Here is a 121,896-nt window from a genome sequence, read left to right on the forward strand (position 1 = left end):
TCAAGGTTAAGAACCACTGGCCTGCACAAACTCTTGGGGTTGTCAGCGAGCACCTATCAAGACCGGCACAGTGCAAGAGATGTTTGTGTGGGGCACTATTACGACACCGTGGCCGCATTTATCTCCACATTCGGGGGAGGCCCAGGACCGGTTGAGACACTTCCCACTGTTAACTGTGGTCAGGGGAATCGAAGCCCCGTGACCAGTTATATTGGACTGACCACTGGCTCGAGTGCTTCTAAAACAAACACACATACACGTGCTCCCTTTCTGGCTTTAAGAGGGTCTCTCTAACATGCCTTGTCTCAGAGCTTTGTCCAGGCTAGAGGGAGGATAGTTGTCTCTGCTGTTCAGTGTTTGTCCTTCCATCTTTGTGTTTTATTTGGCTTCTCTTCAGTGTCTATGCGCGTGCCTGTGTACGCGAGTGTGCTCGCTAATAGCACTTTGCCCCAACTTTCTGTTGAAAGCCATTCTGGGGATCTTTGTACGGGGAGCAGCGGCGGGGTGCTTTGCGCACTTGGCTACAAAAGCCGCAAACCTGAGTTTGACTCCCAGGCCATCATTAGCAAAGTAGTGTCTTAACCTTTCCTGGCCTCTCCTAAGTCTACTCAGCGTTAAATAAGTACCTGGCGCGGTGTGTTAAAAATCGCTATTGCGGAGGAAAAGGCGGCCAGGCGTGGTGTTGGCCACCCCACCCCCCCTTCGTGTGCCATGCCGGCCATCATCGGTGCTCGCGAACAACACTTGTCCCAACTTTCTGTCGAAAGCTATACGGGGGGAACTTTGTCTTTATCTGCACGTGGGCCCACAGTATCTCTTTAAGTTTATAAAACAAATACCTTAAACGGCATCGCACAAAGCCTCTGCCCCCCCCCAATCCCACCCCAGCCAAGGTAACAGCGCGGTACAAACATCGCCCTGCGTGCCGGCACCTGACTTTATTCCCACCGTGGTGGGTTGGGGGGGGAGGGGTGAGTTTACAGCCCAGGAACGTTGGGGGCATACCGCACCCTGCACTCAGAATGTGGCGGCACGTTTCCCTGCTGCAAAGGCAACACGATGAAGTCCGCGGACGATGCAGATCCAATAAACGAAGAAACGTTGGGCCAACGTTGGTCCAACGGTTCCAACCACGTGACAACGTGGGCATGTGTTGACTGGGGGAGCACATGTTTTTGTTGTCGTTTTTTTTGTTGTTTTTTTTAATTGAATTCGTGCTCTCGGTGTCAAATCGTCATGAGACAGAAACTAACTTCCATTTGAAACTCTCCCCTTTGAGCGCGTTGACGTCAAAACGCGTCCCGGAATGGCCCTGGATGGAAGCGAGCCGGTTAAAATTAAACTGAGTTATCGATTGTTCGAATCCAATCGTATGCCGCAATTTGCCCTTGACGATTCATCGAATCGTAAATTATCAAGGGCAAGCAGTGGACGCGTCTGGGCCGACGTTGGCCCAAGCGGTTCCACCGACATGTCAAACTTCGGCCCGACGTTGCGTGCTCTGGAGAGGAGCGTTGAGATTGGGACAAGTTACGGTGTCTGCGGGATGAAGGACGACGGGGTCTCTTGTTCACCGTGACCGCTGACCTTTGCATCGTTGTGCCAACAGGTGGCGGCGAGACGGCCGGGGAATGACCCCGCGGGCGCGGGCTCGCATCGACGTCGACGGCGCCACGATCACAACGCTTCGATTGCTAATTGCCACACGCGTTACTAGCGGGCGGGAGACATTTAAAAAACAAAAAAACTATTACTGTAACAGCGATAACGATGAAGAATATATCAGTAGCGCTTCTTCACGAAACACTGAAACACTCACAAACCTCGTCCTGTCGCGTCCTAAAAGATTGATCGGGGAGATGCCTGGATTTTGGGCCCCCCCTGTGTGTCGTGCGGTCAGGCGGTGTGACGGTGGTCAGAGAGTCGCATGGAGTGGAGAGCCCCTGGCCTCCTGTGGGGAACACCACGGGGAGACTTGCGATGAAGACGCGTCCACCCACGCCGCTTGCCTGCCCATCGCCCGCCCGTTAGCTCGCTCGTTAGCTCGCTCGTTAGCGCGCTCGTTAGCGAGCCACGGACGCGTTTGCACGAATTCACACGCTTCACGTTAGTGCACGGGGTACCCACAAATCTTCTCCCGAGGTGTCGTGACCCCCCCCCCCCCCCCCGAGTGGATGCCCACTGCGCTGACCTGGGGAGGTCGGCGGAGGGGGTGGTGGGGGGGGCGATCGTCTCCGTTGGCGATGCTGGATCGGCGGTGGCAATTCCATGTTCCTATGGCGGAAAAGATGTCTCTCCCCCCTCCCCCACTCCCGCCACCGTAGGAACAGCCACTGTTGACTTTGCTTTGAAACCTCAGTTGGGGTGATGCTCATTTTACTGACCCCGGAGGGATGATGATGATGGTACTAATGGTATTGTTGATGGTAGTGATGGGACCGAGTTGACTCTGGTCAGGATTTCACACACTCCTGGGATCTCTTGATTGGGAACTCTGTATCTCAGCTACCCGAGCTGTTATCTTTGGCGTTGAGTGCGATCGTTATAATGCGCACGATTTTTGGTGAACAGATTGAAAAAGAAAAATGCGAAAGAGCGATCGTTGGTGAGGGAAATCGTTGCCATAATTGTGGTTCGGAGTTTTTCTAAGCACTTTTGAAAAGGTCACTTGAAACTAAATAATAAGAATAACGATAATAATCACAAGCTGTGAGCCTGTTATACACACAAAGGATGTACGTGTAACATTGGCGGTGTCTTGTAAACAGTATTTATTGATAAGTTACATTTGTCGTTGCTTTATCGATCGTACGCAAGTTGGGTTTAAAATAATTTTGACTGCCGAGAGAAAAAAATGTAAAAGGTTGAAGAGTATAACAATAAGCTTCAAATCAAGATTGAGTATAATGGAGTATAATAATTTTGACGTTTTGGCCGACTGACCTCCCATCGCGAGACACAAAAACAAAGAAAAGTCGTTTTTGAAAAGAGGTCAACTCAACCTGTCGAATAAGATCAAAGCGAACTCAGTATTTTCACAAATGTAGCGTTGATACGATGGCAGCGGCAATCGCAATTTGACTAACGTGTAGAGTTTAATTAGAGCACCATGAAAATGCAGCGACGTAACACAATGAAGAAAAGCGCCCGCCATTTTGTGTCAACACCCGGGGCCTGGGATTTGTTTTGTTTGTTGCTTCAGATGAGGGAGACCTCCGCGAATTGACCGTCGACATTGAATTTGACCGATCGATTGCCGTGGTCTGTGGTGCTTGCCCGTGTTCAATGGCGTCCGTTCATTTGCTTCAACAACAACAACAACAAATCCTTATTCACCCGAGATTTTATCCATCTCTCTTCTCTCTCTATCTCCCGCCGCCGTTCCGTCAGTGGTGAAATCGACTGCTCACTTGACTGTATTTGAGGGCTATAAAAAAACGCGATAGGAAATGTCACCGTTGCATTTACGTCAGAGAACGCAAGTCGCTCTCTTTAGTTTTGCTCGTCCTCCGTTAAAATTGAATTACGTTACATAAAAATGCGGTACGTCGTGATCTTAACATCCTTTATTTAACTTTATCATCCTGTCTCTTTCCAGTGCTTTCAAGGTACAGCTTTATCAAAAGCATTATTCCAGTGTATTAATGAAAAAGAGTCCACGTGGCGCCCATTTCCTTCGCCGGCCCCGAGATAGAGGTGTAAATTCCACGTTCATATGCCGGGGGCGAGTTTCTCGCGAAGGACATTTACACCAACTCTTAGCTGCGACTACGTGGGGAGCAATTTCCTGAACGCCCTTTCTTGCTAGTCCAGTCCACGTGTATTAACAACACGAAACGTGTAACATGTTGATTATGCTGACCTATTGGATATTTTTCTATCGTAAACGGTGTTAACGATGAAGGAGCCGAGATGTGTTTTTTCGTATTGCCTGAGGGTTACGTTAGAGATGGTGAGGTGATGATGGTTATGAAGATGATGATGGTTATGAAGATGGTGATGATGATGGCCAAAACTGAGGGGAAGTTATTGCAAAAAAAAACTAAATGGTGGTCACTTTGACAACCCAAAGGCAATATTTTGTACGACTTCAAGACAGAGTCACTCGTTGTGTTACAATTTCGCACGTGCCATTCGAAGCGCTGTAAATGCCAACATGCTCTAGGTTTTATGTTGAAACTTGTGGAAAGTTTGTCGCCGTTTTTGTATTTCGTTTGCCGTAGGGGACCGCGACTACGACTGCTGCCATGGAAACGGGACGTGGGTTTTTTCCCGCCAAAATAATCGAGGTGGGGGGGAGGCGAGGGGAGCGCGCTGGGTTGTGCATGTAAACTAGAGCGGGTCACGTGACGCACCCTGAGCCAATCGGCTGGCGGGGAATCGGTCGACGTCAGAGGTGTAGCGCATAATAGTGGCACGTGCGCGCGCGTCGATGTTACGGTAGATGTAGTCGGCCCGGCAATGGAGGAGGAAGCGAGTTTCACAGACGACTTAAAATCGTATTATTATTCCGACACAACTCAGCGACGTACACTTTACTAAAGCAGGGGTCGGAAAGCCTGCGGCTGTTCAAGGGACAACTCCGCGCCGTTATTTATTAAGGACCTGCCGTCTCTTGTTCACCGAATTCAAACGAAAAAAACGCCTCTTGCTATTTTGGTTTTGCCCGACTCCCCCTGTGCGTCAGAGACGTGCGAGGAAGACAATTGACTACGTAATTCGACGCTAGGCGCTTTTTCTAAATATATCTTGCAACAACAAAAAATCATCAAGTACGCGTAACTATTGCCATGCCAGATTTTTGTTGTTGTTGCTGCTGCTGTTGCTGTTGTTGCATATCTTTACAAAGGAGCGTGGATCGGGGTGATGGTGTAGAACACAGTGTAATATTTTGTATTGCTACGGAGAAGATATATTATAGCTATAAGATGTAAAAAAAACAAAAGATATGCCATGGGTTTACTATCAAATTGCATATACATTATATATGATATATATAAACACACCCACACGCACTCAAACATACTTAATAAGGTGTATAATGTCGCAGTTGTCTGTGCAGTGTGTTCATGTGTAACTTGCCAAGCCTTCGCGCGCACAGTAGTCTTATTATTATAAGTTAAAGTTTTAAATGATGATGACGACGGTGGTGATGACGATGATGATGTTAGAGAATGTTGATCCCACATATCGCGTGTGCGCCTCTGGTTGTTCGTGCGGGATCAGGCGAAGATTTACTCGAGTGCTCAGTCATTCATTCATCCAGTCATTCACTCACTCGTTCGCTCGTTCAAGAAAGGAAATTAAGCAGGAGGACCCTACCAAAAAAACCGAGTGTATCTTCTTGTAGACGCGCATCTCGGCTGTGTCTTCATGTCCTGGGCTTTCAGCAAACGTGAAACCGTTGGGAACAACATTGGCCCAATGGTTCCAACATTGAGCCGACATTGGGCCAATCGACGCCAACGTTGATCCAATCACACACCAACATTGATCCAACCACACACCAACGTTGATCCAACCACACTCCAACGTTGATCCAACCACACTCCAACGTTGATCCAACCACACACCAACATTGATCCAACCACACACCAACATTGATCCAACCACACACCAACATTGATCCAACCACACACCAACATTGATCCAACCACACTCCAACGTTGATCCAACCACACTCCAACATTGATCCAACCACACTCCAACATTGATCCAACCACACTCCAACGTTGATCCAACCACACACCAACATTGATCCAACCACACACAACGTTGATCCAACCACACTCCAACATTGATCCAACCACACACCAACATTGATCCAACCACACTCCAACATTGATCCAACCACACACCAACGTTGATCCAACCACACACCAACGTTGATCCAACCACACACCAACGTTGATCCAACCACACACCAACATTGATCCAACCACACACCAACGTTGATCCAACCACACACCAACATTGATCCAACCACACTCCAACGTTGATCCAACCACACACCAACATTGATCCAACCACACTCCAACGTTGATCCAACCACACTCCAACGTTGATCCAACCACACACCAACGTTGATCCAACCACACACCAACATTGATCCAACCACACTCCAACGTTGATCCAACCACACACCAACATTGATCCAACCACACACCAACGTTGATCCAACCACACACCAACGTTGATCCAACCACACACCAACATTGATCCAACCACACACCAACGTTGATCCAACCACACACCAACGTTGATCCAACCACACACCAACGTTGATCCAACCACACACCAACGTTGATCCAACCACACTCCAACGTTGATCCAACCACACTCCAACGTTGATCCAACCACACTCCAACATTGATCCAACCACACACCAACGTTGATCCAACCACACTCCAACGTTGATCCAACCACACACCAACATTGATCCAACCACACACCAACATTGATCCAACCACACACCAACGTTGATCCAACCACACACCAACGTTGATCCAACCACACACCAACGTTGATCCAACCACACACCAACGTTGATCCAACCACACTCCAACGTTGATCCAACCACACACCAACATTGATCCAACCACACACCAACATTGATCCAACCACACACCAACATTGATCCAACCACACACCAACATTGATCCAACCACACACCAACGTTGATCCAATCACACACCAACATTGATCCAACCACACACCAACGTTGATCCAATCACACACCAACATTGATCCAACCACACACCAACGTTGATCCAATCACACACCAACATTGATCCAACCACACTCCAACGTTGATCCAACCACACTCCAACGTTGATCCAACCACACTCCAACGTTGATCCAACCGCACACCAACATTGATCCAACCACACTCCAACGTTGATCCAACCGCACACCAACATTGATCCAACCACACTCCAACGTTGATCCAACCACACTCCAACGTTGATCCAACCACACTCCAACGTTGATCCAACCGCACACCAACATTGATCCAACCGCACACCAACATTGATCCAACCACACTCCAACGTTGATCCAACCACACTCCAACGTTGATCCAACCACACTCCAACGTTGATCCAACCACACTCCAACGTTGATCCAACCACACTCCAACATTGATCCAACCACACACCAACGTTGATCCAACCACACTCCAACATTGATCCAACCACACACCAACGTTGATCCAACCACACACCAACGTTGGGTCAACGTGATCGGGCTTGGTCGTGACGCTCCTTGGAGCCTCTTGCCATCGTGACGAAAGCTTCAGCATCCGTGTGCGACAGCCCGAGACGCAGCCTGGTGCTTGCGTAGCTACCACTAGAGACGAGTCGTTTCATTTGGGGTTCGGATTTCTCCTGGCGAGCGAGCGAGCGGGCGGGGGGGGGGTGCATAGCGCTGTGATGAGAAGAGAATTTAGTTCGTTGTTGCCCTAACTCCTAGCCCCCTAGCACGACCCTTTAGCACTCGCACTAAACCAGCACCTATAGCTCCAACATCATCGCAGCCTGGCACCCTTTCTACAACTGTAGCTTCAACCTTAGCCTCAACCCTTAACTCGTCAAGGCCTGCATTGACACCTGACCCTGGATACACGAACCCTCCCGTCGCCCTCACACTCTCACCCTACGATCTCTCAACCACGCGGTGTTGAGAGCTTGCTGTCAGTCGTCGTTCGCTGTCTTATAATCGATTCGCGTTGCTTGGCTTTCTCTGTTTTTTCCTTTCTCCCTTCCCTACCGCGTAACGTCAACGGCGTCTTGTTCCGAGCGGACTGAGCGACGCTTACGGATATAGTTGGAGGGGTGGGGGGGGGGTTTGTTGTTGTTGTTGTTTTGTTTGGGCCTCGAACCTCGCTTCTCTGAACGGTTTCGCGTTGGAGGCACGGTGTGGGCACGTGGTGGGTTAGGGTGGGAAGACGGGAGGAGAGGGCACGACGGCTAATCCCCCGTGCGGTGGTGTCATCCTCGCTGACGGACGAGTGCGGTCACGATGCGACCCACGTGGTTAGCTTGAAACTATTTTGACTCTCATCTCGAGAATGAAATCCGCGTGGGGATGATTCGCACGTGTTTCGAGAAGTAATACAGCTGTGCAAAGACGACTATTTGGTCGAATCACTGTTTTTAATATTACAAATGCACCTGCTGCTAAAATTAGGGGGGTGGATGGGGGGGGAAATCACACGCGCACGCTGCAAGTTGAGTTGATATTCAACAATCACACCGCAATTAAAGCAAAAATGCGATTTAAATCCGATGTAGAGTTTCGTCCTTGCCCGAAAGCTCACGCATACACCGCAGCAATGGCAGTCCATTTCCTAGGCACGGCTCACGCACGGTGCCTCGTGAACACGAAGACCGATTTCGAGGACCCCGGCCACCTCCTCGGCTGTTTGGACGCGTGTCGGCCTTGGCTTCTCCGACGACCTCCGCTTGAATTTCGATGTAAAGCTTTCGTGACTGCAGGGATTCATCTTCTTGGTTCTTTCGGTAAAGTCACGTAGAAGGGAAATAATAAAATAATAAAAATTAAACAATAAAATATTTTTTAAATTTCGATTTAAAGCTTTCGTGACTGCAGGGATTCATCTTCTTGGTTCTTTCGGTAAAGTCACGTAGAAGGGAAATAATAAAATAATAAAAATAAAACAATTAAATACAATTCTCACGACGTTTCGGCCACAACGCAAGCAGCCGTCGGGTGAAGAACAGATCTGTCGGAAAGACAGCGTCTGAATGGGCACCTGTTCTTCACCTGAGGACGGCTGCTTGCGTTGTGGCCGAAACGTCGTGAGAATTATTTTATTATGTTTTATTTTTATTATTTTATTACTTCCCTTCTACGTGACTTTACCGAAAGAACCAAGAAGATGGACCTCCGCTTGTTTCACGAGATCCCAGACGGACAGCGACAGACTCTGAGGTTGTCCGTAGCAGTTTGCAGCTGTCGCACGGCTTTTTAAAATCCTTTATATTAAGTTCACTTGCTTGCTTGCTTAGGACCGTGCAAATCTTTCGGTCGTTTTTAACCCACTTCCCGTGATCCAATCGAGCTGACATTTTGCACGCAGACTCGTTGTGCGTGACAATTAATGTTCGTGAAAAAAAAATTCCAAAATGTTACACTTTTTAGGACAAAAATATTATATTTAATTACAAATTGCTTAATGCCGCCATGCAATCATCTGACCCATAGGTGGCAGCCATCTCAAGCCAGAGGACGAGAGGACTGTAGCCACCACGCATATAAAGGATTTATAGTGAAAGACTTTGTTTTTACGGGTTATACTTGTTCTGTGATGATCTCCACCATCGGAATATGTTTTCATTACCGAAGGAGGAATCCCATGAGCTATGAAGCGCTTGTTCGCGTATGTCCAGTATGGGGCGGGTCAGCAAGTTACAACAACAGCGACAAACAATGTGATGATGATGATGATGATAATTCGTACAGGGTTGAGATGTGTCCAGATCTGCAGTACAGGCTGTCAAATTGGATTTCTTAAAAAGGTCCCGTCGGTCAAAGCCATCCGAGATCACTCGGCGAGCACTCTTCTCAATTGGCATGTGGTGATGGTGGTGTTGGTGGTTTAGCGATTCAAGTATACTGTGCAGTACCGTCATGAAGCTCACGATACAAGCGTGGAATGCTCGTACGGGTAAACGCTCGATTATTTATACGTTTCGTGCACAACAGATCCTAACACTATATATTGTTGCCAGCATAAAAGTATGAAAAAATAGGAATAGGGTTGATCCTTTTCTGGCAATAAAACAGTTGCGTTAAAATGTTCAAACACCTAATTTTCTACATTTTGCAACGAGTCAAGTCTGCGTTGACCACACACGGGTACTTGTGGTGAACATGATCGCCTTTTGGTGTTTTTCCCCGGTCTAACACCGGTGAGACGATGACATAAATAAGGCTGTCTCTGGTGTAGGCCAATCCGTTTCAAACACAATGCATGTAATATTGTTTGCATGTTCACAAGTACGCGTGGTCAACGCAGACTTGATTCTGTGAAAAAGGTCAACTCTATTTGGCGTTTGAACATCTTAACGTAACTGTGTTCTTGCCAGCAAGGGGGTAAAACAGATCCTAACACTACTGACGATTCGATAGTTTGGTGAAACGCACGAGGGTCAATTCTGTCAATGACGAGGAACTCCCCCCCCCCCCCCATAACAGAATAACGTAAAATAAAAACTTAACACATTCGTCAATAACAACGTGTGCCTTTCAAAAGGGGGAGGGGATATCTATAAGGCGACTCTTGGGACAATGACCCTTCGTCGTTAGCGTTCGTCGTTGATGAGCTATGGAGGGCCATTGCCCGAAACGTCACCTGTTATATTTTCCTTTTTAAGGTTACAGGTGTTGCGTCTAGGTTGTTGTTGTTGTTGTGCGTCAACGCAGCAGCATCACCACTGATATGATTTTTAGTAACTTTAATTAGAGAACAAGAGTTGCAGGCTGGAGGAAGAAAACCACAAAAAAGTTCCATCAAACAACTCAACAGAAATGTGTACACAACAAAACAATTACATATATACACACCGTCACACGCACTTACATTTATTGCGACGGTGACTTCAGGCAAGGGGACCACAGTTGCAGTTCTGCAGGAACTGCTGTTGGGACGCAGCGGTGACGAGATGTTAACCATGTCGCGTGGTAAGCAAGCGGGTTCGTGGGTTCGATCCCGACCCTGACGCCTGCTGCTGCTGTATATTTCGATTCTAGATTTGAAGCTTTCGTGACTGCAAGGAATCATCTTCTTAGGTTTTTTTCGGTAAAGTCACGTAGGTAAAACATCAAAATGAATGAAAATAAAATTTATTTTATTTTCATTCATTTTGATGTAGGTAAAACATCAAAATGAATGAAAATAAAATAAAATCAAAATGAATGAAATGAAAATAAAATAAAATTTATTTTATTTTATTTTCATTCATTTTGATGTTTTACCTACGTGACTTTACCGAAAAAACCTAAGAAGATGTATATTTCGAGTTTGCGTGTCTCTCTCCCCGTGGTCGCGTGGATTTTTCTCTGGGTCCTCCGGGTTTCCCCCTCCACGTTTAGAATCAAATGTCCACAAGACGTGGCTGTCATTTGTGATAGCCACGTCGCTTCCGAGAAAGAGCTACGTGGCTCAGTGGGGCCCTTACCTGGTAAAATAAAATACATATCTAGTTTAAATAGTTTAGGAACTTACATGAGACACTAAGGCTGGCTGTGTGCTTAATCACACGTTCCTGAGGAAGACTCGGACACAGACGATGCGAACGAGACGAGAGCGAATCGTGACTATTAGGTGAAATCCCATTAATTAGCACGCTTCCTTGGCATGAACCGATGCTGTTAAATAATCGACTTGAAATCGATTATTTACACAAAAACACCGAATATTTTTTTTGTTAAATCGATATTTGTACATTTTTTTCGATAATCCATTTCATATTTTTTGCAAATATATAGTCGATAATAATGAGTGGAAAATAATCGATTTTATCCTTAGTTCTATATTAATCGCACCTCCGATTAGCATGGTTGGCCACGTCCGGAGCGAAAGAATTTCAACATACATACATACATGGAAAAAATCTAATTATTTTGTATCGATTATTCTCTGGTGTTTTTGCATTCCGTTTATATTTCTCCCTCTCCCGTTTCTGTCTCCTTTTTAGTTGTGCTACCCGCACACTTCGCCTAAATGTAAGCGTAGACCCTTAATTCCCCCCTTTTATCAAACGTGGATTGTCAATAATCGATAATACACACACGATTCAATGCACTCATCCTGAGCGGTGTGTCCACGCATCGTGATCGCACGCGGATCCACGTTCACGGAGACCTTTCACACCCTACGCTGACGATCCTCCAGCAGAATGCAAAGTTGGGAAATTAAAGACGCGAGCCAGAGTCGTACGATTGTGGCCATACGACTCCCACACTATGGGCCATATCGCGAAGCCAGAGATACACAGAGAGAGATATACATAGACCCACAGAGACTCACGAAGATACATAGAGACTCGTAGAGACACAAAGACTCATTGATATACATTCAAGACACGAGCCACAGTCGTGTGATTGTGGTCATTCAACCCAAACTATGGACCATATCGTAGATCTGGAGCAGTGGTTCTTAACCTGTGGTGCACGCACCCCCTTGGGGTTGAGAGATGCCCTTGCTGGGTGTGCGAGACATGGGCAGATTTTTTTTTAGAAGGAAAATAATCGAAAATACAAATTAAGCACGTTAAGTTACAACTTACTTTGTTTCATCAAACCCCCGATGCGTTTATGAACATTATAAAACATCATTGGAACCTTATTTGCCAGTAAAAAATATGATAATTGTTTTTTTACCCTTTTATCTGGCAACAAAACTTTTGGCGTCATCTGGTCCAACACCATGTGAGACTAGGCTCCAAGGAAAGCTGTCTCGGGTGTGGACCAATCAACTTCAAGGACAGTGCATACATTATCCGAGTTATGTTTTTTGTTTGCATTATGACTGCAGGTATTGTGGTCTATGCAAACATGACTCCTCGTAAAAAAGGTGTCAGTTTTGTTGCCAGATAAAAGGGTAAAAAACAATTATCATTATAAAACATTTTTACGAATGAGAACCAAAGGGTTGCATCGCTGCAGTAAATGTTAAGAACCACTGGTCTAGAGACACAGAGAACCTCTGAAATTCAGAGACCCACAGAGAGGCGTGCAGCTACCTCGCGACTTAACGGAGATACGTGGAAGACGACCCACTGCGATGATGGCCGTGCAACCGAAACGAGCGAACGAACGACGCAGTGAAGCCGTTGTCGCCTGCGATGTTCCTTCAGACGAGGAACAGCAACACGACAGGAAGTCTCTGCCCTGAAGCCCTCTCGTCGTCGTCGGCAGCAGACGTCGCCATTGGACATTTTATCTCGTCAACTGCTGCCATTTTTCGATTTAAAGCTTTCGTGACTGCAGGGATTCATCTTCTTGGTTCTTTCGGTAAAGTCACGTAGAAGGGAAGTAATAAAATAATAAAAATAAAACATAATAAAATAATTCTCACGACGTTTCGGCTACAACGCAAGCAGCCGTCTTCTCATTCTTCACCTGAAGACGGCTGCTTGCGTTGCAGCCGAAACGTCGTGAGAATTATTTTATTTTATTATGTTATATTTTTATAATTGTATTACTTCCCTTCTACGTGACTTTACCGAAAGAACCAAGAAGATGAACTGCTGCCATCTTACGCAATCAGCCGCATAGTGGATACGGGCGGTCCCCGGGTTACAGAAGATGCTACTTACGGAAGGCCCGACTTACGGGAGACCCGACTTTATGGAAATTCTCCCGTAATTCGTGGGGATTAAAACATTTTTTTTAATTCCAATACGCGGAAATGTTTGCGTTAGTTACGTAAGCGCAAATAGTGCGAGGTTGGGGGGTGGATTCCGCGGAGCGAGCGCTAAGGTGGGCAAGCCACCTTACATCTCCTTCGCTGAGCCTCACGAAGATTCAGGTAAAATAGAATATAAAATAGAATTGTTAGTAGCGCTACGTAGTTCCATTTTTTCTTTTGTCGCATTACGTAATTGTTTAGAGAAGAAGAAGAAGAAGAAGAAGAAAAAACAAGAATAGATTTCTACCATTTATGCCAATAAAACAGGGGTTGTTTTTAGATCTTCAAACACCAAATCATAGATTACACCTTTTTGCAAGGAATCAAGTCGCTGCCGTTAAACGCGTGCGGTGCGTGTGGTGAACATTGCAAACAACAACACGTGGCTCTGATAACATTCGATGCATTGTCTTTGAAACTGATTGGTCTACACTTGAGTTGGAGACGCTGCTGCTGAACCTGGAGCGTGCCACTAAGAGGTTTACCATTAGCCCCACCAAAAACACATTGTCCTGCGGAGGGAGCTGGTAGGGACGTTGGGTTGCTCGGTCAATTGCCAGGGTCAACGGCGGCGTGGTGTATTCCGCAAATATGGCCGGCTGTGAGGGCGGGCACAAGCCGGCGTGAGTAGGTTAAACGTTGAGTTTTATAAGGGCACCACGGGGTGACCAGCCCCTCCCCACCCAGCCCCTCCCCACCCTCCCCTCCCCATCCAGCCCCTCCCCACCCTCTCCACCCAGTCTCACCCCTCCCATTTTTGGGTGCACGACGGACGGACGGACACAATAATCCCCTGTGGGCTGGTGTAACCAGGAGGTTCCTAGCAGTACTAAGCACCTGCCTGGGTATTTTGTACCATCGGACACTCCACCCCCACAACTCCCAATCGGTGATGGGGCAGTTGTGGAGAGTTTCCCATACCTGGGCAGTGTGCTCATGACCGGCTCCGGTTTAACAGCAGAGGTCTCACTCCGAATCAGTCGAGCGGCAATATCTTTTCGTCGGTTGCGTAACGCTGTGTGGAAGCTACCTGGTCTGTCGCTCCGCACGAAGCTTCAGGTCTTCTCGGCCACGGTCATTCCCTCCCTTCTCTACGCTTGCGAAACGTGGACCCCCCTAGTGGAACATCTCCGCCGGTTAGAAACATTTAGGCTGGCCTGCCTACGATCCATCCTGGGTTTAACCAGGCTGGATTGTGTGAGGAGCTCACAAATCCTCGAAAGATCTGGACAAAATCCCATCGAGATACACAGAGAGAGACAGACAGAGAGAGAGACACACACAGACAGAGAGAGACACACAGAGAGACAGAGAGAGACACAGAGAGAGAGAGAGAGACACAGAGAAACAGAGAGAGACAGAGAGAGAGAGAGAGACACACATAGTGACACACAGACTCAGAGAGACAACAACCGCCATTCGCCACTAAGTGCTGGTGACGTCACCACGGCGCTTGTGCCAGTCTATGTGCACCTTAAGGCCACGTGAAGTGTCGAACGCCCGCTGACATGAGGTCACGGGACAGACCCCGGTGCTATGGGTTGACTGACAGCGGAGACACAAAGAGATACACAGGGACACAGAGGCACACAGAGACACCGAGAGAGGCCGTGAACTCGTGCGTTCGCGAAAACCGTGGCTTTTCCCGGCACTCACAATTTGTTGTCGTTTAACAAACAAACAAAAACTAAACAAACAAAAGAGTGGATTTTTTTAATTCACGTGTTGGCGAGTTTGGTGGTGGTGGTGATGATGACGACGATGACGATGATTATGATGACGACTGTGGACAATTGAGAGAGACGTTGATTTTGTAACGTTTTGGTAACGCTTTGATAACGTTTTCCTCGCCCAAAAAGCAAAAGAGACGCAGAGCCAGCACTTTGAAAACAGGGTGGCGAGGGGCTCCACAACAACAACAACAACAACCAAAACAATTACCCGCGGGTGAAAGACCGGGGGAAGCTTGTTCGAGCGCACGAGTCACGATTGTGGTGGTGGTGGTGGTCAGACTCTGTTGGTGGTGGTGGTCACACTGTTGGTGGTGGTGGTCAGACTCTGTTGGTGGTGGTGGTCAGACTGTGTTGGTGGTGGTGGTCAGACTCTGTTGGTGGTGGTGGTCAGACTCTGTTGGTGGTGGTGGTCACACTGTTGGTGGTGGTCAGACTCTGTTGGTGGTGGTGGTCAGACTCTGTTGGTGGTGGTGGTCAGACTCTGTTGGTGGTGGTGGTCAGACTCTGTTGGTGGTGGTGGTCAGACTCTGTTGGTGGTGGTGGTCAGACTCTGTTGGTGGTGGTGGTCAGACTCTGTTGGTGGTGGTGGTCAGACTCTGTTGGTGGTGGTGGTCAGACTCTGTTGGTGGTGGTGGTCAGACTCTGTTGGTGGTGGTGGTCAGACTCTGTTGGTGGTGGTGGTCAGACTCTGTTGGTGGTGGTGGTCAGACTCTGTTGGTGGTGGTGGTCAGACTCTGTTGGTGGTGGTGGTCAGACTCTGTTGGTGGTGGTGGTCAGACTCTGTTGGTGGTGGTGGTCACACTGTTGGTGGTGGTGGTCAGACTCTGTTGGTGGTGGTGGTCAGACTCTGTTGGTGGTGGTGGTCAGACTCTGTTGGTGGTGGTGGTCAGACTCTGTTGGTGGTGGTCAGACTCTGTTGGTGGTGGTGGTCAGACACTGTTGGTGGTGGTGGTCAGACTCTGTTGGTGGTGGTGGTCACACTGTTGGTGGTGGTGGTCAGACTCTGTTGGTGGTGGTGGTCAGACTCTGTTGGTGGTGGTGGTCAGACTCTGTTGGTGGTGGTGGTCAGACTCTGTTGGTGGTGGTGGTCAGACTCTGTTGGTGGTGGTGGTCAGACTCTGTTGGTGGTGGTGGTCAGACTCTGTTGGTGGTGGTGGTCAGACTCTGTTGGTGGTGGTGGTCAGACTCTGTTGGTGGTGGTGGTCAGACACTGTTGGTGGTGGTGGTCAGACTCTGTTGGTGGTGGTGGTCACACTGTTGGTGGTGGTGGTCAGACTCTGTTGGTGGTCAGACTCTGTTGGTGGTGGTGGTCAGACTCTGTTGGTGGTGGTGGTCACACTGTTGGTGGTGGTGGTCAGACTCTGTTGGTGGTGGTGGATACACTCTGTTGGTGGTGGTGGATACACTCTGTTGGTGGTGGTGGTCAGACTCTGTTGGTGGTGGTGGTCAGACTCTGTTGGTGGTGGTCACACTGTTGGTGGTGGTGGTCAGACTCTGTTGGTGGTGGTGGATACACTCTGTTGGTGGTGGTGGATACACTCTGTTGGTGGTGGTGGTCAGACTCTGTTGGTGGTGGTGGTCAGACTCTGTTGGTGGTGGTCACACTGTTGGTGGTGGTGGTCAGACTCTGTTGGTGGTGGTGGATACACTCTGTTGGTGGTGGTGGATACACTCTGTTGGTGGTGGTGGTCAGACTCTGTTGGTGGTGGTGGTCAGACTCTGTTGGTGGTGGTGGTCAGACTCTGTTGGTGGTGGTGGTCAGACTCTGTTGGTGGTGGTCAGACTCTGTTGGTGGTGGTGGTCAGACTCTGTTGGTGGTGGTGGTCAGACTCTGTTGGTGGTGGTGGTCAGACTCTGTTGGTGGTGGTGGTCAGACTCTGTTGGTGGTGGTGGTCAGACTCTGTTGGTGGTGGTGGTCAGACTCTGTTGGTGGTGGTGGTCAGACTCTGTTGGTGGTGGTGGTCAGACTCTGTTGGTGGTGGTGGTCATACTGTTGGTGGTGGTGGTCAGACTCTGTTGGTGGTGGTGGTCAGACTCTTGGTGGTGGTGGTCAGACTCTGTTGGTGGTGGTGGTCACACTGTTGGTGGTGGTGGTCAGACTCTGTTGGTGGTGGTGGTCAGACTCTGTTGGTGGTGGTCAGACTCTGTTGGTGGTGGTGGTCAGACTTTGTTGGTGGTGGTCAGACTCTGTTGGTGGTGGTGGTCACACTGTTGGTGGTGGTGGTCAGACTCTGTTGGTGGTGGTGGTCAGACTCTGTTGGTGGTGGTGGTCAGACTCTGTTGGTGGTGGTGGTCACACTGTTGGTGGTGGTGGTCAGACTCTGTTGGTGGTGGTGGTCAGACTCTGTTGGTGGTGGTGGTCAGTCTCTTGGTGGTGGTGGTCAGACTCTGTTGGTGGTGGTGGTCACACTGTTGGTGGTGGTGGTCAGACTCTGTTGGTGGTGGTGGTCAGACTCTGTTGGTGGTGGTCAGACTCTGTTGGTGGTGGTGGTCAGACTTTGTTGGTGGTGGTCAGACTCTGTTGGTGGTGGTGGTCACACTGTTGGTGGTGGTGGTCAGACTCTGTTGGTGGTGGTGGTCAGACTCTGTTGGTGGTGGTGGTGGTGGTGGTCAGACTCTGTTGGTGGTGGTCAGACTCTGTTTGTGGTGGTGGTCAGACTCTGTTGGTGGTGGTCAGACTCTGTTGGTGGTGGTGGTCACACTGTTGGTGGTGGTCAGACTCTGTTGGTGGTGGTGGTCAGACTCTGTTGGTGGTGGTGGTGGTGGTGGTCAGACTCTGTTGGTGGTGGTCAGACTCTGTTGGTGGTGGTGGTCAGACTCTGTTGGTGGTGGTCAGACTCTGTTGGTGGTGGTCAGACTCTGTTGGTGGTGGTGGTCACACTGTTGGTGGTGGTGGTCAGACTCTGTTGGTGGTGGTCAGACTCTGTTAGTGGTGGTGGTCAGACTCTGTTGGTGGTGGTCAGACTCTTGGTGGTGGTGGTCAGACTCTGTTGGTGGTGGTGGTCACACTGTTGGTGGTGGTGGTGGTCAGACTCTGTTGGTGGTGGTGGTCAGACTCTGTTGGTGGTGGTGGTCAGACTCTGTTGGTGGTGGTCAGACTCTGTTGGTGGTGGTGGTCAGACTCTGTTGGTGGTGGTCAGACTCTGTTGGTGGTGGTGGTCACACTGTTGGTGGTGGTGGATACACTCAATGGACACGTTTTGTTGAGCGTGACAAACCTCTCTATTTGGCTGTGTCGGGTGGTGGCGGGTTTAACGACACATTTGTATTTACGCGATCTAACCCTCCCCAAATACACCCCTCTATTAATATTGGTCGCGAAAGTCCAACTACTACTACGTCGTGGGACCTCCTTTGCCATTACCAAAATATAATTGTTGCCAGACAAAAGGGGAAAACCCCTATTAGTATATTGTGGTACCGGCAAAGGAGGTCCCATGATGGAGCTGGCTCTCATTACTCTGGTAGTTGCGTTGTCTTGAACTGTGCGCCTTTTGGCGTCATCTGGTCGAACATCATATGAGACTAGGCTCTAAAGAAAGCTGTCTCTGGTGTGGACCAATCAGTTTCAAGGACAGTGCATAAATTATCAGAGTATTGTTTTTTGTTTGCATTTGACTGCAAGTATTGTGGTTCATGTAAGCATGATTCCTTGCAAAAGGTGTCAGTTTTGTTGGCAGAAAAAAGGGGAAAACCCCTATTAGTACTACTCCGTGTTAAACTTTCTTTATCTCTGTTGCTCTGAACACCCCCCCATCACCCCCTACCCCGTGTGCTTATCCACCACCTGCTGCTGTTGGGGATTTTTTTTTGTAATAACGCAAATAAAAATTCGAGTTACCCGCCTACAGATCGATTCTTTTCGCGTTGCTCCGTGGATTGATACCGCCCTTGCCTTGGCTTGGCTCTCGATGGGGGCGCCACGGCGGCTAGGAGACGTTAACTACCTCGCTTGGTACGCAGGAGGTCGTGGGTACGATCCCGATCCCTGACGCCTGCTGCTGTGTATGTGGAATCATCATCACGAAAGCTTCAAATCTAGAATTAATGTGTATGTGGAGTTTGCGTGTCTCTCTCGCCGTGGCCGTGTGGATTTTCCTCCCTCCACATTTAGAATCGACGCGCGTTTCGAGTATTGGGCTGCTGGAAATTTCCACGTCACAAGCCACTTTTCGATGAGCTGCCATTTGTGGCCAAGTCGCTTCTGGAAAAGGAGCAATATCGCTCAGTGGGCCTTACCTGGTCAAAAAATATAGTCATACATAGGATGAGCTTTACTGCCCGGCTTCGCCCGACACTTGGATTATTGTCTTGGATTAATCCACGGTCTACGCGGAGGGTGGTGGGGGGGGGGCACACTGCGTGACGCTGCCGCATGCGGGTGACATCACAGATGTGACGTCACCGCTCACTTGCCGTGCAAAACATATCCATTATTGCCCCCCTCCCCCCGCCGCCCATTTTGTACAGTCTGGAAGCTGCCCACGTGCCAAATTTGAAGTTTGTTGCATGTTGGGAAGTATGCTAAACATTTTGAACAGACACACATATTCACAAATTTCCCTTTTCTATATATAGAAGAAAGATGAGATGAGATGTCTTGTGGTGGAATGAGATTAGGGTTCTATATGGGATAAGCTAGGGGTTTCTGTATGACAGATTAGGGTTCTGTATGGGATGAGCTGTGAGGTTCTCTGTATAGAGAGTGAACCACGCCTTTATTTATTTCAGCGACTTGTTGGAGGCAGAGTTGGTGGATCACCAAGAGATGGGAGCCACCACTGAAGCGGCAACGAAGTGGGGTCTAATTCTAGATTTGAAGCTTTTCGTGACTGCAAGTATTCATATTCTTAGGGGTTTTCGGTAAAGTCACGTAGGTAAAAGATTAAAATTAATAAAAGTAAAATAAAAATAAAAATCACGACGTTTCGGAGGCAACACAAGCTTCCGTCTTCAATGTTAATCTTTTACCTACGTGACTTTACCGAAAAAACCTAAGCATATGAAGTGGGGTCTGTAATAGCAGGGAGTAGAGCAATGTTTAACAACACGCATGTTAAGAATAGCCTTAAAAATATGCCTGTTCAGTTACAGCGTTGAATGCCTGCGAGACTTGGATATTGAAAAAAATCGGACAGAGATAATATATTGGCATTCGAAATGTATTGCTACAGAAGGACACCGCGCATCTAAGCTGCGCCCAAAGATTGACCCACGTGGAAGCGAGGAACAGGTTGCACGTTAAAGACCCGATGATGCAGGCCAGTGGTGAGAATCAAACTGGCACTATTTGGACACGCATGTGTAGGACAGACAACAACAAGTAAAGTGTGTTGTTCGAAAAATTCGGAAGCAACCGGTTAGAGAGGAAGAGCTAACAGAGGATGGCTTAAATTTCGATTTAGAGCTTTCGTGACTGCAGGGATTCATCTTCTTGGTTCTTTCGGTAAAGTCACGTAGAAGGGAAATAATAAAATAATAAATGTCGATTTAAAGCTTTCGTGACTGCAGGGATTCATCTTTTTGGTTCTTTCGGTAAAGTCACGTAGAATGGAAATAATAAAAATAAACAATAAAATAATTCTCACGACGTTTCGGCCACAACGCAAGCAGCCGTCCTCAGGTGAAGAATAGGTCTGAAGAATAGGTCTGTCGAGAAGACAGAGTCTGTCTTCTCGACAGACCTATGCTTCACCTGAGGACGGCTGCTTGCGTTGTGGCCGAAACGTCGTGAGAATTATTTAAAATGTTTTATTTTTATTATTTTATTATTTCCATTCTACGTGACTTTACCGAAAGAACCAAGAAGAGGATGGCTTCATTCGTGATTGGTGCCGGACAGATGTGGCCACTACTTGAGCTTACTGGCACAAGACAAAGGAAAAGTGGAAACAAATGACGACATTTGCAGCGGACGCCTCGGTGCCACAGTGATGATGTAAGCAATTAGGTTACTTTATACAGGTGATATCCACACTTGAAATCCCAACAGATGTCGGCTATTGATTATGTGCTGGAAACTACCGCAGGTTGGGGGAGGGGGTGTGTTGGACAGTGATGGTATTTTGGGATGATGGTTATTGGGTAAGTGATGGTAATCACGGCGGTAGGTAACAGTGGATGGTGGGTTGGTAGAGAGATGTGGTGCGTGATGATGGTGATTGGTGAGTGAGGATGAAGACGATGGATCGTGTTGGGTGATGATGGTGATTGGTGATTGATGGGAAGTACTGTAATGGGTGGTGATGGTGATTGATGGACGATGACAGTGCTCGTATTGGGCGATTGTGATGATATAATGTGATGGTGGAGAGAGATGGGTGATGGTATGGTACAGTGTGATGGTGGGTCGGGGATCTTTGAGATGGTGGGGCTGGAGTTGAAGGAGGGTGCAGTGGATGGGGGTGGTGGTGGGAGTAGTGATGGGGGTGGTGGTGTGAGTAGTGATGGGGGTGGTGGTGTGAGTAGTGATGGGGGTGGTGGTGTGAGTAGTGATGGGAGTGATGGTGGGGGTGGTGGTGGGAGTAGTGATGGGGGTGGTGTGAGTAGTGATGGGGGTGGTGGTGTGAGTAGTGATGGGGGTGGTGGTGTGGGTGGTGGTGGGGGTGGTGGGAGTGATGGTGGGGGTGGTGGTGTGAGTAGTGATGGGGGTGGTGGTGTGAGTAGTGATGGGGGTGGTGGTGTGGGTGGTGGTGGGAGTGATGGTGGGAGTGGTGGTTTGAGTAAAAATGGAGGTGGTGGTGTGGGTGGTGGTGGGAGTGATGGTGGGGGTGGTGGTGGGGGTGGTGGTGGGAGTAGTGATGGGGGGTGGTGGTGGGGGTGGTGGGAGTATTGGTGGGGGTGGTGGTGGGAGTAGTGATGGGGGTGGTGGGAGTGATGGTGGTGGTGGAGGTGATGGTGGGAGTGATGGTTGGGGTGGTGGTGGGAGTAGTGATGGGGGTGGTGGTGGGGGTGGTGGTGGGAGTAGTGATGGGGGTGGTGGTGGGGGTGGTGGTGGGGGTGGTGGAAGTAGTGATGGGGGTGGTGGTGGGAGTAGTGATGGGGGTGGTGGGAGTGATGGTGGGGGTGGTGGTGGGAGTGATGGTGGGAGTGCCGTTACTGAGCAGTTGAAGGCAGTCGCCCTCCAGCAACAACGGAGGACAGAGAAGCGACGCTCACAACAACGAGCAGAGCGCCGGGCGGATAAGATGCAGCAAGTTGGCACAGTAAGGGGTACAGCTGGTGGGCATCTCCCAGTCATCTCAGTCAGCCAACCCATGGCACCAGCGAGCCTTCGACACTTCACGTGGCCTCAAAGTGCACCTAGCCTGGCACAGGCGCCGTTGTGACGTCATCGTCACTAAGTGGCGAATGGCGGATTTCGGTATTGGTGATGGTGGTGGGAGTGATGGTGGTGGGAGTGATGGTGGTGGGAGTGATGGTGGTGGGAGTGATGGTGGTGGGAGTGATGGTGGTGGGAGTGATGGTGGTGGGAGTGATGGTGGTGGGAGTGATGGTGGTGGGAGTGATGGTGGGGGTTATGGTGGTGGAAGTGATCATGGGAGTGGTGATGGTGGGGGCAGTGTTGGGAGTGGTGGCGGGGGCGTTTTGAGTTTGTGGTTGGGTGGTGGTGGTGGGGAGTTGTGGGGGCGTAGGGGGTGTGGGTGGTGAGGGTGGGGGGAAAGGTGTTGTACAGGTAGGAGAACACCTGGCACAGAAACGTCCGCACACAGCTGAGGAGGGTTTTACAACAAAAAAAGAGGTGAGCCCATCATCTTTACCATCACCTGTCGTCTTCAGAATCATCAAGCCAAGTTTGTCTGAAGTGTTTTCTTCCTTTAAATCAGGTAAGTGTATTTGTTTTGTTTCAATCTTTGTTGAGTTTATGGATACATGCAGCATTGTAATTGTGGTGCTTTCGTGGTTAAAGTGTCCCTTGTTTACCCAACACAGCCGTGATGAGTTGATCAGAAAGCCACCGGAGCTGTGTGCTGCACTTTCAAATCATCTCGGATTTAAAACTAACTTCTCTCGAACCGCTTTTTGTGTTCAGTTTTGTTGTCCCTTTATCACGCTTGGCGACGTGCGGTGCGAAAGAAGTTCAACATGCGTTCGTGCAAGACTCGTTTTGTTTTAAGGAGAGCGCTTCTTCCATCGAGATGTTCGGTCCAAGTCCCTTTAACAAAAAACATAACGACGAGTGGGTTGTGTTTCGTCTGGGATGACACGCGAGAGCCCGGAGAAAACTCAAAAGCAAAGATAAATATCACCCGTATAGCCTTAACAGACTATAGGGGAAAGTGCTGTTAGCGAGCACCTATGACGGCTGGCAACTGTTGCACACGAGCGGATGAGTGGCCAGCACCTCGCCCGGCCGCCTTTGTCTCCGGGGTGGCGATGTTCACTACACACCGCACCAGGTACTCATTTGAGGCTGAGTCGACCTAGAGGAGGCCCACGAATCGGCTCAGATAAGCGTCACCGGTGTTCGAACCCAGGTCGCCAGGTTCGTAGCGCAGCGCGCTCACCGCTACCCGACCGCTCCCCACTCATAGCACGTACACATGTGCACACGTACACACGTACACACGTGCACACGTACACATGTGCACACGTACACATGTACACACGAACACCACTGCAGAGGGGGAGGGGGTCACGAATCCCACTTTCTGTACTGCATTGCGGACGTTTTCAACACAACATGTGCGGTTGGCAGGAGATTCACGGATTGTTGCAACCACCTGTAAGGCGCTCTGCGATATCTCGTTGCGCGTCGTGGTGGCGTTTCTACGCTTTTCGATTTTTTTCTTCCGACTATCAGGTCACGCAACTCAAAAAAAACTCCCCCCCCGCCCGCCCGCCTGCCACCCCTTCGACGATCGAACGTCTCAAAGTGGCCGGAAACCCTCCACGGAAAACGAGGCTCGGCGAGGCTTTTCCTGGGTGCAATGAAGTGTAACGTTCCATGTGGCTCAAGGCCGTAGCCATGGAGTCAACATTGGGGGGGACCAAATCTTTCAGGGGGTCTGGGGGTCCCCCCCCCAGAAAAAAAATCAAAATTTGAAAACGAATTTCCTGCGTACAATATTAAAAATTCACCAACACATGGGATGGACCTTTTATTTATGTTTTACAATAATGTCTAATAGTGTATTGTATTACATTGCTCTGTTTTTTCTTTTTTACCTTTTCTTGTTTCATTGTATGTAATGGCAGAGATTAGGGATTAATAAAGTGCAACCATAATCACAATCACATAAACATGAATCAATTTTATAGCAATATATTGGGGGGGACATTTTGAGCATATTTAAATATTGGGGCGGTGTGTCCCCCAATATATATTATCACCAGCATAAGTACCCGGCGTTGCCCGGGTGAAAAATATATTTATTAATAACCTTACATATATACACAGATGGGCTGCTACCCCTGCGCCCCCCAGCCACGATCTCCTGGGCCGCTGTGCAGTAATATGTACGGCCTATAGTGTGGTGGGGTGTCGAGGCCTAGTACCGTGCAGAGCCTCCGGCCTCGCCTAAATTGCCCACCCGGCTGAGGCTGGGTACAGGGGCCGTTACCCCCCCCCCCCCCGCGCTACAATAATAATGTCTAATCGCTATAATTGTATTATCTACCGACCCTATAATAGTAATTGCATACATTGTGGTGGGGGGGGGAGTGAAGAGGACGTGAAACTTTGATGAATTTACCTCAGAGTCGCGTGTTAATGCGTGCGCATATTTTTAACGGGAATTAAAAATGGCGTCCACCCCGCAGCGAATGCGTCGCTACCCGTTGCCAGGGGACGACCACCGTGTTCCGCGCCGGTCGTCCAATGAAACTGCGTATGGTCCAGGGACACACAGAAACACACACAGACAGACAGACAGATTTGCGATTTTATATATATAGATTACGGCCTTGCTGTGGGTGTTAGGACGTCGCCCTGGGTTTCTCGTTGGCGCTCCCTGAAAAAGGGGAATCCCACGTGCCGCGGCACCCCCCGAAGAGAAGCCAGCGAGACGCGGCGAGGCTTCCTTGGGGGGTACAAATAGGAAGCCATGTAGAGCGGTGGCCGGAGCACCCCGTCACGCTTGAGGGAGCCTCGTTTCATTTGGCGGAGGGGTGGCCACGGGTGTGGTAATGCTTGTGCTTCACGGCGAGAAGTTCCCAGGTTCGATTCCCGACTGGGGCCACCTTTCTGCGTGGAGTGTGAAACGTTCTCCCCCATTCTCAGCGTGAGGTTTTCCTCCGGGGTCTCCTGTTTGCCCCCTCCCCCCCCCCCCCGTAAACGATGAATTAAAGACTCCGTGAGGCCTTCCTACGTGTTAAACAAGCAGAAAACAACGTGCCCCCCCCCCCGCCCAGTGAGCTGCGAGCTACTACTGAAGACTCGAACCCAGGCTTTCGGAGGTGCGGGCTCACTATCTCTTCGAACGCGGCCAACCTCCATTTTTGAAACGTCATTCCGATATCTGCTCCGGTCTTTGATGTTGTTGCAGGTTCTCCTGACCAGCACCGCTGCTTAGCAGTGACACCCCCCCCCCTCGCCCCAATGCCTCAGCGATCGAGCACGCGGGGCCGTGGGCCTCCAAGCCGTGACCCCGTGCCCCCAGACCAATTCGAGGCCCTCTGCTCAAGTGACGGCAGTGAGGACCTGAGACCGGCGATGAAGAGGAGGAGGAGGCGGAGGAAGAGGAGACCGGCAATGGCGACGGTGGCGGCGGTGGCGGCGGCGACGGACACAGAGCCGGTGGTGAAACGGCCAAAGCGTCGTGGCAGAGACGGGGTCGGGGATGAGCCGCCGGCCGTGGGGTCACGGTCACGATCGGGGTCACGGTCAGGCTCAGGCTCGGGGGACTCCGCCTCGCGAGGAGACGCCGGAGACGAGAGGACGCTGAGGCGGCTGGAGAGCAACGAGAGGGAGCGCCAGAGGATGCACGGCCTCAACGACGCCTTCCAGGGCCTGCGCGAGGCCATCCCGCACGTCCGCCGCGGACGCAAGCTGTCCAAGTTGGAGACCCTGACCCTGGCGAAGAACTACATCGAGGCGCTCACCGGGGTGATCGGGCGTCTGGCCGACGGGGAGCGAAGGTTGGAGCAGCTCGTGGAGCAGCAGCAGCAGGACCAGCAGGAGGAGCAGGAGGAGCAGCGAGGTGCAGAGGGAGACCCCGTGACGAGCGTCCCCGTGAGGGGAGTCCCAGTAAACGGGTTTCCAGTGAATGGGGTCTCGGGGCGAGGAATCCCGGTGAGAGAGGTCCCAGTTTCTGGCCATTTTCGTCGCAAACAGCAGCGGCGCTCGTGCGTCGGGAAGTAGGGCCCAGGGGTGACGGTGGCTCTCTCCGCGTGGGCAAGGAGATAGGGGGGGGGGCCTTGTCTTGGTCATCTTCAGCATCTATATCGTCGTCGTCATCGTCTTACTCTTGGAGATGGTGAAATGTGCGCCGTGCAGCGAGGTTACAAACCCTGGTGGTGGAGAGGTTGGGGGGGGGAAGGAATTGAACAGTGAGTTGCACTCCTGTGGATAGACTGGTCCCCGTCATAGCAATGTGATAGTTCCACCGTTCGATTGGTCCAAGCTCATTTTAGCGCGGAAACACTGACTTGGGTGTATGCTGCGTATATCGATAATGATCAAAGTAGGGGTTCAAAAAAATAATAGGCTTTAACCTTTCCAGCAATCATATAGGTGTTAAGATGTTCAAAATGGTCCCATAGGTAAAGTAGGGGTTACCAGTGTGGTGTGTCTGTGTGACAACTGGGCTTACACCGCGTAGGGTACGCAGCCTGGAGGTTCCGAATAGAATGGGTGAGGAAGGCGTTGTGGATGTAATCAGGAAGAGGAGGCTGTTATAGGCGTAACGTGTAGAGTGGAAGAGGACACGGGAAGCAACTTGGAGGTTCTGCGTAGAGGAGGGCAGGTGACCGAGAAAGCCATTGGAGTGGCACCCAGGGGTCGGTGACCACGGGGAAGGCCTAGAAGAGCCATGTGATGGTGGCGATGTTGAGTTTGAGCGCTCCTTGAAGGACCTGTCAACCCTCTTACAAACGCGAAGACATGAAGCGAGAGCGACATTGCGGCGATGATTATGGCAGTGCGAGAGCGGTGCTTGCTGACCCGCCCTCACTGGACATCTGTGAAAGAGAACTTCATAGCCGGTTCCTCCAGGACGAGCACATCGCCTGCTTCTGTGCCGCCTGCGGAAGAAGAGGCCCACTCTGAGGCGTGCGGTGACGACGACGTCGAGATCGTGACCGGTGCTCAAGGGACGTGTCCTGTATACAACAACGAGGAAGACCTCAAGCCAGGCCGTCGTGGCGACGAGACTCAGGTCAACCGTTGGGGGAAGGTTGATCGTCGACAATACGACACCGGAAGGATCTGGCAGAAAGAAGGAAGCGATGGCGACGTTGGATGGTAATGCAGGGTCGCTTTGACCTGGACTTTGGGTTCTGTGACCCGCGTGTATATTAGGTGAACTGAAGTGAAATTTGTTTGAATTTTGTGTAAAATTTCACTTTGCTTGCATCTCAGACGAGAGACGCAAAATGGCGGGTTCTGAATCTAACGAGGAGTGATGTTGCCGATGACAGCGTTTAATTACGAATGTTTAGTAATGGTGAAGACCATGCGAATGAGAATGATCGTGGTGATTTGGGGTTTGGTTATTATGTGAAATACCATAATAAAGAACACACACTTGATGATGAAAGATATTGACTACTGGTCATGGTTGTTGATGAAGACCATGCTACTGATGATGATGTGTATTAGAGACCATGCTACATTGCCGATTCAGAAGTAAGGAGTCAAAATTAGTTCTTGGTTCAAATTACCAAATGAGTTGGTGTTTATTAATTAATTACAGCTCTGGTCCATTGGAGGAAAATCCACATTCCTATGGCAGATGGTCGAGTGTATCCATAAGACAAACCAACTGTCGACCCCCCTGATGGAAAGATGATTGGTTGAGTCAACACACACGCCCCAATCAGGATTTTAACTCAACTCAAACCTCCGATTGTGAGCTACTCACTCTACCGTCGAGTCGCGTGGCCGGTAAAATTAATGTTCTTCTGTATTGATGATCGATAACCGAAGATGAATTATATGTCAGCAATAATCATGGGTGTGATTGCAGTGCAGCAAGTATGTGTGATAGCGCTCGTTCCCCTCACGCCCCACAACACCGTCACTTTGAGCGGTTTCATCTTCTTGGTTCTTTCGGTAAAGTCACGTAGAAGGGAAATAATAAAATAAAACATAATAAAATAAATATTTAATTTTATTATATTATATTATTATGTTTTGTTTTATTATCTTTTATTTTTATTATTTCATTATTTCCCTTCTACGTGACTTTACCGAAAGAACCAAGAAGATGAATCCCTGCAGTCACGAAAGCTTTAAATCGAATTTTTTTGAGCGGTTCCTTTTAGTTTGTCACGAATCAAACATCTGCCACAGTTCACATCGTGACGCTAGAGGTTTTTTGTTGATGTAATCATTAACCCGGTTATGGAGCCACCCAGCTACTGGGTTTACCCTCCACATTTAGAAACATGCGTTTAATAAGTAATTAGGCTGCTGTGAATGTCGCCGTGATAAGCCACTTCGTCCAACTATCATTTGTGGCCAGGTCGCTTCTGGAAAACTGAACTATTTTATCTTCTTGATTCTTTCGGTAAAGTCACGTAGAAGGGAAAAAAAACCCTGAGGACGGCTGCTTGCGTTGTGGCCGAAACGTCGTGAGAATTATTTTATTATGTTTTATTTTTATTATTTTATTACTTCCCTTCTACGTGACTTTACCGAAAGAACCAAGAAGATGAATCCCTGCAGTCACGAAAGCTTTAAATCGAAATTGAACTATTTTAATTTGGCCAGGTAAGGGCCCACTCAGCTTTGTCATCACAAATGATAGCTCAAACAAGTGGCTTTATTGCAGCCAAAAACTCTAAATGCGGAGGGAAAACCCGGAAAAAAATCCACGCGACCACGGGGAGAGAGAGGAAGACACAACGCAAACTCCACACATGCACAGCAGCAGGCGTCAGGGTCGGGATCGAACCCACGACATCCTGCAAACCAGGCGAGGTTGTTAACATCTCCTAGCCACCGTGATGATGATAGAGAGACACGCAAACTCCACACATGCACAGCAGCAGGCGTCAGGGTCGGGATCGAACCCACGACATCCTGCAAACCAGGCGAGGTTGTTAACATCTCCTAGCCACCGTGATGATGATAGAGAGACACGCAAACTCCACACATACACAGCAGCAGGCGTCAGGGTCGGGATCGAACCCATCCACCCAGCGAGGTTGTTAACATCTCCTAGCCATCGTGGCGCCCACAGTCTTTTGGGGCCGTCCATAAATGACGTCACGCACCTAAGGGGGTGGGGGGGGTCAGACATTTGTGACGATTGTGGTGACGAGGGAGGGGGGGGGGGTTGAGAAATGTGACGTCACATGAAAATGCACAACTTTAACAATACAATAGACAAACGTTCTACGTAATTAAGTAGATGTTTTATTTTGGGGGGGAGGGGGGGGCAGAGCTTTGTGACGTCATATTTGAGGGGGGGGGTCTGACTTTTTGTGACGCCGTGTGACGAGGGGGGGGTCAAAAATCGTCCAAAATCGCGTGACGTCATTATGGACGGCCCCTTTCTCCCGTGTGATGGTGACTTTGTAGGGGTGAACGTTGCGATGTATAAGGGGCACGGGGTGACCAATAAGGTCTGCATTGGTCCGTAATAAGGTCGGGCACTGGTAAAGGGTTGACGGGTTTGCAATTATCGATCAGTGGATCGATAATTGCAAACTGCTGGATGCCGGCTCCGGTAAACGGACCTCACCCCCGCTCTTGTGCGGATAATTAATCAATAACGATCGATTCGATCTATCAATCCACGGTCGGATTAGCGTTATCAATCGATTATTTTGTCCAGCGGTGACGTCATTCGATTAACGTATTGAATAACGTAACGGGATGGGGGGAATCGATTCTCGCGGTATGCTCAGGGAACGGAATCGATCCACAACCTCCCTCGTACAGTCGGAGCGCGCGCGCCGCTGCGTTTAATTAGCGACGGACCACGTGACCCCAGCGTCATGTGACTGCGGTGACGTCATGCCCGGAATGGGGGAGGGGTGAGTGGAGATGGGGTGGGTGGGGGAGGGGGTGAAGGAGGGGTAGAGGGAGGAAGGGTGAGTGGGTGGGAGGGGTGAGGGAGGAGGGGTGAGTGGGGGGGTGAGTGGGGGTGAGAAGGGCGGATGGGTGAGTGGGGGGGGAGGGCAGAGGGTGAGTGGGGGGGAGGAGGGGGGTTGGGGTTAATGGAGGGGAGGGGTGAGTGGGGGGGAGAGTCGAGGGGGGGGGAGGAGGGGGTTGGGGTTAGCGGGGGGGAGGGTGAGTGGGGGGGAGGAGGGGGGTGGGTGAGTAGGGGGGAGGAGGGGTGAGTGGGGGGGAGGAGGGGGATGGGGGGAGTAGGGGGGAGGAGTGAGTGGGGGAGGAGGGGGTAAGGGGTGAGTGGGGGGGGTGAGTAGGGGGGAGGGGTGAGTAGGGGGGAGGGGTGAGTAGGGGGGAGGGTGAGTAGGGGGAGGGAAGGGGTGAGTAGGGGGGAGGGGTGAGTAGGGGGGGGGAGGGGTGAGTAGGGGGGGAAGGGGTGAGTAGGGGGGGGAGGGGTGAGTAGGGGGGGGAGGGGTGAGTAGGGGGGGAGGGGTGAGTAGGGGAGAGGGGTGAGTAGGGGGGGGGAGGGGTGAGTAGGGGGGGAGGGGTGAGTAGGGGGGGGGAGGGGTGAGTAGGGGGAGGGAAGGGGTGAGTAGGGGGGAGGGGTGAGTAGGGGGGGGGGAGGGGTGAGTAGGGGGGGAAGGGGTGAGTAGGGGGGGGTAAGGGGTGAGTAGGGGGGGAGGGGTGAGTAGGGGGAGGGAAGGGGTGAGTAGGGGGGAGGGGTGAGTAGGGGGGGAGGGGTGAGTAGGGGGGGGGGTGAGTAGGGGGAGGGAAGGGGTGAGTAGGGGGGAGGGGTGAGTAGGGGGAGGGAAGGGGTGAGTAGGGGGGAGGGGTAAGTAGGGGGGGGAGGGGTGAGTAGGGGGGGGGAGGGGTGAGTAGGGGGGGGGTAAGTAGGGGGGGGGAGGGGTGAGTAGGGGGTGGGGGCTCATTGTTGACATCAAAGCCGTGGGGCGGCTACCAGCTACGGGAGCTGCTGCTGCTGCTGTTGGTGGTGCTCCATCTCTCTCCACTGCTGGCTTGCCGCTCTTCCTCCTGGTCCCGGCTACAGCTTGTTGGGGGAAGGGCGAGGCGACACCGCTGTGATACAGCCGGCCCAGCTGAAACACACACGCTGCTGCTGCTGTTGTTGCTGTGGCCTACGACAACACTTGGGCTAGCTAAGAGGTACGTTGTGGCTGTCTGTGTGTGCCTGGCTTGGGGCTACGGCTGGGACACAGCAGCCCTGGACGGGTGCGGGCGGAGGGGACACCCACAGCTCGATGTTTGTCAAGGCGACAGCTGTAGATGTTGCTGTTGTAGCTGTTGTTGCTGTTGTAGCTGTGGCGACACGGATCTCCAGCAGGCCTGGAGAATTACTGCCGCTGCTGCTGTTGTTGTTGTTGTTGCTCTGGGCTACAGATGATAGTGTTGGTAACGGTAACTTATCATTGGGCTGGGTTACAGATGATAGTGTTGGTGATGATAACTTACCATCGGGCTGGGCTACAGATAGTCTTGGTAATGGTAACCTATCATCGGGCTGGGCTACAGATGATAATCTTGGTAATGGTAACATAATCGGGCTGGACTACAGATGATAATCTTGGTAATGGTAACCTATCATCGGGCTGGGCTACAGATGATCATCTTGGTAATGGTAACTTTATATCGGGCTGGGCTACAGATGATAATCTTGGTAATGGTAACTTAACATCGGGCTGGGCTACAGATGATAATCTTGGTAACGGTAACTTATCATCGGGCTGGGCTACAGATGATAGTGTTGGTGATGGTAACTTATCATCGGGCTGGGCTACAGATGATAATCTTGGTGATGGCAACTTATCATCGGGCTGGGCTACAGATGATAATCTTGGTAACGGTAACTTACCATCGGGCTGGGCTACAGATGATAATCTTGGTAACGGTAACTTATCATCGGGCTGGGCTACAGATGATAGTGTTGGTGATGGTAACTTATCATCGGGCTGGGCTACAGATGATAATCTTGGTAACGGTAACTTATCATCGGGCTGGGCTACAGATGATAATCTTGGTAACGGTAACTTACCATCGGGCTGGGCTACAGATGATAATCTTGGTAACGTTAACTTACCATCGGGCTGGGCTACAGATGATAATCTTGGTAACGGTAACTTATCATCGGGCTGGGCTACAGATGATAATCTTGGTAACGTTAACTTACCATCGGGCTGGGCTACAGATGATAATCTTGGTAACGGTAACTTATCATCGGGCTGGGCTACAGATGATAATCTTGGTAACGTTAACTTACCATCGGGCTGGGCTACAGATGATAATCTTGGTAACGGTAACTTATCATCGGGCTGGGCTGCAGATGATAATCTTGGTAATGGTAACTTCATCGGGCTGGGCTACAGATGATAGTGTTGTTAATGGTAACTTATCATCAGGCTGGGCTACAGATGATAGTGTTGTTAATGGTAACTTATCATCGGGCTGGGCTACAGATGATAATCTTGGTAATGGTAACTTCATCGGGCTGGGCTACAGATGATAATCTTGGTGATGGTAACTTCATCGGGCTGGGCTACAGATGATAATCTTGGTGATGGTAACTTATCATCGGGCTGGGCTACAGATGATAGTGTTGGTGATGGTAACTTATCATTGGGCTGGGCTACAGATGATAGTGTTGGTGATGGTAACTTATCATCGGGCTGGGCTACAGATGATAATCTTGGTGATGGTAACTTATCATCGGGCTGGGCTACAGATGATAATCTTGGTAATGGTAACTTGTTATCGTGCTGGGCTACAGATGATAATCTTGGTGATGGTAACTTGTTATCGGGCTGGGCTACAGATGATAATCTTGGTAATGGTAACTTGTTATCGGGCTGGGCTACAGATGATAATCTTGGTAATGGTAACTTATCATCGGGCTGGGCTACAGATGATAATCTTGGTAACGGTAACTTATCATCGGGCTGGGCTACAGATGATAATCTTGGTAATGGTAACTTATCATCGGGCTGGGCTACAGATGATAATCTTGGGAATGGTAACTTATCATCGGGCTGGGCTACAGATGATAATCTTGGTAACGGTAACTTATCATCGGGCTGGGCTACAGATGATAATCTTGGTAATGGTAACTTATCATCGGGCTGGGCTACAGATGATAATCTTGGTAACGGTAACTTATCATCGGGCTGGGCTACAGATGATAATCTTGGTAATGGTAACTTCATCGGGCTGGGCTACAGATGATAATTTTGGTAATGGTAACTTCATCGGGCTGGGCTACAGATGATAGTGTTGGTGATGGTAACTTATCATTGGGCTGGGCTACAGATGATAGTGTTGTTAATGGTAACTTCATCGGGCTGGGCTACAGATGATAGTGTTGGTGATGGTAACTTATCATTGGGCTGGGCTACAGATGATAGTGTTGTTAATGGTAACTTCATCGGGCTGGGCTACAGATGATAGTGTTGGTGATGGTAACTTATCATTGGGCTGGGCTACAGATGATAGTGTTGTTAATGGTAACTTAACATTGGGCTGGGCTACAGATGATAATCTTGGTAACGGTAACTTATCATCGGGCTGGGCTACAGATGATAATCTTGGTAACGGTAACTTATCATCGGGCTGGGCTACAGATGATAATCTTGGTAATGGTAACTTCATCGGGCTGGGCTACAGATGATAATCTTGGTAACGGTAACTTATCATCGGGCTGGGCTACAGATGATAATCTTGGTAATGGTAACTTATTATCGGGCTGGGCTACAGATGATAATCTTGGTAATGGTAACTTCATCGGGCTGGGCTACATATGATGGTGTTGGTGATGGTAACTTAACATCGGGCTGGGCTACAGATGATAATCTTGGTGATGGTAACTTACCATCGGGTTGGGCTACAGATGATAATCTTGGTGATGGTAACATCATCGGGCTGGGCTACAGATGATAATCTTGGTGATGGTAACATCATCGGGCTGGGCTAGTCCGATGATAGCAATTCTTTGAACCGGTCCTGGGCCTCCCCTAGGTCTACTCAGCCTCAAATGAGTACCACGGTGTATCGGTGTGTAGTAAACATCGCCACTGGGGGAGACAAAGGCGGCCGGGCGTGGTTTCTGCCCACCCACTCCCTCTGTGTGTGCCGCAGTGCCGCGGTGGCCTTCATAGGTGCACTTGCCCCAACCAGTCTGTGAAGGCTACACGGGGGATCTTTGTCTTTGTAGCCGGTATCACGGCTTCAGCTTCTGCTTAATTGCTCGAGATTGGAGCTGGGTACAAGCTGGTCGTGGCACACTTGACTTTTACTATTACACACTTTCATTTCACTCTGTCTGTTGTTGTTGTATCCTCAAATCTTGTAACTCAATTTTAACACGCTTCCCAATGTGGTATCGACTGCAAACTTGGTGTAGGTATGTCGTACTGATGACAATACTATAATCTATCATAAAAAAATTATATTTTTAAACAATCTTTTTTACGGATCTAATTGTCCACGCTCAACTCACGTTGCCTGTAAATCACCACGTGGTCCCTTACGTCACGGCAAGCCTCGGGGAGCCACGCCCAGGGGCGGGGGATGTGGAAGGAGGGGGAGGGGCGATGGGGGGGAGGGGGCAGGGGGAGGGGCAGCTCGGACAGTACATTTCATTAAAGCGTGTTTAACAAAATATATTTTTTAATATTTTATTATTACACGCTTTCATTTAACTCACTCTGTCTGTTGTTGTATCCTCAAATATTAGAACTCAATTTTAACCCACTTCCCAGTGTGGTTTCAACTGCAAACTTGGTATACTTATGTCATACTGATGACAATACTATATTCTATCATAAAAAATTGGTATTTTTAAACATTCTTTTTTGCATGTTATGTTTCGGCTTGAGTCTAATTGTCCACGGTCAACTGACGTTGGCCACTTCCTGGAGTCGTGGAGTTCTTCCATTACTAGTACATTTAATAAAAGCGTGTTTTTTAAAAAAGTTTTTGTAAATATTACTTGTCTTTTTTTAAAGGCGTTTTGCTCTCCCAAGGCTGAAGGAGGCAGGAGAACGCCGTCGCTGTGTAATCGCGTCCAATATAAATGTTGTGTCGCTAAACCCGCCACCACCCGACACAGCCAATCAGCGAGGTTTGTCACGTCAACAAAACGGGTGCCAATTCGTTACTCCAGAGCGTAACCCCCCCCCCCCCAACTCTCCAACACGCCGGTGTGCTGAACTAGTAACGAATTGGCACGTTCTGTTTACTTGAACACTGCGAATTGTCTGTGTCGGGTGGTGGCGGGTTTAAGGAAACAACATTGATGTTTACCCTCCACCTCTTATGGCTAATATTGGTCGCGAAAGCCCAGCTACTCACGACTACGCGTTACACTGACAGGCGTTGTTTGTAAAGTCGTCTTGAGTTTGGTTCAACTCATCCGAGCTGTGTGTTGCCGCCCCGGTGCACAGAAGCGTCGCCTCAAAACGAACAACAACAACATCATCATCATCATCGACGACGGTCGTCGCTGCTGGGGACAAGCGGATTGATTGAAGGTTGTGCAAGGAAGCGAGGAGAGAGACCGTCTTCTGAGGCACTTGATTCACAGCAGCAGCAGCCGCATCGCCATCGTGGCGTTAGCGAGGGGTGAGTTTCGAGGTTGAGCATCATCATCAGCAGCGCCTCTGTGTCCACCGCCACCGTCTGCGCGTGGGGAACCACGGAGGCGATTTACAACGTCGAGGAACTGTTTAACAAAGAACAAGGGCCGCCTCAACACCAACGTGCAAAGACTACACAACAACAAAAACCTCAACAGCTGAAAGTCAACAACAACAACTGCTAACTACATCATCAACACCGTCAACAATAAACCAGCAGCAGCAGCGGCAACAAGAAGAACAAAAGTCGACGACGACTTCTACACAAACTGCAAGAACTTCATTATCAACAAGAAGATCGACTACACCATCGTCACCACCACCACCATCAACACCACCACCATCGTCATCAAACTGCATAGACTTTAATCCGAGTGCCGTGGTATACATTGTAAACACACAGACAAGGACGAGTTGTCAACCTTACCACACCACCAGCGTCGTTTGGCGAGTCGCTCCTCGCGTCGTGAAGGAAGGCGGCAGGGAGGGAGCGAGCAATGGAGAGCTCGAAGCCGTTGCTGGATGAAAGACCCCCTCCCTACACGCCTGGTCCCGTGGGAGAAGGGGGGGGACCCCCACCACCACCACCGCCAGGGTACCACCCCGGTGGTGGTGGTGGTGGTGGCTATGGCACCATGCAGCCCGCACCACAACAGTACCAACCCCGAGGCCACCCCTACCAACATCAGCAGCAACATCAACCGCAGTTCCAGCATCAGTATCAACCGCAGCACCATTCAGGTGAGCGATGGAGAGGGGAAGACGAGTGGGGTGTGTGGCCACTGCTATACGTTGCCACGTGACGGTCAGCCAACTTCGTTGAGCTGACCGTTTGTGGCCAGGTCGCTTCTGATAAAGAGCCATGCGGCTCAGCGGAGGGCCGAACCTGGAAAAAAAATATATACAAAAATTAACCCGTAAAAAGAAAGTTTTTCACCATAAATCCTTTATATGCATGGCGGCTAGAGTCCTCTCGTCCTCTGGCTTGAGATGGCTGCCACCTATGGGTCAGATGAATGCCTGCCAGCGTTAAGAAATTGGCAAATAAATAAATAAAATTCCTAAAAAGTGTACCATTTTGGGAAAAAAATACATTGTCATTCACAACGAGTCTGTGTGCAAAATGTCAGCTCGATTGGATCACGGGAAGTGGGTTAAAAAACGACCGAAAGATTTGCACGGTCGTAAGCGCGCAAGCAAGCAAGTGAACTTAATATAAAGGATTTAAAAAAATAGCAGTGTTGGAGCGTGCTGTTGGCAAATCCACTACTGGATGATGGAGGGCCTTTGTCCCGCACTCCGTGCCATGTTGCCAGGGATAAAATATTGCAACGTTGCAGCCAACGTTGGAATCTGGTTTGGCACGTGGTTGCAATTGGGTTGGAACCGTTGTACCAACGTTTGTCCGTCGTTATTTGTTTATATACTGGGTTTGGGTGGGGTGGTTTAACCATATGGGCGCCGTGGTGGCTTGATGTTAACTACCTCGCCGGGTATACAGGAGGTCGTGGGGTTTGATCCCGACCCTGACACCTGCTGCTGTATATTTGGAGTTTGTAGGTCTGTCTCTTTCTCTCTCTCTTTCTGCCCCCGTGGTCGTGTGGATTTTTCTCAGAGCCTTCCAGCTTTCCCCTCCACATTTAGAATCAAACCGTCCGTTTGGAGTGTTTGGCTGCTGTAAATGTCCACGTGATGAGAAGCCGCCACCAAGTTGAGCTGTCATCGCGTGTGGCCAGGTCGCTTCTCCAAAAGAGCTGTATAGCTCAGTGGTCCTTACCTGGTAAAAAAAAACAACTAGTTCAGTTCTTCTTGGTTCTTTCGGTAAAGTCACGTAGAAAGGAAGTAATAAAATAATAAAAATAAAACATAATAAAATTATTTTTATTATTTTATTACTTCCCTTCTACGTGACTTTACCGAAAGAACCAAGAAGATGAATCCCTGCAGTCACGAAAGCTTTAAATCAAAATTTAACTAGTTTAGTTTTTAGTATATTTGACCACCCTGGTTGGTAGAGGCAGGGAGCCATGGACGTTGGAATACAGTACAGTACAGTAAATGTGGTTGTCTGTGCTGCCATCTGCTGACAATGGATTCCAGCCACGTGTTTGGCAGGGCGGTTAGTGGTCCAGATGTCTTGTAACCCACATTTAATTCTCTCAAACCTCATAATTGTTACGGTTTATTTAAACACAGAAATTAATATGCAAAGGGGGGGTTTATTTTTCAGAGGTCAATTAATTGCCGGTCACAAGACATCTGGACCACCGTGCCCTCTGGCATTGGAGTTGTGGTTATGAGATGCCTCGTTTCACCCCCGTCATGGAAACGTGGTATTGTCACCACTGGCTCAGGGCACAGTGTGAGAAGCGGAGTTGTGATTGTGTGTGCCACACAGCACACCTGTAACGCACGCATCTCCCTCCGTGAGAGATGGTGACCGCTGCTTTTCGTGGCTTATGATATAAGCACATGACGTGAGGTGGCGAGGTTTGTTTGAACAACATCGGGGTTGACGATTGACCCCGGGTCAGGGTTTTGATAACTAGGTTCAGGCCTAACCCAAACATAAACCCATCGAAATTCTAAACGGCGGGTTGGTGTCGTGACTGCATTAAGTCCTGACCATAAATCCATCCCACCCCGAGCTGAAACCGGGTAAGGGTTTAGACTGGGTTTAACTCTGGCCCGAACCCTAACAGGAGGTTAACCTGGTTTATAGCTTTCTCTACACCTGGGTCTGTGTGCTCAACTTATATGTGTTCGTGAGCAAGTCTACACATGTATACAATTTTTGCGTGCCTGTGTGTGTTCACACCTGTAGGCCTGTCTGTGTTCACACGTGTAGACCTGTGTGTACCTGTATGTGTTCACATTCGTACATCTGGACAGATCTACATGTATGTGTTCACATCTGTGTGTACCTGTGGGTGTGTTCATATGCGTATACTTGTGTGTGTGTGCTCACACCTGTACACCTGTGTGTTCCCACCTGTGCACCTGTGTGTGTGTGTTCCCACCTGTGCACCTGTGTGTGTGTGTTCACACCCGTACACCTATGTGTGTGTGCGTGCTTACACTCGTACACCTGTGTGTGTGCGTGTGTGCTCACACCTGTACACCTGTGTGTGTGTGTGTACTCACACCTGTACACCTGTGTGTGTGTGTGTTCCCACCTGTACACATGTGTGTGTGCTCACACCTGTACACCTGTGTGTGTGTGTACTCACACCTGTACACCTGTGTGTGTGTGTACTCACACCTGTACACCTGTGTGTGTGTGTACTCACACCTGTACACCTGTGTGTGTGTGTACTCACACCTGTACACCTGTGTGTGTACTCGCACCTGTACACCTGTGTGTGCTCACACCTGTACACCTGTGTGTGTGTGTGCTCACACCTGTGTGTGTGTTCCCACCTGTACACCTGTGTGTGCGTGCTTACACTCGTACACCTGTGTGTGTGTGTGTGCTCACACCCGTACACCTGTGTGTGTGTGTGTGCTCACACATGTACACCTGTGTGTGTGTGTGTGCTCACACATGTACACCTGTGTGTGTGTGTGTGCTCACACCCGTACACCTGTGTGTGTGCGTGTGTGCGCTCACACATGTACACCTGTGTGTGTGTGTGTGCGCTCACACATGTACACCTGTGTGTGCGTGTGTGTGCTCACACCCGTACACCTGTGTGTGTGCGTGTGTGCTCACACATGTACACCTGTGTGTGTGTGTGCTCACACATGTACACCTGTGTGTGTGTGTGTGCTCACACATGTACACCTGTGTGTGTGTGTGTGCTCACACATGTACACCTGTGTGTGTGTGTGTGCTCACACATGTACACCTGTGTGTGTGTGTGTGCTCACACATGTACACCTGTGTGTGTGTGTGTGCTCACACATGTACACCTGTGTGTGTGTGTGTGCTCACACGTACACCTGTGTGTGCGTGTGTGTGCTCACACCCGTACACCTGTGTGTGTGCTCACACCTGTGTGTGCTCACACCCGTACACCTGTGTGTGTGTGTGTGCTCACACGTACACCTGTGTGTGTGTGTGTGCTCACACATGTACACCTGTGTGTGTGTGCTCACACATGTACACCTGTGTGTGTGTGTGTGCTCACACGTACACCTGTGTGTGCGTGTGTGTGCTCACACCCGTACACGGTGTGTGTGTGTGTGCTCACACGTACACCTGTGTGTGCGTGTGTGTGCTCACACACGTACACCTGTGTGTGTGTGTGTGCTCACACGTGTACACCTGTGTGTGTGTGTGTGTGCTCACACGTACACCTGTGTGTGCGTGTGTGTGCTCACACCCGTACACGGTGTGTGTGTGTGTGCTCACACGTACACCTGTGTGTGCGTGTGTGTGCTCACACACGTACACCTGTGTGTGTGTGTGTGCTCACACGTGTACACCTGTGTGTGTGTGTGTGTGCTCACACGTACACCTGTGTGTGCGTGTGTGTGCTCACACCCGTACACCTGTGTGTGCGCTCACACCTGTGTGTGCTCACACCCGTACACCTGTGTGTGTGTGCTCACACCTGCACACCTGTGTGTGTGTGTGTGTTCACACCCGTACACCTGTGTGTGTGTGTGTGCTCACACATGTACACCTGTGTGTGTGTGTGTGTGTTCACACCCGTACACCTGTGTGTGTGTTCCCACCTGTACACCTGTGTGTGCGTGTCCTGCAGGGTACACTGTGATTGCCCCTGCGGGGTACGCGGGCGCCTACCCCACCATGGTGCAGCCGGACTCCTCGCTCATGCAGCCCCCCATCACCTCCGTGCTCGTTGTGGGGGGCTGCCCCGCGTGCAGGTACGGGGTGGGGGGGGGAGGTCTGCACCCCAGGGGGTCCCCTCACACCAGGGGCCCCTCACGTCACATACACCTCACCCCGTGTACCCCACAAACCTATTAGACCAGGTTCTCAGCAAACCAGGTTTCCTTTTCGACCAGGTCTCCCTATCAGACCAGATCCTCTGCCAGACCAGGTCTCTCTAACAGACCAGGTAACCACCTATTAGACCAGGTCATTTCTGACATCGGGCTTGGCGACATAATCCCCACAGACAGATAGACACGCACGAACAAGCGTATGATAATAATTATTATATAGATTTCTCACTGAACAGAGTGGACCACGTGAAAGCTGCCACCTTATCTGGCTCAACTTCAACCCACAGTCACTGTCGACTTGTTACTCAGCGTCAACATGATCCACAAGGAAGCAGGAGGAGGAGACCCAGGTCCCTTTTCCACTGCTTTATTTCAAATTAGTGCCATTTGTAGAAATGTTGTTTCGAAATTCACCACGATGGATAACAACTTGTGAATTGTTGGCCACGTTTTTGTTTTATGTTATTCGATAACTGAATATGCACACTTGTATTAAGCCTCTTTAAACTGGCCTTCACCCGCCGGTTCTGTCCGTTCACTCCTGTTGTGTTTATTTCCTGCCTTCCGTACATGGTGGCGCATTGGGATCTACGGACGAAATGCACCTTTCAAATGTAAATTATTATAACATCGCCTCCGATCAGCACGGTTGACAACGTACGGTGGTGCGACAGAGGTTCAACATGCAAGCGTGCATATTGAAGTTCTTTACGTTTTGTCAAATAACCGCACGTAGGTATACAGTGCAGTGAATGAGTGTGAAGCCCAAATGAGCCGACTGTGACTCGCGCTGCCCAATCACCGACGGCTATGATGGCGAGTAACGAGGACGCCCGCTGTAAATACGACACGTGAGCCCACAGCGTGCGGTGCCGGTGCTCAGACACGATGGGGGTGAGGGTGGTGGAGGGTTGGGGGGGGGTTTGCGCAATCGGCGCCCCTTTTAATTTTGGCCCCGAGTGGCGAGTGAACCTCCCAAACGAGCGCAGACACGCTCCGGGTGGCTGTCTGCACCCGCACGTAAGGTCGCACTCGTCACGCACAGTGTGATTGCCACATGAACCACAATACCTTTGCTGGTATTGTCAAGGAGCAAAAAAAGTATAACCCGTAAAAACAAAGTTTTTCACTATAAATCCTTTATATGCGTGGCGGCAAGAGTCCTCTCGTCCTCTGGCTTGAGATGGCTGCCACCTATGGGTCAGATGAATGCCTGCCAGCATTAAGCAATTGGCAATTAAATAAATAAAATTCCTACAAAGTGTAACATTTTGGAAAAAAAATTTCACGAAAATACATTGTCACGCACAACGAGTCTGTGTGCAAAATGTCAGCTCGATTGGATCACGGGAAGTGGGTTAAAAAACGACCGAAAGATTTGCACGGTCGTAAGCGAGCAAGCAAGTGAACTTAATATGAAGGATTTAAAAACCATCACGCCAACATCCTGGCAGCGGCCGCTTTTTTGCTGGCCATCGAACAAAGACGGTCACCGCGTCGCTCGCGTTCAGATGCGCTTTTGCGGCCATCTGGAACGCTCTTCCAATATTAGAAAGCCACTGGAGCTATGCACTTTTAAACATGGATTGAAAACTAATTTCTTTAGAACTGCCAGTATCAAAATATAATAAGAGTGGTTTTTGTTTGCATTTTGACCGCAGGTATTGTGGTTAATGTAAACATGATTCCTTGTAAAAAGGTTTTAGTTTTGTTGCCTGAAAAAAGGGGAAAAAAACCTATTATTATATTTTGGTCCTGGCAAAGGAGGCCTCGTGATGTAAATAAGAGAATAATCTCGAACTTAGATCGTGACGGCATGGGGAGACCGCCATCCAGGAGCGGATAGAACATTGCTGATGATCATGATGATGTATTAAACATATTCACAGCTATGAGAAGTACATTGAATTGCAGCTTTTAGTTCCAAATCCCAAACTTTAAATAAAAAAAACATAAAACATGTTTTCGGAAAAAGCCACCTAAAACCAAAGTTCGAGCCCAGGATCGTAATCTGACGAAGACAATGCTAAGACGCGGCCATTGTGAACCCCGTGAGGTTGTCTGGCCGCCCTGTGATGGTGCGATTTGGAGGGTCTATTTTAGTGAGCGCTTGAGTATTGTGTTGCACGCTCATATTAATAGGGGCGACTGTACCGATACTTGAGCCGCCAGCCACAGCGGATTAGAATGCTGCACGGCATGAGAGTTTAAACCCGAGTCTGGGCTTGGCTTTCACTCTTCCCCCCATGGGCGATACAATGAGCAGTGCCAATTGGTGGGAAGTCAACGGTGATCATTGTTGATTGGATAGACTTGCCCTTGCCGCAATAACGTGGCATTTCCACCACTGGCTCGCAACTGTGAGTTCTAAGCACCGCCACATGCTTGTTTCGAGTTGGAAACCACTTTTTTTTTACCTGGCGATGGCGTTATTGATGCAACGGATTCACAAATCCATCCGTGTGGAGTTTTGGGCGTCACCCTCTCGTGCGCGTGAGTTTTATCAGTGTTCTCCAGTTTCTGCCCACAAGGGAAAACGCACTCGCCGGTGAAATTTGGCCAAATATTCCAATACCAGGCCCTACGGAATAAATATCCCCAAGCCTTTGGGTTCTCCTGGATAAATGGCATGACAGTAGTTCCCTCGATTAACGTTTTTAATCCGTTCCACGAAAACTACTGTTCACCAAAAAAACTGTCAAACGAATATGGGATTGTCATGTTAAAACCATTAATCCATTCGAAGACGATCAGAAGTTGACCTTTTTGACCCTAAAACTAAGTTCGTAACATTTAAACACTCAATGTTAATAAACTAGCCTTTTTGCCCGTCCAAGGACGGGTGTATTGCGGTGAATCTGAAACTTGCACGCGAAAAGCAGACCACGACGTGATATTCATTGCATCAATGCGTGTGTGCAATTTGTGAGGGCGCGGTGACACAGACCTATTTCATTTTAAGGTTATAATCCCTTGTTCATCATGACGTCCTTTTTACTTTGAGGTCTCAACAGCGTTACGGAGATCGGGTGACGTGAGGGTTATACGTTGACGCTGAAGAGGGGAGAGGAGGCGCCTCCCCCCCCCCCCATGTGGAGTGACGTCACCCGCTAATAATTATTAATGAGGGGGGAGGGTGCTCCATGTGGAGTGACGTCACCTCATCATTATTAATGAGGGGGCTGTTCGATGTGGAGTGACGTAACTTGCTCATGATTATGAATGAGGGGTGGGGGAGTGTCCATTTGGAGGACGTCACCTGCTCATGAATATTAATGAGGGGGGATGGTCGATGTGGAGTGACGTCACGAGCGTTAAGGACATTCCTGGGTGATTATAGTAGGTAAAAACATGATAACAACACTTTAAATAACGCTTTGTTTTAAGGCTAAATGCTCTCCTACTCTTCTCCTTTTTGCGAATTCACTTTAGGGGACATTGCAATCACTACGAATTCACTTGTGAGTTGAAAATGTTAAAAATCAAATCACCGAGTCTGCAAGAGAGCTGTTTCTACTGCCAAAACAGAAGACGTATCATGTAATTAACGGGCATCCCTGATTGGCCGTGGGCATGGCTCAGCCCCACTTACGAGCACTCGGATTGGCCGAAATTGGCGCCCGCGTGCATCATCGAAGTACCGCTGAATTTAAATTTCAACGTTAATCGAAACCATGGGTGGGTCCTATGGAAGGCGAAATGTTAACCGAAAAACCATGAACCAATGTCACTGTTAACCGAGGGACGACTGTTGATTTTTTGTGCTCATACTAGTTGTATTGTTATCTTAACACGTAGGCTTTCGCGACCAATGTTATTCATAATCAACGTTTTTTGGGTTTAGTGTCAGATGGTGAAAGTCTAGTGAGAGAGATTAAACATGTTAAAGAAGCACTAAGACAGAATGGCTACAATAATTCTCAAATTAACAGAGCACTAAAAGCCAAATCACGATCGCAAAGCAACACTGCTGAAAGCGATCAGATTATTAAAACAATAAAAATACCATTTATCTCAGGAGTAACTGACAAATTAGCCCGTGTTTTGCAAAAGCAAAACATTACAGTAAGATTTGGTACAGTACACAAAATTCAACAACTAGTAACATGCACTAAAGACGAATTACCTAAATTATCAACAGAAGGTGTATATCGGATTAATTGTTTATGTGGCAGATGCTATATTGGACAGACAGGGCGTAACGTTAGTGTAAGACTAAAAGAACACCAGAGAAATATTAAACTATCACAAACACAACTGTCGGCAGTGGCAGAACATGCATGCCAACAGGGACACTCAATTGATTTTGACAACGTTGAAGTGTTGTGTAAAACTAGTTACTACTGGCAAAGACTAATTAGAGAATCGATTGAAATTGAGAGAAACAGAAATAACTTTAATCGCTCAGACAGCTACAGGCTTAGTGCGGCCTGGAAGTGTATTATTAAATAAGATACATTACAATTCCTTATAAGGGAAACAAACACTAACTGATTACTAATGTAGCATAATCACAATAAAACACATTCCAAATGATTACTAATCTACAACTCGCATGTAACAATAGCCTGATTACTAATCTAGTATATAATTACAATCACTCCCCCCTTGAATCTTTGCACCTGATGAGTTAATGAGTTAATGATGACGTCACTCTGCTGCTGCTCTATATAAGAACGGGAGACACAGCAGAGCCTCACCATTCTGGCGAATTGCCCGATGATGCTGGATGCAATTACCAGCGAAACGTCGTACTCAAATTGTAAATGTTGTGGCTTCAACACACCGGTGGGCTAAAGCAGTGAACTATTTGTCTTTTGTCAACGTGACACATTTTTACTGATTGGCCGTGTCGGGTGGTGGAGGGTTACGACACATTTATAAATAACGCGATCTAAACCCAAAAAACTTGATTATGTATTGTTATCATCACGCTTGTTACCCATGCAAGCCTCGCCGAGTCTCACGACTCTTCTTTCAGGAGCCTCCTGCCAAGTTGTCGCTGTGGAGGCAGGGGGGTGGCATCATTGCCAAGCGGAGTAATCCCAGGCCAAGTCGCCGAGAAATTCCAGTTGAGAGTTTGAATTCCAATTCTTAATTCCTCCGCTAAACTGCGGCGAGGGTTCCGCACTCTTTGGGCGTGCTTCGTGTGGATGTATTGCACACTTAATCGGCGTCTGGCGCTGGTGTTGTTAGTGGCGCTGGTGGTTGTGGGGAGCGGTAGTGCAGCGGTTAGCGCGCTGCACTACGAACCTGGCGACACGAGTTCAATTCCCGTTCATGGCCAACACCGTTGACTCAGCCTCAGATTAGTACCTGGTGCGGTGTGTAAACATCGCCACTGGGAGAGACTAAGGCGGCTGGGCGTGGTGCTGGCCACCCGCCTTGTGTGCCGTACCGGCCTTCATAGGTGCTCGCTAACAGCACTTGTCCCTACAGTCTGTTAAGGCTACACGGGGGATCTTTGTAGTGGTAGTGGTGCTGGTGATTGATGTGCGGTGGCAGTGGTGGTTTGGGTGTGGAGTTGTTGGGGTCCGTGCGCCTTAGTTTGCATTGGTTACATTTGTTGTAGTTCGCTTAATGTGGTTTTGTTGTGGTTGTAGTGGTTTGGGGTCGATGGCTACGACACTGATTGCCACGGTTATTCTGCTGCAGTTACATTGCGACAGTTTCCACAGTTCATGTATGCAAGTATGTTGAACTTCCTGTGCGCCGTACGTAGCCAACCACGCTAATCGGAAGTGCGGGGGAAGAACAAACTAAACACAAAAAGCAGTTCTAAATAAATTGGTTTTCAGTCTAGGTTATTTAAAAGTGCATAGCTCCAGTGGCTTCCTAATATCGGAAGAGAGTTGCAGACGCCCTCCGAAGCGCGTCTGAAAGGGCGCGACACGGTCACCGTCTTTGTTCAATGGCCAGCCAAAACCCCGCCGCTGCTCGGATGACCAGAGTTCGCGTGATGATGGTTTATGTTCCTTGACGAGATCGGCAAAGCTCTTGCGGCTCATTCGTGGCAAGCACTTTGGAGGCTACACGGCGGAGGGTGCGAATCGCCGTCTCTGCGTGCCGTGTATGTGCAGGGTGGGCGTGCTGGAGGATGAGTACACCTGCCTGGGCATCTGCTGCGCCATCCTCTTCTTCCCGATCGGCATCCTGCTCTGCCTGGCGCTGCGGGAGCGCCGCTGCCCAAACTGCGGTGCCGTCTTCGGCTGAGGACGCACCCGGACTCGCCCACGGAGAGAGAGGCCCGGGGTTCAGCCTGAGTGTAACCCTGACCGCCCCCCTGACCCCACTCCCAACTCTGAGCCCCTAACCGTGATTCCAACAATAAACCCATAACCATGATATGTACAGTTGCCCCCCCCACCTCGTCTTGATGCGAACATTGACACCCCAACCCTAAACCATTGACCCTAACCCTGGCTCCTAACACAAAACCCCTAACCCTATCTATGCCCCTAACCCTGACCCACTAACCCCAACTCCCAACACTAAATCGCTAACACTAGATCTGAGGCTAACTGTGACCCGAGCCTTTGAGTGTAACCCTCGCTCTTAACTGTCCGTCACTCGCACCGCACCACTCGCATCACACCACTCGCACCGCCCCACTTACAAACTCAACTCGCCACACCACCTACATGCACACACATCACCATGCTGCTTATCAAACCACCATACCACCCATCTGACGCCTTGTCACCCAACTTGCCACTAAACTCACAACACCACCCAACTCACACCACACCACCCAGCTCACCACACCACTCACCACCACCCAACACACCACCCAAATCTCAACACACCACCCAACTCACACCACACCACCCAGCTCGCCAAACTACGCACCACCACCCAACACACCACCCAAATCTCAACACGCCACCCACACTGCCCCAGGCGCCTGACTGCAGGGGTGTCACAGAGTGGACGGTGGGTCTGTGCGTGGGTGTGTTGTACGCGTGCAATTTGTACTACAGTATTTACCTTTGTAAAGTGTTTGAATGCCGGAATATAGGGGGTGGTGGATGTTGGTTATTCGTGGTGTGTGTGTGTGTTCCCTAAATGACATCGATGTCACCATATTTTCTGGATTATAAAGACGCTACAGAAAGTAAGAGAAGCACTCCAACCTGGTGCCCTGATGCTAAAAAATTGTTGAACACGTAGTAGTGGTAGTAGTAGTAGCCGTTCGCGACCAATATTGTCCACAATCGAGGTTTTTATTTTTTGGGTTTCTCCACAACTCTGGCTGCAGCCTGATGAGGCTGGTTGTTGTAATTACCGGCGAAATGTCGTGGTGTTTGTAACCCAACACAAGCGGTGTGCTGAACTGGTAACGAATTGGCACGTTTTGTTTACGGGACACTACCTTACTAATTGGCTGCGTGGGGTGACGGCGGGTTTGACAACACACATTTATATTTACGCGATCTAACCCAAAAGAAACCCCCTCTATTATGGATAATAAAGTTATAACAAATCTGGTCTCTCTCACGTGCAACAAAGACAAAAGTCCCCTTTATAGCCTTAACAGACTGTTGGGGCAAGTGCTGTTAGCGAGCACCTATGAAGGCGCGCACACACACACGTGTGCACACACGCACGACTTACCGGATTATACGATGCCCCCCTCCCCAACCTCTTCTTAAACATCAGCAGAATCGGTCATGACGGCAGTGTGTAGACGCACGCCTACTTTTATTTAATCCCGAGGCTCAAAGCTGGGGTTGATGATCATGCAATGATGGGAGCTTTGATTTAGTGTTTCTGTCATCGGGAGGCGCAGAGGGTGGTGGTGGTGGTGTGTGTGTGAGCAGGTCTCCTTCATAGCCTGTGAGGCATCGGGCCTGTGGGAGGCAGTACAGCAAGCGGGTGTCGAGGCACGAGGTCCGCGTGGCGGAGAGTGTGCGACTGGGTCTCTGCGTGGGTGGCTTCTCCCTGGCCACTGGAAAGGGTAATTGGGCAAATTTCCCAAGCAGATCTCCAGCCTGGCAGTACAGTACAGTCTTGTAGTAGCTTCTGGAGCTTTTCTGGCTCAAGATTTTGAATCGAAATGGTCTATATCAGTCGGGAGGGGCCCACTATCGCTGATAAGACACAATGAGTGTGAGGGCCGCCACGCATTTGAAACCATTGGGGTTTGACAGCAGCACGATGGGGGGGTTGTTTTTTACATTTGTGTATTATCGGGGGCAGCACTAAAGCCGACCAGTGGCCCACAGGCCTTTGCGATGGAGAACGCTGGCCTACATTATCCAGGAAAGCCTCGCTCGGTCTCATGAATCATTTTCAGCAGGGCCGTGCATTGGCGTCTTTGGCCAATCCCTGCTTGTTAAGTGTTGTGTGTACGTGCGAAGAAAAAAGCCACGCTTCATATCCTCCCAGCAATTGGTGCCATGGGAATTCTGGGGAATGGAATCGTGAGGTTTGAATCCGTGCGCGCAGAGCCTTGATTGTGTTGCCTTGTTGCGCGCGTGGTAGCAGCGGCGTTCGTTTTCTTCCCCACGAAGCCAAAACGCTCACTAATAATGGCATTGGCCGCACGGCCACAGTGTGGCACGACACTCCTGAACAAAACCATATTCTTGCCAACTCGGTGAGGCCCATTATCAACTGCATAAAAAATGTCCACTATCTTCTTAACTGAACTCACTATAACAATTATAATGTTTACCCACAATTCCTGAGCAATGTTTGCAACTGCAAATGTCGCAATCGTGTGTTTTGTCTGTTTCACGGCATTGTTAATGGCAAATGTTAGCGAGTTGAATGTCTGTGTTCTCGTGTTACCACTGCCAACAGATTCGTTGTTTTTTTATATGGTGGGATTATTTAATAGGGGGATGGTTTTGTGTTTGACATGCCACAGTATCACCATCAGTAGTATTCATGGCCGATGGGGGCCAAGTTCTCACCGCGCTGAACACGAGCTGCGAGTCGCCCCAATCCTCCTCCCCCCCTCACCTCCTCCCCCCTCACCTCCTCTCCCCCTCCCCCCTCACCTCTCCCCCTCCCCCCTCACCTCCCCCCCTCCCCCTCACCTCCTCCCCTCCCCCTCACCTCCTCCCCCCACAACCCCCCACAACCCCCCACCCCCTCTCTCCCCACAACCCCCCTCACCTCCTCCCCCCCTCCCCTTCACCTCCTCCCCCACCTCCCTCCCCCTCTCTCCCCACAACCCCCCTCACTTCCTCTCCCCCTCACCTCCTCACCTCCTCCCCCCCTCCCCCCTCACCTCCCCCCCTCCCCCCTCACCTCCCCCCCTCCCCCTCACCTCCTCCCCCCCCTCCCCTTCACCTCCTCCCCCACCTCCCTCCCCCTCTCTCCCCACAACCCCCCTCACTTCCTCTCCCCCTCACCTCCTCACCTCCTCCCCCCCTCCCCCTCACCTCCCCCCCTCCCCCTCACCTCCCCCCCTCCCCCTCACCTCCTCCCCCCCCTCCCCTTCACCTCCTCCCCCACCTCCCTCCCCCTCTCTCCCCACAACCCCCCTCACCTCCTCCCCCCCTCCCCCCTCACCTCCCCCCCTCCCCCTCACCTCCCCCCCTCCCCCTCACCTCCTCCCCCCCTCCCCCTCACCTCCTCCCCCCCCTCCCCTTCACCTCCTCCCCCACCTCCCTCCCCCTCTCTCCCCACAACCCCCCTCACTTCCTCCCCCCCTCCCCCTCACCTCTTCACCTCCCCCTCACCTCCTCCTCCCCCTCACCTCCTCCCCCCCTCCCCCTTACCTCCTCCCCCACCTCCCTCCACCTCTCTCCCCACAACCCCCCTCACTTCCTCCCCCCCTCCCCCTCACCTCCTCACCTCCTCCCCCCCTCCCCCTCACCTCCTCCCCCCCTCCCCCTCACCTCTCCCCCTCACCTCCTCCCCTTCACCTCCTCCCCCACCTCCCTCCACCTCTCTCCCCACAACCCCCCTCACCTCCCCCCCCCTCCCCCTCATCTCCCCCCCCCTCCCCCTCACCTCCCCCCCCCCTCCCCCTCACCTCCTCCCCCTCACCTCCTCCTCCCCCTCACCTCCTCCTCCCCCTCACCTCCTCCTCCCCACAACCCCCCTCACCCCCTCCCTCACCTCTCACCCCCCTCACAACCCCAACACGCCCGCCGCTGCTGCTGCTGCTGCTCCATAACGTTCACAACGCCGGTTCTCGACCCGCGAGTCGCCAGGCTGCGGCACGGATACCGTGCGGGAGAAATGTTGGAATCACACGGGGGGGGGGGGGGGGAGACGTTGCGGCGACAAAACACAGTGACTCGACACGCCAAGAAACCGCAGTGACACCACCACCATCACCTTCGACGTGAGCTGATCTTCTCCGTAACCTGGGGAGCACTGGAGACCTCTGGGTCTTGAGTGGTGGTGGGGGTGGTGGTGGTGCCTTAGCGAACCGGTGAAGAACCGTTGGTTTCCACCAGTGGTGGGTCTTCACTCATCTTCAGAGGGGGGTGGAGGCCACTTTCGCGGATAAGACATCAGTTGTGAGGGCCATCACGCATTTGAAAACATTGTCGGGTGTGACAGCCTGACGATGGGTTGCGTTTTCACATTTTGTGTGTTGAAACAGCGAACCTTACAAAAAAAAACATTTGACCAGGTAAGGCCCATCGAGCTATTTCAGCTCTTTTTTTTTTCCCGACGCGACCTGGACACGAATGACAGCTCAACGAAGTGGCTTATCATGACGTGGCTTGTCATCACGTGGACATTGATAGCAGCCAAATACTCTTAAAGGCGTGAGATTGATTGTAAATGGGGGTGGGGGGGGGGGGGAACCGGAGAAAAATCCACGCGACCACGGACGAGATGGAGAGACACGCAAACTCCACAACGATACAGCAGCCATCAAGGGTCGGGATCGAACCCGCGCCCTCCTGTATACCTGGCGAGGGAGTCAACATCGTCGTTTGTGGCCACACTAAAGGCCGCCAGGGGACGCCAGTGGCCTGCGGTTACGGGTGTGGAGGGAGAGGGCAGAGGTCGCAACCGGGTACCCGATACCCGTACCCTACCCGATACCCGGCTACCTGTACCCGGCCGTGCAAATCTTTCGGTCGTTTTTTAACCCACTTCCCGTGATCCAATCGAGCTGACATTTTCCACACATTATCGTTGTGCGTGACAATTAATGTTCGTGAAATTTTTTTTCCAAAATTTTACACTTTTTAGGACACAAATATATTTAATTACCAATTGCGTAATGGTGCAATGCAATCATCTGACCCATAGGTGGCAGCCATCTCAAGCCAGAGGACGAGAGGACTCTAGCCGCCACGCATATAAAGGATTTATAGTGAAAACCTTTGTTTTTACGGGTTATACTTATTGGCTGGTTGGGAACGGCCGTTATCCAGCGGCTGATAGTCGTGGCTGAGGAATTCCATTTGGATGGAAGTGTAAAAACACAACTCCGAAATAGCGCGAGGTCACGCAAACCTGGACGGCAGCGGAAGAATTCCGTTGTGGTTCAGCGTTTTTACACCGAAATTCAAATTAGCATCAGGTCATGCACACACACACACACCAGGCTGGTGGTCGAGGAATTCCATTGGGATTTAAATGCAAAAAACGCCGAACCCCAATTAGCGTCGGGTGATGTATTGCAACACCCGACGGCTGGTTGCACGTAGAGTCGTCACGTGAACACAATTCGGCAATCCCTGGCGAAAAACGCACTCTGGACAAAGTGACTACGGGGTGAGGATGGGATTGGTGGATCACAAAGGGATGGGAGTACTGATTTTAAACAATAGATATTTATAAAATCGCATTCATCAACAACATCGACTTAAAATAAAAAGTATGTAACCGGCGACGATTCCGGCACCGGCCCTTCATTGCTATGAAGGGCCGTTGCCCGAAACGTTGCCTATTATATACCATTCCGAATAAGGCAACCCAGTCTTGACGAATGTGCCAAGACTACCAAACGACGCAGTGCCGCCAAGGAATTTGTTCTAACGCTCAGGAGTGGCGATGGCGTGCAATGAAGTTGTTGTTTGTACAGAGCAAGTGGGTTCGTGTACTCGTACAGATGTTGACCCACCACACCGAGTACTGTACTCATTTGAAGGCCGAGTCGATCTAGGGGAGGCCCATGGTCAGCACAAACATGTGTAGACACGCAGGCACATACGTTTTATACATTCACATATTCGTGCACATTTTTTTACAAAGATCCCCCGTGTAGCCTCAACAGACTTGGGGCAAGTGCTGTTTACGAGCACTTCTATGAAGGCAGGGACGGCACACGAGGTGGGGGAGGGGGGGGGGTGACCAGTACTGTAGCACGCCCGGCCGCCTTTGTCTCCCTAGTGGCGATGTTTATACACCGCACCAGGTAAGCCATGAGGCCGAATCATTTACCAAACACACACAACTGAAGACAAAGAACCCCGTATGGTCTTAACAGACTGTCGGCCCAATTGCTGACCTAACACCCACAGTAAACACTGACCCCCCTAAACCTCGCGCACACACAACCACACGGTCTTCTAACCCGAGCCCCGACCCAAGTCCTCAACCCAGACTCTCCCCCCCCCCTCCAACCCTGCACAGTCGATAATAAACAACAACGAGTCTTCTTGGTTCTTTCGGTAAAGTCACGTAGAAGGAAAATAATAAAGTAATAAAACATAATAAAATAATTCTCACGACGTTTTGGCCACAACGCAAGCAGCCGTCTTCAGGTGGAGAACAGGTCTGTCGAGAAGGCAGAGTCTGAATGTTCTCCACCTGAAGACGGCTGCTTGCGTTGTGGCCGAAACGTCGTGAGAATTATTTTATTATGTTTTATTTTTATTATTTTCCTTCTACGTGACTTTACCGAAAGAACCAAGAAGATGAATCCCTGCAGTCACGAAAGCTTTAAATCGAAAAAAACAACAATGAGGTCACAGAGCGAGGCGGCCGGTCTCGTGAGAAGTCGGGTTTTATTGGAAGACTGGGTCGGCGTACGCCAACCCCATCATCAACAACAACAACACCACCAAAAAAAACCCCCAAAGAAAAAGATCCCCCGTGTAGCCTTAACAGACTTGGGGCAAGTGCTGTTTGCGAGCAGCACCTATGAAGGCCGGCACGGCACACGAGGGGGGTGGGTGGCCAGCACCACGCCCGGCCGCCTTTGTCTCCCCAGTGGCGACGTTTTACACATTGCACCGGGTACTCATTTGCGCCTGAGTCGACCTAGGGGAGGCCCAGGACCGGTGCAGACAATCGTGGCTGGGTGTTGGCCGTGAGTGGGAATCGAACCCGGGTCGCCGGGTTCGTAGCGCAGCGTAGCGCTAACCGCTACACCACCACCACCATCCGCCCCCCCAAATCGCAGTGTTCACACCATCACGGTGTCGGCGAGGTGACAGGCGGACGGCAAAAAAAAAAGAAACCCACGTGATCGATCGTGGAGGAGCCGAACCAACGTTGGTTTAGCGCACGTGGCCAACGCGGTGACGCGTCGTGACACCTCTCCCCCCTCGAGACGGACATTCCATTGTTGGGGAGGCAGGCGGTGGGGGATGTTTCATGGACACGGATACGACAACGACGGACTTCGACGTCCGTGAAATAACAAAAAATATGTACAACGAGCCTCTTTTGCTGCATTACAACACTCCCCACGGTAAAACGTGCAACGTTGGGCCAACGTTGACAGGAGGTTGAAAACATTGGCCCGACGCTCCAGGTTTTACTGGGTTGTGGCCTCCCGGTGAAACGTGCAACTCTGGCCCCAAAGTTTCACGTTTACTGCGTCGCGGCTTAAACGCAAAATATATATTTTTTGGCTAATCTTGTCCAAACCCCCATGCAGTTAGACCCAACAGGGAAGGAGTTGCCTTAGAAAAATACATTTCATAGATCATCATCATCGTCGTCAGCGCAGTCTTCATAATTGCTTTGTCTAGAGCCAGGGGTCGGCAACCAAAACACCAACAAGAGCAGCCTTTCTTTTCGTTCCAAATTCGGTAACAAAACTCAAAGTTTTCAAGAGCCGCCGATGCGTGCGAACACACACGCACACATCACGTGATGAAGCGGTCCCGGCATGCGGCTCCAGAGACGACCCCACTCCGACCCCCACCCCCCCCTGGCCGAGAAGAAGATGCTGCAACAGCGTTGCCTTCAACAGCTCAGAAACATCGCAGATGGGACTGGCCACGGAAATGTGGAATTCACTCCAAGTCCACCACCACCACCACCACGTGTGTGTGTGTGACAAGTGGCACAGCGACTCTGCGGGTTGCAAGGCCGCTCCGTTTACAAAGTAGGACGTCCCCGCCCCCCCCCCCCCAAGACGTTGCATTCCCGGTGTCAACACATTTATACAAGTCCGGTGTCTCCTCTCTCACAACACACAGCGCATCGACCGGATTGTAAGACGCACCTTCCCCCACCCTCGCCCCTAGCCTCGTCTTTAAGACGACAGGAGGTGTATTCACTCATTTTCAGAGGGGGGCGGCGGGAGGGGGGGGGAGGAGGCCACTTTCGCCGATAAGACATCATCAGACGTGACAAGAGCCGCCACACATTTGAAACCAATCGGAGATTTGACAGCACGACGAAGATGGGGATTGAGGACGGGGGGGGGGGGGGGGTGCATGTCAGGGGCCACACGAAAGGCCACAAATGGCCCGTGGGCCTTGCAACGGTGAGCGCCGCTTTAAGATGTCGGGGAAGGTAAAAGTGCGTCTTTAGCAATCCGGGGAATCCGTCGTGATGCGTGACCCCCTTGTGACGATGCACGGCGATGAAGAATCCCCGGGGGTGCGGGGGGGAATTGTGGTTTTAGATTATTGCTCTCAGAACGTTTCGACCGCCCTCGGGTACCGGTTAAAGCTGCCCAGTGAGACGGTCCGCGTGCGTTTTTACGAGAAGAGAAACGCGCATTTCGCGCGAGTTTGAACTCCCGTCGACGACTACTAAGGCACGGACGCCGCACTGGCGAGAATTTACGCATCAACAAAAATATATTTAAGTCATAATTTGTGCTCATACAACGTAAGAGTGTGTGTTGTTTATGTGGGGTGGTGGGGGGGGAGCCAGCAAGACAACAAAAATTATAAACCCTTAAAATCAGTCAAAAGCAGCAGCAGCAACGGTAGCAACAATAACAAAAAAATCATGGTCTAAAATGATCGCCAGGTTCAAGTCCCGGCCAACTTGGGTCACATCATAGCCACCACCACCACCAATCGTGACACCGCCGGCGGACAGGAATATGATGAGTACCATGCGGTGATGACGGTCAGTGACGTGCGAACGTTTCATAAATTACGTCAAGGCGGTCGGTACCTACCACAGGAAATGTGGAATTGTCACGAATTGTTGAGAAACCAACGGTGGTGGTGGTGGGTGGGTGGCAAGCGGTGGGTTTTTTTAAGCGAATGAGACTGTGACCCCGCCATACGAACGTGGAATCTCCCACCACGAGACCGGGATGGCGAAAAGTGAGAGGCCTCTCCTGCCTTGATTTCCCGTCTTTTGCCCAAACGGAAACCTTCGAGCTCCTAAAACTCCCCCGTCGCACACGCTCTGCGCCTCTGGCGTTCGATTTTTTTAAGAAGACAAACATCGTCATGGGCGTCGCATGGAGAGACAACACGGAGATGGGCTTTTGAGATCGGTCTCGCAATCAATAACACTAACGACACACACGCACGCACGGCCACATACAGACAAAGATTTCCCCCCCCCACATAGCCTTAACAGACTTTTGGGGCAAGTGCTCTTCGAGAGGAGCACCAAGTCGAGCCCAGAATTTGGTGACGATGGGGTGGTGGGTGGTTAGCACCACGCCCGCTTGACTTTTGACAACTGGACATAGTCACACAAAGATCCCCCGCCCCCCGTGTAGCCTTTAGCACAGACGGGGGCAAGTGCTGTTCGTGAGCCCCTATACAAGCCGGTAAGCACGCGAGGGGGGAGGGTGGGGCCGCCACCACGACCACGCTCGGCCGCCTTTGTCTCACGCCGCACTCTGCACTCGTTTAAGGTCGAGTCGACCTCGGGGATGCCCGGGACAGAGTCAGATAATCGTCACCGATGTTGGCCGCGAGTGGGAATGGAACTTGGGCCGCCAGGTTTGCAGAGCAGCGCGCTAACCACAACACCACCACACCCGACTCGTACACGTTACGTGCACCAAAAAAAGACATGTTGAACGCACGCACGCACGCACGCCAACACATAAATACGAATTCACCACGAAGCCTTTGAATGTAACTGTACACCACGAGATGCCCTCAGAGGGACTTGGGAGACACAGCCATTGCGACCCCCCCCCCCACACAGAGCGCCAGTGAATAATAATAATAATAATTGTACAGTAGTAGTAGCAGTAACCATCGCTGTCGTTATCATCGTCATCATCATCGTCATCATCATCATCATCATCGCCGCCGTCAGTTGCTGCGAAAGAGCCTGCTATGTTTAGTGCAAAAATAGATTCGTCACCTTTACTGTGCACGGCTGCCGTCGGTGCGCGCGTGCCCCTGGGTGTGCGCGCGTGCCCCTGGGTGTGCGCGCGTGCCCCTGGGTGTGCGCGCGTGCCCCTGGGTGTGCGCGCGTGTCCCTGGGTGTGCGCGCGTGCCCCTGGGTGTGCGCGCGTGCCCCTGGGTGTGCGTGCGTGCCCCTGGGTGTGCGCGCGTGCCCCTGGTGTGCGTATCTGCTTGCGCACGGGTACACACGCGCGTGCGCCATTGTGCAAATTCGCGCGCATGAACGCAAGCGTATACGTGTGTGTGTGTGTCTGTCTATGCAAGCTGGACGAAGTCGAATGACTGCATGCAACCTCGCGTGTGTCGAACCCAGTTCGGGGTGTCTTGGTTCCGCGGTTTCCGATTTGGTCGGGCGCACGCACGCGACTTCAATCCCTGGTTTTGTTTTTCGGATCATCCAATTCCGTCGACGCGTCGGTCCGTTCTGAAGCGTCGCTCAGCGTGCGCAACAGCCCTGCCACCCGAGCAGCATGCGCGACAGCCGTGCCAGATGCCTGCCCCCCCCCCCCCCCTCTTGCTTAACCCCCCCCCTCCCACGTCCAAATAAAAATTTTCGTGCAAATTGATCGGAGTCTGCGAACACAAACGAAACGCACTTGGGGTGTTTTGACACAACTCACCGATGACAAGTGTAGCGACGATTCATGAAGCGGATGGTCCATCTCGAACTCTAGCACCCGAACATCGGTCCGTTTCCTAAAGACAACTGGAGCTTTTACCCCGAACCATGGAGCTGCAACTCTCACCCTGACCACAAGCATAACACCAACCTGAACGTAAATCCCAAAAAAACGTAGCCAGATCCTATACCCTAACCATTACTCCAAACTACGGCACTCGGCTTAAAACTATTTCTAAAAAAGTTTTTTACCTACCAGGCAACGCCTACCGAGTTCTTATTCAGACGCGACCTGGTCACACATGATAGCACAACCAAGTGGCTTATCATCACGTGGAAATTGATAGCAGTAGCCAAATACTCTAAGCGCGCGGCGATTCTAAATGGAGGGAAAAGCCGGAGAGCCCAGAGAGAAAAATTCGCGCGACCACACGGAGAGACACATGCAAACTCGAAATATACAGCAGGCGTCAGGGTAGAACCCACGGCCTGTATACCAGGCAAGGTAGTTAACATCTCACTACCGCAGCTTAACTCCAGTACTATGCTTGACCTTTACCCCCTAACAATAACCAATAGAACCAAAGTAGAAATCCTAACCCTTCCCCCAAACCTCATCCTTAACCCCAACGTAAGCGCCATCCAATGGCGGAACCAGGATTTTCAGGTGGGGGGGGGGGGGCAACCCCTCCAGCAATGAAAAATGATAGAGGAGTTGTTAGTGAGTAGGGACTGGCAGAGGTGGGACAAAGTCATTGTTATGCAAGTCCAAGTCGAGTCGCAAGTCATCAAATTCATGACTCGAGTCTGACTCGAGTCCAAGTCACATGACTCGAGTCCACATCTCATAGGTGGGACAAAGTCATTGTTATGCAAGTCCAAGTCGAGTCGCAAGTCATCAAATTCATGACTCGAGTCTGACTCGAGTCCAAGTCACATGACTCGAGTCCACATCTCATAGGTGGGACAAAGTCATTGTTATGCAAGTCCAAGTCGAGTCGCAAGTCATCAAATTCATGACTCGAGTCTGACTCGAGTCCAAGTCACATGACTCGAGTCCACACCTCTGGGGACTGGTCCCTTGCTTTTTATTTGACGCGTGTTCGGCGATGGCGCAGCCATCGATCGAGGGTCGAGTTTGAACCGCGTTGTGTGATCGGCATCGCGCTCGCTGAAGGTGAATGTCTTCAGGGAAGGCGTGTGCTGTATACGCAAGTGCGCACAATTCTGAGAGTCACTTATAACTGTTTTGCCGTTACTTATTACCAATTATTGACTCAGACTATTGTCCTATCATCTCATAGAGTCCCTGACACGTAATAATCTGCTACACAGTGGCAATGGGGGTCGCAAAATGCCGATTCATTACTAATAAACCCCAATGATGCGATCGAAATTAGGGATTTCGATCCGATCATTGGGGGGGGCACGTGCCACCCCACCCCCCATTAGCTCCACCAGTAGCGCCAACCACAACCCTAACACCGAGTCTAACCGCACCACCGCTATCCCAAGCCATAGCCGACGCCACACGCTAATGCCACACCCCCCTCCTCCTTCTAGAAGACACGGGGGGGGGGCAGCCCTGAGCGAGTATCAGCAAGAGAGGACCTGTTGGCGCCAGCGTCGGTGCACGTGCGATGTGCCAACGTCGCGGTGGTTTGGTACCGGCGCCACAAGCCCGGCCGTCGTCGTCGTCGCCGTCGTCGCCGTCGTCGTCGTCGTCGTCATCTCAAACTGGAAGCCGAGTGATGGCCGCCCCATCGGTCACGTATAATTAATGCCGAGATATTTGGGGGATCCCTGCGCACGCATGACTGGGAGTCGAACCCGGGCCGACACAGTTATTGCACGCGCACGCACGGACGACATCGCGCGAACGTTGATGTTGACAGTGCCGCCACCCACCCCACAAAAATAGCAACGCAATCAAGTGTAGTGTAATTACAAAAAAAAAACGGAAAAACTCGCGCACATTCCATAAACGATGACTGGAAAAAGCTTAACAAAGTAAAAAAAAAATAATCAAAAACCCGACACGGAATTAAATGCGCGCACGCGTGCGCGTCCGACCTCCGCCGTTCGCAAAGTCCGGGTTCGACTCCCGCCAGCGTGGAGGTAGGAGTCGGCAGGAGACCAGGAACTGCTGCGGGTGCCCCTCATCCAGAGAGACGGTAAATTTAAACGTCGGGAAAAAATAAACGAAAAATCATGATAAGTTATTATTCATCTAACAAGCGCAGTGGCGTTACAGACAGACAACAATGGCGGTGGGGCCCAGCTTGGCCCAGCGGGCGAGGAAGAGAAAGCCAACCACGAGGGGTTTGAGAAAAAAAAAAATTGTGGGGGGGGGACATGCGAGGAACCATGGCGGAGCTCCGTGAGGTGGTCTTGGTCTTGGGGAAGAGGTCCGTGGGCCCCAGGATCATCCGCAGGCCTCACTTGACCATGGGTCCCGAGCGATCGTTGGTGACCGTGGGTTTCAGCTTGACGCTCGCAAATGGGTTTCCGCTGCAAAGCACGAGGAGGCGGCGTGTCACACCAACGTCACACCGCCATCACCGCCACGTGCGCGCGCGCCATTCCGTTCCATAAAATAACAACAAAAACAAGTGTGGCTGGCTATCGAACAAGATGGCCACCGCATCGAGCGCTTTCAGATGCGCTTCTGCGTCCGTCTGGAACGGTCTTCCTTCTGATATTAGGAAGCCACTGGAGCTGTGCACGTTTAAATCATCAACTCATTGCTTTAGAAATGCTTTTTGAGTTTATTTCCATCCTCTGCACTTCCGATTTGCACGGTTGCCTACGTATGGCGGTGCGAAAGAAGTTCAACGTAGATACATAGAATGACGCGGACGGCTGCATTGTCAGCCAAGCGAAACATTCCAATTTAGCGGAGTGACCCTGCCACGGAAATGCGTAATTTTCCCCACTCCTGGTTCAGAGCCACCGGTGGGCAATGGGCGTCACCCCATTCTACTCGCTTGAGCTCACATTGATACGCGGATAAAATTTACCAAAAATATTCCACGGCACGACCCTCCCGCATATGCCTCTCGAGACTCCCGATAAATAAAATCAACTTTAAAAAAAAAGATAAATATATACCGTATTATTTAGTTAACATTAACTTTAAAAAAGTGAGGAGCTGGATAATTAAAAAAAATCGGTCAAAATGGACAATGTATACTTTTAGGTATTTGGCCCAACGAGTAGCAAATATAACAACGCAGAATAAACACAAACAAAAAACACAAACATCGCCGGTTCTTAGACCCTTGCAGGATTGTTAACAGTTAGTAGAGCTTGACACATGCAGGCAACTGGAACATTCCATTCATTAGTTAGGGGGGGGGTGGGGGAGTTGTGTGTGTGCAGACTCCTGGACCATTCCATTCATTAGTTAGGAGGCGGGGGGGGGGTGAGAAGACAGGCAAGGGACTGTGATCTTGTGCATCGCGTCCAGCACCTCCCAACACCGCGCTGCACGCTATTTGCATCTGGAAGCGCGTTGTTCTGCAGCCGAGTAGCAACAACAAAAAAAGCGACAAGGCTACGGGCCAGAGCAGGCAGCAGATTAAATAGTTGATTAATTGGCCAATTAACTGCTTAGCCAATTAATTCAAGAGGGGCCACTCATTTGCTCAATCCCAAGGAATAATGTAAGCGGTCATATCAGATCAGGAGATGTAGGTGCATGATAATGTGACCAAGAGAATAGCCAATCAGAAAACAAAGCCTGGATTTCAAAACCTCACTTTATGAAAACAAGAACATTAAAAAATGCTAAATTCAGCTCCGACTCCACAAAAGCAGCAGCAACTGCAGGGAAACATCCTTCTGGAAGCAAAGCCGCATGAGTCCTTACGGACCCCGGCACACTGGGCTACGTTTGCAGCCAGAATCCTGTTTCCTCTGCTGCACCCTACAATTGAAAAATATGGGCTCCAAAGAATCACTTTGGGTGCTGGAAGCTGTTTTCTTTTGCTTTTTTGACGACACCAGAGATTTGAAATCCAGGCTGCATTTGCATTCACCTCGGCATACTCCTGATTGGCAGCTCGCAGTCACATGATCAAACGCCGCAACATTCCAGGACAGACCGGAGCTGCCCTCCGCCGCCCTTGCTGCCACGTGATCCACATCCTGACACTTTTCGCCAGAGCATCACTATCGTCAGCAGCAGCAGCACCAGGGAAAACACTCTTCGGGATGCAAATGCAGCACGGTGGTTCCGAGGCCTCAACTTGCAGTGCGCGGTGCAGTGTGGTTGTGCGAGTACTCCGTGTCCTGTGGTTTGGCCCAGTTAGTGCGAAGATAGTCGCCGTGGAAACCCGAAGACCCACACACCCACCACTACCACCACCACCGTCACCACGTGGATCACAGCATCGCCACGGGCATCACTTTTACCGATGTTTGGTTTTCGGGTCGTAATGTGTACCTCATCGCTGGGTGCGACTGGCTCCGGTCGTGCTAGCGGAGTCGGCTCACGTGGCAAAGAGGGGGTTACCTACACAAAGCCTCCCCCCATCATCCCCCCCCCATCCCCTCCCTCTACCAACCCCAGCGGGGAGCGATTTCAGATGACGACGACGACGACGATTGCGGTGATAATTTATGTACGCATGTTGAACTTCTTTGGCACCACAAGTAGCCAACCGTGCTCATCGAAGGTGACGACTAGAATCGCGATAATGACGCCGACAGCGATGATCACGATGGATGAGCTTGACGCCGATTGGCAACTGTGGCGATAATGACGGCAATGGAAACGGAGATGACGACGCGACGGTGAATCTCATGACGATGGTGACCACCCAATGGCTCTCTCACTCGAGACCACAGATGCCCCCCCCCCCTCCTCCCTCATGCCACGACCGCACGATGACCACAAGGATGACCGCGATGTCAATGATAATAATTATGATCATAACGATGGTGCAAAACAACTCCTGGCTTCTTCCCCGATGGATCTCCAGATAAACATGCCAACGTTGGCCCAACGTTGACATGGTCGTTGGAACCGCTGGCCCAAATATGGCCGAATGTCGTTCCAACATTTACCGGTCTCCTACACGGGACACCAAACGTTGCTCCGTCCCATCCACGACCCTTTGCCACGTGACCACCATCCCGCTAAGACCACTTTCATAAGGGGGCCAAAGGAAAATTTAGGTGAAAAAAAAACGAACATTTAATTTGACTCTTACTTATTTTTTGGCATGGCGCAGTCCCGTCACCAAATTCGCCAACACTCTGGCTAACAACCTCCCAGTGGGTGGGTTCCCCCGGGAGAGGGAGTGGTGGTGGTGGTGGTGGTTGGGGGGGGGTACAGGGCTTCAAACCCAGACCCCGGGCCCTCTGACCGGTGCCCGCACGGTTTCCGCGACGCGGTGGACCCTGCCGAAGCGTGGATGTTAATCGGGGTGGACCTGTCCGTCGCCCCCCCCCCCTAGCCTCCAACCGCGGCCACGTGGCCCGGTCCGGCCGGCATGTGCTCAGCGAGCCGGTGGAACCTACCCTCACACGCCTGCGGAACTCTTATCAAAACCTGGCTGTGGGTAAATCGACATCGGCAAGGGGGCTGGGGGAGGGATAAGGAGGGAGGGAGGGGACGGGAGACACGTGGTGATGCTACAAAATAGATAAGCGGACAAAGACGTCTTCATTCATTATCTCTGGTCTCTCGCACGCAGGCGAGATGTTAACTGCCTCGCCTGGTACACAAGAGTTCGTGGGTTTGATCCCGACCATGATGCCCGCTGTATATTTGGAATTTGCATGTCGTCTGTCCCCGTGTGGTCACGTGGATTTTTCTCCGGGTACCCCGGTTTTTCCCTCCACATTCAGAATCAACGTCACGCGTTTAAAGTATTTGGCTACAATACATTTCCACGTGATAAGCCACTTGGTTGTGCCATCATTTGTGGCCAGGCTGCTTCAGAAAAATCATCTATACAGCTCAGTGTGGCTTTATACCTGGTAAAATAAAAGGTTTAGTTCAACAGTTTATACAAAAGTATTTTTTACACAACTCAGCGGCACCCCACGGGGGCGCAAGTGTGTGTGTGTGTGCCTCGTTGTGTGCGTATGCACGCGCACGGGCTTGTACTCGTGCACACGCGTGTGCATGTGTGTACGCATACATTTCGAAACCACAAACCTCCGCAACGAGCGGCTAACTTGCCGCACGCGGCCCGCGCCACCGCCCTCCCGGTCAGCTGTGAACCGTCGCTCCGCGGTGAGGGGGAGATTAAGGAAATGGGCAGCCCCCCTTACACTACCGCCGATTGCGGTTACAGGGTCGGCGAATACCGCACGGCGGACGTGTGTTTGCGCCCGTGCGATCACCATACCTGCTGAGGAAGAGAGCCATGCCATTGCTGCTCCGGATTGTGTTGTTATTCTGCGATGGAAAAGAAAGCACACAAGACAGTAAGGTAAGGAACTTGTTGTAAGACGGGCAAGGAGCTTAATGATCTCCCACGGGTCGCCGACGAGGACGTGAAACGAAAAACATCGATGTGCGTCGTTCCACGTTGCTCGTTAAACCCAGACAACCGATGGTCGGGCACAAAGACAAAGATCCCCCGTGTAGCCTTTAACAGACTGTTGGGGCAAGTGCTGTTAGCGAGCACCTATGAAGGCCGGCACGGCACACGAGGGAGCGGGTGGCCAGCACCACGCCCGACCGCCTTTGTCTCCCCAGTGGCGATGTTTATACACCGCACCAGGCACTACTTTTTGAGGCCGAGTCGACTTAGGGGAGGCCGAGGACCGGTCGAGATAACCATGCCTGAGTCGGAATCGAACTTGGGTAGCCAGGTTCGTAGCGCAGCGCGCCAACCGCTACAATACGAGGGTAGTGGTGTCAGGCACACGCGAACACACACCGCAAAGCACCGCAACTCCAACAACCACAACAACCAAAACAACCACAACAACCAAAACAACCACAACAACCACAACAACCAAAACAACCAAAACAACCAAAACAACCACAACAACCACAACAACAACAGTGCGACACAGTGACAAGGTTGTTGGCCTATGGCATGATTGCCCCCCCCCCCCCGTCAGAGGAGTGTGAGGGGGGGAGAGTCCCAAATGGGGGGGGGGGGGGGTCCCAAATGGAGACGAGTGTCCGTCCCCGGATGCTCGTCGTTCAAGCCGGGAGACAATTTAGACTTTTGGACATTAACCCTATTATGAACTCGTGAGAAAACGACTACGTATTAAAAAAAATCGCTACGTCATTATGATTGTTATTATTAGACGAAAGCCGCAAAGCTACACACGGCAACACGAGCGGCCAACACTCCCGTACGGTACCGCCGGGCTGCCAGTAGGAGACAGTACAGCAAGCAGGTTTCTCCCGGCCTCGTCACGGGACCATTTTTGCCAGCATCAAAAGTATGGAAAAGTTAAGAATACGTTTTTAACCCTTCCTGGCGGCAATAACAACGGTTGCGTTAAGGTGATCAAACACCAAACGGATTCCGATGGCGAGGAATCTGTGCCGCTCGCCTTTGCGCCGTTTCGCTTTTTGGCGTCCTCTGGTCCGACACTGGCGACACTGGGCCACAACGAAGAAGGCTGCAGACTGAGGTGTAGGCCAACAGTGGCAAAGACAAAGCCATCTCTTACTGTCAGAGCACGTTGGTTTGCATGTCTACCACAAGTACCGTGGCGTGGTTTAACGCAGACTTGATTCCTTGCACAATGTATCTATTTGGTGCTTGAACATTGTAACACAACCGCTTTATTGCCAGAAAGGATAAAACCGATTGTTATTTTTTTATGCCTCAGCTTAGTTATGCGTCATGTTCCTTGTTAAGTTGAGGGTTCGTCGACTGTTGTCAGGGCCATAGGGGGTGCGCGGTACGGCTGGCGCTGGGGTCTTTGCTTGGTGAACGAGGTTAGGGGCTATGCGCACGGCCAGGCCCGGACTGGCCATAGGGCACGGACAGCTCGCAGGGCAAATGCCCGGTGGGCCGGTCCATTCCTAGGGATCGTGCGCCGGTCTGTGTGGGGAAATTGCACGTGCGGTCAGAGCTCTTTTTTGTTATTACCTCGAGTGTGCAAGCTTCATTGTCACCTTCCGTGTGACGGAGCGGGCCTGGCACGAACCGGTCTACGTGCCCCAACCCCACCAACCCCACCAACCCCACCAACCCCAAACCCAACCAACCCCCCAGTGTGGCTCAAGGCGACCCCGTAAACACGCGGGGCCGCCACCAACAACCAACGCAGACCAGATCCGCATCTCCGTGTTAAATGGAGCGGTGGTGGGGGGGGGGGGGTCGAAGGTCGTAGACATTGCACATGACGGCAAAGGATGCGCCGTGGGACAAGTGGCACGTGGCTATGGAGTCTCCACCACCCTACCCCCCACCCCCTTCCCCTCACCATTGCACGACGGGTCGCAGTCGGCACAGCGTCCGCGCGAGGCCGTTCCCCCGCCAAAGGTAGCTTTCCGCTGCTCTCCATTGCCGGCCACAGGCTTGGCGGTGGAAATTCCACATTACCGTGGAGGGGTGATCCGGACTATCCGCAGAACGGCCACCGTTCAACGGAGCTAATTATTTGTCCGAAAGAACCGCTATCCCTGACCTTAAGTTATGACCCCAACTTTAAAAGTTCGTCCGTAACATTGGCTCCGACTGTCACATGAGCATTAGCCTCAGTGTTAACCCAAGGCCTACGTTTCACAGTTATATAACCCGCAGTTTTAAAATCACCGGAACCCAAACTCTACCCATAAACCCCAACCCATAACCCTTAGCTCTCAGCCGAACCCCAACTCGAACCATAACCGCAGAACCTAACCGGAGCTCTGGCTCTGATCATCGCTCAAAGCCTTCACTCCCTCACTAGAACCCTGACCATAACCGCCCCTAACTCTGCCTCTAAAGTTCCCCAAGCCTACCCCGAGCTGCAATCATAGCCCTGGCTCTAAACAGTTGCAGTAACTAGCGTGGGGGCAGGAGGTTCCTTGCCCCCCCCCCCCCCTCCGCCCCCCACCCGCCCCGGTGGCCAAAGCTACGAGTTGGGGGGCCCCCCTTGGCAACCACCATGGGGTATGTTTCCAACAACATTGTGAAAGAACAACACACTTCGTAACGATGTGATCAGGCAAGAACAGCGGCAATATGTAATAGCCGAGGTGCGACCTTGCGAGACAAATCAAATATTGGGGTCCCAAGCTGACCGATTGCGACAGCCGATGATGTCGTTACGACGCCACTGGCCGTACCCAGTCTACACCACACTGCTTACGATAACGAGGCATTACAGTAAGCAGGGTACTCCGATTCGGTATCGGTGAAACACGATTCAGGACGGAACTGGACCGTGATCTCACCACCCCAGCCTCCGGCGCAGCACGGCACTCCGGAGGGCACGCCACACAACACGCAAAGATCCCCCGTACAGCCTAGGCTGTTTGAGGGCAAGTGCGGCGAGTGGACACCTATGAAACGCACGCACGCACAAAGACGCGCATGCACGCACGCACAAAGACATGCATGCACGAACAAAGACGCGCACGCACGCACGCACACACACACACGCATGCTGGTGTACATCCAGTCCAGGATCGTGCAACACATGGCAGGCATCGTCAATAACCACCGCGTCTTCGTGAGCAAATGGTTCACACGGGACACTGCAAGCGAGACATAGGACATGGGAAACTGCAGACGGGACACTGCACATGGGACACAAGACACTGCAAACGCACACAGGACACTGCAAGCGGGACACTGCAAGCGGGACACTGCAAGCGGGACACTGCACAAGGGACACTGCACATACACATGGGACACTGCACAAGGGACACTGCACACGGGACACTGCACGCGAGAAGTAAGAGTTCCAATCATGCATTGTTTTTGCCAAAGCACCCGCAGAAGACGACAGCAGTGGCGAGTGTGCAGCTGCAGCAGTAGCAGCAGCAAGAGGCACGGCGGGCACGTGGGGTGCCACATGCGGGCTGTGTGTGGCTGTGCGTATGGCTGTGTGTGGCTGTGTGTGTGGCTGTGCGTGTGGCTGTGCGTGTGGCTGTGCGTGACTGTATGTGGCTGTCTGCAGGCTGTGCATGTGGTTGCGCCCGGGCTGCGTGTGGCGGCGCACGGCTGCGGCCGAGCTGTGTGCGGCTGTGCGTGTGGCTGTGTGTGGCTGTGTGTGGCTGTGTGTGGCTGTGTGTGGCTGTGTGTGTGACTGTGTGCGGCTGTGCGCGTGGCTGTGCGTGTGGCTGTGCGTGTGGCTGTGCGTGTGGCTGTGTGTGTGGCTGTGTGCAGGCTGGACATGTGGCTGTGCATGGCGAGCGTTTACTGGGAGCCGCGAGCGAGCGCGGCGGTGACGCTAAGTGCTGGAATCCTCCCGCAGCCACCAGAACGCCGGGGCACAAACCAGCGCCGAGGTGAACGAGATGAACGACATCGGCTGCCCACACCGGAGGGGTTCACGCGTGCGTACGGGCACACGTGTACACGCGTACGGGCACACGCGTACACGCGTAAACGCGTACGGGCACACGCGTACGGGCACACGCGTACGGGCACACGCGTACGGGCGTACGGGCACACGCGTACACGCGTACGGGCACACGCGTACGGGCACACGTGTACACGCGTACACGCGTACGGGCACACGCGTACACGCGTACGGGCACACGCGTACGGGCACACGCGTACGGGCACACGTGTACACGCGTACACGCGTACGGGCACACGCGTACGGGCACACGCGTACGGGCACACGCGTACGGGCACACGCGTACGGGCACACGCGTACGGGCACACGGGCACACGCGTACGGGCACACCCGTACGGGCACACGTGTACACGCGTACGGGCACACGCGTACGGGCACACGCGTACGGGCACACCCGTACGGGCACACCCGTACGGGCACACCCGTACGGGCACACCCGTACGGGCACACCCGTACGGGCACACCCGTACGGGCACACCCGTACGGGCACACCCGTACGGGCACACCCGTACGGGCACACGTGTACACGCGTACGGGCACACGCGTACGGGCACACGCGTACGGGCACACGCGTACGGGCACACGCGTACGGGCACACGCGTACGGGCACACGCGTACGGGCACACGCGTACGGGCACACGCGTACGGGCACACGCGTACGGGCACACGCGTACGGGCACACGGGCACACGCGTACGGGCACACGCGTACGGGCACACGCGTACGGGCACACGCGTACACGCGTACGGGCACACGCGTACGGGCACACCCGTACGGGCACACGTGTACACGCGTACGGGCACACGCGTACGGGCACACGTGTACACGCGTACGGGCACACGCGTACACGCGTACGGGCACACCCGTACGGGCACACGTGTACACGCGTACGGGCACACGCGTACGGGCACACGGGCACACGCGTACGGGCACACGGGCACACGCGTACGGGCACACGGGCACACGCGTACGGGCACACGCGTACGGGCACACGCGTACGGGCACACGCGTACGGGCACACGCGTACGGGCACACGCGTACGGGCACACCCGTACGGGCACACCCGTACGGGCACACCCGTACGGGCACACCCGTACGGGCATACCCGTACGGGCACACCCGTACGGGCACACCCGTACGGGCACACCCGTACGGGCACACCCGTACGGGCACACGTGTACACGCGTACGGGCACACGCGTACGGGCACACGCGTACGGGCACACGCGAACACGCGTACGGGCACACGCGTACGGGCACACGCGTACGGGCACACGCGTACGGGCACACGTGTACGGGCACACGTGTACACGCGTACGGGCACACGCGTACGGGCACACGTGTACACGCGTACGGGCACACGCGTACGGGCACACGCGTACGGGCACACGCGTACGGGCACACGTGTACACGCGTACGGGCACACGTGTACACGTGTACACGCGTACACGCGTGTGCATGGGGATGTGTGCGTACGGACGTGTACGAGAATGGGTGTGCATGCAAGTGTGTGTGTGGAAAGTGAGGTTAGCGTGTATGTATGGCGCAGCGTGTGTGTGTGCATCGTGGGGTTAGTGTGTATGTATGGTGCAGCGTGTGTGTGCGTCGTGGGGTTAGTGTGTATGTATGGTGCAGCGTGTGTATCGTGGGGTTAGTGTGTATGTATGGTGCAGCGTGTGTGTGCGTCGTGGGGTTAGTGTGTATGTATGGTGCGGCGTGTGTGTGCGTCGTGGGGTTAGTGTGTATGTATGGTGCAGCGTGTGTGTGCGTCGTGGGGTTAGTGTGTATGTATGGTGCAGCGTGTGTGTGCGTCGTGGGGTTAGTGTGTATGTATGGTGCGGCGTGTGTGTGCGTCGTGGGGTTAGTGTGTATGTATGGTGCAGCGTGTGTGTGCGTCGTGGGGTTAGTGTGTATGTATGGTGCGGCGTGTGTGTGTATCGTGGGGTTAGTGTGTATGTATGGTGCAGCGTGTGTGTGCGTCGTGGGGTTAGTGTGTATGTATGGTGCAGCGTGTGTGTGCGTCGTGGGGTTAGTGTGTATGTATGGTGCGGCGTGTGTGTGCGTCGTGGGGTTAGTGTGTATGTATGGTGCAGCGTGTGTGTGCGTCGTGGGGTTAGTGTGTATGTATGGTGCAGCGTGTGTGTGCGTCGTGGGGTTAGTGTGTATGTATGGTGCAGCGTGTGTGTGCGTCGTGGGGTTAGTGTGTATGTATGGTGCAGCGTGTGTGTGCGTCGTGGGGTTAGTGTGTATGTATGGTGCAGCGTGTGTATCGTGGGGTTAGTGTGTATGTATGGTGCGGCGTGTGTGTGCGTCGTGGGGTTAGTGTGTATGTATGGTGCGGCGTGTGTGTGCGTCGTGGGGTTAGTGTGTATGTATGGTGCAGCGTGTGTGTGCGTCGTGGGGTTAGTGTGTATGAATGGCGCAGTGTGTGTGTGTGTATCGTGGGATTAGTGTGTATGTATGGTGCAGTGCGTGTGTGTGCATCATGGGGTTAGCGTGTATGTATGGCGCAGTGCGTGCGTGCGTCCACACGATTCCCAGCGAGGGCGTGGAGGGGAAGCGGGGACGGGGAGGCAGCACAAGCAGGAAGCAGTCACAACACGGAGACGTAAACAATCGACAAAACACAAACGGAACAAAGCACGGGCGGCTACCTTCAATTTTCGGCAGAAATAACCAGATCAAGGTCGCCCCGGGCTCCAGACACACCCAGCTCGCTTGCTCGCCCGCCCGCCCGCTCGCTTATCACTCACTCGCTTGCCCACCAACTCAACAATTCACTCGCTCATTCACCGAGTAACTCACTGGCCCGCCGATTTAGACCACCCCACTCTCCCATTCATGCCGCACCTACTCGCTTACTAAACCGCTACTCCACTACCTGCTCATTCACTCACCCGCTCGTGCGTTCATTTAAACACTAACTTAAACTTACCATCTACCCGATGGCTTGCACACCCACTCACCAAATCGTTTAACCACTCACTCGCTCGCTCACCCATGCGCTCAAGTTACTAAACCACTCAATTAATTAAATGACCCTTCTCATGCACTCGATCGCTCACTCAAAATGCATTCACCCACCCACTCAACCAATAAGATAGTGGCCGGGTGACTCAGGGGGCGCACAGTGGCCATAGGAACGACGACACCGGCACGGCTCAGATCCTGCGTTCAAACCAAGATTTCAGTCACCCTACGACTAACCTGGGTTCTCGACTGGAGAGTGTAGATGGGTCTCAACTTAGTGGCACAAAGACAAAGATGCCCCGTATAGCCTTAACAGGCTGTTGGGGAAAGTGCTGTTAACGAGCACCTATGAAGGCCGGCACGGCACACGAAGGGGTGGGTGGCCAGCACCACGCCCGGCCGCCTTTGTCTCCCCGGTGGTGATCTCAACACACCGCACCAGCATCTCAAGTCGACCTCGGAGAGGCCCAGTACTGGTTCAAGATAATCACCGGCGACCATGAGCGGGAATCGAACTCAGGTCGCCTTGATCCATAGCACAGCACGATAACCGATAAAGCCCTAACAGACTTTTGGGGCAAGTGCTGTTAGCGAGCACCTATGACGGCGGGCACGGCACACGAGGTGGTAGGTGGCCTTTGTCTCCCCAGTGGCGATGTTCACACACCGCATCAGGTACTCATTTGAGGCCGAGTTAACCAAGGGGAGGCCGGGGACCGGTGCGATAGTCATCACTGGGTGTTGGCTGTGAGCGGGCATCGAACTCGGGTCGCCGGTGCAGCGCGCAAACCTCGACAAGCGCCGTTAGCGAGGAACGCCATACACACACACACAAAGATAAAGACAAAGATCCCCCGTATAGCCTTAGCAGACTGTGGGGGCAAGTGCTGTTAGCGAGCACCTATGAAGGCCGGAACGGTACACGAGGGGGTGGGTGGCCAGCGCCACGCCCGACCGCCTTTGTCTCCCCAGTGGCGATGTTTACACACCGCACCGGGTACTCATTTCAGGCTGAGTCGACCTAGGGGAGGCCCAGGACCGGTTCAGATAATCGTCACTGGCGGTGTCGGCCGTGAGCGGGAATCGAACCCGGGTCGCCGGGTTCATAGCGCAGCGCGCTAACCGCTGCACTACCGCTCCCCACACACGCACACACGCACGTACGGACACACGCACACACGCACGCGAACGCAACTCCCACCTGCCCGTAGTCGGGAGTCGGGGGCTGGGAGATGTGCATGGGGGGCGGAGGGAGGGCGGCCCTCCCGTCCGGGTGCGAGTACACCGAGTCGTAGTCGGGGGGAGGCAGCACGATGCCCGCCCCACCCCCCTCCTTCTCCAGCAGATTCCCCATGCTCACGCTGCGCACCAGGCGAGAGCTGGGGGGCACGGGGGGTGTTGGGGGAGGCGGCGGGGGGGGGGGGGGGCATGCAAGGGGCACGGGCGGGGAGCATGCGGGGGGACGTGGGGGGGCGGGCGGCACGCGGGGTGGGAACGTGCGAGGGATGTTGGGGGGGCACAGGAGGCATGCGGGGGGATACGGGGGGGGGGGTCACGAGGGGGTTATTGTGGGGGGAGGGGAGGGCACGGCCAGCATGCAGGTGCAGGGGGGGGGGGCGCAAGGGAGCGATGTCAGCAGGGGGTGGGAGAGCAAGACGACCCCCTCCCCCCTCCTTCACCCAGGATCCACCCCCCGCTTCCCCTAAGCCCAAGGGGATCTCGCTCAGGGGGCCGATTCATAATGTTCACAACGGCCGTGTCGGACACACGCAGAGCCGGCCGGGCACTGCTGGGACCCGTGAGTCTCCACTGCTCGTGATGGCGATGAGCAGCAACAGCAGCAGCAGCACGAGAGCCGGTGGCTCGCTCGAGGAGAGGCTCGCGCCAACTTTTGGGCCGAGTTTGGCGAAATTCCAGCTCTCCGAGAATCTACACAATCGGCTTGACGGGCGCGCCGCGAACACGCTCAGCGCAGAGCGGCACAGGCGGCGCCGTCCACGACTCGGGGCGGACCGACCGGTCTCGCCGCAGTGCGGTCACCCGGTGAGTCACACCTTGCACCGCCGCGTGCCCTCATCGCACGAGGCGGTGTGCCCCGCTTAGCTGCGACGGTTCCGAACGGAGACCGGCTCGTGGAAGCCCGACGGAGGCCGCGCTCAACTTCCTTCTCCTCGGCTTCCCCCCCCCCCTCGACCACCCCAGCCATCCGTGCTGTCGACTTCCTGCCACCGTTCAAATCCAGGCTCAGGAGCCACCTCCTCTATTCTGCTTGTGACCTGACTGCCCCCTCTCTCATATACTCGACCAGAGACCCATGGTCTCGACCAGATACCTACGACTGTCTGCGTCTCTTCCCCACACTCGCATGAAGACCCACAGACGAGCATGGAGATCTACAAACGCCTGCCTGTGTCTCGCTCCCCCCTAGGGCAGCCGCGGCCATCTTGAGATGCGGTTGAATTCGGACGTGTAAATTTACGCTCGTTCAAATCGGTTACCGCTAAACCCGATGAAAAAAGAAACCGGTAAAAACCGGTCAAGCCACAGGCAGAAATGAAAATGTCTGACGGGACCAAATCCCCCCTTCGTGACCTCCCTCCAGCAATGGTGCCAGCGAGCGAGCGAGCGAGCGAGCAAGCGAGCAAGCAAGCGGTTGCGGGGCTGCGCCTGTGCCACGTTTCACTGAGAAACGAGGGCGCGTCGTCGCAAGCACACGGTGATGTTTGTACGCCCTCGCACGCACGTGTCTGTGTGTGCGCGCGCGCCAATGGCCCCCCCCCATTCGCCACCGAAATCCCAGCGGAATCGGTCACCGGATTCGGATCCGGACGCTCCGAGCTGGCGGCCGATTCTGACAACAGTCCAACGGTCGCCCGGCCGTCATCTATCGGCCGTCGTGCAGAGACCCACGCGGCGCCGCGTCCGGATATCGCTCCGCAGGCTCCAAGCCGCCCCCCCCCTCACCTCTGCTTGTCGTCGTCCGTGGAGCTCTCCATGGCGCGAGTGTACGAGTAGGGGAACCAGCCCTTCCTGCAGAGTCACGGGGGGAGGGGACACAGAGATGGGGGGGGGACACACACACGGGGAGAAACAGAGACACAGGGAAACAGAGAGACACGAGTGGACGGGGACACGGGGAGACGCAGAGAACAGAAACACGGGGAGACGCACGTTAGCAGCGGTGCTGGCCAACAACACACCAGGAGACGCTGCCCCACGCTGCATCTGTCACCGTCATGACTCACCAGCCCATCCCAAGCCACTCACCCAGATCTCCCCTGTCTACTGGGCCTCCCCCGAGGTCGACTCGGCCTTAAACGAGCAACTCGTGCGGTGCGTGGCACACCAACACTGGGGAGAACAACGGCGGCCAGGCCACAATGCTGCTGGCTTTCATCGGTGCGCGCTCGCTCACGGCACTTGCCCCAGCAGTCTGCAGAGGCTATACGGGTTAACTTTGTCTTTTGCACACGAGCCTGTGACGCGCATGTGTGTGTGTGTGCGTGTGGTGCTGTTTGTGAACGTTACTAGGGAGAGGGCGACCCTGAGATAAACCCACAACCACCGCGCCACTCGCACAGCCTCCAGCGCAAGGTGTGGCGCCTGTGTGTGTGTGTGTCTGTGTGTGTGTGTGTCTGTGTGTCTGTGTGTGTGTGTGTCTGTGTGTGTGTGTGTCTGTGTGTGTGTGTGTGTCTGTGTGTGTGTGTGTCTGTGTGTCTGTGTGTCTGTAGTGTAGTGGTTAGCGCGCTGCGCTATGAACCTGGCGACCCGGGTTCGATTCCCGCTCAAGGCCAACACCAGTGACGATTATCTGAACCGGTCCTGGACCTCCCCTAGGTCGACTCAGCCTTAAATGAGTACCTGGTGCGGTCTGTAAACATCGCCACTGGGGGGAGACAAAGGCGGTCGGGCGTGGTGCTGGCCACCCACCCCCTCGTGTACCGTTCCGGCCTTCATAGGTGCTCGCTAACAGCACTTGCCCCTACAGTCTGTTAAGGCTACACGGGGGATCTTTATCTTTGTGTCCGGGTACAGGTATGTGAACGTTTGTGTGTGCGTGCGTTTGTGCCTGTGAGCGGGGAGCAGTGGTGCAGCGGTTAGCGCGCTGCACTACGAACCCAGCGGCCAGAGTTCGATTCCCACTCGCGGCCAACGTCAACGACAAATACCTGCACCGGTACCGGGCCTCCGCTAGGTCGACTCGGCCTCAAATGAGTACCTAGTAACGAGCATAAACATCTCCACTAGAGGCACAAAAGTGGTTGGGCGCGGTCATTAATTGGTGCTGCTCACAAACAGCACTTGCCACGGACTGCCTTGATGAGGATACACGGGGGATTTTTGTCCTAATCTATCTCCAAACTTTGAAGAGCCCCCAACACACATTGCCCCCCACCCCCCCTAAACAATAATCTCATTGCCAAGCAATAAACCACGGTGGAGCCACAAAAAACCGATTGCAAAGCCACAGCCAACCCTGGCACAACAATTTGACGCAGATTACGGGTCCAAGCACAGACACGACGCTCATTACGGCCTGGCACTGATGGTTTTTGGGCACGTACTTCAGTTGCAACGCCAGCGTTCAGTTAGCGTTCGTTCATTCATTCATTTGGTGATTAAGAGGCCGTCAGGCCCGGCGACGCTGTCATTAGGCCGGCCGCTTGACTTAGAACGCGCGAGTTTCAAGTCCGGGTCAGGGTTCGGCTCGGCCCATTATCATCATCATCATAATAGTTATTCCACTAGGGCAGATAAATTAGGTAGAGCGGCCACTTTGTGCGTATGTGCGTGTACGTGCGTGTACGTGCGCGTACGTGCGTGTATGTGTGCGTGTATGTGTGCGTGTATGTGTACGTGCGTGTATGTGTACGTGCGTGCGTTGCGCTGCGATCCCGGCCTCCACGAGGTCGACTCAGCCTCAAAATGGGGACCTGGAGCGGAGTATAGTAAGCATCGCCACTGGGGGAGACAAAGGCGGCCGGGCGTGGCGTCGGCCACCCACCCCCTTCGTGTGTCGTGGCGGCCTTCATAGGTGCTACTCGCCGACAGCACTTGCCCCGACGGCCTGTCAAGGCTACACGGGGGAGCTTTGCGCGCGTGCGCGCGTGCGTCTCTCACTGCGCCGTGCGCTCGTTGACGCCGTAGTGCCAGCCGTCGCGCGCCGCGGGCACCAGCAGCGCGATGCCGTCGCCCGCTTGGAACGAGAGCAGCGACGCGTCGCCCCGGGAGTCGTGGGCGAAGGCCGCCACCACGCGCGGGCGCTGCCCCGGCGCCGCCGCCGTCACGCGGTTCAGCCCCGTCGACATCGACGTGGTGCGCGGGAACGGACCCGACGACGGGTCTGCTGGAGAGGGGGGGGCAGCAGGGAAGGGGGGGTAGAAGTGGGCAGGAATGGATACGTGGTTGGAAGAGGGATGTTTGAATGCGGGCATGAATGACTCAATGGAAGGGAGATGCAGGAATTAATTAATGGAGGGATAAATGAACGAACGTGAGGAGGGCGGGGGGAAAGAGGAGTGATGAATGAATAGAGGATGAATGAAATGAATGGAAGGAAAGAAGGGGGAGGAGAATTCAAGGAGGAGATGAAAGAATGGAGCGAGTCGAAAGAAAGAGGGGGCGAGTGAATTGGAGGCAGTGAGGAAGGAGTTAACAGGAGGGAGGGGTGCAAGCAACAAGTGAGATGGGCGTCAGTGGGGAAGGGAAGGATTCAGAGGGAGGGAGGGAAGGATTCAGAGGGAGGGAAGATATTTTAATGAGTCTTGAGTTACGAGGGCTCCACTCTGAGCTGATAATTAAACGCGTTATTGACACAGGCCGCAGGGAGGGGCTCAGAGCTGCTCTCCTTATTAATTTTTATTTGTGTGTATTTTTAAGCCGATTAGATGTAGCCACTTACACTCACAGCGCACCGACACACCAACCCACTCAACCACTCGCTTCACCCACCAACCCACTCAGTAACCCACAAACCCACCTCACTCACCACTTAGTAAACCTCCAACCTGCTCAGTAACCCAAGCACTCACCAACAACCAACCACATTGCCCACGGCACTTACCCACTCACAAATGCAGTCACGGAACCACTCACTCATTCAGGAACCAAAGCACTCGCCAAACAACCCACGCACCCACTCACTCACTCAGTCGCTCATACAACCACCCCAGTAAGAATTCACTCACTCACCAACCCACCCATTCACAATCTCACCCAAACTCACCCAAACTCACCACTCAACCACAGCACAGACGACAACTTTCATCTTCTTGGTTCTTTCGGTAAAGTCACGTAGAAGGAAAATAATAAAATAAGAAAACATAATAAAATAATTCTCACGACGTTTCGGCCACAACGCAAGCAGCCGTCTTCAGGTGGAGAACAGGTCTGTCAAGTAGACAGAGTCTATTTTATTATTTTCCTTCTACGTGACTTTACCGAAAAAACCAAGAAGATGAATCCCTGCAGTCACGAAAGCTTGAAAGCGAAAATTAAAGACAACTTTCATCTTCAGCAGAAGTAACCGCCTCAAGGTCAATCAAAGCTTCACAAATCCCACAGAGCTCGCTCGCTCGCTCAACCACCCCCTCTCCTCCCCCTCCTCCCCACTCCCCACCCCTCCTCACCAGTGGTGAGCACGCTGGGGCGCTCAGTAATGTTCTTGCGCGACGGGAGAGTGTTGGCGTAGAAGTCGGGCGGCGGTTTGCTGAGCGGCGAGCGGGGCTTTTGCTCCGTGCCGTAGAATCCACCGTCGCCGCCGAATGGCGCCGGACCGCCCGGCCCGTCCAGTTTCAGCGGCTCCAGCTTCATCTGATGCGGCACAGGCGGGAGGACGATGACTGTCGGGGCGAGTGGTGGTCACGAGCGGGAATCTAACTCGGGTCGCCGGGTTCGTCGCGCAGCGCGCTAACCACGACGCTTCCGTTCGACTACACTCACCTCACACTACACAACAACAACAGCCGCCGTTCGGCACTCCATGGCGCTTGTGCCAGGATAGGTGAACTTTTAGGCTGTCACGTGAAGTGTCGACGGCTCACTGATGGCAGGATGCCTTGCTCACCACGCACGCTCACCACCCTCTTACACCACACTCGCCCACCACCACGCACGCTCACCACCCTCTTACACCACACTCGCTCACCAACCTCGCTCACCACCCTCTTACACCACGCTCGCTCAGCACGCACGCTCACCACCCTCTTACACCACGCTCGCTCACCACCCTCTTACACCACGCACGCTCACCACGCACGCGCCTCCCCACCTCATGCTGCGATCGGCCGATGCCCTTGAGCGCCGCGAGCTCGGGGGGGATGTGCAGGGTGTTCTGCGTGGGCACGGGGTTGGAGATGTAGTCGTTGCCGCCGCCGCCGAGGCCGCCGGCGCGCAGGGCGCTGGCGTCCAGCGCGGAGACCGGCGCCAGCGCCGCGTCGGGGATCAGCATCACGTCGCTGCCAACCTCGAGCCACATCGGCAGCTTCTGCGAGATCAGATCGGACGCCTGCGCCGCGGGGAGACGGGAGGCACGGGGGCGGGGGGGAGACGGGGACACGGGGTACACGTTGGCACGGAGACACGTTGGCACGGAGACACGTGGACACAAGGGGATTAAGAGGCAAGGGGGGACGATGAGGTGGTATCAGCACAGGCACACCGTCACGATGTGCCTGTGCAGAAAGTTCTGGTGAGATGGAGAGAGTCATCGCGAGGAGAGGCACACCATGATGTGAAGGGGAGACGCACAGCAGTGAGTGCAAGGGAGTGTAGATACCATGTACCGTGCCGGTCTTCGTGAGGTGCTCGCGAACAGCACTCGCCCCAATAGTCTGTTAAGGCTATAGAAGGGGGAGATCTTTGTCTTTGCGTATGGATAAGGAAGTGGATGGCTGTGCGAATGAGTTAAGTCGGTGAGTGTGCAAATAACCGAATAGGTGAATCATTGAATGCATGTGGGGAAATCATTGAATTCAGCAGTGACCGAATGCTCAAATGACCGAGTGAAACAGGCGACCGAGTGAATAAACAAGTGAGTGAGCGGGCAAGCCAACACACGAGCGAGCGAGCGAGCGTGAGAACGAACGAAAGACCGAGCGAGCGTGAGAACGAACGAAAGACCGAACGAACCGAGCGGGCACCTTGCTGTGGTAGGTGCTGAGCGCTTGTGCCATGAGGCACTGGCGCTCGATGAAGTAGCAGTAGCGGCGCCGCTCCTCCAGCAGCACGGAGCGGTAGCCGTCCGCCACGAGGCTGTTGACCTCCTGCTGCTTTGCCGCCACCAGGTCCGCCACCTGCGCGCAAAGGCAAAGGTCGCCCCCCGCTTTGGTGCCATCGCTCGAAGTGGCGAAGGCTCGCTGCCCCGCAGGTCAACGGGACAGACCCAGGTGCCATGGGGGTTGACCGACTGAGATGGCTGGCGGATGCACCACCTCCGCTCCCCACCGTGCCAACTCGCTGCGTCTTAGCCGCCCAGCGTTTCGCTCGTTGCTGCGAGCGTCGCTCCTCCGCCCTCCGCCTTTGCTGAAAGCTAATTTCTTAATAACTGCCTTTTGTCTTTAGTTTGTTGTCACTCCCCCCCCCGCACCTCCGATTAGCACGGTTGGCTACGTACGATGCGAGAGAAGTTCAACATACATAGAACCACCCAGTAGCATCCTTCACGAGCCTCCTCCAAGGAGGCCAATCTTGACACCACCGGTAGCAGTCATTGGCAAGTCCCATCTCTTCTCTAGCCAGCGCCACGTTGGCACGAGAACGCACGCTTAGGCGTGCCCGCACGTCCACGTGCCTCCTCGTCTCGGCCCCGGGCACACAAAGGCTGGATTAGCGCGCCCCCATTGCCGGCGAGTAGGAGGCGGCGACGGCACCGCCGGGAAACATTTAGCGCTGGAAAGCGATCGGCGATTGCCGAGACAATAGAATGGCGACACAGCGCGCCCCACTGGCACGCCCCAGCCAGGAGCGGGGCGGGGGGGGAGTTCCTCCAGCGATACCAGATTAAACACGCTTGCTACGTGCCGGCATCGAGGATTACGAGTAAGAAATAAACGGATTAAAAGAAACAATTCAAAAGGAGAGTCCCGTCATTGTCGCGTACAGAGATGTATATCCGGAGTCACAGCCACGGACTGTTCAGGCAGCCTGCGGGCAACGTTTCTTAAACCGCCCCCCCCCTCCAACTACCTGCCCCCTCCCCCCCGCAGTGAAGTCAAACGGAGGTTGCCACGTGTGCGGTGCGGTAAAGCATGGGTTACTCAACCCCCCCCCACCCCGCCTCTTCCAAAACGTCAGGCCAGCATGGAAGAGTAGGCCAAAAATTCCCTCTAGGGAGGAGGAAGCTTCGCTAAAGCTTCGGCCTACCCGGGAGGCACCTTCCGCCACTGTGGCAAGACGTTAGCTACCTCGCTTGGTATATAGGTGCTCATGGGTTCGATCCCAACCCTGACACCTGCTGCTGTATATTTGGAGTTTGCGATGTCTCTCTCTCTCTCTCTCCCCGTGGTCGCGCGGATTTTTCTCCAGGTCCTCCAGTTTTTCCCTCCACATTTCGAATCAACGTCACGGCGTTCAAATTGTTTGGCTGCTATGAATTTCCACGTGATGAGAAGCCATTTCGTCGAGCTATCTTGTGTGGCCGGGTCGCTTCTGAAAAAGAGCGACGTAGCTCAGTGCGCCTTACCTGGGTAAAATAAAAAAAATTGTTCATAGTGGGGGGGGGGGGGGGTGAGAGCAAGCGTATTGCAGGGCTGCGCCTTTATCGTTAGCGCCGAGAGTGGAGGGTTCCACCCACGGATTCCCCCACCCCACGGATTCCCTGCCCATGAAGGAACGTTTGTTTTTCGCGGCGAGACAAACACTCGCTGCCCACATCATCGCTAGGGTCAAACAGCGAACCCCGAGTCATCGTCACCACCACCACCGTGAGCCCGTACGGGGGCGAATTCGTCACCTCCACACGGACAATAAAACTTCAGGGGGTCTGTCCGTACGGCCAAACAACACTTCACCACCGTCATTCAGAAAAACACACCCACGGTGTCTCAAGCACGGTCCCCCGTGCATAGGCACTTTGCAAAGGGTGGAACTCCAACACGGGTCACATGCCCTTGCCCTCCCCCTCCACTGTCCCTCACCCTCCATTCCCCCCTCCCCCTCCTTTGAACTGACAAAGGTGCAGCAGATTACCCAACTCACTTTGGGTTTCTACGGGGGGATTACAAGACTCGTTCGTTTCTGCACTTCTCGCCAATGTCAACCGTTGCTACTTGCATCAATCCATTAGGTTCAGTGTCCTTCATTGTAAAGCCTGCACGCATGGGGCTACAACAATACTAACCCTATTGTCGTGCTGTCAATGATGGCAGTGATTACGATGATTAATACCGAAAATGATGATGACAACGATTATGAAGATGATCAGTCTCATGGCGATGATGGTGACAATGATAATATAGCTGATGACAACGGTGATCAATGATTGGGGTTGATCAACATCCCTGTTCACAAGGAGTCTTCCGACTTGGTGAAGCTTACCTGGCTATAATAAAAGCCATTGCTATCGGATGACGATTATGACAACGGTTTCAAACGTGTGGCGGCCCTCGCACACCGATGATGTCTCATCGGGTGAAAGTGCTCCCCCTCTGAAGAACGACTGCCGTGGGTAAAAGGGCTGGTGGTAAAGACGCAGCCCCCGCAATTGCCTGGCTCTCGCCACTGCTGCTAGAAGGCCCTCCCACTGGAGCGAGCGCCCATAATGGGAAAAAAATTACTTCGGACATCCGCAGCTAGCGGCGCACCACCCTGTGCGCACGAGACGATGTCGCAGGACCGCGTGCGTGGCCACTTCAACCACTCCGGGTACACACCTTTAACGTCGTCATCGTCATTAAATCATCACGCAGACTCGGGCCATCCTCGCAGCGGCTTTTGGCTGGCCATCGAAACAAAGTCGGTCACCGCATCGCACGCGCTCAGATGTGCTTCTGCGGCCGTCTGGAACACTCCTTCATTTCGATAATGGGAATAATCGAGATTGAAAACTCACTTCTTTAGAACTGTTTTTGTGCTTAGTTTGTTGTCCTTCCCCCGCACCTCCGATCAGCGCGATTGGCTACGTACGGCGTGAAAGACTTTCAATGACATGCATGCATCATCATCATCATCATCATCTTCGCCGTGATCTATCCACTGCTGAATGAAGGCCTCAACCAGCCGTGGAATCTTGACTACTACTGCTACCGCTGCTGCTACTGTCCGTCTCCCTGCCAGCTCACAACCCACACGAGCAGCAGCAGCAGCAGCAGCAGCGTGAAGCCGTGGGCTGTGGAGGCTCGGGCCTGACACTCGATTAATAATTCAACTGAACTCGCCCCCAGCCTTCTTGCCCCCCCCCCCCGCCCGCTTCCCCCACACACTGCCCACCCCCCCCCACACACCCGCCCCGTACCCCTCCCTACCAGTCCCTCCCACACTGCCCATCGACCCAGCCCCTTTCAGTCGGGGGTAGACGAAACACGCCTTGTCGGACATCAACAGTGGTCGTCCTAATAAGTAAGGAGACACGAGTCGCGTCTAGGTTCGTTAACAATCTCAAAATCAATAAAAAGACAAATTTTTATTCCGCGGTCGATTACTTGGGCCCCTATAAACACGGCAGCCGCCTCCCCATCCTGACGCCCCGAAGGCGGGAAAGCCCCCCCCCCCCCAAACCCCCCCCCACCCCCCCTCCAAACCTCCCCCCCCCCCCAGCTACTAGTCACGAGGTTGCCGACTACACCAGATGACGTCGCAAAGCCCTGCCCGTCACCTCCCGTCCAGCGGCACACGTGGGAGGAGGAGAGACGTTTTCAAATAAATACAAATCTCCCAACTCTTCTCGTGTTATCCGATTATTTGGGTATTCGCAGCGATAATCAGTCCAGTCATACATCTCTATGTAAAAATCAGCTCAAGCCTCCGGTAAACCACGTGACTTGTGTGTGATCACGCCCACTCGGAATCGCTCTCCTCTCTTCCGCGCAAGCTCACGTCCACTCGCTCTCCCTTCCTCCTCTCTTCTACCTCTCGTCACCCCCCCCCCCCCCCCCATCATCCCCTACACCTCGGCCCAGTCATTCCTTCTCCCCCTCTTCATCCCGTTTCCTGCCCGGCACTCCTTCCTTCTTCCTGCTGCTGGTCTTGAGCCGCGCACTCTTTATCAGTCTTGGGCGCTACGGTGGCGAGATATTAACTCCCTCGCCTGGTATAGATGAGGTCGTGGGCTCGATCGTGACTCCGACACCACCAATGAATTTGGAGTTTGCGCGTCTCTCTCCGTGGTAGAGTGGATTTTTCTCTGGGTCCTCCCATTCTTCCCATCCACATTTAGAATCATCACGCGTTCAGGGTTTTTGGCTGCTGTGCATTGCCGCGCGATAAGTCGCTTTCGTTGAGCTATCATTTGTGATGACCGGGTCGCTTCTGAAAAAGAGCCACGCAGCTCAGCGAGGCCTTACCTGGTTCATACTCTTAGTTTTTTCGGTAAAGTCACGTAGGTAAAAAATTGAAATAAAAATTTATAAAAATTAAATAATAAAAATCACGACGTTTCGGAGGCAACACAAGTCTCCATCATCAGGTGGAGACTTGTGTTGCCTCCGAAACGTCGAGATTTTTATTATTTTATTTTTATAAATTTTTATTTCATTTTTTAACTACGTGACTTTACCGAAAAAACTAAGAGTATGAATCCTTGCAGTCACGAAAGCTTCAAATCTAGAACCTTACCTGGTTGGTAAAAAAGGAGACTCCTTACCCGGCATCCCTTCCCCATTCCTTTCTCTGTTTCCCATTCATAACATCCTTGACGCTGCTCCCCCTCCTTCCCATGGCCAGGCCACTCGCAAGAAGGTTTTATCAAATTTGGGGATTACAGCCCGCGGGGTGAGGGGTCAGGAAGGGGGTGGGGGGTCGTTTGCTCGCTGGCTCCTACGGCCCCCGCTCACCTGCGCCTCCTTCTCGTTGTACTTGCTCGGGTTCTTGGAGCCCTGGCTCTTCCTGCGCAGCTTCTTCAGCTCCGTCGTGTTCCTGTCGAGGACGTCACACTTGGCCTTGTGCTCCCCCTGGTACTTGCGCAGGGCCGACTGCAGGGCGAGAGGGAGCGGGTGAGGGGCGCGCCGGGTGGAAGAGCGACGAGTGGGCGAGCGTTGGAACGGATGGGCTAATGGTCGAGCGAGTGCGCGAGCGTATCAAAAGCTGGGTGAGCAATTAAGTGATCAACAGCGGGGAGATAACCAGGTGGATGAGCGAGTGAGTGGAGGTGGAGCGGTGGGGAACCCTGCACTACAAACCCATCGACGTGAGTTAGATTCCTGCTCACGGCCAACACCAGTGACGATTATCCGAATCGGTTCTGGGCCTCCCCGAGGTCGACTCAGCCTCACATGAGTACCTGGTGCGGTATGTAAACATCGCCACTGGGGAGACAAAGGTGGCCGAGCGTGGTGCTGGCCACTCACCGACTCTTGTGTCGTGCTCGCTAACAGCACTTGGCCCAACAGTCTGTTAAGGTGAAACGGGGATCTTTGTCTTTCGGCGAGTGAGTGGGTGGGCAAGGGAATGTATGCGTGAGCGCACGACTAACGGAAATATTGCGAGTGACCAGGCGAGCAGTTTGGGGAAACATTCGATTAGATGTGCGAGCGAGTGGCTGAAGGAAATAACTGGTGGGCGGGCGAGCGAGTCGGTGAGCGAGCACGTTGGTAAGTTGGCGATCAGGAGGGCGAGTGGGTGGGCGGGCAAACGGTGTGAGGGTGAGCTGGGAAGCCAAGTGAACGGCTGAATGGGTGAACATGCGAGCAGGTGGGTCACGAGGTAACGGGAGGTCGTAAGGGCATACTGACCGGCAAGAACTTGACGTCAGACTCGAGTTTCTGCTCCATGTCGGAGAGAATGTCTGTCCGGAATGACTTGAGCTGAACAGAACAAGCAGATCATCGTCACCAACACCATCGTCAACATTGTCAATGTCATCATCACCATAATCATGGTCATCGCCTTGTCATGGTCATCGTCCGATAGCAATGGTTTTTATTATAGCAAGGTAAGCTTCACCAAGTCCTAAGACTATTTGTGAACTGGGATGTTGATCAACCCCAATTATTGATCACCGTTGTCATCAGCTATATTATCATTGTCACCATCATCGCCATGAGACTGATCATCTTCACAATCGTTGTCATCATCATCATTATCGGTATTAATCATCGTAATCACTGCCATCATCTTAAATCAACTACTGACATAATCATCTCGATCACTGTCACAATCGGTCATCATTGACATTAACGCTGCTTGCTGTATATAAGTTGAACTTTCTTTCGCACCGTACGTAGCCAACCGTCGTGCGAATCGGAGGCGAGGGGAAAGTCCACAAAACTCAGCACATTGTCAACGTCCCATAACAAGGGGCGTCTAGACAGCCCAACTGGGGTCATACACTCAGGAGGAAGCAAACGGATCATTTCCTTTTCCCCTTTCGCCCAGGATCTCCCCAGGATCTCCCCAGGATTTTCTCAGGATCTCCCCAGGATTTTCCCAGGATCTCCCCAGGATTTTCACAAATCTCCCTAGGATTTTCCAGGATCTCCCCAGGATTTTCCCAGGATCTCCCCAGGATTTTCCCAGGATCTCCCCAGGATTTTCACAAATCTCCCCAGGATTTTCCCAGGATCTCCCCAGGATTTTCCCAGGATCTCCCCAGGATTTTCACAAATCTCCCTAGGATTTTCCAGGATCTCCCCAGGATTTTCCCAGGATCTCCCCAGGATTTTCCCAGGATCTCCCCAGGATTTTCCCAGGATCTCCCCAGGATTTTCCCAGGATCTCCCCAGGATCTCCCCAGGATCTTCCCAGGATCTCCCCAGGATTTTCACAAATCTCCCCCAGGATTTTCCCAGGATCTCCCCAGGATTTTCCCAGGATCTCCCCAGGATTTTCCCAGGATCTCCCCAGGATTTTCCCAGGATCTCCCCAGGATTTTCACAAATCGCCCTAGGATTTTCCCAGATCTCCCCCAGGATTTTCCCAGAATCTCCCCCAGGATTTTCCCAGATCTCCCCCAGGATTTTCCCAAATCTCCCCAGGATTTTCCCAGATCTCCCCAGGATTTTCCCAGAATCTTCCCCAGGATTTTCCCAGATCTCCCCAGGATTTTCCCAGATCTCTCTTTCTCACCGTTTCCTCCAACAAATGCAGGATCTGCTTGTGAGTCAATGCCATCTGTGTGATCGTGTCGCCTGCGAAGAAGAAATGGCAACACGGGGGGGGGGGGGGGGTTACAATCATCCCACAGCTACAGCTGCAGTTGCTCCACTCGCCACGGTTCTCGTGCCAGGCTAGGTGCACTCCGAGGCCATGTGGAGGCATCAAAGATTCGCTGGAAGGCGGTCAACGGACAGACCCAGGTGTTATTGCGTTGACCGACTGGCAAACACCACCACCACTCAACTCACAACTCACCAATGTCACTCGCAGCCAAATAACAACTCACATTTGTCAACAATATTGTAGCCTTCAAAAGGAAAACAATGAAGTTAACCAAGGCCCACTGAAGTATATTTTTTTTTTTTCAGAAGCAACCTGGCGACAAATGATAGCTCAATGAAGTGGCTTATTTTTCGATTTAAAGCTTTCGTGACTGCAGGGATTCATCTTCTTGGTTCTTTAGATAAAGTCACGTAGAAGGGAAGTAATAAAATAAAAAATAAAACATAACAAAATAATTCTCACGACGTTTCGGCCACAACGCAAGCAGCCGTCCTCAGGTGAAAACCACGACTGTCGAGGCGACAGCGTCTGAGGTTTCATTCACCTGAGGACGGCTGCTTGCGCTGTGGCCGAAACGTCGTGAGAATTATTTTATTACGTTTTATTTTTTATTATTTTATTACTTCCCTTCTACGTGACTTTACTGAAAGAACCAAGAAGAAGTGGCTTATTGTGCGAAAATTTATAGCAGCCAAATACTTCGTGTGTGTGTCTGTGGTGGAGGGGGAGTGGTAGTGTCGCGGTTAGTGCGCTGCGCTACAAGCCCAACAATCAGAGTTCGATTTCACAAAAACTCCAAATATGAAGCAGCAGGTGTCGGGGTCGAACCCGCGACTTCCTGTATACCAGGCGAGGTAGTTAACGCCTCGCCACCGCGGTGAGATCATACATAATAAGCGACGTTTTCGCAATGGGCATCCTACATTGCGCAATATTTAGGCGAATAGACTGTTGAGGCAGCTGCTATTCTGAGCTACTTATATAAAACCGGAGAGACAATGGACACGCAAACACAAAGATGCCCCCCCCCAGCCTCCCGGACAATACCGGACACGTGGTGTTAGCGTGCATCCCTTGAATGCCAGCACGGTCGACACCCACAACACCACAACGACCACCGCCATTCCCCACTAAGTGGTGATGATGTCACACACCTCGCCTCCCCCCACTGTGCTTGCCAAAGGCCTGGTGCACTTTAGGGCTCAGGTGAAGCGTGGCAGGCTCTCTCTGCTGACAGGAGGTCACGGGTCACAGACCCAGGTGCCATGGGTTTGACCGACTAAGATGGCTGGCAGACGCACCACCTGTGACCGCCCCCCCCCTCCGCCCCGCCGTGCCAACTTTCAGTGCGATCCGCCCCGACGACGCTCCGCTCGCTGTTGTGAAAATAAACAGACTTCCACACACACATTGCACTCGAACACATGAACAAAGACCCCCCCCCCCCCACCGTGTAGCCTCAACAGACTGTTGGGGCAAGTGCTGCAAGCGAGTAGCGGCACCTATGAAGGTCGGCACGGCACACGAGGGGGTGGGTGACCAGCACCCCCCCCGGCCGCCTTTGTCTCCCCGTGTTTTAACCCGCGTGTGTAGCGCAGCGATCAGCGCGCTGTGCTACGAACCAGGTGACCCGAGTTCAAATGACAACTCACGATCAACATCAGTGGCGAATATATCAACCCGTTCTGGATCTACCCCTGTGACACCTCAGCCTCAAATGAGGACCTGGTGCATTGTGGGACGAAAAAAAACAGCAGCACTGGGGAGACAAAGGCTGTCGAGGGCATGGCACTGCTCGCTAGCAGCACTTTCCCCAACAGTCTATTGAGGCTATACGGGGGATCTTTGTCTTGGTGTGTGTGCAGACAGTGTGAGCTCGTGTCACTGCAATGACAACTTGTGTGAGCCTCATTTCAGAATTCCGCCGGCTCTTGTGAATTCCCATCAGTTGGTTTTCGCTCGGCGATGTTTCAGAGCATCAGAGCCACTGCGGGGGCAATGGCTGTCTCCTACACAGCTCCCGCATCACACACACACACGCACATCTCAACAATGATTATCCACGTGTGTGTAAAACCATGCATAGCTGTGCGTGTGTGCGCGCGGTATATTGGGTAACGCAACTACGCAAGTCCCACCCACACAGGTTCCATGCCTGGCCCTAGTGATGCACTCCCCATTCCCAGTGGCACATGGTATCCAAACCTGGCTCGGGCCTACTGTAGGTCAACTCGGCCATAAATCCGTACCCGATGTGGTGTGCGTGGACATGAACACCGGGAGACATCGCCAGACTTTCGGGGCACTTGCACTTGCCCCAAAATTATGTTTAGGCTATACGGGGGGTCTTTGTCTTTGTCTTGCGAGGGGGGGGTGTGTATTGGGTCACGCGTTGAGCAACGGGACGCTCACCGAATGAAAGTCACGAAACTCTCTCCCGTGCAAACGAGCGCCAGGAAAACACGAGAAGGCCCCGCAGAGTCTCCGCAAGGGTCACACGAACGAGAGGGGGAGTCAGCTGTCATGAGTAGCGGCTTCTTATTTACAACTCCACTTGAGTGTGCGCGCGTGTGTGTGTGTGTCTATAGCCTGCGTTGACATCCTGTGTGCGTGTAGTCTGTGTCTATAGACTGTGCGTCGATTGTGGGGATTGCCCGCCACACCATGAACCCGAGTTAGATTTCCCGCTCACGACGATTATCTGAACCGGTCCTGGGTCGCCCCTAGGTCGACTTGGCCTCAAATGAGTACTTGGTGCAGTGTGTAAACATCGCCGTGCCGGCCTTCATAGGTGCTCGCCAAAATCACTTGCCCCAACAGTCTGTTAACAAAGCAGTCTCTTGGCCAAACCACTGGGAGGAGGGGGGGGGGGGTACTCGGCTGACAGGTCAAAGGTCAAGAATTTGAATTAAACATTTCAGGACCCTCCCCCACTGCGTCCGTAATTAATAATTAGACCCGGTTCCTTTGAAAGTGGCGGCGGCGGTGGTTGCCATCCGTTAAACCCTGACCGCCGTGTGCGGGGTTCTAACGGAGAGGTTGTGGATATTTACGGGGGGGGTGGGGGTGGGGGCATTCATCCTGCGCACGGAGGATGTGCGAGCGAGCGCAGGCCAAGAACGTTTATTTCATTTAACAAAGGGAGGCACAAACTCAAAGAGACCAGGATCGAGTTTCATTTCCAAGAGTGACATGGGCCACCAATATACGACAAAAGCAAGAAGATAGAATAGGGTGACAACAGTGATTGTAATTATCAGCGAAACGTCGTACTAAAATTTCAAATGCTGTTGATCCTCTCTTCAGCACACCGATGGGCTTAATAAGTGAATTATTGTCCTTTGAAAACGTGACACATTTTTTACCGTTTGGCCTTGTCGGGTGGTGGAGGGTTACGACACATTTAGAAATAACGCGATCCGACCCAAAAACCTATATTATGAATAATATTGGTCGCGAAAGCCTACGTGTTAAAAACAACAGTGAAGTCAAATAGAAATCAGAACAAAAGCAAGCCATCAGAAGAAAATCCCTGCCATGGGCTACAGTTGTTTTTTAATAGGGTGGAGTAGTGGTACAGCGGTTAGCGCACTGCACCATGAACCTAGGGGACGCAAAGTTGTACTCCTGGCAACGACCGAGATCTTTATCGTCGGGCCGGGCCAGCGACGGTGGCGTACGATGAAACGTGTCCCAACAGCCTCCACGACTGACAACGCCTTGGTGGGGGGGGCGGGGGGGACGGATGTCTTCACCATCCAGCAGCGGATTTACAAAGCGGCTGCGACTTATATTTCTTAATTACCGCACGGTTTTTTTTTTATCCGTACATTATATATATCCACCTGGCAATGAGTCATAGCGCGTTTGGGCAAGCCCACTGGCACGCGTTAGTAGACTGTGTGTCACAGGCAGCACCCCCCCCCCCACCCCTTTGGGCGTAGGTCCCCGGGTGTAGAACCTAAGAGCCCCCCCACTGCCCGGATATGGCCACGTGACCTCATTTCATAGGGCCCCCCAGTCGCACGAGAACGCCGCCGCTTTGAAATGGCGCCCGTCAAAATAACCACGTTCATCCGTGTCACCGCACAAGCATCTAAAGGGCCGCGGCTAATCGGGTACCCGAGGGCAATCATTTTTTGATGACCCTGCAAGCAAAGGCGTTGACCGAGTCGAGTGCCGACAGGTCCAACTGGTCGCCTTTCAAGTTCTTTTCGAGCACGCGGCGATCGGTGCTGGGCAGCCCGAAGCGTGATCAGTGTCTCGGAGAGAGACGTTCGAAAATCGTATTTGGCCTGCAACGCTGAGAATTCTCCACACCCATCGGCTTCGAGAGTAAACGGCAAGCTGCCAACCCAGCAGGATCCACACCGCACACAGAGACAAAGATCCCCCGTGTAGCCTTCAACAGACTGCTCGGCCAAGTGCTGTTACCGAGCACCTATGAAGGCTGGCAAGGCACACGAGGGGGGTAGGTGGGTGGCCACAGCACCACGCCCGGCCGCCTTTGTCTCCCCAGCGGTCGATGTTTACACACCGCACCAGGCACTCAATTGAGGCCGAGTCGGCCTAAGGGAGGCCCATAACCGGTTTCAGATAATCGCCACTGGTGTTGCCCGCCTTGAGCGTGAAATCGAACTCAGGTCGGCGGGTTCGTAGTCGCAGTGCGCTAGCCACTGTGCCACCGCTCCCCTTACACACACACGTACACGCACGCGCACGCCCTCACGGATACTGTGACCAGGGCATGCTGACACGCGTGCGCTCGCGGGGACGAGTGCGGATTGACTTTGAGACTAGCGGAGAGGGTGAGCGAAAGAGGGATGATGGAGTAGAAGTCGAGTGGGGTGATGGTGGTGGAGTAGTGGGGGGGGGGAGGTTAGGAAGGGTGGCGGTGATGATGACGTGGGGGGTGGGGAATGGGTTGGGGGGCAAGGTGGGGAGGGGCTCAGGTGGGCTTGGTAATTGCCCGGGAGGTAGAGGTGGTGGAGGGGTAGGAAGGAAAGGGGTGGGTGGGTGGGTGGAAACCGGCCAGGCAGGATAGCTGTGTCCGTCTCGCGTGGACGCGTTCGCGTGGGCCTCATAACTCATAACCAAGGTCACGGAGACGGCACGTTGAGGGGACAACTCTGGGACTGCCGGACACAACGGCAACCACAACGCATGACCCAGACACACGCAGGCTACGTGGGGGGGGGGGGGGCAAGTGTTGTGAGCGAGGGACGGCACGGCGCACGGAGGGAGCCGTGTGTTCATCGCCACGCCCGGCCGCCTTTGTCTCCCCACCGCTAAACGGTTTCACACCTCGTGCTCGAGCATTGGGTCAAGACTGGCCTCAGGCAGCAGATTCCACTCTCCGATGATGCCAACCACGACAGGGAATCGAACCGAGGTGGGCCGCCGCTTTCGTGGCAGAGCGTGCGAATCGCCGCCGCACGCACGCACCCACACAAGAGGCGGCAATGGCAACAACTGCCACCATCGGCAACTAAGTGGCGGTGACGTCGCCACGGTGCTTCGTGCCAGGCTAGGTGCACTTTGAGGCCATTGTGTGAAGTGAGGAATGCTCGCTGCTGGCAGGAGGTCACGGAACAGACCGAGGCGTTACGAGTTAACCGACTGATATGACTCACACACGCATATGCAAAAACAAAGCCACAAAGACCCTCCATATAGCCTTTCACAGACTGTTGGAGCAAGTGCTGTTAGCGAGCACCTATGAAGGTCGGAACGGCACACGAGGGGGTGGGTGGCCAGCAGCACGCCCGGCCGTCTTTGTCTCCCCAGTGGCGGTGTCCACTACACACCACACCAGGTACACACTTGAGGCCGAGTCAACCTAGGGAAGGCCAAGTACCGGTTGAGATAATCGTCACAGCTGTTAGCCATGAGTGGGAATCGAACTCGGGTCGCCGGGTTCGCACTAGCAACTGCACCACCGCTCCCCCTCAAAGACACGCACACACACGCACACACGCACGGACGCGCACACCCACACACACACCGGCGTTTCTAATGAAGGTGGATCGACCCCATAAAGAACTGGGAAGAGGCACGGTGAGGGAACGCGGGGGGGGGGGGGCACGCGAGAGACTTGCCGAGGGGGACAGAGGCGACCACATTCCCACACCGCGACGAGCGCGCTTCACCGGGGCATCCTTTTGCACAATCTGCACCGAAACCGACAACGACCTTGCCAGGACGGTGCACGCCCGTGACAGCGCACCGGTGCATGCGTGGTGCGAGTGGATTTGTGGGGAGTGGTGGCGCAGTGGCAAGCGCGCCGTGCTAACCGAGTTCGATTCCCGTTCCCGGTCACCAACACCGACGACGATGATTTGAGCCGGTCCTCAGCGTCCGCCTCAAGCGAGTACCTGGTGCGGTGTGTCGTTAACATCGCCACTGGGGAGACAAAGGCGGCCGGGCGCAGTGTTGGCCACCCACCCCCTCGTGTGCCGTGCTGGCTTTCATAGGTGCTCGCTAACAGCACTTGCCCCAAATGTATGCCGAGGCTATACGGGGGATATCTGTCTTGTGTACTTGGGAGCGGTGGCACAATGGCGAGCGCCGCTACCCTACAAAGCCGGCGACCCGAGTTTGATTCCCACCGACGGCCGACGGCGGCGACGAACATTTGAACCGGTCCTGCGCCTCTCCCCAATTGTCAACACTCTGGTGCCGCGTGTGAACATCACCACCGGGAAGACAAAGGCGGCACGGCGTGGTGCTGACCAACACCAACACCTCGTGTGCCATGCCGGCCTTCTCAGGTGCTACTCGCAAACAACACTTATCCCAACTGTTTGCTGACGGTTACACACGGGGGATCTCTTCCTTTGTGCACGAGGCTGGAGGATCGCTCCTGCCGCAGTGGCCGTTACCATAGCGAGTGGTGAACTCGAGGCGAGGTTAACATCGTGGCTACTGTATAATCCCAGCCGGGTTTGTCAATACTTGCGCGTGCGCCTCCGTACAAATTAACGAAACCAGAGACAGTCGCACGCGAGTCGCCCGCCCGGCTCTCGTCCCGAGCGCATGCCCTTGGCTCATCTCGGGCCCCGAGCCGGCAGGGGAAATTCCACGTTCCTATGGCGGGAGGGCCGCCACAGTCTGTTCCATCAACACTCGCTTCACGACTTCCCCCACAACTACTGGGAAATTGACGACGACGACGATTATGAAGAATGCGATTACGATCATCTGACTGTCATTAGCATATCTTCCAGTCCTCCCTGTTCTACACAGCTGCGATGCGGTGCGGTGTTTCCAATACAAACAACGTCATAGCATTTTCACCATCGCTTTTGGCACCGTTGCGACAACTTCATGTCCAGTACGGCACATCGAGTCCGGAAAAATAAACCCGGGGGTTGGTGGCGGGGGGGTGTGGGGGTGGAGAGGACGGGAGGGGGGGGGGAGGCACGGGGGGCGGTGGAGCAAGGCGGTGGAGCAAGGCGGTGTTGCTGCGATCTCCCTCCACCCCGCGCCTGTCCGGACACGTGCGGCGGTAGCGTCGTCCTCCGTGTGGACTCGTGAGACCGAAACGTACGACTGCGCTCCACGATTTCATCATCGGCATCAGCAGCAAGCGATGATCAATCCACTGCTGGATGAACGTCTCCGTCTCCCCCACCCCACCGCCTCCGCAAGCCGCTGTTGACATCGCTCACGATCCCGCAATGACGCGCAAATCCATAGATTTGAAGCCGGGCCACCTCCACGGACATCGGTGAAAATCGCACTCGAACATGAGTCCGCACTGAGATATGGCTAAAAATACCCCCCCCTCTTATGATCTACCTTCCGATATCCAGAAGCCAATGGAGTCATGCACTTTTAAATCTAGATTTAGTGCGCTAACCGCTGTACCACTACTCCACCCTATTAACAAAAACTGTAGCCCGTGGCAGGAATTTTTTTTTGATGGCTTGCTTTTGTACTGATTTCTATTTGCTTCGCCGCTGTTACCCTATGATATGTTCTTGCTTTTGCCGTATATTTCGCTTAGAGCTGCTTTTTGCGCTTAGTTGTCATCCTTTCCCCCGCAACCTCCGACTAGCTTGGCTGGCTACGTACGGTGCGAAAGAAGTTCAACGTACGCACGCACACACACACACACACACACGACAACCCTCGCACGGGTGCGGGAGGAAGGCATTGCACCCACACTCCTTTGAAACTCTGGACTCTACCATTCTCGTTAAACCCAACGCGTAGGTGGTTTTCGCCACAGCTAATATTAAAACAACAACAACAACGAAAAACTATAAACTGTTTTTATTTTACCAGGTAAGACCTGGCCACAAACGATAGCTCAACGAAGTGGCTTATCACGTGGAAATGTATTTTAACTAAAATACTCTAAATGCATGTCGATTCTAAATGTTGGAGGGAAAAACCGAAGGACCCGCGTAAATATCCACGCAACCACGGGGAGAGACACGGAAACTCCAAATATACAGGAGTCAGGGTTGGGATCGAACCGACGACCGCCTGTATACCAGGCGAGGTAGTTAACATCTCGCCACTCCCAAATGAGGTTTGGGTTAGGCCCCATTAATAATCCGATCGTGGCCCAACCCAAAAAGAAATTACGAGCTGAAATTTACGTTTGTCATTAAGGTTGCACTGTTCGGCGATTTTATAATTTCAAAGCCACTTACAAGGCGAACCGGTATATCATATGAAATTAAACCATGACGACTTACAACCCTTTGCAATCCACTGCCGGATGAGGGCCTCCCCACGCCGTGCCGATCGCAGCGAGGTTGTGTGACCGTACTTCACCACGCTGGTTAGTGCCCGTTGGCAAGGGGGTGGAGAGGTGGGAAGATGGGGAGAGGTCACCCAGGACCGGCCATTTCGGACATCGCTCGCCACTGATGCCAGCCGTGGCCGGGAATCAAACTTAGTTCGGCAGGTTCATAAGGCGGTACTGCTCACCACGGGGCTACAGTTTCATCCAATGCAAGTCTGTGCATTTAGTCTACATGGGTCATTTTGCAAATCGAGGGAGGGGTTATCTATTTAAACCTATTGGTCTCCATAGAAAGCTGCGTTTTACTGTGCTAAACTAAAACACCGTTCCTCCTTTTAAAAGAAAGACAGCTTCCTGGTGTCAACGGGTCCTTACCTGGTTACAAAGGTCACATCCGTCTCTGCATGCCTCTATCCAGCTCAAACCCCCTCCCACCACCCCCCCTCCCACCAGCCCCCCCCCACCGTAGTGTGTATAAAACTAACTGTCAATCTATTCCCTTGAACACGACAACACCCCTGGCCTCAAAGGGGCCTCGGAGACGATCATAAATAAACTTCAAAAAGGTCACCACCGCCTATCTCGGTGTCTGCGCGGCCACGCGCCCGTTCCTCGTCTGACTACTTTGCTCTTCACATCTCGTCACAGCACCGACCCGCAGAGCGAGCGAGCGAGCGCGGGGCCCTAGATGTTGTCGACCGTAGCGTCGTTTCCTACCGAATATATTCATGTGAAGCGGGGGGGGGGGGGGGGAAATCGCCGGTTAGCAAGCGAACCGTGGCAGCCACGGCCTCGGCTAGACGCGCGTACTGGACGTGGCGTGCCGGGGGAACGGACAAAAATATTCCCGGCTCGCCCACCCCAGGCTTAAAACCCAGGCGGAAATTAAAACCCGACGTCCCCTCCCGTTTCACAAACCCCGCCTTGCCAACCGCGTCAAATGCCAACCGCAAACCGCAAATCCAGCGTCCACTCTCCGCGCCGGGAAAAATTACCAAACTCGCCGGGCCCCACGCCCCACACGGCAACTCGGTGCACAACGAGTCCCGGCACATTCAGGCGATTCGCGGTGGTGGTGGTGGTGGGGAGGAGGGGTGTGGTGGGGAGAATGGTGCGCGGGTCTCGCTCGGTGATGGCCAGTTTATAGCGCGACAGGCGACCCAATCGCCCAGTACGGGTGGTGGTCCCGTGCAGTGTGTGCGGAGTGCTGTGCCAGTGCAGGTCGTGCTGTGCAGTACGGGTGGTTCAGATACAATCGTCACTTGATGTTAGTGGCCGGGTTCGTAGCGCAGCGCGCCAACCACTACACCACACCCGGACACACACTCAGATTCAGGTACACCCGGACACACACTCATATTCAGGTACACACGGACACACACTCAGACTCAGGCACACACGGACACACACTCAGACCCAGGTACACCCGGACACACACTCAGACCCAGGTACACCCGGACACACACTCAGACCCAGGTACACCCAGACACACACTCAGGCTCAGGTACACCCGGACACACACTCAGACTCAGGTACACCCGGACACACACTCAGACTCAGGTACACCCGGACACACACTCAGATTCAGGTACACACGGACACACACCCAGACTCAGGCACACCCGGACACACACTCAGACTCAGGTACACCCGGACACACACTCAGATTCAGGTACACACGGACACACACCCAGACTCAGGCACACCCGGACACACACTCAGACTCAGGTACACCCGGACACACACCCAGACTCAGGTACACCCGAACACACACTCAGACTCAGGTACACCCGGACACACACTCAGACTCAGGTACACCCGAACACACACTCAGGCTCAGGTACACCCGGACACACACTCAGACTCAGGTACACACGGACACACACTCAGACTCAGGTACACCCGGACACACACTCAGACTCAGGTACACCCAGACACACACTCAGACACACCCGGACACACACTCAGACTCAGGTACACCCGAACACACACTCAGACTCAGGTACATCCGGACACACACTCAGACTCAGGTACACACGGACGGACACTCAGACTCAGGTACACCCGGACACACACTCAGACTCAGGTACACACGGACACACACTCAGACTCAGGTACACACGGACACACACTCAGACTCAGGCACACCCGGACACACACTCAGGCTCAGGTACACCCGGACACACACTCAGACTCAGGTACACACGGACACACACTCAGACTCAGGTACACCCGGACACACACTCAGACCCAGGTACAGCGGGCGGGGAGCGCCGTGACGACAAGTGGTGCGGTGTCTTGCGGTACTCACTCATGCCCTTGGACGCGTGGCTGGACCCTGCGAGTTCCCCCATCTTCACCAGCGCTTCAAAGTAACTCTTGGCAGAGTTCGTGACACCTGTGAGCGTCACCATCATCGGTGCCATCAGCATCATCATCGTTGTTACAATCGCCGTTCTTATCACCGCCACCGTAGGCCATCACTTGGTGGATACATGATCATACGTCACCACGCTGGATCAATGCCGGTTGGTGATGGTGGGGGGCGGGGCGGGGGGGAGCATCGTTATGGAGGCATAAAAGTACAGTGAAACAACATATATTTGTTGCTCTGCCCACCACCTATACCTGAAATCCCTATGGCAACCAGTGTGTGTGCGCATGGTGGTCGCCCTTATTAGTGGCAGTGTCGCGGTTAGCGCAACGCTGCTCTACGAATCCGGTGACCCGAGTTCGATTCCCGCTCACAGCCAACACCCAGTGACGATTTTCTGCACCGGTCCTGGGCCTCCCCTAGGTTGACTCCGCCTCAAACGAGTACATGCTGTGGTGTGTAAACATCGCCACTGGGGAGACAAAGGCGGCCCGGGCGTGGTGTTGGCCAAACCACCACTTTGTGTACCGTGCCGGCCTTCATAGGTGCTCGCTAACAGCACTTGCCCCAACAGTCTGTTAAGGCTACACGGGGGCTCTATCTTTGTACACCCCCCCCCCCCCTACAGTGGTGGTGCCATCTCCATTCCTGACATTTAAACGTTGGCCAATCACAATGGATCGGTCCTAACCAATCATCCATTCGCGGGTCTTTGTCTTTTCGTTTGGTGGCCACCCATCCACGCCACAGTCCAAGCTTAACCTCGAGATCTCACGGGATCGGGGGGGGGGGGGCTCTCGCGAGATCGGGGGGGGGGCTCTCGCGAGATCGGGGGGGGCTCTCGCGAGATCAGGGGGGGGGGGCGCATTCCACGCGGTCCACGTGATTTTGGCGCAGGCCGTCGTCCGGGCACACACACCGAAGGCGGCCAAGTCAATATTGACTCTCATTCCACAGCGCTCCTTGCACAGCGCGCAACGCTGCGCCTCCTTGCCGTAGGCATGCGGAATATCCCCCCACCGGGCCCAGGGCTCGGCCAGGGAGGAACGACCTTTGACTTTTGACCCTTGACCGCCGTGGGATCTCGTAACTTGGTGGGGGCTGGGGGGTGCAAAGTGTGAACCGGTCCGTGACGCTAGTGCCGCTTGGACCGTCAAGAGCCGGGCGGGCGGGGTCGGCGATCATCGGTCTGCTGCAGAATGACTCGCTAACAAAAGAATCGCCCTCCGATTGACCGATTACGGTAATTCCCTCATTGCTCGCAAGCTTGCCTCTCCGCGATTTGGCTATCCACGAATCGCATCATGGCGAGAGATAAAGTGACGAGATCATTTTCGTATGTTTAATTACGTATTTATTGAAGGTTATTCGTAGGCCAATATCACGATCTGCGAAATTTGCTGTTCACAAGCATCTCCGGAACTTGAATCAACGTAATCACATTATAGTAATCGATTACTTTCATTGTGGCCTTCGAATGCATATATGTACAAGGCGGATTTAAACTTGGAAGTAAAAGAGAGGTGTGCTGCAATTTTATTATATTTATCATGCTGTTTTGATAAACTGGGAGTTGTAAAATTACATAATAATAGACAAAGGTCTGTTTTACGGTGCGAACATGCAGTAAAATTACAAATCAGTCCGTAACCTTGCTTTTGGGTCTCGTCAGCACCCTTGTTGGCCTCTCCAACAATTGCCGCAGGGCTGCCCGACGCGACAGCGAAGAAGGACTCTGCTTCAGCGCAGTATACGCTCATTAATTGGCCGCTGAAGGAAAAAAGCTATAGATAGAGGACTGCAGAGCTTGGCCCATTTTTTGTGGCGTCGGCTCGCCGCCTGGGCTGCTGCCTTCCACCTCGTCCGTGGTTGCGAGACGCATTACGAACCTAAACGGTACTATTACTATAAGTTTTTATACTGGTAGGAACCTCCTGGTTACACCAGCCCACAGGGGATTATTGTGTCCGTCCGTCATGCAGGGAGGGGCTGGGTGGGGAGAGAGGGGCTGGGTGGGGAGGGTGAGGAGGGGCTGGTCACCCCGTGGTGCCCTTATAAAACTCAACGTTTCACCTACTCACGCCGGCTTGTGCCCGCCCTCACAGTCGGCCATATTTGCGGAATACACCACGCCGCCGTTGACCCTGGCCATTGACCGAGCAACCCAACGTTCCTACCAGCTCCCTCCGCAGGAATGTGTTTTAAACACTGCTGCTGGATAACACCGGTCTATGCGGACCCGGCCCCGTACTCACTGGACAGAGACTTTTCGTAGTTTTTCCCTGTTGTGATGAGGTTCCTCAGGCTTGGGTTGAACTGGTCCGAGATGGCCTGCGAGGGGGGGGGGGGGGGGTCACGGCAGCACACAAAAGATGCAGACGGACATTACACGCGAGTACCTATTAAGGCCAGAACGGTACACGAGGGGATGGATGGCCAGCACCACGCCTGGCCACCTTTGTCTCCCTCGTGACAATGTTTACACGCCACACTAGGGACTCATTTGAGGCCGAGTCGACCTAGGGCAGACCCAGGACCGTTTCAAATAAACGTCACTGGTGTTGGCCGTGGGCAGGAACCGAACTCGGGTGTTTGGGTTCATGGCGCAGCGAGCTAACCGCTACACCACCACCCCCACGCACGCGCACACAGACAAACATCGATGATAACCTTTCGTCTTGATCATCCATGGTCAATCCCCTGCTGGATGAAGGCCTATAACAAAACGCTCCATCTCCTCGGTGGATGTCCTCCAGGTCACACGCCATTCCTTGGCTGCCACTCCGTTCGCATTCTTGACCATCGGTCATCAATCCCTTCGAGCCACGTGTCCGGCCCCAAGCTCGGCTATTTTGTAGTTTACCTTTATTAAGTTTATGAGAAAGCTAAACACACATGGGTTGGGGGGGGGAGTGGTGGCACAGCGGTAAAAGCGACGCAACTGTGAACTCAGAAACCGGAATTCGATTCTCAGCCACAGCCGTGGCTGAGTGACGTCTGCAACCGGTCCAGGTGGCCCACCCCTGCCTTCACCAACCCACGCCGATCAGCAAGGGTAAGTGTTGTCAAAACAACCCGCGACCAGCACGGCATGGGGGGGGGAAAGAGGCGTTCGACCAAGCGGCGGATTTACAAAACGGCTGCAAGTTACATTCTTATTTAAAAACACCCATCGGGTGGCCAGGGATCCTCTTTTTCCAATGAAGATCTGAATCGAGGATTCTACGATGATCGGCCTCGAACACTTCGGGGGGGCGAGTGCCGTTAGCAGCTTTGGAAGGTTCTTCTTGGTTCTTTCGGTAAAGTCACGTGACTTTACCGAAAAAACCAAGAAGATGAATCCCTGCAGTCACGAAAGCTTTAAATCGAGCTGTGGATGGGTCGCGTTCACCGCCGAATCTCCGAATACGCGAGCGGTTCGACGTTAGTTTTATTTGCGGAGTAGCGCACCTGTTTTTAAAAGACGTCGTTACTGTACTCACCACAGAGAAGTGCAGTGACACGATAGCCGTCGGCAAGCTGTGCCACACACCCTCCCCCCGCATGGCCTTTAACTTCAGATTCTGTTCGGAAATGTATTAAGATTCCGTTCGGAACCAAATCCGTTCCAATGACGCAAACGTACGCACGGTGCACGAGACGATGGCGACGTCTCCCGGTGTTGACGTCCACACACCACATCGGGTACGGATTTATGGCCGAGTTGACCTACAAGATGCCCGAGCCAGGTTCGGATACCATGTGCCACTGGGGATGGGGGGAGCGCATCACTAGGGCCAGGCATGGAACCTGTGTGGGTGGGACTTGCGTAGTTGCGTTACCCAATATACCACGCGCGCACACGCACAGCTATGCATGGTTTTACACACACATTGATAATCATTGTTGAGATGTGCGTGTGTGTGTGTAATGCGGGAGCTATGTGGAGAAGACAGCCATTGCCCCCGCAGTAGCGCTGATGCTCTGAAACATCGCCGAGCGAAAACCAGTCTGGGTGGGACTTGCGTAGTTGCGTTACCCAATATACCGGCGCTCCCACGCGCGCCTGCATGCACACACACACGCAGCTATGCATAGTTGTACACGCACGTGGATATGTAGAGATGTGCGTGTGTGTGTGTAATGCCGAAGCCATTGCCCCCCGCAGTGTCTCTGATGCTCTGAAACATCGCCAAGCGAAAATCAACCGATGGGAATTCACAAGAGCCGGCGGAATTCTGAAATGAGTCTCACACAAGTTGTTCATCGCAGTGACACGAGCTCAGAGTCTGCACACACCCACACATGAATCTAGTCATACACACCCAAAGTACGCAATGACACACCCATACATGCCAGCAATGCTCACCCGTACTCACAATAGCACCCAGACTTGTACAGAATTACAAAACCCTGTGCACCCATACACCACTCGCAAATAAAGATTGCGATTCTGACGCGCGACTATATACACATCCATCCTCTTAGGTTTCTTCGGTAAAGTCACGTAGGTAAAACATTTAATTAAAATTTATAAAAGTAAAATTAAAATAAAATAATAAATCACGACGTTTCGGAGGCAACACAAGTCTCCGTCATCAGATGGGACCGTCACAGCCAGATTTACTGTATCAAGTACACATCGATCCACATAAAAGACAAAGATCCCCCGTTTCGCCTGTAACAGACTGCAGGGGCAAGTGCTGTTAGCAAGCACCTATGAAGGCCGGTACGGCACACGAGGGGCTGGGTGGCCAGCACCACAGATACACACCCCAACAGGTACTCATTTAAGGCCGAGTCGACCTAGGGGAGGCCCCAGGATCGGTTCAGACAATCTTTACTGGTGTTGGTGGCGCTGAGCTGGAATCGAACTCGAGTAGCCGGGGTGCTTCGCAGCGCGCTGACCGCTACACCAGCACTCCGCACAGACACTCCCATACACTCCGCACACACGGAGTGGACTTGAGCGTGACAGTTACTCTGTGTGCGCTGATGGACCTCAAGTGTAGGCTGTCATAAAACCCGCACTTAACCATGGCCACGGCTCTGAGGAGCGGATGAAAAACGTAACCCCCTGCGTTGGCGACATCCTCCTCCTCCTCGCCTTCACCATCATCGTCGTCGTCGTCGTCACGAGCAGTGGCGGTGCCAGGTATAAGCAAAAGCTTTAGGGCTCTTAAGTAGCTCGGGGAGCAAATATTCAATTTTTATTTGGCAAAAGTAAAAATCCCATCGGGCAATAAATTGCGCGCCTTCGATGGGGGCCTGGTTAAACAATTAGAAGCAACAACAAAAAACACCACCACCACCACCATCAAACAAAAACAATTGTTACCTGCTCAAGCTCCCAAGGATGTTACTGCACATAGTTACCAGGGTACAACCGGCATAAAGAGGACGACAGGGCCCGTAGAATGCGCCGCATACACAAGGCATCGGGGGGTGTGTGAAGCAGCAAGTTGGTAAGAATGTTTAAAGAAACACACATTTACAAACTTAAAAGTCTGCAAGGCGGAGGGGGATCAATTTCACGTACTGTACACGTGAAAGGAAATCTCAAGGGGCCTTGGATTCAAGATACAAAAATATACTGTACGTCTACCAAATACTGTACGACTCTATATCGGGAAAAATGCCGCACATTCGTCAATAACAGAGTGTGTGCGTGGCCTTAAAAGGGCAAAACAATAATCAGCGACGTTTCGGGCGATGGACCTTCTTCATAGCATACATTGAGGGGCATTTAACCTTCATGAAACATCGCCTCGTATGTGATGTATGATTATTTATTTTAAGGCCACACTGTTGCTATTGATGCACGTTTTTGTATTTTACTGGTTGTGCCAAAGCAGCTGGCAGCAGCATCATCATCACCAAGCGAATTAGTCCTTCATCAGCTCCAACTCAAATCATAAACAAACATTGGAAAAGACGACCCTAATAATAAACAACACTGTACTAGAAAATAATAATTTGGTGTCACGGTAGCGAGGTGTTAACTACCTCGCCTGGTATACATGAGGTCGTGGGTTCGATCCCGACCCTGACGTCTGCTATATATTCGGAGTTTGCACGTCTTTTTCTCCCAGTGTTTGCGTGGATTTTTCTCCAGGTCTTCTGGTTTTTCCCTCCACATTTAGAATCAACATGCGTTTAGACTATTTGGCTGCTATAAATGTCCACGTGATAAGCCACTTCCGTTGAGTGGGCCTTACCTGGTCAAATAAAACAAATAGTAAAAACAGTCAAATTGTCATTAAGCAAGCAGTCCATAGTCTATGACACAGTTACTCTACACAAGAATGAAATAATTCAGTTACGTGGATTGACCCACAATATGTTTCAAAGTCAACTTTTGGCCATCCTATGGCGACTCGCCAGCCCTGGCAATGGTACTGAAGTCGAAACAAGTAAACCCATAAAAACAAAGTTTTTCACTCTAAATCCTTTATATGCGTGGCGGCTAGAGTCCTCTCGTCCTCTGGCTTGAGATGGCTGCCACCTATGGGTCAGATGATTGTCTGCCAGTATTAAGCAATTGGTAATTAAATATTTAATTTGTTTTCCCTAAACAGTGTAAAATTTTGGAAATTATTTTTCACGAAAATTAATTGTCACACACAACGAGTCTGTGTGGAAAATGTCAGCTCGATTGGATCACGGGAAGTGGGTTAAAAAACGAGCGAAAGATTTGCACGGTCCTAAGCAAGCAAGCGAACTTAATATAAAGGATTTAAGAATATATTCGCCTGTGGAGGACGCGGGGATCGATCCCGCGACCTTTGGCATGGGAAGCGAGGGCGCTACCAACTGCGCTACTCCACCACGGCCTGTGGAGGGGTTACGCTCTGGGTTCTTATACTGTGACGTTCAGCCAAAGCCATGAATGAGTTCTATTTAAATATATGTAAAATATTTTTTTTTTGCCTAAAAAGTGTAAAATGTTTGAAAAAATTTTCACGAACATTAATTGTCTCGCACAACGAGTCTGTGTGGAAAATGTCAGCTCGATTGGATCACGGGAAGTGGGTTAAAAAACGACCGAAAGATTTGCACGGTCGTAAGCAAGCAAGCAAGCACGCAAGCAAGCAAGCACGCAAGCGAACTTAATATAAAGGATTTTAAAAAACTGGGTTCCATTGAACGAATGGTTGGCCGTTTAGGTCTAGTTCTTGGCCGAGTATTGGAGACGATAGCTATGATTGGGGCCTACAGTATCATCGACAGAGCATCCAAGTGTTAGGGTCAAGGCTAATAAGGGAGTGAGTGAGCAGCCGAGGAATGGCACGCGCCCACACAAGGTGACGGTGTGATGAAAATCAGTGTGCAAGTGGGAAGGAAAAGGCCTTAAAATCCAGTAGTGGATCGACCCTGGCCGATTATGTTGATAGAGAGGTAAGGCGAGTGTGATAGGGACTAGGATGAAGTGACTGGCGTTAACGATTTAGCAATGATTACGGCAAGGGTTTGGGGGCGAGTACTGGTGACGGTGTACGTGTGAACGTTCAGGCTCGAGTTTGTGCTCCACTTTGGTGACAAGATTAGGCTTACACAGTCGTAGAGCCAGGGTTAGTATGGGGCAGAGATAGCGATGGTGTTAATGCTAGAGATGGGCTAGTAGAGATAGTTTTAGTATCAAGTTGCATCGTTATGATTATGGTGGGAGTTATGAAAAGTGTTAGAAAACTCGTGTGTTTTGCATCGGGAACAGAGTTAGGGGTTTCAGATCGGAGAGTAACAAGATAAAATGACTGCACTGTATGAAAAACAATAACAGATTTGACCCTTTCCGGCAATAAAACCAGTGTTAAAATGTCAAAACACTAACTTATACATTTTGCGACTGTACTGTACGTCTTCTTGCGTTCTCTGGTCTGACATTGGTGAGACTAGGCCATAAAGAAAGCAGGCTGGCTCTGGTGTGGGGCAATCAGTTTCAAAGATAATGCGTCATATAATTATAGTATCAGAGCATGTTTGTTTCCACGTTCACCATGGTTAACGGCAGAAAGTTGATTCCTTGCAAAAGAAAGGTTTTAATCTATTTGATGTTTGAACATCTTAACACAACCGTTGTATTGCCATTAAGGGTAAACGCCTAATTGTTTATGTTTCATACTTGTGATACTTGCGGTAAGAAATAAAGATCCCACGATGTTGCTGCTCTTTGTGTTTAGGGGCCGTCCATAAATGACGTCACGCGATTTTGGACGATTTTTGATTCCCCCCCTCCCCTCGTGACACGGCGTCACAAAAAGTCAGACCCCCCCCCCCCTCAAATATGAAGTCACAAAGCTCTGCCTGCCCCCCCCCCCCAAAACCATATTTCCGTTTTGAAAATAAAACATGCTTCAAATGGCTTTAAACTATTGTCATTGTAGTGCGTATTTAACGTGGCGCTGCACTCTGATGTTGTAGGAGAAAACATTTATTAAAAAGTCTATTTAATTAAGTAGAACGGGTTGTCTATATTTATTTAAAGTTGCGCATTCTTACGTGACGTCACATTTCTCAAACCTCCCCCCCCCCTCTCGTAACACATCGTCACAAATGTCTGACCCCACACCCCCCCAGGTGCGTGACGTCATTTATGGACGGCCCCTTAGAGCCCCTGTCCTTCATACTGCATCGGACGAGTGGCTGCGAGTGTGTGGTGATCGCGCACGGGGTCACACACGTGATTTTATTGTTTTTGTTTTTTTTTAATTAATTTTGATTTCATTTTTTACCCACGTGACTTTACCCAAAGAACTAAGAGTATCATCACACACGTGGCTTGGGCTCAAGTCGTGGTGTGTGTTGTGTTCCAGAGAGGATGGCCCCCACACAGTTCAGGCCGCGGGCTAAAGTTGGCTCAAGTTTTCACCGTCGTTGTTGACATTTACAGCAAACTGTAAATAGCTGCACGATACATTCTTCATTTTATATGCGGTGTACAAACAATGACAAAGATCCACCCCCTCCCAGCATAGCCTTAATAGACTGCTGGGGCAAGTGCTGTTAGCGTGCCGGAATAGCGCACGAGAGGGTGGGTGGACAGCACCACGCCCGGCCGCCTTTGTCACCAGGTACTCATTGTATGCCGAGTCAACCTAGGGGAGGCCCAGGACCTGTTCGGATGATCGTCACTTATACACAGTACTGTATACACACAAACACATATACACACCGCCTTCACAATCTCACAGTTAAATTTCGATTTAAAGCTTTCGTGACTGCAGGGATTCATCTTCTTGGTTCTTTCGGTAAAGTCACGTAGAATGGAAATAATAAAATAATAAAAATAAAACATAATAATATAATTCTCACGACGTTTCGGCCACAACCTGTTCTCCACCTGAGGACGGCTACTTGCGTTGTGGCCGAAACGTCGTGAGAATTATTTTATGTTTTATTTTTTTCATTTTTTCCATTCTACGTGACTTTACCGAAAGAACCAAGAAGATGAATCCCACAGTTGTACAGACACACACAGTGAAAATGCCCGAGACTGGTCGCATTCCACGTGCTCGGCCATTCCTGGAGATGTGTACACCTGAAAACTATAGACAGACATATAAGCAGACAGATATCACCAAGATACATAGAGAGAGTAACACAGGTGATATCTGTCTGCTTATATGTCTGTCTATAGTTTTCTGGTTAGATTTTTTGCTGCTATTTCATTTATACCTGATTGCTTGTGTCGCAATCGAAACGTCGTATGCTATTATTTAATTTATTATTTTATCTTTATACGTGACTTTACCGAAAGAACCAAAGAATAATTCCTGCAGTCGCGAAAGCTCCAAAATTAAGATGTGTACACTTCTGAAGGCCTCCATCCCCCCTACACCGAATCTGACAATAATTGCCGAGGCTTGTAACCGCTGCGTGGCAGTGAAGCGGGCGCAGAGTTCTCGGACAGGTGTACACTTGCATATGCGTTCCGGTGTGCAGGTGATGACGTTAACAGGTGTGCACCTGACCACATGCACACCTGTATAGGAGTTCAGGTGTGCAGGTGATGACGTTCACAGGTGTGCACCTGAGCACATTCACACCTGTATACGAGTTCAGGTGGTGACCTCCCCAGGTGTGTAGCTGACCACATTCACACCTGTATATGAGTTCAGGTGATGACGTTCACAGGTATGGACCTGAGCACATGCACACCTGTATAGGAGTTCAGGTGTATCATTGTATCGGCTGTACCGTTCCGTAGTAGTGAAACAGGAGCTGACTTCTCGAACAAAACTCTCGGTTTACAGGCCGAGCTACGTTCCCAGCCTCACCTATGGTCACGAGCTTTGGCTAATGACCGAAAGGATGAGATCGCAGGTACAGGGAGCCGAAATGAGGCATTTCTCCGCAGGGCTGCCGGGCCTCGCGACTCTCCGTGATGGTGCGAGGAGCTCGGCAATCTGGGAGAGCCTCAGAGTCGAGGCACCGCTCCTCCGGATTGAGAGGGGTCAGTCGAGGTGGTTCGGGCACTCGGTAAGGATGCCCCCCCCCCCCCTCGGGAGACTTCACCTGGACCTCTACCGGGCAGCAGCAGCAGCAGCAACGTCCCACTGGGCTAAGACCCCGGGGCCGGCCCAGGACCACGCTGCTGCTGCTGGCGGGCCGTGTCGCTCGGCTGGCCTGGGAACGCCTGGGGATTACCTAGGAAGAGCTCGAGTCTGTGCATAGTAGTGTAGTGTATAGTAGTTCATAGTGTAGTGTATAGTAGTTCATAGTGTAGTAGTGTATAGTAGTGTATAGTGTAGTAGTGTAGTGTACAGTAGTTCATAGTGTGTAGTAGTGTATAGTAGTTCATAATGTAGTAGTGTAGTGTATAGTAGTTTATAGTGTATTAGTGTATAGTAGTGTAGTGTATAGTAGATCATAGTGTAGTAGTGTAGTGTATAGTAGTTCATAGTGTAGTAGTGTAATGTATAGTAGTTCATAGCAGAGGTGTGGACTCGAGTCATGTGACTTGGACTCGAGTCAGACTCGAGTCATGAATTTGATGACTTGCGACTCGACTTGGACTTGCATAACAATGACTTTGTCCCACCTCTGGTTCATAGTGTAGTAGTGTATAGTAGTTTATAGTGTAGTAGTGTATAGTAGTGTATAGTATAGTAGTGTATAGTAGTTCATATTGTAGTAAGTGAATAGTAGTGTATATAAGTTTACGTGACTTTACCGAAAGACCCACGAATAGTGTATAGTAATTTATAGTGTGGTAGTGTATAGTAGTTTATAGTGTAGTAGTGTATAGTAGTTTATAGTGTGGTAGTGTATAGTAGTTTATAGTGTAGTAGTGTATAATAGTGTAGTGTGTAGTAGTTTATCGTGTAGTAGTGTATATTAGTGTATAGTGTAGTAGTGTATAGTAATTTATAGTGTGGTAGTGTATAGTAATTTATAGTGTGGTAGTGTATAGTAGTTTAGTGTGGTAGTGTATAGTAGTTTATAGTATAGTAGTGTGTAGTAGTTTATAGTGTAGTAGTTTTTAGTGTAGTGTATAATAGTGTATAGTGTAGTGTATAGTAGTGTATAGTGTAGTGTATAGTAGTTTATAGTGTAGTAGTGTGTAGTAGTTTTTAGTGTAGTGTATAATAGTGTATAGTGTAGTGTATAGTAGTGTATATAGTAGTGTATAGTGTAGTGTATAGTAGTGTATAGTGTAGTGTATAGTGTAGTGTATAGTGTAGTGTCTAGTGTAGTGTCTAGTGTAGTGTCTAGTGTAGTGTATAGTATAGAGTAGTGTAGAGTAGTGTATAGTAGTGTAGTGTATAGTTTAGTGTATAGTGTAGTGTATAGCGTAGTGTATAGTGTAGTGTATAGTGTAGTGTATAGTGTAGTGTATAGCGTAGTGTATAGTGTAGTGTATAGTGTAGTGTATAGTGTAGTGTATAGCGTAGTAGTGTATAATAATGCAGAGTGCTGTCGCCAGGGAAAGGGAGGTGTGGGACCGCCACTACTCAACACGCTGTCGCCGCGACCCTCACCAGGACAAGCGGACTGAGAAACAAACAAATTGCATTGGCGTCGAGGTGATGTTCATACCTGAACACCTACACAAGTGAACAGGTGGTCAAGGTGTGCAGGTGATGACGCCCATACACGTGTATACAACCCGGACCACGTGCACTGTTGCAGACGAACAGGGTTGTTGTAGGGCATTTTGATTAATTGGGTAATTATTGCAGCAATTACTCCCAAGGGCTTATTGCATTGCTCTAACGCCGCTTGTTCATTGCCCCGTGACGTTGTCATCGTTGCCAATTTAGGCCACGGCGTAAAAATGCACGGGATGGGAACGTTTCTATTTTCAAAATTCAAATCGCAGAGACACAACAAACGAGCCTCTCTCCCCGACCTCACCCTCCACCCAGTGTCGTTGGGGCAAAGGGCGCTGCTACACATAATAGCGAGCGCCTATCTGGCAAGGTTCGGGCCCATGGCCCTGGGTCTTTCGCGACGCTCGTCACAACTTGACGGATGGTCATGTCGACGGATTTCTAGCTGAGTGCGCCAACTATTGCGTCACCACTACCCCCCACCCACCCACCCACCCCCCAAATGTAAACTCTCACACATCAAAAGTACCCCGAGCAAGGACCGCAGGAAAACCAGGTCTCTCTTCCCCTTGCCAGAGGACACGGGAATCTGTCGACTGTCACCTGGCTAAATAAAGAACTCTCTGGGTTCGACGAGACTGACGATGAAAGCGGCCACGGGTCGCGTGATAACGCGGGCGGGGTAGGCGAGACAGGATCCTGCCAAACCTGGTTTGTCTATCAGCCAGCAACATCAGTTTGTCCTCTCTCCACCACCTTCTGTCACCATACCTCTGACGGCACGCGTAGTCCGTCTTACTTGCACACATTCCGCACACCTGTGTGACCGCACACAGGTAAGACCGGACCGCCTGCCTGACCGTAACTCTGGACATCAGAATCTGACGACTATCTGCTCATTCAGGTCTAAGACCCAACACCTGCGTGCCCACACACACACCGATATATTAATCATGACACGCGCTTGTCTCTGAACCTATGTGACCGAAAAGCTGTGTGTGCTCCTGCACCTGTGACTGACCGCACACCTGTCTGTGTGTGTGCTCCTGCACCTGTGACTGACCGCACACCTGTGTGTGTGCACCTGTGACTGACCGCACACCTGTCTGTGTGTGTGCTCCTGCACCTGTGACTGACAGCACACCTGTGTGTCTGCACCTGTGACTGACAGCACACCTGTGTGTCTGCACCTGTGACTGACAGCACACCTGTGTGTCTGCACCTGTGACTGACTGCACACCTGTGTGTCTGCACCTGTGACTGACCGCACACCTGTCTGTGTGTGTGCTCCTGCACCTGTGACTGACCGCACACCTGTGTGTGTGCACCTGTGACTGACCGCACACCTGTGTGTCTGCACCTGTGACTGACCGCACACCTGTGTGTCTGCACCTGTGACTGACCGCACACCTGTGTGTCTGCACCTGTGACTGACCGCACACCTGTGTGTCTGCACCTGTGACTAACCGCACACCTGTGTGTCTGCACCTGTGACTGCCCGCACACACGTTTCTGATCACAACACACTCGTGGAAAACGACCAAACCAACCCCAGCCACGGACACATTCCGTCCACATCCGCCCGCACGCCTCCCAAGTTGCTCAATCTTGAGGTTACATTCCCCCATCAAGGGCACCTACGATTCGCGCGGTTGACCACGTACGGTGCGAAAGAAGTTCAACACAGTAACAATACAGCGCCTCGATTCTCTTGGTGTGTACCTACACACATCTTGGGGGGGGAGGGGGGGCGCGCTCGGTGGTTCTTGGGGGGGATTGAGAGGGATGGAGATATGGGAGGGGGGGGGGGGGCTGGTAGGGATGGGGGGGGGGCTGGTAGGGATGGGGGGGCTGGTAGGGGGGCTGGTAGGGATGGGGGGGGGCTGGTAGGGATGGGGGGGGCTGGTAGGGATGGGGGGGCTGGTAGGGATGGGAGGGGGGCTGGTAGGGATGGGGAGGCTGGTAGGGGGGCTGGTAGGATGGGAGGGGGGCTGGTAGGATGGGAGGGGGGCTGGTAGGATGAAAGGGGGGCTGGTAGGGATGGGGGGGCTGGTAGGATGGGAGGGGGGCTGGTAGGGATGGGGGGGCTGGTAGGATGGGAGGGGGGCTGGTAGGGATGGGGGGGCTGGTAGGGGGGCTGGTAGGATGGAAGGGGGGCTGGTAGGGATTGGGGGGGGCCTTGGTAGGGATGGGGGGGGATGATAGGGTTTGGGGGGGAGCTGGTAGGGATGGGGGGGGGGCTGGTAGGGATGGGGGGCTGGTAGGATGGGAGGGGGCTGATAGGGTTTGGGGGGGAGCTGGTAGGGATGGGGGGGGGCTGGTAGGGATGGGGGGGCTGGTAGGGATGGGGGAGCTGGTAGGGTTTGGGGGGGGGAGCTGGTAGGGATGGGAGAAGGCTGGTTCGGGATTTGGGGGGCCTGGTCGGGATGGGGGGGGGTTACCTAGGAGGGAGGACCCCGACTGAAGGACTTAAGCTGTTGGACACAAATCAGCGAGCGACTTGCGATGAAGCCAGGAGAGAGAGAGGCAGAGAGAGTCGAGGGGCATTGCGAGTAGTTCACATCCTAAGACGATGGCGTAGACGCGGCTTCTAATGAAGGGTGTATCATCTTATTGTTTTGTAGGGTGCGGTTCAGGATGTTTTAGTCCCACCCCCCCCCTCCCCCCGGTGTGCCTCGTAGCGTGTTAGGCTGTACAAGTTTGGGGTATACAGTCGTCGTTTGCGTAGATCAGGGTGCGTAGTCCGCACTCGTCGACGAAGGTGCTGTAGTTCACGGGGTGTGCATTCGGCGTGTAGATCCGAGGTGTTGTAGTTCGGGGTGTAGTTTGTGTGGCTGTTGTACAACGAGGAGTGTGTACACACGGTGTGTGATGTGTGTGATGTGTGTGTCTCTCACCTTGTAGGCGTTCTCCGTTAGACGGTTCACCTCCTCGTCGGGCCGCGCCATGCCGGGTGAGACACGGGGGGGGTAGGGAGAGGTACAGAGACAGGCGGCGGTGGAGTTCCTCCCGAAGACGGTGGGGTGGTAGACTTAAGAACAACACGCAACACACAACACACAGCCGACAAGACCAGCGGCTAGCCGAGAAGAGAGAGAGAGAGACACGCACACAACGCACACAGAGGAGACAAGGACACGGGCCAAACTAAACTATGAGACGGATAATTGTCGAGACGCAGTCGGTCCCCCCCCTTCCCCGATCACGGCGCAAGAATCCGGCCCCCGAGTGCCGCGAGCCACAACAGCGACTGGCACCGGGCGACTTGACGCCTCCCCCTTTTATAGACACCGGAGGCGCGGAGGTGCGGGGGGCGGGGGGGGGAGGAGTTTGGTGGAGATAGGGGGCGGGGAATTCTGTTAAAAGTAGGAGGAGCTTAGTTAAGAGAGGAGGAGCTTAGTTGAGACGGGGGGAGGGCCTTAGTTGAGACGGGGGGGGGGTTAGTTAAGACAGGGGGAGGGGCTTAGTTGAGACGGGGGGCTTAGTTAAGACGGGGGAGGGGCTTAGTTAAGACGGGGGGATGGGCTTAGTTAAGACGGGGGGGGTTAGTTAAGACGGGGGGAGGGGCTTAGTTGAGACGGGGGGAGGGCCTTAGTTGAGACGGGGGGGGGGTTAGTTAAGACAGGGGGAGGGGCTTAGTTGAGACGGGGGGCTTAGTTAAGACGGGGGAGGGGCTTAGTTAAGACGGGGGGAGGGGCTTAGTTAAGACGGGGGGGGTTAGTTAAGACGGGGGGAGGGGCTTAGTTAAGACGGGGGGGTTAGTAAAGACGGGGGAGGGGCTTAGTTGAGACGGGGGGGTTAGTTAAGACGGGGGAGGGGCTTAGTTGAGACGAGGGGCTTAGTTAAGACGGGGGGAGGGGCTTAGTTGAGACGGGGGGGTTAGTAAAGACGGGGGGAGGGGCTTAGTTGAGACGGGGGGTTAATAAAGACGGGGGGAGGGGCTTAGTTGAGACGGGGGGAGGGGCTTAGTTGAGACGGGGGGTTAATAAAGACGGGGGGAGGGGCTTAGTTGAGACGGGGGGAGGGGCTTAGTTGAGACGGGGGGTTAATAAAGACGGGGGGAGGGGCTTAGTTGAGACGGGGGGAGGGGCTTAGTTGAGACGGGGGGGGTTAGTAAAGACGGGGGGAGGGGCTTAGTTGAGACGGGGGGTTAATAAAGACGGGGGGAGGGGCTTAGTTGCTTAGTTGAGACGGGGGGAGGGGCTTAGTTGAGACGGGGGGAGGGGCTTAGTTGAGACGGGGGCTTAGTTAAGACGGGGGGCTTAGTTGAGACGGGGGGAGGGGCTTAGTTGAGACGGGGGGGGTTAGTAAAGACGGGGGGAGGGGCTTAGTTGAGACGGGGGGTTAATAAAGACGGGGGGAGGGGCTTAGTTGCTTAGTTGAGACGGGGGGAGGGGCTTAGTTGAGACGGGGGGAGGGGCTTAGTTGAGACGGGGGCTTAGTTAAGACGGGGGGGTTAGTTAAGACGGGGGGAGGGGCTTAGTTGAGACGGGGGGAGGGGCTTAGTTAAGACGGGGGAGGGGCTTAGTTAAGACGGGGGAGGGGCTTAGTTAAGACGGGGGAGGGGCTTAGTTAAGACGGGGGGGGGGGGTTAGTTAAGACGGGGAGGGGGGGGGGTTAAAGCATTATTTTTATTTTAGCAGTGAAACCCACTGAACTTTTAACTTGTTTTTCAGAAGCGACCTGGCTAGCACAACAAAGTGGCTTATCACGTGGACATTTATAGCAGCAACATAATCGAAATAATCTAAGACGGGGGGGGGGGTGGGGGTAGACTTAGTTAAGACGTAGGGGACTTAGCTAATACGTGTGGCGGCTACAGTGTATGATGGATGTGGCACCGCGTGTGTATGAATGCGGAGGTGTTCATGTGAGACTGGCTATTTGGTTATGTGATGATGATGCTGCTGCTGTGTTGGCAGTGGTTCTAAATTGCAATAAATAAATATCACAGGCGACGTTTCGGAAATTACCCTCCTTCAGAACACACCACCAGGGGCGCGGTATGTGTTTCAGTGGCAGATATCTTAACTGAGCGCACATTTGTAACAAAGCCTCACCAAGTCTCAGGATTATGTTTCAAGAGGGTCCTGCCAAGTCTTCATAGTTTATAGTTGGTGATGTTGCTGCTGCTGCTGTGTAAATCCCAATCAAGTTGGCCATTGTAGACCATTTTTCCAGCAGTGGGATGTTTTTGGCGAAAAGCAGTTACATTGTTGCATGGTGGTGGTTATTGTTGTTGTTGTTGTTTTAATCTTTGGAAGGAAATTGCCGAACCCGGAGGAAACCCATGCAGAACAGGGAGGGAGGATTTACCATCTCCAAACAAAAAGGCGCGCTAGTCGGGAATCGAACCCAGGACATTCTTGCTGCGAGGCAAACGCATTTGGGGGTAATTGGACGAGTGGGATGGACTTATGTGTGTTTCGATTTAAAGCTTTCGTGACTGCAGGGATTCATCTTCTTGGTTCTTTCGGTAAAGTCACGTAGACGTTGTCTCCCCGACAGACCTGGTCTTCACCTGAGGACGGCTGCTTGCGTTGTGGCCGAAACGTCGTGAGAATTATTTTAGAATGTTTTATTTTATTATTTTATTATTTCCATTCTACGTGACTTTACCGAAAGAACCAAGAAGATTATATGTGTTTTTTTTTATTTTAAAAGGGTTAACTTAAGTTGAATTATAAATTGTCCTATGATCAATCTAAATAATAATCTGCCAGAGCTTTGCAAATGCGACTCCAGCATCTCATGGTCTCTTGAGTTATATCGCCTGTATTTAATAAACTCGTAACTTCTTGGTTCTTTCGGTAAAGTCACGTAGAATGGAAATAATAAAATAATAAAAATACAACATTATAAAATAATTCTCACGACGTTTCGGCCACAACGCAAGCAGCCGTCCTCAGGTGAAGAGCAGGTGCCCATTCAGACGCTGTCTTTCCGACAGACCTGTTCTTCACCCGACGGCTGCTTGCGTTGTGGCCGAAACGTCGTGAGAATTATTTTATTATGTTTAATTTTTATTATTTTATTATTTCCATTCTACGTGACTTTACCGAAAGAACCAAGAAGATGAATCCCTACAGTCACGAAAGCTTTAAATCGAAATTTAAACTCGTAACTTTGAAATGTAACAACAAACAGCACTAAAACTAAATTGGTCAACAACCCGGTGGCCTTTTAAAGGAGACAAAACAAACATATCCGACGTTTCGGGCTAATGGCTGCCAAGTCAGCAGTATCACACAAAATAACGTGACACTTTCAAACTCGTACGATACGAGCGTGGATCGTAAGGGGCCGTCCATAAATGACGTCACGCACCTAGGAGGGGGGGGTCAGACATTTGTGACGATGTGTGACGGGGGGGGGGAGAAATGTGACGTCACGTAAAAATTCGCAACTTTAAATAAATATAGACAACACGTTCTACTTAATGAAATAGACGTTTTAATACATTATTCTCCTACAACATCAGAGTGCAGCGCCACATTAAATACGCACTACAATGGCAATAGTTTAACGCGATTTGAAGCATGTTTTATTTTGGGGGGGGGGCAGAGCTTTGTGACATCATATTTGAGGGGGGGGGGGGTCTGACTTTTTGTGACGCCGTGTGACGAGGAGGGAGGGGGGAGCGTCACGTGATCACAACTGATGTACGAGTGCTTTGATAGACGAGTGCTTTGATATACGAGTGCTTTGATATACGAGTGCTTTGATATACGAGTGCTTTGGATTACAAACACGTTTCCGGAACGAATTATGCTCGCAATCCAAGGTTTTACTGTACGTATAATATCAATAAATACATAAAAATTTGATGAAAGAAAGCAATTTGTATTTGTACATTCGATGATTTACCTTCTAACAACAATACATCTGGCCCTATCTCGCACTTCCCGTCAGGTTTAAGAAACCACCGCTCAGTTTAACATAGATGTGTTGTACAACAACAACCACGCAGCAGCGTGGTCAACACATCTACGCCTCTATATAAGGAACGACGCAGGAAGACTTCTCCACAAATCTGGCTGTCGCCTGATGAAGCTGGTTGTAATTACTGGCGAAACGTCGGACTCAGATTGTAAATGTTGTGGCTTGGCTCTCCAACACACCGGTGTGCTGTACTAGTATACTACACTATACACTACTATACACTACACTATACACTATACACTACACTATACACTACACACCAGTGTGCTGTACTAGTAAACTACACTATACACTACACTATACACTACTCTATACACTACACACTAGTGCTGTACTAGTATACTACACTATACACTACACTATATACTACACACTAGTGCTGTACTAGTAAACTACACTAGTACACTACACTATACACTACTCTATACACTACACACCAGTGTGCTGTACTAGTAAACTACACTATACACTACTATACACTACACTATACACTACACACCAGTGTGCTGTACTAGTAAACTACACTATACACTACTATACACTACTCTATACACTACACACCAGTGTGCTGTACTAGTAAACTACACTATACACTACTATACACTACACTATACACTACACACCAGTGTGCTGTACTAGTATACTACACTATACACTACACTATACACTACACACTAGTGCTGTATTAGTATACTACACTACACTATACACTACACACTAGTGCTGTACTAGTGACGAATTGGCCACGTTCTGTTTACGTGACAACCCCTCCTACGCATTTTCCATGAATATGCTAAATTTCTCTTGATATGCACATTCTTTTGTTAAGGCGCTCTTCTTCCACCTCCAACTCAGCTTATATATAAGCTCCTAGCTTGGCAGTGTCTCATTCTTCACCTGAAGACGGCTGCTTGCGTTGTAGCCGAAACGTCGTGAGAATTGTTTTATTATGTTTTATTTTTATTATTTTATTACTTCCCTTCTACGTGACTTTACCGAAAGAACCAAGAAGATGAACCCCTTACTAGTTGGCTGTGTCGGGTGGTGGCGGGTTTTAACGACACATGTTTTATTTACGCGATCTGACCCAGAAACCACCGCTGTTGGCAATCGAGGTGAGTGGCGTGAGGGGAGGGGCCTCGGGATGAGGGGGGAGGGGCCACCGCTCTTCCCCCAACCGCTCTCTGACGTCACCGACACACCTGGGCACGTCCCGTCGCTATGGAGACGGAGTGTGTGTGTTTACGTGTTGATGCATTGTGTGTGTGTGTGTGTTTAAATGTAATGTGTGTGTGTGTGTTCAATGGAGTGTGTGTGTGTTGTCTATGTGTGGGGAGCGGTGGTGTAGCGGTTAGCGCGCTGCGCTACGAACCTGGCGACCCGAGTTCGATTCCAGCTCACGGGAACCACCACCAAGTGACGATTATCTGAACCGGTCCTGGGCTTCCCCTAGGTCGACTCGGCCTCAAATGGGTACCTGGTTCGGTGGGTAGTGAACATCCATACGGGAGACAAAGGCGGTCGGGCGTGGTGCTGGCCACCCACCCCCCCCCCCCGTGTGCCACAGTGCCAGTGGCCTTCATAGGTGCTCACGAACAGTACTTGCCCCAACATTCTGTTCAGGCTATACGGGGGTTCTTTGTCTTTGTGTCTTTGTCGGGTCACTTTGTCACTGAATGTTGGCGGTGAGTGGGGTAATCGAACTTAGCGCGCTAACCACGACACTACCGCTCCCCATGCTTACAAAGACAAATAGCCCCCGTGTAGCCTGCAACAGACTGTTTGGGCAAGTGCTGTTAGCGAGCAGCACCCATGAAGGCCATTGGCACTGTGGCACACGAGGGGGTGGGTGGCCAGCACCACGCCCGGCCGCCTTTGTCTTCCTAACACACCGCAGCAGGTACTCATTTGAGGCTGAGTCGACCTAGACCGGTTCAGATACAATCATCACTTGATGTTGGTGGCCGGGTTCGTAGCGCAGCGCGCCAACCACTACACCACACCCGGACACACACTCAGATCCAGGTACACCCGGACACACACTCAGACTCAGGTACACCCGGACACACACTCAGACTCAGGTACACCCGGACACACACTCAGACTCAGGTACACCCGGACACACACTCAGACTCAGGTACACACGGACACACACTCAGATTCAGGTACACACGGACACACACTCAGATTCAGGTACACACGGACACACACCCAGATTCAGGTACACCCAGACACACACTCAGACACACCCGGACACACACTCAGACTCAGGTACACCCGGACACACACTCAGACTCAGGTACACACGGACACACACTCAGACTCAGGTACACCCGGACACACACTCAGGTACACACGGACACACACTCAGATTCAGGTACACACGGACACACACTCAGACTCAGGTACACCCGGACACACACTCAGACTCAGGTACACCCGGACACACACATATCCGTGACCTAATATTGCAAACGTATTTGTCCATACGGCGCAAGCCGGCGAGTGAACCCACTCCACTGCACCACCGCTCCCCGCGTGATTGCGCATCCAAACACACGGCGCGTGACACGCTGGCATTGAGTGGGGGGAAGGGCGGAGTGTCTTTGTCTTCTTCGTGTTGTTGGTGGTGGTGGTGTTGTTGGTGGTGGTGGCGAGGCGTTCCCACGGGCTCAGAGCCACAACTTTGAACATTCACGTAAAAGAATTGAAAAATATCCGTGACCAAATTCCACCACCTGACACTCCTCGACTACTCGTAAAAGTAATCACACACCCCCCCCCCCCTTTTCATTAACTCGAAACACACAGCCCAAGAACAAAGCGTGACAGTCTGACCAAAGAACTAAACTGTTTTTTTATTTTACCAGATAAGGGCTCACTGAGCTATTATAGCTCATCACGTGGAAATGTCTAGCAGTAGCCAAATACTCTAAGACGCATGCTGTTGTGGCAGAGGGAAAACCCGGAGAACCAGGAGAAAAATCCACCGGACCACGGGGAGAGAGAGAAAGAAAGACACGCAAACTCCAAATACACAGCAGGCGTCGACATCGAACCCACGACCTCCTGTGTACCAGGCGAGGTTGTAAACAACTCGCCACCACGGCGAACCCTCTCCCATTGTGTGTGTGTGGGGGGCTCTCCACACCCCTTCCTCGAGCCGAGGCCCCCCCCCCCCTGCCGCCACAGCAGCGGCTTGAGCAGAACAATTGCAGCGCTACGCCTTCACATGTATCTACACAACCTCACAATCAAACGGCTCTTATACACTGTAGCTGCACGCTGAAAGCTTGCGCGATTTATGTGTGCCTGGCCCCCCTCTCCCACCCCACCTAGAGCCGTCCCGAGGGTACGGCGAAATTAATAAGCATTGGGGCGACTGCCCCGGGCCCCGCGGTTTGGGGGGGGGGCACGCTTCTACGTCACAGTGTCAGATGTAACACTTCCATACCCCCCCCCCCTCCCGCTATGGACGCCTCTGGCCCCAAACGAATGAATGTAATGACACACGTACTCTATTCTTAGGTTTTTTCGGTAAAGTGACTTTACCGAAAAAACCTAAAAATATGATTCCTTGCAGTCACGAAAGCTTCAAATCTAGACACACGTACTCTACAATAATAAGTATCGTAGTGAAGTGACATTAATAGGGTGACTATGGCGGTAAGCGCCAGCTACCGTCACAAGAATGGAACTCTCAGGCACGAGAGTGGGTGTATGCCATGGAAGCAGGCCCAGTCCTGGTGACCGTGAGGGAGAGATAACGAGTGAGCACGTGGCAGTCTGGGTGACCCCGGGAGGGCACGTGACCGGACGAGGTGGCAAAGGGGGGGCCCCAAAGGAGGAGAGAGGGACACGTGATGGAGGGGCCAGAGGCTTCGGGAAGGATCTGGAAGGGGGCAGAGCCCGGACACGCCGCGGTCGATCAAGGCCGAGGTCTCTGGAACCAAGGTGCGACGTCTCTCCGATCTTTGATCTTCGCTCGGCATCGTGGGGACTGACCAGGTAATGTAGTTGCCCCGTTGTGGCTTAGTAAATGCTCAGGTTGGTTATCAACTATGTTGTTGATCAACACGCTTATGTAGTTACCCGGTTGGGGTGTTGAAATACACGTGTTGACTCCCAAGTCAAGTGTGCGCCTCCGTGAAGAACACTAGAATAGGGGCCGTCCATAAATGACGTCACGAGATTTTGGATGATTTTTGACCCCCCCTCGTCACACGGCGTCACAAAAAGTCAGACCCCCCCCCCCTCTAATATGACGTCACAAAGCTCTGCCCCCCCCCCCCCCAAAAAAACATGCTTCAAATCGCTTTAAACTATTGTCATTGTAGTGCGTATTTAATGTGGCGCTGCACTCTGATGTTGTAGGAGAAAACATTTACTAAAAAATCTATTTAATTAAGTAGAACGTGTTGTCTATAGTTATTTAAAGTTGCGCATTTTGATGTGACGTCACATTTCTCACCCCCCCCCCCTCGTCACACATCGTCACAAATGTCTGACCCCCCCCCCAGGTGTGTGACGTCATTTATGGACGGCCCCATAGCAATCGCCTCCAGTTATGCCTGACTACTGAATCTCAACTCTTTTCATGAGTGTCTTGCTATATTACATTGGGACGTTTGTCTCAATCCATGAAAGTAACAAAACAATCCATAAAAGCAGAACACACATCACCCAGACACATCGGATCATAGTACAGGACGTGTACATTACTTTATACCCCCCCCCCTCCCACACTCATTTCAAATGGCCTGCTTCATTATTTGACGTCACAATTAAATCGTAACCCTTCAGATTGGTATCTGGCCCGGGCTTGTCGATCCCCCCCCCCGACCCCGTGACTCACCTGTCACGCACACCTGAAAAGGCTGTCGGGCTAACCTGCCCGAGTCTTTGCTGCGCTCGGGAGGAAGGCGTGATCCAGCAGTAACCACGTGGA

General features: G+C 52.2%; 3 protein-coding genes across 9 annotated transcripts in view; 2 read left to right on the top strand and 1 right to left on the bottom strand.

The window, feature by feature from the left end:
* The window catches only part of LOC144932704 (uncharacterized), a 13,194-nt gene extending 9,147 nt beyond the window's left edge, over positions 1-4,047 (top strand). The window contains exon 4 of the mRNA XM_078857051.1: positions 1,610-4,047. Coding sequence (XP_078713177.1) covers positions 1,610-1,635 — 26 coding nt within the window. The 3' untranslated portion in view covers positions 1,636-4,047. The remainder of the gene's footprint in view (positions 1-1,609) is intronic.
* A 27,252-nt stretch (positions 4,048-31,299) lies between these two features.
* LOC144932706 (uncharacterized) lies at positions 31,300-47,982 on the top strand. The gene is made up of 4 exons (XM_078857055.1): positions 31,300-31,552; positions 35,839-36,771; positions 40,740-40,863; positions 47,025-47,982. Exons 2-4 carry the CDS (start codon positions 36,528-36,530, stop codon positions 47,155-47,157), a joined length of 501 nt encoding a protein of 166 aa, XP_078713181.1. The 5' UTR covers positions 31,300-31,552; positions 35,839-36,527; the 3' UTR covers positions 47,158-47,982.
* Positions 47,983-57,979: 9,997 nt separating this feature from the next.
* Positions 57,980-113,240, bottom strand: LOC144932708 (BAR/IMD domain-containing adapter protein 2-like). Of its 7 annotated transcripts, XM_078857069.1 has the most exons (15): positions 112,904-113,240; positions 100,230-100,305; positions 97,912-97,998; positions 86,750-86,811; positions 85,417-85,488; positions 84,520-84,657; positions 79,672-79,824; positions 78,801-79,037; positions 78,160-78,343; positions 76,652-76,877; positions 74,495-74,560; positions 72,732-72,909; positions 64,422-64,471; positions 63,586-63,649; positions 57,980-60,570 (listed from the first exon to the last, which is right to left on the bottom strand). In XM_078857069.1, exons 1-14 carry the CDS (start codon positions 112,952-112,954, stop codon positions 63,610-63,612), a joined length of 1,620 nt encoding a protein of 539 aa, XP_078713195.1. In that variant the 5' UTR covers positions 112,955-113,240; the 3' UTR covers positions 57,980-60,570; positions 63,586-63,609. The 7 variants fall into 7 exon arrangements, with proteins under 7 accessions (XP_078713195.1, XP_078713196.1, XP_078713194.1 ...); XM_078857070.1 differs by lacking the exon at positions 72,732-72,909; XM_078857068.1 differs by lacking the exon at positions 63,586-63,649.
* Between the last annotated feature and the right edge of the window lie 8,656 nt (positions 113,241-121,896).

The sequence above is a fragment of the Lampetra fluviatilis genome, chromosome 5 (genome assembly GCF_964198595.1).
Source record: "Lampetra fluviatilis chromosome 5, kcLamFluv1.1, whole genome shotgun sequence".
In the NCBI taxonomy this organism is placed as follows: domain Eukaryota; kingdom Metazoa; phylum Chordata; class Hyperoartia; order Petromyzontiformes; family Petromyzontidae; genus Lampetra; species Lampetra fluviatilis.

Excerpts from the sequence above, each read along its gene's own strand:
- LOC144932706 (XM_078857055.1), top strand. The coding sequence starts at position 36,528 with ATGGAGAGCTCGAAGCCGTTGCTGGATGAAAGACCCCCTCCCTACACG. Across the intron at positions 36,772-40,739 it reads TCAACCGCAGCACCATTCAG|GGTACACTGTGATTGCCCCT; the intron begins GTGAGCGATGGA and ends CGTGTCCTGCAG. Across the intron at positions 40,864-47,024 it reads GGGGGCTGCCCCGCGTGCAG|GGTGGGCGTGCTGGAGGATG; the intron begins GTACGGGGTGGG and ends GTGTATGTGCAG.
- LOC144932708 (XM_078857065.1), bottom strand. The coding sequence starts at position 112,954 with ATGGCGCGGCCCGACGAGGAGGTGAACCGTCTAACGGAGAACGCCTAC. Across the intron at positions 86,812-97,911 it reads CCACGCGTCCAAGGGCATGA|GCGACACGATCACACAGATG; the intron begins GTGAGTACCGCA and ends TCTTCTTCGCAG. Across the intron at positions 79,825-84,519 it reads ACAACGAGAAGGAGGCGCAG|GTGGCGGACCTGGTGGCGGC; the intron begins GTGAGCGGGGGC and ends CTTTGCGCGCAG.